General features: G+C 40.2%; 1 protein-coding gene across 1 annotated transcript; it reads right to left on the reverse strand.

The window, feature by feature from the left end:
* Positions 1-22,278: 22,278 nt before the first annotated feature.
* Positions 22,279-118,519, reverse strand: sema3e (sema domain, immunoglobulin domain (Ig), short basic domain, secreted, (semaphorin) 3E). Its single transcript, XM_060923628.1, has 17 exons — positions 117,918-118,519; positions 88,696-88,856; positions 85,262-85,321; positions 85,037-85,156; positions 70,282-70,375; positions 64,133-64,249; positions 56,089-56,231; positions 55,794-55,908; positions 38,480-38,549; positions 38,188-38,332; positions 35,665-35,887; positions 35,466-35,557; positions 35,333-35,374; positions 34,788-34,957; positions 30,580-30,647; positions 26,804-26,931; positions 22,279-24,390 (listed from the first exon to the last, which is right to left on the reverse strand). The coding sequence occupies exons 1-17, from the start codon at positions 118,021-118,023 to the stop codon at positions 23,938-23,940; spliced, it is 2,307 nt and encodes a 768-aa protein (XP_060779611.1). The 5' UTR covers positions 118,024-118,519; the 3' UTR covers positions 22,279-23,937.
* Between the last annotated feature and the right edge of the window lie 25,660 nt (positions 118,520-144,179).

A 144,179-nucleotide genomic window follows, 5' to 3' on the forward strand; every position in this document is an offset into this window, starting at 1 on the left:
TGATATAGTTAATAAATGTAGTAATAAAATATCCACAGATTGTAATGATATTGATATGAAACTAGTGAAAACTATTATGGGGGGGGGGTTCTAAACCATTAACATACATCTCTAACTTGTCATTTCAAACCGGTACATTTCCAAGTAATATGAAAATAGCAAAAGTAATTCCATTGTATAAATCTGGGGACAAACACAACTTCACAAATTACAGACCTGTTTCTTTACTTCCTCAATTCTCCAAAATTCTTGAAAAACTATTCAATAACAGATTAGATTAGATAAATTCATTGAAAAATACAAACTACTCAGTGATAGTCAATATGGATTTAAAGCAAATAGATCAACAGAGATGGCACTAATGGAGTCAATTGAAGAAATCAGTAACTCTATATAGATGATAAGAAATATGTTGCTGGGATATTTATTGGTCTTCAAAAAGCTTTTGATACTATTAATCATAATATATTAATTAATAAGATGGAACAATATGGGATAAGGGTTGTTGTATTACATTGGATAAGAAGTTATTTGAGCAACAGGACACAATTTGTGAAGTTGGGTGACTCTGTCTCAACTCATTTGAATATTGATTGTGGTGTCCCTCAGGGGTCAGTATTGGGTCCTTAACTGTTTATTCTTTATATAAATGATATATGCAATGTATCAAAGATATTTAAGATGGTATTATTTGCAGATGACACAAATATGTTTTGTTCTGGAACAAATGAGTTAGAAAACATAATCTCTTCAGAATTGTGCAGGTTAAAAATTTAGTTTGATCAAAATAAATTATCATTAAATCTGTCAAACAAAAATCATGTTATTTAATAATTATAAAATAAATAGGGCAATAAATGTACAGGTAGATGGTGTTGATATTGAAAGAGTTTCTAATAATAAATTTCTTGGGGTAATAATAGATGATAGAATTAATTGGAAATTACATATAAAATACATACTAATTAAACCATCAAGAAGCATATCTGTGTTGAGTATAGCTAAGCACGTCCTGGACTAATTCACTCAGCATTCTTTACTGTTCGCTGGTTTTACTGTACTTAAATTACTGCTCAGTGGTGTGGGGAAATACGTATAAATGTTCACTTCATGCAATAATTATACTTCAAAAAAGAGCTATAAGAATAATTCATAGTGCTGGTTACCGAGATCATACTAATTCACTAATTAAATTCAAAATGTTTAAAATTCAGGGCTATTATAGAATATAAAAATGCCTTAATAATGTACAAAGTAAGGAATTATAAAGTACTAAGGAATATCCAAACAATGTTCTCGGATAGAGAGGGGGGCTATAATTTTAGGGGGAAATTGAAATTTAAAATTCGTAGTGCTAGGACAACGTTAAAAATGTTCAGTATTGCTATTTGTGGAGTAAAGCTATGGAACAGTTTGAATGTGGAGCTCATGAAATGTACAACTATAAACCAGTTCAAAAAAAGGTATAAGGAACAGATCTTTATGAGGTATAGGGAGGAGGAATTAGAATAACATTCGATTGATAATATAAGTGTATGTGGGTATGGGTACATATATATATATATATATATATATATATATATATATATATATATATATATATATATATTAGTGCTGTCAAGCGATTAAAATATTTAATCGCGATTAATGTCGCAACTGTCATAGTTAACTCGCGATTAATCGCAATTTAATCACACATTTTTGTCACATGAAAAACCATTGTTATTCTCTTATCAGCATAAAAAAGTGAATGGGCTTGCTTTGTATTGCAAAGCATAACACGTCTTGACACAGCCACTGCAAAGTGAAACCTAAGCCGAGCACTGGGGCTAGCAAAAGAACCATGAGTGACGTGATCTACTCATGGGCGCCGCCGGGGGGGAAAGGTTAGAACAATTCTAGGGGCCCAGCACTGCCATGGGGCCCTTTAAGGGGCTGATAATATGCTTTTAATGATTTTAATAAGACTTTTGAAATAACAACAATGCAATATTCCATCTGGTAAAATTAGCTAATTGAACAAGGTTGTCTATTTCTTGAGTTCTTCAACATATTGTCATTTAACCCTCCCCCTTTTGCGAAATGGTACGGTCCAGTTCTGGTAGAAGCGCGATGCGTTAAATCTGTGTGCTGATCAGTGCAACGCTACTTGCTGCTGTGTCGCGGTGCAGCAGCCAGCCAGCCAGCAGTGGAGTGCGTACAGTTTATGATCGCTAAATATGAAGAGTGGCTGTCAAAAACGTAAAGAAAGGCAGCTGAAAGCTGAGAGGGACCGGAGAGGCAGGCAACTGGTCACTCAGTTTTTCCCAAAGAAAGGTAGCTATCGCTCACATGTGTGTTCAAAATATTAGCGAATGGTAAATTAACAGTATGAACGTGGTTGGATTAGCCTATCAAGAGAACACTTTTACAGTTTGTACAGTGACATTTTTCCATTTTAATAACTGAACTGACTTGTGTGATAAACAAGATGAAATATTACGTTATGCTGGTGCTAATAACTAGTGCTAATAACCAGTTTCATAACTAATGGGGTGCCCTAAATATGCACAGATTCAACCTCAGGGGGACCTCCGCCCTACCAAACCACTGAACCCCCCTTTGGAGAAAGAGGTAAGCAGCAATACAACCCATAAATGCTTTAGGATTGAAGTTTTTAATGAGCGAGCGCCATATACAGTTTGCTAGATTAAAGTGTTGCTAATAGCAGACACCAGTCAAATGTTTGACATGGATACATGTGTGGAATGTTCACACATTCTAAACCATTGGTTTCAAATAGTCTCTGCTTACGTTCAAATTTCTGTCTAGACACACTTTGCTTTGAACATATTCCCTTTTTGCAGAACAGTACACACAGCTTTCTACCTAACACATAACAATCCATGGGATTTCCATAGGTATTTTGATGCTGGGTAGAAAACTTTATGATTTATTAGCAGTCACTTCACACATTTCACTACCAATTGTCCTAGCACAAGAAGGCATGTGGCAAAATCTTGAATTTTCATTTGTGATTGTAAATGCACCAGAATTAGTCACTGACCAGTTTTCATCTAGTCCCTGGTAGGTTAATACATAAAATGTAATAACAAAGTCACAAACTCAAGGTCCATGGGCTATCAAAAGTCAAATAATGACAATAGTGCAATTGTGACGAGGGTGGGCAAAGTTGGGTGGCCCAAAATTCTAATCTTTCATGGGGCCCAAAATTTCTGGCGGCGCCCCTGGATCTACTGCTTGAGTTCTAATCAGAGAGACAGGTTACACAGTGACGGTAGGCTTGACATGCTTGATTATAATATAAAGGACACTATTATATTAACTTTAAGTTGTTTGTTGATAAATATTGCATTGAATCTGATCTTTACTGTTTCAGCTCACTTAACACATTTTGTACTTTTACACTTTCTGCCTGTTGATGCGTTGCGCTGTCCAATCAGAGGCAGCCAAATTTGCATATTACAGGAAGGATTTCTGGGATAGCATTGAGTTTACAGTTCAGAGGGATCTGGCTTCTTTAGACGCTGTCTTCTTAAAACTGAATAAATATTTAAAAAGAGCCAAATGAGCCAGTCTTTTGAACGGCTCTTTTCAAAGAACGGATCACAAAGATGCGGATCCCATCAAAGAGCCATAAATCCCATCTCTACTAGCGCGCCCTGCCCGCGCTGGTTCTTTGGGGGAGGAGGGCAGAGGACTCTGGCTGTGCGGGGCGTGGCATTACAGTCTAGCTGCTATCGGTTTTCTAAGCAAAGTCTCTGTTCCAAGTTCCTGGCAGTTTCAAAAGCTTATGAAAAACCTACATCATGTCACAGAGCGTTAATCTCGTGATAAAAAAATTATCGCCGTTAAAATTGAGTAAAGTTAACGCGTTAATAACGTGACATTTTTGACAGCACTAATATATATATATATATATATATATATATATATATATATATATATATGGCGGCACGGTGGTGTAGTGGTTAGCGCTGTCGCCTCACAGCAAGAAGGTCCTGGGTTTGAGCCCTGGGGCCGGCGAGGGCCTTTCTGTGTGGAGTTTGCATGTTCTCCCCGTGTCCGTGTGGGTTTCCTCCGGGTGCTCCGGTTTCCCCCACAGTCCAAAGACATGCAGGTTAGGTTGACTGGTGACTCTAAATTGACCGTAGGTGTGAATGTGAGTGTGAATGGTTGTCTGTGTCTATGTGCCAGCCCTGTGATGACCTGGTGACTTGTCCAGGGTGTACCCCGCCTTTCGCCCGTAGTCAGCTGGGATAGGCTCCAGCTTGCCTGCGACCCTGTAGAAGGATAAAGCGGCTAGAGATAATGAGATGAGATGAGATATATATATATATATATATATGTGTGTGTGTGTATATATATATATATATATATATATATATATATATATATATATATATATACATAATTGTATATAATATATAAGCATAATATGCATAATTATGATATGGGTGTCTGTGTACGTATGGATGTGTATAGTTATAGGTATGTGTATATGTGTATATGTATGTACTGTATATATGTATTGTATGTGTGTATATATGCATAACATAAGTAGCTGTATATATGATTTGATTTGGTCGATATTATACCATGTTGGTATGTCTTGGTATGTTGGTATGTTTTCTTTTTTTGTTCATTTTGTTTTCTTTTGTATATATAGTCTATTATGATGGAAAGTGATGTTTGATTAGTGGTGGTATAGAGGGTTAGAATTTGATAAGTTATTTACTTCTTCCTAATCCTTTCCGAACATTGTGTTACTGCCTTGTGGCTACGCTATTCTGTTTGTTTATGACGATGTTTTGATGATTGCATTTTTTATTTTTATTTTTTTGTTTTGTTTTTTATATCTTCTTTACTGTTCGGAATAAAGCAACCAACCAATCAATCAATCAATGAGCTTGAACGTGAAAAAGAGGAAGCATGAAATAGTGGAGCCAAAGATTAAGTGGTGGAAACTAAAAGAGGTTGAACATCAGAAGGAGTTTAGGGAAGAAATGAGATGAGCACTGAGTGGTCATGGAAGTCTGCCAGAAGATTGGAATACTACTGCTGTACTAGTAAGAGAGGCAGCAAGGAAGGTGCTAGGGTGGTCATCGGGAAGGAGGAAGGAAGACAAGGAGACATGGTGGTGGAACAAAGAAGTGCAGGAAATTATAAAAGAGAAGAGGCTAGCAAAGAAGAATTGGGATTATCAGAGAGATGAGGAAATTAGGCGGTTATACAGAGAGACGAGACAGAAGGCAAAAAGAGTGGTAGCGAAGGCGAAAGCAGATGCATACCAGGAGTTGTACAAAAGACTGGAGACCAAAGAAGGAGAGAAAGACCTGTACAAACTAGCTAGGCAGACAAACAGGGAAGCGAGAGATGTACAGCAGGTAAGAGTGATGAAAGATGGAAATGGAAATGTGCTGACAAAGAGAGTGTATTAAGAAGGTGGAAAGAGTACTTTGAGGATTTATTAAATGAGGAGAATCCAAGAGAGAAAAGGTCAGATTCATTGGAGACATCAAATCAGGAAGCAGAGTTGGTTAGTAAGGATGAGGTGAGGGCAGCCATGAAAAGAATGAAGACTGGGAAAGCAGTCAGACCAGATGGTATCCCGATTGAGGCTTGGAAATGTTTGGGTGAGACGGCTGTGGAGTTCCTCACGACATCGTTTAATAAGATCCTAGAGAATGAGAAAATGCCAAATGAATGGAGAAAGAGTGTGCTAGTCCCAATATACAAGAATGAGGGAGATGTAGAGCTGCAGTAATTACAGAGGAATAAAATTGATGAGCCACACCATGAAGCTATGGGAAAGGGTATTGGAGGCAAGACTGAGAAGAGAGGTAGCAATCTGTGAACAGCAGTACGGGTTTATGCCAAGGAAGAGCACGTCGGATGCAATTTTTGCTTTAAGACTGTTAATGGAGAAATACAGATAAGGCCAGAGAAAGCTACATTGTGTGTTTGTAGACCTGGAGAAGGCATATGCCGAGAGATGAGTTATGGTATTGTATGAGAAAGAATGGAGTGAATGAGAAGTATATTAGAGTGGTGCAAGACATGTACTGTATGAGAACAGTGAAACAGCAGTGAGGTGTGCAGTTGGAACAACTGAATGGCTCAAGGTGAAGGTGGGACTCCATCAAGGATCTGCTTTGAGTCCTTTCTTGTTTGCCATAGTGATGGATAGCTTGACAGACGAAGTAAGGCAAGAGTCACCATGGAACATGATGTTTACGGATGATATTGTGATATGTGGTAAAAGTAGAAAGGAGGTTGAGTTGGGTTTGGAGAGATGGAGGTATACATTGGAACGAAGAGGGATGAAGGTGAGCAGTAGCAAAACAGAGTACATGTGCATCAGTGAGAATGGGGATGAGAGTGTAGTGAAGATGCAAGGAGTAGACATAAAGAAAGTTGGTGAATTCAAGTACTTGGGATCAACTGTGCAGGAAAATGGGGGCTGCGATAGTGAGGTGAGAAAGAGAGTGCAGGCAGGGTGGAGCAGTTGGAGAAGGATTTCGGGAGCCATTTGTGATAGGAAAGTCCCAGCAAAAGTGAAAGGTAAGATGTATAAGACAGTAGTGAGACCAGCTGTGATGTATGGATTGGAGACCGTACCCTTAACGAAGAGACAGGAGGCAAAGTTGGAGGTGGCGGAGTTGAGGATGTTAAGGTTTGCGATGGGAGTGACAAGGTTGGACAGGATAAGGAACGAGCACATCAGAAGGACAGCACATGTGGAGAGCTTGGGAATTAAACTAAGAGAGATGAGACTGAGATGGTACGGGCACATCCTGAGAAGAGATGCAGAGCATGTTGGAAGGAGAATGTTGAGGATGGAGCTGCCAGGCAAATGAAAATGAGGAAGGCCAAAGAGGAGATACATGGATGTAGTGAGAGAGGATGTGAAAGTGGCAGGTATGGTAGAGAAGGATGCGGAAGACAAGTAGCAATGGAGACGAAAGATCTGCTGTGGCGACCCCTAATCAGGAGCAGCCAAAAGAAGAAGAAGAAGATTCTGTGGCTGGGAAGTTATTTAATTTGAGGGATTCCCTTGCAAATAATGTGCATGAAATCACTCGCTTCACGAAGTCAAGCAGACAGAGGAAGTCTGTGTGTGCATGCACAGGTTTACCCTCTTCTTCTTCTTTTACAGCAGCTGGCATCCACAGCATTGCATTACTGCCATCTACAGGTTTACCTTGACTGTGCACTGGCAGTTACATCATTCTGTTGCAAAATGAACAGCTGATCACACCAAGGTGCTCACTGACTGCCAATATTTATTAGTTTGGTCCTGCGTTTCCTTTCCTTCACAAAATAATGTCTTTTCTTTTTGCTTTCCTTTACTGTAGTCGGTCTTTCATGTTTCATTCGCACACTCACGTCCTCCATTTTTCTTTCCTGTTTCAATTTTGTATCCCACAATGCCTTGCGCAAATGGGGAAAGTCCACCACATGATGCATGATGTAGTATCTTGAATTGGATCATGGTGAAGCAGAAAAAAATAGCAGAGAATTTAGGGCCACATGGCCCTAAGTTCATTAAGTGTTCTTTTTTTTAATTATAAAATTGGAAGTCTGTGATTCGAATTCAGTAGTTTTCGGTCCACTAAACAAAAATAATTGAGTGTCAGGGAAAATTCTTTTTATGACCTACACTTGAAAAGTCTGAAAGACAGTATAGCTTTAAAGCTTAGCATTTGTAGATTATCTGATTATTTACCTGTTTCATGACTCCGACTACAGCGGCACGGTGGTGTAGTGGTTAGCGCTGTCGCCTCACAGCAAGAAGGTCTGGGTTCGAGCCCCGTGGCTGGCGAGGGCCTTTCTGTGCGAAGTTTGCATGTTCTCCCCGTGTCCACGTGGGTTTCCTCCGGTTTGCCCCACAGTCCAAAGACATGCAGGTTAGGTTAACTGGTGACTCTAAATTGACCGTAGGTGTGAATGTGAATGGTTGTCTATGTATCAGCCCTGTGATAACCTGGCAACTTGTCCAGGGTGTACCCCGCCTTTCGCCCGTAGTCAGCTGGGATAGGCTCCAGCTTGCCTGCGACCCTGTAGAACAGGATAAAGTGGCTAGAGATGATGAGATGACTCTGACTACAGTCCTGACCCTTGTTTTTCACTTTTTCTCACAATAAGCTTAAATCCACATGAGTCAGTCCTGATATTGTCACCTGATACACATCAGTATCTCTTACTGCAGATGGGCGACATACTGCTGGATTATCAAGTTTGTATTTTGATTTCCACTGACTCTCTTTTACCTTATGGATGATTATAGCTTAACTTTCACATTTTATTAAACATTACACTTTTTCACTTAACCTCTTAAGGCACCGTGGTAACACCCTTTTGGGCTTTCTCAGAGCACAAATGACAGTCTGATGAATTACTGAGAGCAACTTCAGAAGAAGTCATAATGTTAGAGATAACATTCTTAAAGACCCCAGCCATAAAGCTAAATCCATCATCTATGATATATGGCAAAATAACTTGATAAGAAAGTAATTTCCTAGTGGCAAAAAAGCAAGGAAGGTAAATAAATAAACTCCCTGAGATCGCACCAGGAAGAAACAGTGAGAAGAGACAAATTCAAAATGAACCCATCCTCCTCTGGATGACACCAGATAGTTTGAGTATAATCATTACTCTTTTACAGTTGTACAGTAAATCCATTATGTTACAGTATACAATACATTGCTAAATGATTTGAAAAGTAGAAGTCAAGGTATCCACATGAGATTATCCTCTGAAGCAAATGTTTGACTGTTTTAGGGAAATAAAATGCAAATCTTTAGTCTGTCCATTTGGACCATCTACTGTATGTCAGCAGAAACTGAGTCACAAGTGCAATTATCAGCTTTTCCAAATGTCCAAGCTCTGGGGAATAAATAATTCATCATATCATCTCCTTTCTGATAAGGCTTTCTAGCATTCCAGCAACCTCTTCTCCCTTGGGTAATAAAAATGCTTCAAGATTTTGTCTGGTGTCTGATGAATCCTAGAGTTCTCTGACATCTAAATCCAAAACACACAGTTAGGTCCATAAATATTTGGACAGAGGCAACATTTTTCTAATTTTGGTTCTGTACATTACCACAATGAATTGTGAACAAAACAATTCAGATGCAGTTGAAGTTCAGACTTTCAGCTTTAATTCTGTGGGTTGAACAAAATGATTGCATAAAAATGTGAGGAACTAAAGCATTTTTTCAACACAATCCCTTCATTTCAGGGGCTCAAAAGTAATTGGACAAATTAAATAATTGTAAATTAAATGTTCATTTCTAATACTTGGTTGAAAACCCTTTGTTGGCAATGACTGCCTGAAGTCTTGAACTCATGGACATCACCAGACGCTGTGTTTCCTCCTTTTTAATGCTCTGCCAGGCCTTTACTGCAGCAGTTTTCAGTTGCTGTTTGTTTGTGGGCCTTTCTGTCTGAAGTTTAGTCTTTAACAAGTGAAATGCATGCTCAATTGGGTTGAGATCAGGTGACTGACTTGGCCATTCAAGAATATTCCACTTCTTTGCTTTAATAAACTCCTAGGTTGCTTTGGCTTTATGTTTTGGGTCATTGTCCATCTGTATTATGAAATGCCGACCAATCAGTTTGGCTGGATTTGAGCACACAGTATGTCTCTAAATACCTCAGAATTCATCTGGCTGCTTCTGTCCTGTGTCACATCATCAATAAACACTAGTGACCCAGTGCCACTGGCAGCCATGCATGCCCAAGCCATCACACTGCCTCCGCCGTGTTTTACAGATGATGTGGTATGCTTTGGATCATGAGCTGTACCATGCCTTCGCCATACTTTTTTTCTTTCCATCATTCTGGTAGAGGTTGAGCTTGGTTTCATCTGTCCAAAGAATGTTCTTCCAGAACTGTGCTGGCTTTTTTAGATTTTTTTTAGCAAAGTCCAATCTAGCCTTTTTATTCTTGAGGCTTATGAGTGGCTTGCACCATGCAGTGAACCCTCTGTATTTACTTTCATGCAGTCTTCTCTTTATGGTAGATTTGGATATTGATACGCCTACCTCCTGGAGAATGTTGTTCACTTGGTTGGCTGTTGTGAAGGGGTTTCTCTTCACCATGGAAATTATTCTGTGATCATCCACCACTGTTGTTGAGTGTCCAGGTCTTTTTGCATTGATGAGTTCACCAGTGCTTTCTTTCTTTCTCAGGATGTACCAAACCGTAGATTTTGCCACTCCTAATATTGTAGCAATTTCTTGGATGTTTTTTTTCCTGTTTTCGCAGCTTAAGGATGGCTTGTTTCCTGTAAAAACCTGGTTATAAAAACCTGGTTATAAATTTAATACATTTGAAGTTCTTCATACTCATATAATGTATGTAGCCTCGAAAAATAAGTCTACCCAGTTAATTCCATTGCTTATTATTTACAGGCCCCCGGGGCCATATTCTGAGTTTCTTTCTGAATTTGCAGATTTTATCACAGATCTGGTTATTTCCTTAGACAAAGCTTTAGTTGTCGGAGATTTTAATATTCACTTCGATAACCCAGAAGACCCTTTAAAAACAGCGTTTGTGTCCATCTTAGATTCAGTCGGGATTAAGCAGAATGTCATAGGACCGACCCGTAATGGTGGTCACACCCTTGATCTAATACTAACATTCAGATTAAACATAGACAATATAGTCATACTTCCACAGTCTGAAGTTATCTCAGATCATTGTCTCATCTCATTAAAAATATGTCTGAGTAATAATATATGCACCTCACCACGCTACTGTATTAAACGTACTTTCACGTCAACTACTGCACAGAGCTTTATAAATGATCTCCCAGAGCTGTCAACTTTGATTGGGTCACTGTCAGCCCCTGCAGAACTTGATCAGGCAACTGAATGCTTAGAGTCAGCATTCCGCCATACTTTAGATAATGTAGCTCCTCTCAAAAGGAAAATGGTCAGGGACAAAAAATTAGCACCCTGGTATAATGATGACACTCGCACATTAAAACAGAACGTAAATGGCGTCAAACAAAATTGGTAGTGTTCAAATTAGCTTGGAAGGAGAGCTTCCTGAAGTATAGAAAAGCTCTTAGTGCTGCGAGATCAACATATTTCTCCTCCCTAATAGAAGATAACAAAAATAATCCTAGATTCCTATTTAATACTGTAGCAAAATTAACCAGGAATAAGTCCACTATCAACACATGCACACCTGCAGTATGTAGTAGCAACGACTTCATGAATTTTTTTAATGACAAAATTGAGAATATCCGACAAAAAATTCAAACTACTAATTTAAGGTTAGACAATGAAAGTGACCTTGTAGTTAACAATATAACTGTATCAGATCATCAGTTAGAATGTTTTACTCCCCTAAAAGAAACTGAATTACTTTCATTAATCTCTACATCAAAAGCCTCAACTTGCGTACTAGATCCCTTACCGACACATCTATTCAAACAGATAATGCCTGGAGTAATTGAACCGCTTCTAAAAATAATAAATTCTTCTCTTATGATTGGCTATGTACCCAAATCCTTTAAACTAGCAGTTATCAAACCCCTGATTAAAAAACCTGACCTTGATCCCTGTCAGCTGTCCAATTATCAGCCAATATCAAACCTCCCCTTTATCTCCAAGATCCTTGAAAAAGCTGTGGCACAGCAGTTATGCTCATATTTACATAGGAATAACATCCATGAAATGTATCAGTCAGGATTTAGACCTCATCATAGCACAGAGACAGCACTGGTTAAAGTAGTAAACGACCTACTGTTGGCGTCTGATCAGGGCTGTGTCTCGCTACTTGTGTTGCTTGACCTTAGTGCAGCATTTGATACCATTGATCATTCCATTCTTCTGGATAGACTAGAAAATGTTGTGGGAGTTAAGGGAATGGCCCTCTCCTGGCTCAAGGCCCGGTCACACAGCGCTTTACGGCTTTATCACGGCCAAAACCCATCAAAAAGTGCTCTCCCGTGAAGCAGACGATGTTGTTCGTGTTGATGTCGAAGTTAAGACGTGTTACAGTCGATATACAGACGTGACAGGACGCAGGGGAAAATCGGAACGGCGTCGGACGCGGTAAAAAGTTTTGGACTGCTCAAAACTTTAGACCGCGGACAACCACAGCCGGCACACGTGGTAAAGACGTGCAACACACATGAAAAACACGTGATAATCAGTGTCCCGGCCATTATTAAAACTTGGGGAGACGTGGTAAGACGCGAAAGTTTGGCGGTCTATCACGGGCAGAGCACGGTCATCGGACGGGTGTTACGCGTTGGTATCACGGGATATAGCATGTGTTTAGTGGCTTATCACTGAGAAATGGATTTTTCCGCGTACATAGCACTGTCTAAGCCCGTTAAACGACGTCTCAAACAAGTTCTAAATTCGATTGATCACTGTCTAATCACTTCTGCATCACTTCTGATTTGCGGCATGTATAAATACCGTAATTTTCTGAGACCTCGGCACTTGCAGTCGAGATGTCAAGGGGTGAACATGAACCCTCAACGCTGTGATGTCCTCATCTTAATGCTCCAGCACCAACAGAACCAACTGATACAGGCTCAACATATCCTTGCTGAGAGAAGAAGAAGAAGGAGGAGGAGGAGGGTGGTACGGAACATCTGGGTGCGTGGCTGGACTTGGTTAGCTGTGCTTAGGCAGTGCTGCAGCAGTGAAACAGCCGCCGACGGCCATACCCCGTACAAAGCACGGCAAAGCCAAAATTGACCAAAAATTAGCACTTACGACCACGTCCACCAGATTTTTGTATATTTTTGTACGTGATATAGACACGGAGTGCTGTGTGACCGCCCCTTCATGTCTTATCTAACTGATCGTTATCAGTATGTTGATATAAATGGTGATATTTCTAGACATACCGAGGTAAAGTTTGGTGTTCCACAAGGTTCTGTCTTGGGTCCACTGCTTTTTTCTCTATATATGTTACCTCTGGGCAATATTATTCATAAACATTGTATTAGTTTCCACTGTTATGCTGATGACACACAGTTGTATGTCTCTGCAAAACCTGATGAGAGACACCAGCTTAATAGAATTGAGGAATGTGTTAAGGACATTAGACACTGGATGCTTATTAATTTCCTTCTGCTTAACTCTGACAAGACTGAAGTACTTGTGCTAGGACCACATACAGCTAGAAGTAAGTTTTCTGATTACACAGTGACTCTGGATGGCCTTTCTGTTTCTTCACATGCAGCAGTAAAAGACCTCGGAGTGATTATTGACCCCAGTCTTTCATTCGAAACTCACATTGATAACATCACCCGGATAGCTTTCTTTCATCTCAGAAATATTGCAAAGATAAGAAATTTAATGTCATTGCATGATGCAGAAAAATTAGTCCATGCTTTCGTTACCTACAGGTTGGATTATTGTAATGCCTTACTGTCTGGATGTTCCAATAAGTGCATAAACAAGCTCCAGTTAGTTCAAAATGCAGCAGCAAGAGTCCTTACTAGAACTAGAAAATATGACCACATCACGCCTGTCTTATCCACACTGCAATCAAATTTCGTATTGATTATAAAATACTACTATTGACCTTTAAAGCACTAAATGGTCTCGCACCACAGTACCTGAGTGAACTTCTGCTCCTCTATGACCCACCACGCCTACTTAGATCAAAAGGTGCAGGCTATCTGCTGGTACCTCGTATAGTGAAGGCTACATCAGGGGGCAGAGCCTTTTCTTACAAAGCCCCACAGTTATGGAACAGCCTTCCAAGTAATGTTCGGGAATCAGACACAGTCTCAGCATTTAAGTCTAGGCTGAAAACATATCTGTTTAGTCAAGCCTTTTGTTAATGGTGTTTATGAGGTAAAGGAGTAGATCTGGAGGGTCCTCAGACATAGAGTGTTTTGGTAAACTGGGATGTATGGATGCTGTCAGTCCCCACTCGCTTGCTCACTTGAGTTTGTTGACGGTGTAGTGGCTGGCTGCTTCATGTCCCGGGACTCCCTCATGCCTGTGTTACCTTCTGGCTCTCTCCTTTTAGTTATGCTGTCATAGTTAGTTGCCGGAGTCCCTGCTTGTACTCGGTGCAATATGTATACTGCTCCTACTTATTCAGGTGACATTGGGCATACCTAACAACCTGTGTTTTCTTTCCCTCCCTCCCACCCCAAATCTGTCCCTCTGAGTTACATGGAGTCAGCAGGAAATCTTTTGGTGGAGAGGGTGGAGACCTCGACTGGCTATCGTAGCCTGCAGGGAATCGGCCGTCAGACATTCTGTCGCATGTCCCAGACCCGGTGAAATGTAACTGAATTGTCTTGGCCAGCCCTAAGGGTCCCATCTGCATCTCATCATTGCTGAGGAGTGTGCTCCCATCATCCAATCAAGCATCCAGCCAGAGCAGGTCATGATATTTTTTACCATATTAACATGCCATTGTTGTGTGTTATGCCTGATGTAAAGACTCTCGTCTCTGCGAGCCTACCACACAGATTTAATACTTGTCATTTTTAGGGCATACCTAACAACCTGTGTTTTCTTTCTCTCTCTCTCCCCCCCCCCAATCTATCCCTCTGAGTTACATGTTGATCCTGGGATTGAGATGCTGGCCTCTTCTGCCCCTCGGACCTGCTTGATCCATCCTGGTGCCCTGTGTCTGGTTGGAGTTTTATCGCACCGCTCCTGTGAAGGACGGCCCCATGAGGACAGTTGAGGGTTATACCTGTTAAAACTGTTAATATTATAGTCAGGCTGTCTGTTGTTGCCCAAATGAGGATGGGTTCCCTTTTGAGTCTGGTTCCTCTCGAGGTTTCTTCCTCATGTCGTCTGAGGGAGTTTTTCCTTGCCACCGTCGCCACAGGCTTGCTCATTGGGGATAGATTAGGGATAAAATTAGCTCATGTTTTAAGTCATTCAAATTCTGTAAAGCTGCTTTACAACAATGTTTATTGTTAAAAGCGCTATACAAATAAACTTGATTTGATTTGATTTGATTTGTTTCACCTGCATGGAGAGCTCCTTTGACTGCATGTTTTCTTCACAGCAAAATCTTCCAAATGCAAGCACCACACCTCAAATCAACTCCAGGCCTTTTATCTGCTTAATTAAGAATGACATAACAAAGGAATTTCCCACACCTGCCCATGAAATAGCCTTTGAGTCAATTGTCCAATTACTTTTGGTCCCTTTAAAAACAGGGTGGCACATGTTAAGGAGCTGAAACTCCTAAACCCTTCATCCAATTTTAATGTGGATACCCTCAAATGAAAGCTGAAAGTCTGGACTTTATGTCCATGTCCATTATATAACTATAACCTGAATATGTTTCGGTAAACAGGTAAAAAAACAAAATTTGTGTCAGTGTCCAAATATATATGGACCTAACTGTACTCTCAAAACTCCCTGGGAAATATTCTGTGTTCTACCATAGCAATGCTTAGACATCCTCATCCTGGAGTTACTTAAGTTCCCCAGGCAAAAAAAAAAAATACAGTATAATAATAATTTGTTACACCTCCCTTCACATTAATAAAAACACCAATCGTGTTTGGTAGGAATTCCTCCAGTTTATTGAATTGTTTTACCTACTGTTTCAAATAATCACAAATTTTCTACAGGGGAGTGAGGTCCACTGATTTTGCAGGCAGCACGGTGGTGTAGTGGTTAGCACTGTCACCTCACAGCAGGAAGGTTCTGGGTTCGAGCCCAGTGGCCGATGGGGGCCTTTCTGTGTGGAGTTTGCATGTTCTCCCCATGTCTGCATGGGTTTCCTCTGGGTGCTCTGGTTTCCCCCACAGTCCAATGACATACAGTAGGTTAACATGGGATGGTCTTGGGCTGAAGTTGCACGTATGCAGTGGCTTTGCTCTCCTATGATGAACTAAATTTCATTGGACATTTGTGCATTGACAATAAAGGCATTCTATTCTATAACAAAGTGTCCCAGTGCTTCAAAGGACTTCACAAATTTGTATTACAATAACGTAGTGTTATTGTGGGACTATTTTTGTCGAGAGGCATTATAAAAATAGGACAAATTTTCAAAATTACTTATATCATTTTTGTGGAGAAGAAGCACTTTCACCAGGTCTCATCCAGATAATTGTGAATTTAGAGATATATTCATGATAGTGCATATACAGAATTAACTCTAGCATGATTCTGCTTATGTATATATTCTGGATATGTACTGTACAGTGGTGCTTGAAAGTTTGTGAACAACTTCAACTCTGGGATGTTGGTGGGTTTCCTCACATGAACTGCTCGCTTCAGGTCCTTCCACAACATTTTGATTGGATTATGGTCAGGACTTTGACTTGAACATTAGCATTAATGTAATGTAAGTAATGTATATTTATTTTTATAGCTCTTTTAACAATAGACATTGTTGCAAAGCAGCTTTACAGAAATTTATAGACTTTAAACATGAGCTAATTTTATCCCTAATTCATCCCCAATGAGCAAGCCTGTGGCGACAGTGGCAAGGAGAAACTCCCTCAGACGACACGAGGAAGAAACCTCGAGAGGAACCAGACTCAAAAGGGAACCCATCCTCATTTGGGTGATAACAGACAACATGATTATAAATAACTTGCTTTTATAACAGTGTCCTATATAGTCACAAAATATAACTGTGAAACCAGGAAATTCATTAAAGTTTTAACATGAAGTCTGTTTAGCTCATAGCTCTTCTTAACATTTGTATTGCCAGCCCCAATCTAGCTGAACAGGCTTCAGTGCAGATACAGGTTTCTTATATATTATTTGCTGAATGGTTTTTACTGTTTCTAGATGCAGTCGATGGTTCTGTTTTATATTTGTGTGCTAAAACCAGGGGGACTATTTACTTTCACATTGATTATTGGAAATCTAATTCACTTACAAAATAAGACTTGTATTTTCCCTCAAATGGAGTGTTGTATTGACAAGGTGGTGCTGCTAAAGTCGAGTTACTTAAAATGGTATTGGCAATTCTTGTTAACCCTGCATGCCTTAATGGTCTGTGATAACTGGATTCTGATAACTTTCTGCAGCTTGACAGAAGAAACATAGAAACACAGAAACACTGGCAATTTTCCGACACCAAAAACTAAACTGTATGAGTCATATCTCAGAAATGGTAGGTGATTAATCTAAATATTTACCATATTTCAAGCTCAAGTGAACAAAAACTAGACATGCCCTGTGTCTGAAATCGCTCCCTACTCACTATATAGGGCACGATATGGTTGGGACGCCATTTTGTAGTGCTGTCCGAAACCTTAGTGAGGATTATTTACACTCTATATAGTGCACTCAAAGTATCCCACAATGCATCACGAAAAGTATTGTACAACTGGTGGTCACTAGGGTGGCACGGTGGTGTAGTGGTTAGCGCTGTCGCCTCACAGCAAGAAGGTCCTGGGTTCGAGCCCCGGGGCCGGCGAGGGCCTTTCTGTGTGGAGTTTGCATGTTCTCCCCGTGTCCGCGTGGGTTTCCTCCGGGTGCTCCGGTTTCCCCCACAGTCCAAAGACATGCAGGTTAGGTTAACTGGTGACTCTAAATTGACCGTAGGTGTGAATGTGAGTGTGAATGGTTGTCTGTGTCTATGTGTCAGCCCTGTGATGACCTGGCGACTTGTCCAGGGTGTACCCCGCCTTTCGCCCGTAGTCAACTGGGATAGGCTCCAGCTTGCCTGCGACCCTGTAGAAGGATAAAGCGGCTAGAGATAATGAGATGAGATGAGATGGTGGTCACTAACCAAAGCAATATATCCCATCATGCATTGCAGTTGCACTGAAAGAAATCAAATTAAAAGTCTTAAATTTGATTTAATAAAAGGCAGCGGCAAAAAAGAAAGTATTCAGCCTTGATTAAAAAAAAAACCTGAAAGATTCAGGTACTTTGTATTGATTAATGTGGGAAATACGCTCAGTATAATATGGATTTATCACAAAAATACATGCATGTAATAATTATTTTGAAAACCCACCAGGCGACTGATCTGGCACATTTTAATTGTGCAACAGTAATGACGTAAATAACAGCATGACAGACGAGTGTCCAAAAGCATTTTTTCATTTTACCAATGAGCTCACTGTATAGTCCTCTATATAGTAATTCCCTATATAGGGAGTAGTGAAAGAGTGAGCGATTTTGGACACAGGGTGTAGAAGTCATATCTCAGAAATGGTAGGTGATTAATCTACTGTAAATATTTACCATATTTCAAGCTCAAGAGAACAAAAAGTAGACTCTTACACTTATATGTGCAGCCTATCTAGACAGGTTGTACAAAGTAATTTAAGAACTGCAGCTGAATCTGTCAGTGCACAGAATGGTTCTAAGTTTGGAAATACAAAATGCAAGCTATGTAACCAATGATGTTAGGGTTTTTTTTTTCATCTCTGGACCTCACCATCTCGAGATCAGTCCCCTCGTGTCACCCAGACGTCTGGGGGTGAGTCGCAGAAAAAAGAAAGGAACCCCACAATCTCCAGTTCGCAATCTTTATTCGCAAGTCCCCCCTGAGATGAGAGTATACAGGGGTTTTATACGTGTGTATGTGAGTGAAACCTTGGGTCAATCATGACAATTTTAAACAAAGACTATGTTTAGTCTAACAAAGAAGTGTCTTCTCCACTGGACGAAGGTCAGGTTACACAGGAATAGTTTAAAATCACTGTTATAGTATACAGTGTGTAAGCTCTAAAATATTAAAATCATAAAGTCTTAACACCTTGTGCAGCAATAAGGCTAATATAAATATATAAAACTATAAAACTAACATGAATCACTTAATGCAGCTTTAAATCTAACATTAAATCTAACATTCAATCATTTCAATTTCAAATTCAACACTGAAGAGACTGGTTAAATCTAACAATCCTAAATCACGTGTAGCTATAAAACTAACTTAAATCATGGCTTTAAATCTAACTTTTAATCCCAAATACACGTTGGATATGCAGCTGTGGGTGTGTGTGGGTCGTAGGATGTCAGACTATGGTGTGATGGTATGATGACGTAGGTCAGTAAACCTTGGACTGAGCAAAACACATCTTAATTCCAAAAATTGTTTTTTATGACAATTTTAAACAACGACACCATGTTTAGTCTAAAAGTGTCTTCTCCACTGGAAGAAGGTCACACAGTAACTTGGTCAAGTTACACAGGAGACAGAAGAATTCAATGCCTTCTAGCTGAAATAGTAAAATAGAACAGAACAGAACAATATTAAGAATAAATACTTACAATTATTTATCCTTACAAAGGAATAAAACCTTACAAATGAAAAGATTTAACTTTTCACTTTAACCTCCTAGGGCTTAGCGGTCACATACGTGGACAGCACTTTTTAGAAATTCGGAACAAGAATCCACATATGTGGACATACTTTTTCTCTAAAAGTACATCTTATCAAAGATGATGCTTAGTTTTTATTCTAATCAGGTTCTAATAAGCCCAAATAGCAAAGAGAAATAAAAAATGCATGTAAAAAAACAGCTTGGGCTTAGGAGGTTAAGTCATACTCAGACTTGAATTATGCATGCATAGTTGAGTTAAGAGCAAAATTTTGCACAAGGTGTGGTATTTACACAAGGTTTGTCAAGTATTAGGGTGGCACAGTGGTACAGCAAGAAGGTTCTGGGTTTGAGCCTCATGCCCAACTGGGGCCTTTCTGTATGGAGTTTGCATGGTCTCCTGGTGCTCCAGTTTCCTCCCACAGTCCAAAGACATGTAGATTAGTTCAAATGAGTATTCTAAATTGCCCATAGGTCTGAATATGTGAACGGTTGTTCATTCATCTCTATGTTAGCCCGACAATAGATTGGTTTCTTGCCCGATGTCAGCTGGGATTGTCTCATCCATGACCCTGATGGACAAGCGGTATCGATGATGGATGGATGGATGGATGGATGGATGTGCAGAATTAACTGTCTGAATGATTGATGTAACCACAATGGCATGTTTACATTGTATGTTTTTGTATGTGACAATGCATACACTCTAAGTAAATGGAAAGGAAAAACAACTATGGAATGCCATTCAAAGTCAATATTTACTACCTAAATATGTAGAACACTATTAATTAATCAAGCGGTATCACTCTTTTAAAGTCTTTTTTTTTTAAAGACAGCCTCTGAACCAGAGACATTGCTCATCATGAAGAATATATATATATATATATATATATATATATATATATATATATATATATATATATATTTTTTTTTTTGTGTGTGGATAAAATAATCAATTCATTTAAAGTGAGCTGTAAGCATATCTGATGAGTACTTATCCTTTCAGTTTATCCTTGAAACCATGGAAATGTTTGCTTTATGAGAGACTGCATTAAATTAACCAACAATGGGATAATTGTATTATTTCAACCAATGAACATAATAAAACTAAAAGTATAAGGGTTGTTTTACAATCAGGGTACGCAAGCTAAAAATCACATTTAACACTTATTATCTTCAATATCAAAAGGCTTGACTAAATAAACTTGTTTCTTTATTGTAGCCCTGTGATAGCTCTATTTACCATGCAAAAAAAATATTTGGTGATAACGTTATTTTTGGTGAATGTATGGCAATATATGTCATATTTAGCAAAATTACTCGTGTCATTTAGAAAAAGTGCTTTTTTGACCACAGGTAGCTCCAAAAGGGATGCACTTAAATCATTCTTTATACCATAAAACACATATTTGGTTCCATATCATTGGAAACGTAGTTAAGTTTTAATGTTGAATGCCAGTAAGTTTTCAGACTATTTTGATCAAATTAGTATGTAACTGTGTCAAAAAAGTGTCCTCTCTGAGACAGCTAATTTTTCAATATAAAATAACATATCTAAAATGATTATTTTCATCCTAAAATGTGGTCAAGATATTGGGACATAAATATTACAGACAACTAACACAAAGCTTACAGCCTTGTATTTAAAAGCACTATGGAAGTAGTGGATTCTGAATTGTCAAAAAAAAAAAAAAGTCCTCTCCGAGAATCACTTCATTTGTTTCTCCCAGCCCTGCTTAAAGCTACACTTAATCTTATTTTAATACAAACTATTACACATGCCTATCTGTTCTTTAACTTGTCCTTCACTTAAAAACTGGTACAAGAACCAGTTTGAATCAATTTGAATTTTGGACCCCTGTGACACAAACTTTGTACCCTGATTGTACTGTAAAACAACCCATAACTAAAAACCCTACATTCCACACAATGTTATGATTTCATGGTCTCAACTTAGTATCTTGTGGCTTCATTAAGTTGCATGCACAATTAAATGTCTCACACACACACATTCCAAAAAAAAATTAAAAAATAGAATATGCTGAATCATGTGCTATTTTTATAAGCTGCTGAACCAGGAGGGTGGAAGCCATATTGTTAAAATTATAGCAAATTTGGAGTGATCCATCCATCCATCCATCCATCCATCCATCAATCCATTATCCGTAACCACTTATCCTGTGCAGGGTCGCGAGTAAGCTGGAGCCTATCCCAGCTGACTATGGGCGAGAGGCGGGGTACACCCTGGACAAGTCGCCAGGTCATCGCAGGACTGACACATAGACACGGACAACCATTCACACTCACATTCACACCTACGGTCAATTTAGAGTCACCAGTTAACCTAACCTGCATGTCTTTGGACTGTGGGGGAAACCGGAGCACCCGGAGGAAACCCACGCGGACACGGGGAGAACATGTAAACTCCGCACAGAAAGGCCCCCGTCAGCCACTGGGTTCGAACCCGGACCTTCTTGCTATGAGGTGACAGTGCTCACCACTACACCACCATGCCACCTATCCTTCTTTGTATTTTTCTTTTTTTTAATTGTCTCTTGCTTTTACGTTTCATCAGATTACATTTGACAGCAAAGGAAAAAAAAAGTTGCTTCTCCAGTCCATATTTTCTATCCCCTATTTTTTCAGACTTATGCTGTCTTGTGTTTTTCATACATGTGCTATCTATGTATATTTTTAACATGAGCATTTTAGCAATTGTAATCCTAAAGGGCGGAGGTGCTGCAGGAATGCATAACCACCCAAACTTCCTGCATCCTTGCACTCATTCTTGGGCATGTGTCGAATGCTGGTAAACTCAGAGGTGTAATCCAGTTGAAGCGTAACCCAACTCTGAACACAAGCAACTTTCTGTGTGTAAATACTGCCGTAAGTCAAATCACCGAATCTGAATAAAGCCCATTTAGAGTAATGTTCTGTCCAAAAGCTGCGAGTAGATAATAAGCACAGTACACCAACTTATTTTGTATAACAAGTTGCATGTCGCAATGGTTTATGGCATTTATTAGAGTAACCTACATGAAAATAAGAAGGACTTCTATGTTGGTACTCACCTCCATTTTATACAGGACATACATTTACATAAGTATAGAATCCTAACATGATTCGTGATGCTGGAAACAGTCTTTGAGTTCAATGGGTCATTCAGAAACAATGTGTATAAATGGATCATTAAGAATGGTAATTACACATGAGTGATCTAAAAAAAAAAAACTATAAACACTAAACACAAACAGTAACATATCTCCAGTTCAAACTAATGGGCACATCTAAACCACTACCAAACACCAACTACAATAATTTAATATAAAATACAAGTGATAAATACATAAAGTATGTGCAGAAAACGTTGCCTGCCTTTGTGCGCAGAGAATCTGAGAATGAACAGTGTTAACTATTTTCCGAGTGATGAGTCATCTTATTCAGGAGGAAGTAATCATTGGTGAATCAAAATTTTTGGCTGTAACCCAAGGAAAAGTTATTCAGTTGCTCCTCACATGAGAGCACATGCCATTGGAAATGGAAGCACACTGCACGCCCATGTTTGTGAGTGTGTGACAGGAACCAGTGAGGTCACTGCATTTCATTTTGGGAGTCTCTGTTCAAAATATCACCTCGACAAGTTCCCGTATCTTGAAATCCATCATCAGCTTATGACTGTAATGTTCAAAACGAGCTTTACCATCAAGCACAGTTACATATATACATGAATTCTACATCTTCTATCATTAAGTACATTCCAAACCAAACACTGAAGACCAGATCTCCAGACACACACATTAAAGTGACACAGGTCGATGTATTAAAAAGATGACTAGTACCCTGTGGCTCTAGAATAACCCCTAGGTACTTGAATCACATGCTGTATTGCTCGCTGCCTCATGCTTGTGAAGGAGAATGACCTGGAAAAACACTGCGTGCTAATATTTATACTTGGGTACGGAAACGACTGAAGTTTATCCTCATTATAATATTATAATGAGCGAGGTCGCAACAAACATGGTGGAATCGGTGGCCTCCGATGCAGAAGCGAGCACTAGAGAGCCAGCAATATTTACTCAGCTTGTCTGCTGTGTTTTGTCCCTCTCTTTTTTGGCACGTTTTGCCTCTGACAATGTCAGATGCTTCCTTAAAATCGTTGTTTTTTTGTCTCGATTTAGGAGTCTTCATTCGATTTGGGCGATCCACCATGTTTGCTGTGGCTCCTCTGACCCGTGCATGACCTCATGTGACTTTTCCAAACTGGCTGCTGAGTGAGCGGTTTGTAAACAGACTACCATGTGGTTAGGATGCTCCGCATTAGGAAATAAAATGTATTGAAACAAGATGATGCGTACCAGCTATGGGGATGGGTATCAGCTCTGACAATTCAAAAAGGGTAGTGGATTAAATGATTCCTGAACCAGCACATCGACCTGTGTCACTTTAAGTATTTTGTTTTAGTCGGAAAAAACTAATTGACACTGAATAGCACAAAAACAGGATCCAATTGTGTCTGGAGGTACGTTTCTAGGTGATACTACTAAAACTCAAACGTGATTTGGTTCAATCTTTGATTTAATCTTACGCAATAATGGGCAAAATAAGTCTGAATGTTATCTGGATGTATGAACACAACCCAGTGGTCTGTCTGTTCAGTTCAGGGTAGAATGGATTCTTTACTAGTCCCATGTGTGTCTGGGTGCCCGAGCTTTCCCACGCCGTTCACCCCCATGGGAATATCGCCACTTGGCCGGCGTGCCTTTGAGCTTCTTCCTCTTCCTGTCGGATGCGCACCACACCCTCTCGCAGTACTGCTCCACCCGCTGGAAGTTACTGTAACCAATCAGCTGCATGAAGTCTTTATACCAGAGCTTTCTGGACAAAGGGGCAGATGGGAGGCTTGGGAACGGGCAAGGGGAAGAACGCTGTTGGGCCCCGCTCTCGTCATAGTCCCTTCTGTGGAACAGGCTCTCCAGTCTGTCCTCTTCCAAAACCTCTAGCATCACCCTGGCGATGGTCTGGACAAAGCCATGCTCCACGGACTGGCACAGGTACACACCAGTGTCAGACTTCTTGGTAGTCAGAAATAACAAGCCATGAGGTGTCTGAATAATATGATCATCACCTTTAATCTGTGTGAGAGGACAGGAATAGGAGTTATTGTTATGAAATATGAATTTTGGATATAACTGATTAGTAGGGTGCATCAGTTGCCCCCTAAAAACGAAAAGTTCCTCCGATCATGATGCATTTTTGTTTTTATGTTCCTTTTGGTAAGAAAACACACTGGGTGAAATATTTTGACAAAATTCAAAAGTTTAATGGTAGCAGGAGCTCAAAGTTATGGAAAAAGCTGCTATTTTATGACTTTTATGACAAAATTTCGATCACTTTTCATGAAACATTATGGCACCTTATAGAGTATACCAAATATCTTAGATACTGTAGACAGTATGTCTAGAATGTCTAAAAATATTTGGAGGTTTATTTTAGGATGTCACTAGCATTATCTATCAATGTTATAACCCTGGTTTTAAGCTTGCCGCCTATGCGTATGCTAGCCCCTATTAAAGTTATAATGATGCTGGATTACCTGTTTTCAAGACAACTGAAGATACAAGTGAAATTTTAAGAAGCAAATTCTCAATGTCTATTTCCTATGTGGCTGTCTCAGATTTGGAACCATTACTCTGTCTTTTGCTACAACTTGCACAATGTTCTGGAATCTTTCTTCTATTGTGGCAGAACCAACTTTCTCATGGGCTAGTTTAACCCCACGCTCTGCCACATCATTTGTCACAATGAAGTTTGTGAGTGTTGCCTTTATCCTCTGGTAAGATGCCAAGCCATCCCATTGTGACACTGGTGTTGAGAGCAGATGATCATCAAATATATCAAAAGCTGCAAAGAACAGCCACGAGTCTTCACCTATGAAGTTTTCCAGTTTGAGGGCCACAAGAAATCAATAAATGGAGTCCAACATTGTGATTCAAACCTTACGCGAAAACATAAAATAAGCGTTTTTTTTAGCAAAAAATGAACCTCATGGTGCCACCATTAGACTTTTGAATACGGTCTAAAAATTTTACAGGATGTCTTTATTGGTGAAAAGGAACACCCAAACAAAAATGCATCAGATTTTATGAAAGTGAGGGCAACTGATGCACCCTACTGATTAGTATGTTTCACTAACTTGTTCTCCATAGAGCTACATGACACTAGCATAAGCCCTTCCTGGCAAGTAATATACAGCAAATCTATATTCTATGCTTGAATCTGATTGGTCAGAAGATGTTGATTCATTTTCTAAAACAGCAGCTTTGACTGTAATTACACCTGTTCAAATCAGAAGTTTATATTTTTACATTCATTCTAAAGTAATACTTTTTATATATTACCTGTTTATTCACACAGATTTGAATGAAAGACTTGGCATATAATCTAAACCTACTGTAATCTACCAGGACTATTTTGCACTTTTATCTTTATCATGGCAAGTTGCTTTTTTTGTCTTTACGTCAAGAGAGAAAAAGGGAACGGCTGTTTATAGCTGTTATAATATAAGCATTTTTATAAACAGGAACTTGTTTTGCGGACATTACACAATATTAAATGTAACTAGAAATGGTTAAAAAGGACAAATTATCATTCCTTACATAAAAAAATAATTGACAAATTGCTGTGGTATCAGAGGAATACAGCTTATTTGGACATGCTGTATAAGAAAATCAATCAACTCTGGGATGGTACCGGATCACACCACCTGACTGATTTATTTTGTGAAATTGAGATTTGTCTATGAAGTACTAGATACAATATATGCTAACAATATTTATAAATTCCTTTCATGCATAAATATTTTAAAACATAAACATATTTTTTATTACTTTAACATTACAACAGTCATGAATTTTGCCTTTTTTCAATAATAATAAGAATAATAATAAAAAAACATTCTATGTTAAAATGTTTTCCATGAATGGGAGAACCAATACATTATACCTGATTTTTCTGAAATAAAAACAGAAAGAAAAAGAAAAGAGAGAAATAGAAAGAAAAGAAACCCTAATATTTAAAAAGATGGTTGACATTCTGGTCTGAATTATTATTATTATTATTATTATTATTATTTATTTTTTTAATGGTACATGTAATGTGCACAATTTATACAGTTTAGGACTTTAGCACGATGTAGCTGATTCTTGAGGTAAAAAAAAAGAAAAGAAAAAATAAAGTGCACTGGAGTCTGTCACAATATGAACTTTATTTTATTATTAATTATTAATTAGTTTGGGATTTCATGGGAAAGATGTTAAAGATATACCAGAGACTGAGAGCTCCACTGGGACAATAATCAGAAGGGGGGAGCAACATAAATTAATTTGAAACGCTACTCATTCATGAAAGGAATATTCTTAATCTTATTATTTCAGTAATATTGCTTTTCCCCATATTTCCTTATTTACTTATTAACTCAATATTTTTTTTCCCTCTGGGTGAAATAATATGACGTGAATTTTGTTGTCCAGTAATGTGTGTATCTACCTCTTCCATGTCTGCTCCTTTCACCATGTACCATGTGAGTAAAGCCTGTAGGGATCGAGCTCGACACTCTAACAGAGTGCTGTTGTTTTCCACTCCATACACTAATTTCTCTGATACATGCTGAGCCTCTGAAACACACACCGACATTTAAATGAAATGACATCGATTGAGATTTTATACTGTATATACACACATTCACTGGATATGAACGCTTGTGCGCTCTGATTGGCTACTCTACTACTAGGATATCACCTCATATATTGTGAGGAGAGAAAAACAAAATGGTGGCTTTGTTATCAAGGATTTAAAAGAAACAGAAATAGTGAAAAGAACATAGTGACCCTCCAATATCTCCTGTTCCACACTCCAGCAGGAATGGACCTCAAATTTGGTTTGCTAACCACCAAAAAAACACCCTAAAGAAGAAGAAAATCAAAATGGCGGAGCTTGTTGCTGAACCAACCGAGGACAAAATAAAAACTCTACTCGAAAACAAAACCACCAAAAATACCAAAAAAAGGAACAAAATATGGAATAAAAGTATTTGATGGTAAGATTTTTTTTTCATTTTTCAAGAAGTATTATTACAGTATTTCTCACAAATTGTTACCGTCATTTCGCTGGTTTGTTTACAATGTAAGTGGAAATGATTTTGTTGGACATTTTGTACGAAGGTTTTTTGTTGTTTTTAAATCACATTTGCAAAAAATACAAATAAAAATGCTGTTTCTCAAAATGCAGTAAATGTGGATAGAATAAAGCAGTTATTCCACTCAATCTCATTATACATGGCTTATAGACAACTTGGCACTATGGGCCTCGTCGGCTATCAGCCCATATATGACTCGATTTTGTGGAATAACTGATATATACTAGTGCATCTCAAAAAATTAGAATACCATGAAAAAGTTCCTATTTTTTCATAATTTCATTCAAAAAGGTAAACTTTCATATATTCTATATTCATTATATGTAAAGTGAAATATTTAAAGCCTTTTTTGTTTTAATTTTGATGATTATGGCTTATAGCTCATGAAAATCAGAAATCCAGTATCTCAAATTATTAGAATATTCCCTAAGATCAATCAAAAAAAGGATTTACAATACAGAAATGTCCAACTTCTGAAAAGTATATTCATTTTACACTCAATACTTGGTTGAGGCTCCTTTACCATGAATTACTGTATTAATGCGGTGTGGCAGGGAGGTGATCAGTCTGTGGCACTGCTGAGGTGTTATTGAAGCCCAGGTTGCTTTGATAGTGGCTTTCAGCATATCTGTATTTTTGGGTCGGGTGTTTCTCATCTTCCTCTTGACAATACCCCATAGATTCTCTATGGGGTTCAGGTCAGGCAAGTTGGCTGGCCAATCAAACACAGTAATATCATGGTCAGCAAACCATTTGGTAGTAGTTTTGGCACTGTGGGTAGGTGCTAAGTCCTGCTGGAAAAGGAAATCAGCATCTCCAAAAAGCTCGTCAGCAGATGGAAGCATGAAGTGCTCTAAAATCTCCTGGTAGATGGCTGTGTTGACTTTGGACTTGATAAAATACAGTGGACCAACACCAGCACATGACATGGCACCCCAAATCATCACAGACTGTGGAAACGTCACACTGGGCTTCAAAAACCTTGGATTCTGTGCCTCTCCACTCTTCCTCCAGACTCTAGAACCATGATTTCCAAATTAAATGCAAAATGTACTTTCATCTGAAAAGAGGACTTTGGACCACTGAGCAACAATCCAGTTCTTTCTCTCCTTAGCCCAGATAAGACACTTCTGACATTGTCTCTGGCTCAGGAGTAGCTTGATATTAGGAATGTGAAATTTGTATCCCCTTTCTTGAAGATGTCTGTTCGTGATGGGTCTTGATACACTGACACCAGCCTCAGTCCACTCCTTGTGAAGCTCTCCCAAGTTCTTGAATCAACTTTTCTTGACAATCCTCTCAAGACTGCGGCCATCCCTGTTGCTTGTGCACCTTTTCCAGCCACCCTTTTCAGCAATGACCTTTTGTGGCTTACCCTCCTTGTGGAGGGCATCAGTGATCATCTTCTGGACAACAGTCAAGTCAGCAGTCTTCCCCATGATTGTGGTTGTGTGTACTGAACTAGACCGAGAGATACACTGTGTTCATACTGTTTTACTCAAACTCGAAATGAAATATTCTAATATTTTGAGATTTTTTTTTTAAATGTTTTTGTATTGTATGCCATACTGATTAAAATTAAAATAGAAAATGCTTGAAACATTTTAATTTATGTGTAATGAGTCTATAATATATAACATTTTCACTTTCTTAAATAACTGATGGAAAATATTGAACTTTTCCACAATATTCTAATTTTCTGAGATGCACTAGTATATATATATATATATATATATATATATATATATATATATATATATATATATATATATATACACACACACAGGGGGCTGCAAAAGTAGGTATAGAGTAAGGATTCTACGTGAACAACAGCAGCAGGATGACTTCTTCTACTTTCAGCAGGATGGGGCACCACCACACTTTGCATTTAATGTGAGTGTGCTACTTGACAAAGAATTTCCGAACAGGTGGATTGGACATCAGGGAGCTGTTGACTGGCCACCATGTTTGCCGGATCTCACCCCTATGGACTTTTTTTTTTTCTGGGGATGTGTAAAAGATAGCGTTTTCACACGCAAGCCATGTTCTGTTGATGCCATGATTCAATTCATATGGGAGGCTTGCCAGGAAATTGATGCTGATAAAGACCTTTGTGGCAGAGTGTGCATGGGTGTCCACATTCAACTAGTGGAGTGTGTGTATGCCAGGGGCAAACAGTTTGAACATTTGAGAGATTAATATGTTTATTATTGATATGTTATTATTGATATGTTTGTATAATCAATAAAATAATGTTTTGTTTTTCATTATTGTATACCTACTTTTACAGCCCCCTGTGTGTGTATGTATAAACACATACAGTCCTGTGCAAAAGTCTGAGGCACTTGTAAAAAAAAATGCTGTAGACCAAACATGGCTTAAAAATAATGAAATTAAATGTTTCAACATTAACAAAGACATACTATAAACAGCGGTAAGCCATAATAAATGAAACAACGTCAATATTTGGTGTGAGACGACCCTTTTCTTTAAAAAAAAAATAGTAGTCCCCGGTACAGTGAGTGCAGTTTTATAAGGAAATGAGCTGTAGGTTTTACTGAGCATCTTACAGAACCAGCCGCAGTTCTTCTGGATATTTTGACTGTCACACTCGCTTCTTAATTTTGCACCCAGCAGCCTTCATTATGTTTTCTTTTTTCATCTGAAAAGTGCTCTCTTATGTAATATGCTGCTCAAATACAAACATTTTTTTTTCCCTGTAACATTTAATTTTGTGCTGGAAACCGAACGTTTGGACTCTAAAATGTTTTTGTACTGACTCGATAATGTACAAGTCATCAAATAGAAATCTATAACAAAGTCTGTATGAAAAAAAAAAAAAAATAGGGAGCCTAAGACTTTTGCACAGTACTGTATATTTCTTAAGACCCCGACATATGTAGTCATGAGGATTAAGTTCGGTAACACGAACCCTAAACCTAACCCCGGAGAACATATGTAGTGCTTTGTAAGGAAGCAAGAGTAAGTAAATATTTTACTGACAGAATGTTAACGTTATGCTCGTAAACTTTATTAGTCATTATTATTATTATCTCTTGTGTTAGTGGAGTCAGATGGTATTATTTGTTCTCAGTAGTTTTAAAGATCAAGCAATCTTTTCACGCACCATTCAGCTGGAGACCATTACACTGCTGCACTGCGTTGCCATGACGGACATCCTGCCTTCTGAATCGCCTGGAGAGAGAAAAGTGAGGAGAAGCATTGAACTCTCTCAACCACAATCTGTGCATTTTGTCTGATACTCATTCATCAAGTGCAGGATGAAAGGACAACAGAAAAGCAGAAGAATGCAGAGGGAAAAATGGAGAGAGAGAGCGAGTGTGTCACTCCTCTGCTGAAGTTTCATCTCAGAAAGAAAGCAATTGAGGGCAGCTAATCTTTTTCTTCAGCATCCTGCCCGTGAGCGCATTGACGGCTACTCAGCACTGATTATTTGTGATTTCCGTGTCTGCTTGTACATGCAGAATGAGCATGTGATGAGCATTAGCATGTGTGGGAGGTGTTAGCATAAAGTGCTAATGGGTTCACCCTCATGACTGTGAAAGAACTGACAACACTGGATTAGGGAAACACCCACGCTAACCCTTTACACACACACACACTTTTATCTTGATCTTTAAAAAACCCTTTAAGCAGCGCAAATTCCATAAACAGACACATCAATATCTGATCAGGTGGAAGGACGGAAACACACACACACACACACACACACTGTGAAATAGCGAGGCAGTAGGTGATGAGTAGGAGACATGAGACAGCAGGAGGTGAGGTGAGATTTCTCACTCTCTCGCCAGGAGCATGTCTCCATCTTAGTCCCTGTAACGGCTGTAATTAAAACCCCGTGTGCAGTTTTCTGTGTGAGCATCCGGAACAGGAAGATTTTTGTCCACGTGAGTGTGTGATCAGAATGTGTTAGTCCATCTGTGTGTGTGTGTGTGTGTGTGTGTGTGTGTTTACTTGTACTTGCTACATACTGAGGACCAGAACACGTTGGGACATTTTTGGAAAGTGAGGACATTTTGGCTGGTCCTCACTTCTTCAAAGGGCTGTTCGAAGATTAAGGCCAAGTTTACATTAGACCGTATCTGTCTCGTTTTCTTCGCGGATGCACTGTCCGTTTACATTAAAACACCTGGAAACGCCGGGAAACGGGAATCCGTCAGGGTCCACGTATTCAATCCAGATCGTGTCTGGTCCGGTGCTGTGTAAACATTGAGATACGCGGATACGCTGTGCTGAGCTCTAGCTGGCGTCTCATTGGACAACGTCACTGTGACATCCACCTTCCTGATTCGCTGGTGTTGGTCATGTGACGCGACTGCTGAAAAACGGCGCGGACTTCCGCCTTGTATCACCTTTCATTAAAGAGTATAAAAGTATGAAAATACTGCAAATACTGATGCAAATACTGCCCATTGTGTAGTTATGATTGTCTTTAGGCTTGCCATCCTTCCACTTGCAAGTGGTAAGTGACGCGCATGCCCGACATGCACTGAGATCACACACACAGCGGCTCAGTCCCAAATCACTGCTCGTGCGCTTCACTCGCGCGCTCTGTGAGCTGCGCAGGGCCGGAGTGCGCACCCTCCAGAGGGCACTCGCTGTTCAGGGCGGAGTGATTTGGAGCGCAGGATGCCTGCGGAGCCGAGCGTATCCGTGTATTGGCGTTGCTGTGTGCACGCAAATCGTGTATTGGCGTTGCTGTGTGCACAAAATGTTAATCTGATGATCCGCTGATACGGTCTAATGTAAACCCCACCTAAGACTTACCCTGTGTCCAAAATCAATCACTCGTTCACTACTCCCTACTCACTATGGTATATAGGGAATTACTATATAGAGGACTATATAATGAGCTCATTGGTAAAATGAAACAAACAAACAAACAAACAAACAAAAAAACACTTTTGGACACTACTTTGCCGTGCTGTTATTTACGTCGTTATTACTGTCGCACAATTAAAACGTGCCAGATCAGTCGGCTGGTGGGTTTTCAAAATAATAAATACACGTATGTATTTTTGTGATAAATCCATATTATACTGAGTGTATTTCCTACATTAATCAATACAAAGTAGTTTGTGTCTGCTGCATCTTTCAGTTCTTTTAAATCAAGGCTGGATACTTTCTTCTTCGCTGCTGCCTTTTATTAAATCAAATTTGAGGCTTTTGGTTAATTCCTGGCTCTGCACTCTAACTTTTATTCTTGTATTTTATGTCTTATTCCATTTCAGCTTATTTTCTATTATCTTACTATTTTTAATTGTACTTGAATGTCCGTTTGTAATGTGTTTCTTCCTCCGTCCATTCACCCCAACACACTTTTTTTTTCCAGCGTGACCGCATATAATATAATATAATATAATATAATATAATATAATATAATATAATATAATATAATATAATATAATATAATATAATGTATATACCGTATATATTGCTTGGTTAGAGACTGTTGGTTGTACACTACTTTTCACGGTGCATTGTGGGATACTATGAGTGCACTATATAGGGTGTAATAATTCTCACTATACATTCGGACAGCACTACAAAATGGCGAACTCACTATATAGTTCACTATATAGTGAGTAGGGAGTGATTTCGGACACAGTCTTAGTTTTAGGGTTCAGGAGAGAATTAAGTTGAGGTAAGGGTTAGGGTAAGGGGTGGGGTTAGGTATTTAGTTGTGATGATGAAAGATTAACAAAACCCCAAAATAAACTCCTCTATACTGACAAATAATATGCATACAAGACATGTTTGAGTGTTCACTTATTCATATTTGTACCTGTAGATTGTGTACATGTGCTATTTTAAAAGAAAAACAATGTCCCTGGGTGTTGGGGTCTCTCCGAGGTTCAAATATCGAGCTCTGAGTACAAATTGTGACGTGACCTCCACACTGAATGATTTACCGAGGCTGAGATCTAGTGGATACATCGCTTCTAAATGGTTGTAAACAACCCTAAAAATGCCCAAGTGTCAAATATTTAGATGTAAAAATAAGCCTGATCATTGAAGCAGTGAAAACACACACACACACACAAGTAAAAAGTGATCACACTCACCCAGCCTTGAAGAGGTTTTTGCTGCCTATGAAGTCCATCACCTGCCACTCTTGTTTTGTTTTGTTTTTTTTTCCCCCAAAAATTGTAATTTTCCTTTTATTTTTATGTGACGTGCTTTTGTTTGGGGCGGCACGGTGGTGTAGTGGTTAGCGCTGTAACCTCACAGCAAGAAGGTCCGGGTTCGAGCCCCGTGGCCGGCGAGGGCCTTTCTGTGCGGAGTTTGCATGTTCTCCCCGTGTCCGCGTGGGTTTCCTCCGGGTGCTCTGGTTTCCCCCACAGTCCAAAGACATGCAGGTTAGGTTAACTGGTGACTCTAAATTGACTGTAGATGTGAGTGTGAATGGTTGTCTGTGTCTATGTGTTAGCCCTGTGATGACCTGGCGACTTGTCCAGGGTGTACCCCGCCTTTTGCCTGTAGTCAGCTGGGATAGGCTCCAGCTTGCCTGCGACCCTGTAACAGGATAAAGCGGCTACAGATAATGAGATGAGATGCTTTGTTTGTCTTTATTCACTGAGAAAAGTGAGTTTTTCGACAGCAAAAATCATATTGCTATGACAATGGGGTTGTTCACTCGTATCTGTGTCAGTACTGCGTACACGTTATCTCGCTGAGTGAGATTTACACTTCATAAATGTGAAGTCTGTTGATTTGCAGATTTTGTTGGCAGTAAAAATCACACGGTTACAGAAAATGTATGATTAGATTTTTAGAATTAGAAGCTCTTATTTGTCACATATACATGACAGCACAGTTTAGTTCTTTCTCTGTATTCAACCCATCTGAAGCAGTGAAAACGTGCGCACACACACACACACACACACACACACACACACACACACACACACACACACACACACACACACACACAGAGAGCGCAGCGGCACCTGGCGATTTATTTTTTTTAAGAATTGTAAACCTTTATTCGATGGCTTTGTGTAATGTAGATAAATGGCGTACTAGTGATCTGGTTATGTAATAGGCGGATATCTGGTTTCAGTGCAAATGGTTGCATCCAGGTAAGCCTATTTTTAGCAATATCATAACTTTTAAAATTAATAAATTGTTATAAAGTTTTAATTTAAATGTGCAGAGGGCACATCAGAGCACTTGCCATGATCAGCAAACAGCGTTTATTTTTGGGTTTTGTTTAACTTTAAGGGTAAGGTTAGGGGATAGGGAGTGCATTAGGTAAAGAAGTGTCCCACAATGCCAGAAGTACAAGTGTGTGTGTGTGTGTGTGTGTACCTCTTGTGTGTGTAAATGCCAGCAGGTATATATCTGGAGCAGGTGTGTCCATCCCAGGCACAGTATGGGTCTCTGGCTAGGCAGCAGTCGGCACAGGCTGAGCCATACAGACCACACTGGTGCACTCGAACCTGCGTCACTCCCAACTCCGAGCCCACATACAGATGTTGCTGTGACAGTGGAAACAAACTGCAATTAATTCTATGGGATGTGATATTGAGGAGAATAAAAGAGCACAGTTGGGTGTATAATAATAATAATAATAATAAGAAGAAGAAATTAAATGAAACAAAAAAAGAATAGAATAAAATCAACAATCGGCCTAATATTTCAGTTGTTATTTTCATTATTATTGCTCTTACTGTTGTATAATTTTAATCTACCCGCTTATCTTTAAAGTAGCAAGTTTAAGACCAGAACGGTTTACTCCCTATCGCCATCTAGTGGCAGCACCAAGGACTATATTTTATTCACATTTCACTGTAATCCAGAAAATAATCCAGAAAAATAAACTGATTCAGGAAAACAAATTGAAAGTGTCGTACCCTTTTATTTGAGATGATGATTTCTGTAACAGGTACTGGAACCTATGATGAAAAGGATTAAATTTGTCACCATAAACCCAAGTACATATTAAAAACCAAATGTAACACCTCGTCTTCACGACTGTCCATTTACCTTGAACACTTGTAGCTCCTCCAGAAGCACCTCCTCAATCGTGTTGGCCTCTTTGTTGAAAATGGTGATCAATTTTAACACGGCGGAATCATCTATTAAAGAATAAATGCTGTTTAATTGCTGGGTGTAATGTCACTGCTGTAATAAACTTCAGCGGTTAGAAGGAAACGCCTCATAATATGTGGGCATGTCACAGTACCTGTCCCAATGAACAGGACGTTATAATGTCCATCCTCAGCCTCCACTCTGTCCACGGCGATCTCAGTGAGCCTGCGTCCACCATCTGTATCCAGCAGGATGGGCCTCCTATGGACCGGCTGCACTGGCTGGAACATGAGGGGATGGGAACGCACAAAACGCAGAACCTCATCCGGATACCCCTTAGAACTGGAGAACTGACCACCATTAATCTTACTGGCACACTGAAAGAAGGAGAAAATAAAGAAAGAGAAAGAGTTTGTTGATAAACTGGAGGGAAGAAATGAGAACATGACCAGAATAATGTGTACTGATTTCAAGCAAGCGTCTCCAATCCCCTTATTTCGGGGACGTTCTGAAAGTATAAACAAATAAAAGTAGGACGTGTCACGCTGTAATTAATAAGAATGTAATTATTGGCTAATTGTTGTGGTAAAAGAGGAATAAATAATTAACTTTGGGGCATTAAAGTGAGTATTTAGGCTGTTCCTTGTATGTAGCTCCCATTTTTCACCAAGTAAGCCAGTAGTGTGCACTAGTACGTTAAATAAAAAGATAAGCTCTTTCAATAATTTATTTTTATTTCAAAAAAGTACATTTATTCTATCGATTAAGTGCAAAATATAAAACAAAAATATATTGCATTACATTTAGCAGACACTCTTATCCAGAGAAAAGTTCAACATACCCAGAGCAGCCTGGGGAGCAGTTGGGGGTTAGGCGCCTTGCTCAAGGGCATTTCAGCCATTCCTGCTGGTCCAGGGAATCAAACCAGTGACCTTTTGGTCCCAAAGTTACTTCTCTAGCCATTAGGCCATGGCTTCCCTTTTATAGCCACATTCACTGGATATGAGCATTTGCGTGCTCTGATTGGCTACTCTACGACTAGGCTATCAGCTCATATACCGTGAGTAGAGAAAAACAAAATGGTGGTGTGCATAAAGTCAGATATATCACTTTGTTATTAAGTATTTAAAAGAAACAGAAATAGCAAAAAGAATACAGTCGTGTATTGTCCCCTCCGCCAATATCTCCTGTTCCACACTCCAGCCCAGTTGATGGCGGTAATGCACCTTTAAGTTGGTTTGCGAACCACCAAAAAAGCCCTTAAAGAAGAAGAAGAAAATGGCGGAGCGTGTTGCTGAACCAACTGAGGATGAAATAAAAACTCTACTTGAAAACAAAACCCCCAAAAATTAAAAAAAGCAACAAAATATGGAATAAAAGTATTTGATGGTAAGAACATTATTTTATTTTATTTTTCAAGAATTATGATTATTATAGCATTTTTCACAAATTGCTACTGTCATTTCATCGGTTTGTTTACATTCTAAGCGGAAATGATTTTGTCGGACGTTTTGTATATGTCAGTAAACCTGCTGATATCGTCCAAACTACAAACATGGACTCCTTGACCTACACTTCCCAAAAACTCACAGCGCCCTCTGTCTCCTGACTATTAACCACAGCTGTCACTCATCACTCTAATTAGTCCCTCTGCCTATTTAAACCTCACTCTCACACCACTTCATTGCGAAGTATTGTTCTGCTATCCTCAGTTCATACCAAACCTGGTTTCTTCTGACAGATTCTTGTTTTTCTGACCTTTGCATCCCTCTTTCACGTTTATTCTTTTGTCTTCTCTCGTTTGCCGTTCTCCCGACCATCGCTAGTCCCTCGACTCTGATTCTCACCTCACGTTTTGGCTTGTTCACTGTTTGCTCTATGCTCCTCTTCTGTGCATACGTCCATAAGTGTCTGCACCGTGACAGTATAAAGTTTTTATTGATTGAATTTGCAAAAAATAAAAATAAAAATGCTCTGTTTCTCAAAATCCAGTGAATGTGGATAGAGAGCCAACTCGGCACTACACACCCTGTCGGCTATCAGCCCATGTACGACTCGATTTCATGGAATAACGGAAGAACTTTTTTTTTTTTTAATATATATACACAGGGTGTCCCCCCCCCCCCCCCCCCCCAAAAAAAAAATGTATTCACTCTTTAAATTATGAGGAGTCAAAATATGAGTACATTTTTTGGGACACCCAAATATATATATATATATATATATATATATATATATATATATATATATATATATATATATATATATTTTTTTGGATGCCATGGTATTGCTATGGTACTATCCCTGGAGCTTTTTGTTCAAAGAAGCATTTTACATGCCTAACCTTTCAGAAAAACACCATGATAGAAGTCTTTATACTGTCATCTAAAAGGTTGGGTATTTCATGCACAATCACAAGCCCTAATTGCTTGTGCTCGTCAAAATTTCCCATTTCAGCCCCCCTGTGTTTTGTTCCTTTGTCAGTTTCAGGCATTAGGACCCTTGCAAATTATGTAATAAACTGACAAACTGGATTCATCTGGAACCCAGGAGATAAACTCATCATCCTGTAGCTCACTAGGGACAAGATACAATATAAAGAAAGCCCTGGCAACTTTCTGCAACAGACTGTTATGAAAGGAATGCAGTGTATGGATTATTATGTGTTATGACTCACAGATCCAGGGCGAGGGTATGGAACCTTCCCCTCATACACACCCCAGTGGTGGTCAGTGTGCTCTCGATGTGCAAAAGGACCATTAAATACAGCTCGGATCTCCTCCATGTTATACTGGCACACTGCGTAACCTTTAAACACCGCACTGCAAAAACAGAAAGGACATTTTTTTTTAAAGATGTGAAACATGATGCATGAAATTACAAAGCATGTATCCTAGTGGATTAGAGAATATATACAGAATATGGAACCTGCATTCAATAATGACAAATTTCATACCATTTATACTTACCTGGTTGTGCTGAATAGACCAAAGATCTCAGGATTCTTCGCATCCTTCCTCTTCAGCACAAAGATATCCTCTGTTCATCAACACATACAGTACACATATATACAGGATGGATTAGGAACAAATATTAAAGAGACAGGACAAACTGTATGTGGATGAATCTCACTGTTGATTAATTTTCTGTATCAGCAGCTCTGATAGTCGTCCTGACTGTAAGTCAATTCCCAGGTTTATATTCATGTGCTCATTCTAATATGTTTTTGTTTCTATGGTAACAACTCATTCATTGGGACTTGTATGCTAGATGCCATATAATCTGAGACTAATAATAAACAGGTGAAAAATTGCCTGAAACAACATGTACTGATATGTTTTCCTCCTTACATCAGGTCCACGTCTTAAAATCCAGGCAATGCAGGAAAATGTTGATGTTAGCTAATTCTTATTTACGTTCTAGAAGAGTTACCGTTCTATGGTAAATCTGTAAAAAGAGCGTACACGCCTTGGATGTGTCATTCTGACAAGCTATGATTCTCCTCCAAATGCAAATAAAAATGCTGTGTCTGTGCATATGTTTGTGTGAACTGCGGTTATGTAATCTGGAATGTCTTGTTTGTTCCACCCGATTCGAAAATGCAGCTCTGTCTCGACAGAGACAATTGCACTGCTAACACAATCTGTCTGCAAGCAGGAGCCCTGATTTCCAATTCCTGCTGGTCCTACCAATTGCCAGGCTGTTTTCACCGAGTCTGTACTGCCTGTACTGTACTGTCTTTCCTTTTAGTCACTGTTGTAGGCAGTGAGCAACAGGATATCGCAGTGTACCGTTGTTTAAAGGCCAGATAGCATGGCATTTTTATTTGTGATTGCGTTTTTATGTGTTCCATTGGATGATATACCGTAGTGTTATATTATGTAGGTGAGGTCTGTGTTCGACTGACCTTGATAGAGAATAATTAGCAGGGTTCTAACTAGACCAAAATATCAGCGTAGTGGCACCAGTTATAATGGTCAGGGGTTCAGGGGCCGCCTTAGACTCCGAAAGCTCATGGGTTCGACATGCTCGGAGATGCATTCTCGTACATTTTCTGGCACTTGCAGGCCTCCCTGAAAGTCACTCTTTTTTGGTAATCCATCCATACATCATCTCTAGCCACTTTATCCTGTTCTACAGGGTCGCAGGCAAGCTGGAGCCTATCCCAGTTGACTATGGGCTAGAGGCGGGGTACACCCTGGACAAGTCGCCAGGTCATCGCAGGGCTGACACATAGACACAGACAACCATTCACACTCACATTCACACCTACGGTCAATTTAGAGCCACCAGTTAACCTAACCTGCATGTCTTTGGACTGTGGGGGAAACCGGAGCACCCGGAGGAAACCCACGCGGACACGGGGAGAACATGCAAACTCCACACAGAAAGGCCCTCGCTGGCTGCTGGGCTTGAACCCAGGACCTTCTTGCTGTGAGGTGACAGTGCTAACCACTACACCATCGTGCCACCTTTTTTGGTAATATTAATGAGATTTTTTTTTTCCAAAAGTTGCTGTGATTGAAGACTTGTTATAATTAATATTCAACTATATTGATGACATATTGATGGAATAAGAATAAAACAACCAGTTGATGCTCACCAAGTGTCAGCTTTATTTTCAACTTCAGCTGTTCAATTACAGGTGGCACGGTGGTGTAGGTGGTTAGCACTGTTGCCTCATGGTAAGAAGGTTCTGGGTTCGAGCCCAGTGGCCAACGGGGCTTTTCTGCGTGGAGTTTGCATGTTGTCTGCCTGGGTTTCCTTCACAGTCCAAAGACATGCAGGTTAGGCTAATTGGTGGCTCTAAATTGACCGTCAGTGTGAATTTGTTTGTCTCTATGTGTCAGCCCTGCGATGATCTGGTGACTTGTCCAGGGTGTACTCTGGTCATAGTCAGCCGGGATAGGCTCCAGCTTGCCCGTGACCCTGCACAGGATAAGCGGTTATGGATAATGGATGGATGGATGGATTCAATTACAATTCATGACTATCCAGATCTTACTTGGGGAACTGTGCATGGCGTGTAAGTGCCTCTTAACACAGATGGCACTTTACCGCAAACACAGCAGAAGGAAGGAGGTAAACCGGACTCGCATGATCAGTGACAATCTCCTCACAAAACTACTCAGGCAGCTATGCACTGGGTGTTTATTTGGATGGGGAGTGGAGTATGTTCAAATGTAGAACATTGGCATGGTGGCGCGCCGTCAGCGCCGCATCAGGATAACAAAAGACAACATTTTCAAGATTGACAAGTCTTTTTATTAGTGTAGCAGCAACTTTTACAGGCATGTCGGCAATATTGTGGGCGTAGCAGTAAGGAAACATTGTGTATCGGCCCGATACATTGAAAAGGCCTAGTTGGAACCCTGATGTAGGTGTCATTCTACATTCACACTAGCAAGCATCAAAGATGCAGGTGGCCATTTGTTTTCTCGGTGCATGTGGTCACAACAACGTGGCAGTGTGACATATCAACTGATTTATTCTTAATTCTGTGCACATTAGGACTGATGCATCAAAGCAGCAAACCCAAACAACTGGTTCCAAATTAAATTAGTTCCAATTTACTTGTAATCATGGTTTCATGGCTCTCCTGTCATACACAATCTCTCATTAAATGTTTGGAAAGAAGTAGCAGAGATCATCGGTGACTCTGAAGAGTCCATGTACATGTTAACTTGTTTTTTAATCTGCCAAAGAACATAGTACAAAGTTTAGCTCATTACTGTAAACAACCAATTAATTTTCACGCTGGTTTGGACATTATTTAATTTGTCTTTTAACTCGTGAGCTCTATAAGCTACAGTGCCAGTCATAAGTTTGTACATACCTTCTAATTCAATGTTTTTTCTTTATTTTTATTAATTAAAGTCCACTTTATGTCTTAAAGTAATGATGGATGTCATTTCTTTTTACTTAGTTGAGCAGTTCTTGATATAATATGGATTACTACAGTTGTGGAATCGGGCTATTTACTGTATTTTTATTATTTACTAGAGCAGCAGCTACAATTATCGACACCTTCACGATCTTTTGGCCATTGCAAAAGTACAAAAGACTTTCAATACATAAATTGTGCATGAATAATTACTCAAACTTCCACTGGGGAAAAAAAAAAGAGTTGATTCCTGATTACTTAGGGTATCAGATCATGTGACGCTTTGTCCACAGTTATCGACACTGTTCCACAATTATTGACATCCAGATGATTATTTATTTTAAAAAAATAATCGGTATGTGGTATTAACAAAACATAGTTTTTATTTAAAATTTGTTTTACATAGACTTATATTTAGTGCAAAATATCTCATCTCATCTCATTATCTCTAGCCGCTTTATCCTTCTACAGGGTCGCAGGCAAGCTGGAGCCTATCCCAGCTGACTACGGGCGAAAGGCGGGGTACACCCTGGACAAGTCGCCAGGTCATCACAGGGCTGACACATAGACACAGACAACCATTCACACTCACATTCACACCTACGGTCAATTTAGAGTCGCCAGTTAACCTAACCTGCATGTCTTTGGACTGTGGGGGAAACCGGAGCACCCGGAGGAAACCCACGCGGACACGGGGAGAACATGCAAACTCCGCACAGAAAGGCCCTCGCCGGCCCCGGGGCTCGAACCCAGGACCTTCTTGCTGTGAGGCAACAGCGCTAACCACTACACCACCGTGCCGCCTAGTGCAAAATATATTTAATATATTTATTAAATATATTTAATATATTGATGTCGGTGTTTACGTAAATGAGGAAGTGATTCTAATGTTTGTAAACAAATGAACTGATTAAGTTTAACCTGTCAGAAAATCTTTTTGTTCCACTTTCTAAGTATTTTCGTAGATCGCATTTTGTTAATCATTCGTTGTTGTTTGTATTAATTTCTAGTTTTGTAGTTTACCAATAAATGTCAACAGACGATTGACATCATAACAGCATGAAAATCCAGGTCAAAGGTCGCATGTCATTCCTCGAAACAAAATATAAAATGTCGACTGATATTGTAATATGTGGTAGATATTTACAACAAACTGCAAAAAAATATTTTCTGAATGGAATAGACAAATCTGGATATTTCAAGCATGTCATTTTTTATATGCTAGGAATTTAATTCTAGTCTAATTCTGTTTACTGCAATAGGATTCCAAATACTCTATAAGCATTCCATTCTGTTATGAATCAGAAAAAAAATTATTATAAATCACAGCACTGTTATTTTTTTTAAAGTACTTCATCTACTTCAACAATGTTACACAAAGATCGATCCATAACAGCTGTAAATGTCACTTAATTCCACAGCGTGTCGATAATGATGGACACCAGTGAAAGTGATCACTATTATCGAAACATCATGTGACTTCTCAAATGCTCATTTAGATACAAAATGGCAACTGTCAAATGAAAGAGTAAGTAACAAAGTAGAATTTGACAAGGATATCATGAAATATCAGTGAATTTGATAAGTAAAAACATGTCGATGATCTTTCCACCTTGCTTACCTGCGATCCGGGTTTTCCTCAAATTGCTGATCGCGCTGAAAATAAAATCCATCTCAGGTAACGAGCTGTGTCATCAGACAACAAAATCAAAGAGCGAGGGGGGGGGGTCTTCCGGATGATTAATTAACCAATAATAACTGTTGTAACTGAAACTCACCTTCGTAAAATTGTTTTTTATTGCTACACGTAAAACTGAAAAGGTGTTGATAATCATGGACTGTTGATAATTATAGCTGCCGCTCTATTTGCTGTTTCATCTCAAACGCATGAAGAAGGCAAGAAATTGCACTAATTAACTTTTGACGAGGCACAACTGTTAATTGAAAAGCATTCCAGGTGACTACCTCATGAAGCTGGTTAAGATAATGCTGATAGTGTACAAAACATCATCAAGGTAAACAGTGGCTATTTTGAAGAATTGAAAATATGAAACATTTTGGGTTTTTTAACACTTTTTTTTTGCTTACCACGTGATTCCATATAATGTTTAATGTGTTATTTCATAGGTTTGATGTCTTCAGTATTGTTTGACAATGTAGAAAATTGTCCAAATACAGGAAAAAAAAAACATCCTACATATAGATATGTTCAGTGTCAGAGAGAGATATAGAGTTTGACTTTGTTTGAATTGAGACTTTGATTCAAGCTACGTGCAATAAGAATACAGAAATAACCCCAAACTGTACAAACTCACAACCCTAAATATTTAAACAGAGTAATACCGTAGCTCCTGAAATAATATAGTTAGCTCCAGAGTGTTAACCTTGGCTGATACAACACCAATAAAACCCCATCCCTTTGTGCTAGCCTACACAATATAAGTTAAGAATGCACACTGTGTGTGTGTGTGTGAGAGGAGTATACTATCCTATATCAGCTCCTGCACAGTGAAGAAGTGCTCACCACTCCATAACAGCCATTCCCGTTCTCTGGTTCACGCTATGCATACTGATTACTGCCATTTTATCAAAGCAATTACGTAGCCAAAACATTCCCCTCTGGTTATAGTGCAGCTTTCCATATAGACTCGACTTCCCACATAAAATGCGATTTCTTCTAAATGCCAGCTCATATTAGTGACTTATACATTGCCTTAGGGGAATAAACATATGATGAAACTCACAAAATGTCATTTTAAAGGCTGCGACACCAGACATGGGCTGTGTGGAATATTGCATATAATCAGTCTAACCCTTTCAGAGCATCAGTAGAGTTTCATAATGTGTGTGTATAGGTCATGTAGAGATTGTATCATCATGGAATAAACAAGACTAAATCAAACTATAATGCACGCTGATTAACCAGAGTTAATAAAATGTGCATGCTATTTTCAAATGTCTGAATAAGAAACTCCTATTGGGTGTAGTGCAACCTAGCAGAGACAAAATATTAAAAACCATGTCTGAATAATCTGTCTGGAAAGATGGATTAAAACTAATTGATACAAAATGGCACTAAACCAAGCAGCAAAGCAAACTATCAGTTTTTTTTTTTTTAGATAGAGTCCAGTGCAAAAGTTTGTCATTCATCAAGATACCTTATACACATCGGTACGAAATGTAATTTCTCTCGAACCATGATGCAACACATAACAATCGGCACTTCGGCCCAAACAGTTCTAAAAACTTATTGAGAGGAACTTCCTACTGGGGAGCTCCCCTGATAACTACATACTTTCAAGGGATTTTTTCTGTTTACATTTCCATCCATTATCTATAACCGTTTATCCTTTACAGGGTTGTGGGCAAGCTGGAGCCTATCCCAGCTGACGATAGGTGAGAGGTGGGGTACACCCTGGACAAGTAGCCAGATCATCAACACATAGAGACAAACAACCATTCACACTCACATTCACATCTATGCTCAATTTAGAGCCACCAGTTAACCTAACCTGCATGTCTTTGGACTGTGGGGGAAACCGGAGCACCCGGAGGAAACCCACACGGACACAGGGAGAACATGCAAACTCCACACAGAAAGGCCCTCATCGGGCACTGGGCTCGAACCCAGAACCTTCTTGCTACGAGGCAACAGCACTAACCACTACACCACCATGCCACCTGTTTACAGTTGCACTTCCAAATTAATTATTCATCCTGAAGTGGCGTAAGCTGGCTTGCTAGTGTGATGTTAGCAGGAAATGCGAGCAAAGATTTTTATGTTTAGCTTAGACGTGTCAAAATCTCTCTGTATTTCCTCCATCATGTACTGTTAGGGTTTTGCTGGGATTCGAACCTGGTTCGTTGGTGTGATAATCCAGCAAACCCCCACTAGGCCACCAGGGGGATGACTCAAATGCAGAGGCGTGAGGCGGAAGTAGAAAAAGAATCAAAAGGTTTATTTAAACTATATACACTATATACAGGGCAAAACAAAAGACAAAAAAAAAAACCAAAGAGTATAATCCAAAAGAAAAGCAAAGTGCAAAAATTCAAAAGCTTAAGAAGATCAAAAAACACAGTACAAAGGAAACTGGAGATAAACATAACAGCACAAAGACTCCGTGACAAGAGGACTGAACTCAGGGGTATAAATAGACAAACTAATTAAGGACACAGGTGAAGATAATTAGGCAATTAACACAAACACAAAACACAGGAACAGTGGCGGCCTCTAGAGGCCAAAATAAACACGACATGAAAAGGAAATAACAGCGGCCTCTAGAGGCCAAAACAGTCCTAGTCCTAACAGGACCCCCCCCTCTAGGAGCGTCTCCTGACGTTCCCAGGGCGATCCGGATGGGCCGAATGGAAGTCCCGACATAGTTCTTTATCTAGGACATCCCGAGCAGGAACCCAGCAGCGCTCCTCAGGACCATAGCCCTCCCAGTCCACCAGATATTGCAAGCCGCCGCGGACCCGGCGGGAGTCAAGCAGGCGATTCACAGTGAACACAGTCTGCCCCTGGAAGATGCGGGGGGGTGGGGGGTTCCTAGGGGCAGGGGCATACGTAGACGTCAGTACGGGCCGCAACAGGGAAACATGGAAAGTGGGGTTGATCCTCAGAGTCCGGGGCAACTGGAGCCGGTAGGAGACAGGGTTCACCCTGCGCACCACCTTGAAGGGGCCAATGTAGCGAGGAGCAAGCTTGCGGTTCTCCACCCGCAGCGGAAGGTCCTTAGTGGACAGCCAAACCCGCTGCCCAGGGCGGAAAGTGTGTGCAGGTCTTCTATGGCGGTTGGCCTGAGTCTGGTTGGTTCTGGAGGTCTGTATGAGGGTCTTCCTGACCTTGCTCCAGGTCTTGCGACACCGTCTCACATATTGGTTGACCGAGGGCACCCCCGCGTCCTCCTCCTGGTCCGGGAACAGAGGTGGCTGGAACCCGAATTGGCACTGGAATGGCGACAGCTTGGTGGCCGATGACTGCAGGGTGTTGTGGGCGTACTCTGCCCATGGCAGCCAGGTGCTCCATGATGTCGGGTTATCCATAGCCAGGCCTCGCAGGGTGGTTTCCAGGTCCTGGTTGAGCCTCTCCGTCTGACCATTGGACTGTGGGTGAAACCCAGAGGAGAGGCTGGCAGTGGCTCCGATGACCTTGCAGAACCCGTGCCACACTCGGGAGGAGAACTGGGGCCCTCGGTCTGAGACGATGTCCTGTGGAAGACCAAAGACTCGGAAGACATGATTAAATATAAGTTTCGCTGTTTCAAGAGCAGAGGGGAGTTTGCACAGAGGTATGAAGCGGCAGGCCTTGGAGAATCTGTCAACAATGACCAAAATGACCATGTTACCTTGTGACTCAGGGAGACCCGTGATAAAGTCGACTGCCACGTGGGACCAGGGACGCCGGGGAATGGTCAGAGGATGCAGGAGACCCTGGGGACGCTGTCGTGGGTTCTTGGTTCTGGTGCAAACCTCACAGGACAGGACAAATGACCTTACTTCCTGCTCCATGTTAGGCCACCAGAAGCGTCTTTTCAGGAAGTCCAGGGTCCTCCGAGCTCCCGGGTGGGCGGTGAGAGGGGAAGAGTGACCCCACTGGAGAACCTTGGCCCGGGCTTGATGTGGGACGTACAAGAGGCCCGGTGGCCCCGTCCCAGGACCGGGGTCCTGGCGTTGGGCTCGTCGAACAGCCTCCTCAATACCCCAGCGGACAGGGGCCACAATCCGGGACACCGGGATAATAGGCCCGACTTCATTCTCCCTGTTAGTGGCAGAGAACAGCCTGGACAGTGCGTCAGGTTTGGTGTTCTTGGAGCCGGGGCGGTATGAGAGGGTGAAGTCAAACCGACTGAAAAACAGGGCCCACCTAGCCTGTCGAGGGTTCAGTCTCTTGGCTTGCTGGAGGTACTCCAGGTTCTTGTGGTCAGTCCAAACCAGGAATGGATGTTGTGCTCCCTCCAGCCAGTGCCTCCACTCCTCAAGGGCCAGTTTGACCGCTAGCAGTTCTCGATCCCCCACATCGTACCGGGACTCAGCAGGACTCAGGCGGTGGGAGAAGTAAGCGCAGGGGTGCAGCTTTCCTTCCGAACGTTGAGAGAGCACCGCGCCGACACCACTGTCCGAGGCGTCCACCTCCACGATGAATGGTTGGGAGGTGTCCGGGAGAACCAGAATGGGTGCCGTGCAGAAGCGGTCCTTGAGGTCTTTGAACGCCTTTTCTGCCTGAGGAGACCAGCCATAAGATCCACCTGTCCCTTTGGTGAGGTCTGACATGGGTGCTGCCACAGAACTGAAGTTCCTGATGAACTTGCGGTAGAAGTTAGCGAATCCTAAGAACCGCTGAACCTCCTTAACGGACTTGGGAGTAGGCCAATCCCGGACGGCCAGGGTCTTGGCAGGGTCCATTTGGAGTTGGCCTGTCCGTACAATAAATCCCAGAAAGGAGACCTCGGGAACATGAAATTCGCATTTCTGGGCCTTGGCGAACAGATTGTTCTGTAGCAGCCTCTGGAGAACCTGGCGGACATGGTGGCGGTGCTCCTGCACGGTCTTGGAAAAGATAAGGATGTCGTCAAGGTAGACAAAAACATATAGGTTAATCATGTCCCTTAAGACGTCGTTGATTAGGGCCTGAAAAACAGCTGGTGCGTTGGTGAGTCCGAAGGGCATCACCTGGTATTCGTAGTGCCCAGACGGGGTGTTAAAGGCAGTCTTCCACTCGTCTCCCTGTCGGATACGGATAAGGTGGTATGCGTTCCGTAGGTCCAACTTGGTGAAGACGGTGGCGCCTTGGAGCAGGTCGAAAGCTGTGGACATCAGCGGAAGGGGATATCGGTTGCGCACAGTGATCTTATTCAGGCCCCTGTAATCAATACATGGTCGGAGCCCCCCATCCTTCTTGCCGACAAAGAAGAAGCCGGCTCCAGCAGGTGAAGTGGAGGGTCGAATAAACCCAGAGACCAGGGCATCTTTGAGGTATTCCTCCATGGCCTTGCGTTCTGGCTGAGAGAGTGAAAACAGTCTGCCACGAGGAGGGGTAGTCCCAGGGAGCAAGTCGATGGCACAGTCGTAGGCCCGGTGCGGAGGAAGAACGGCGGCCCTGCTCTTGCTGAATACCTCCTTGAGATCCCAGTACTCTGTGGGAACTTGAGATAACTCGGTGAGATCAGGGGGCTCGGCAGGAGACACAGGAGAGCTAGAGAGCAGACAAGAGGCATGGCATGCAGGGCCCCATTCCACAACCTGGCTTGTTACCCAGTCTATGCGAGGGTTGTGGCGAGTAAGCCAAGGAAGGCCTAGAATAACTGGGAACTCAGGTGAAGGAATCAGGTGCAGGGATATTTCTTCCTTGTGACCTTGAGACTGGAGGAAGACTGGAGAAGTAACTTGAGTGACTCTTCCATCACCTAACGCTTGGCCATCGAGGGCAGACACAGACAGTGGGACTTCAAGAGGTGCAGTCGGAATATTGATGCTTTGGGCGAAGTGAATATCCATAAAGTTCCCAGCCGCCCCTGAGTCTATCAAAGCTTGACAAGAGTGGACAGACTCACCCCAGGAGATGGAGACCGGGATGTAGATTCCTTGGCCAGGGAGTCCGGGAGAGAGGGTAGGCCCCGTCACAACCCTCCCTCGGCTGGACGGGGCGGTCCTTTTCCCAAGAGTTCGGGACATGATGCTCGGAAGTGACCAGGCTTGCCACAGTAGATGCAGCACTTGTCCCTCCTTCTGCGCTCCCTCTCAGATGCGGAGAGGCGAGTACGACCCACTTGCATGGGTTCTGGACAGTCACTGAAGGAGGTAGACGGTCTCCAGGTAGAGGTAGGGAGGCTGGGGGGGCTCAAGGCTTGGTGGCGTTCTCTCATCCTGTTGTCCAGACGAATAGCATGTGAGATGAGGGTTTCGAGGTCACTTGGGCATCCAATAGAGGCCAGACCGTCCTTGATGGGGTCAGACAGACCATGGTGGAAGGCTGACACCAGGGCAGTCTCGTTCCATCCACTTACTGCTGCGAGTGTTCGGAACGAGATGGCGTAATCTGCGACGCTTCCTCCTTGCCGGATGGACATGAGCTTTCGGGCTGCGTCGGTACTGATGTCTGCCTGATCGAAGACCCGAAGCATCTCTTCAGAAAACAGCTGGAAATCAAAGCACTCAGGTCCCTGTCTTTGCCAGATAGCAGTAGCCCAGGCTCGCGCCTTACCAGCTAATAAGGTGATCACAAAGGCAATCTTGCGGCGATCCGTAGTGTAGGTGGTAGGCTGAAGCTCAAAGGTGAGTTGACACTGGGTAAGGAACTCTCGGCACTCACTGTGCTTGCCGTCATACCTCTGTGGTGCAGGAAGGCTGGGTTCGCGAGGTGAAGAAGGCAGCATTGCAGGAGGCACTGGAGCAGGAGTGGGAGCTGGATCAGGAGCAGGAACTGGATCAGGAGCAGGAGATGCAGGCAGAGATGTCAGCTGTGCCAGGGTTTTCCCAATTTGCTGAAGCAGTTCCTCGTGGCGAGCGAGGGCCTCACGTTGGCTGGTGAGCGTACGTCCATGAGCGTCCATGGTCGCTCCGAAGCGTGTCAAAGCTGCCATAATTCCCTGAAGGTTGGCCGGGTAGACAGTTGAAGCAGCCTCTGCTGAGTCGGTCATGACGGAGTCTTTCTGTTAGGGTTTTGCTGGGATTCGAACCTGGTTCGTTGGTGTGATAATCCAGCAAACCCCCACTAGGCCACCAGGGGGATGACTCAAATGCAGAGGCGTGAGGCGGAAGTAGAAAAAGAATCAAAAGGTTTATTTAAACTATATACACTATATACAGGGCAAAACAAAAGACAAAAAAAAAAACCAAAGAGTATAATCCAAAAGAAAAGCAAAGTGCAAAAATTCAAAAGCTTAAGAAGATCAAAAAACACAGTACAAAGGAAACTGGAGATAAACATAACAGCACAAAGACTCCGTGACAAGAGGACTGAACTCAGGGGTATAAATAGACAAACTAATTAAGGACACAGGTGAAGATAATTAGGCAATTAACACAAACACAAAACACAGGAACAGTGGCGGCCTCTAGAGGCCAAAATAAACACGACATGAAAAGGAAATAACAGCGGCCTCTAGAGGCCAAAACAGTCCTAGTCCTAACAGTACTGTACAACCCCGATTCCAAAAAAGTTGGGACAAAGTACAAATTGTAAATAAAAACGGAATGCAATGATGTGGAAGTTTCAAAATTCCATATTTTATTCAGAATAGAATATAGATGACATATCAAATGTTTAAACTGAGAAAATGTATCATTTAAAGAGAAAAATTAGGTGATTTTAAATTTCATGACAACACCACATCTCAAAAAAGTTGGGACAAGCCCATGTTTCCCACTGTGAGACATCCCCTTTTCTCTTTACAACAGTCTGTAAACGTCTGGGGACTGAGGAGACAAGTTGCTCAAGTTTAGGGATAGGAATGTTAACCCATTCTTGTCTAATGTAGGATTCTAGTTGCTCAACTGTCTTAGGTCTTTTTTGTCGTATCTTCCGTTTTATGATGCACCAAATGTTTTCTATGGGTGAAAGATCTGGACTGCAGGCTGGCCAGTTCAGTACCCGGACCCTTCTTCTACGCAGCCATGATGCTGTAATTGATGCAGTATGTGGTTTGGCATCGTCATGTTGGAAAATGCAAGGTCTTCCCTGAAAGAGACGTCGTCTGGATGGGAGCATATGTTGCTCTAGAACCTGGATATACCTTTCAGCATTGATGGTGTCTTTCCAGATGTGTAAGCTGCCCATGCCACATGCACTAATGCAACCCCATAACATCAGAGATGCAGGCTTCTGAACTGAGCGCTGATAACAACTTGGGTCGTTCTTCTCCTCTTTAGTCTGAATGACACAGCGTCCCTGATTTCCATAAAGAACTTCAAATTTTTATTCGTCTGACCACAGAACAGTTTTCCACTTTGCCACAGTCCATTTTAAATGAGCCTTGGCCCAGAGAAAACGTCTGCGCTTCTGGATCATGTTTAGATACGGATTCTTCTTTGAACTATAGAGTTTTAGCTGGCAACGGCAGATGGCACGGTGAATTGTGTTCACAGATAATGTTCTCTGGAAATATTCCTGAGCCCATTTTGTGATTTCCAATACAGAAGCATGCCTGTATGTGATGCAGTGCCATCTAAGGGCCCAAAGATCACGGGCACCCAGTATGGTTTTCCGGCCTTGACCCTTACGCACAGAGATTCTTCCAGATTCTCTGAATCTTTTGATGATATTCTGCATTGTAGATGATGATATCTTCAAACTCTTTGCAATTTTACACTGTCGAACTCCTTTCTGATATTGCTCCACTATTTGTCGGTGCAGAATTAGGGGGATTGGTGATCCTCTTCCCATCTTTACTTCTGAGAGCCGCTGCCACTCCAAGATGCTCTTTTTATACCCAGTCATGTTAATGACCTATTGCCAATTGACCTAATGAGTTGCAATTTGGTCCTCCAGCTGTTCCTTTTTTGTACCTTTAACTTTTCCAGCCTCTTATTGTCCCTGTCCCAACTTTTTTGAGATGTGTTGCTGTCATGAAATTTCAAATGAGCTAATATTTGGCATGAAATTTCAAAATGTCTCACTTTCGACATTTGATATGTTGTCTATGTTCTATTGTGAATACAATATCAGTTTTTGAGATTTGTAAATTATTGCATTCCGTTTTTATTTACAATTTGTACTTTGTCCCAACTTTTTGGAATCGGGGTTGTATAGTACACACTCAGTAAACCCTGGACTTCTCATCTGCTTTTTTTCCTTCCATTTTTTAATGCTAACGTTAAGAGCCGCTGTTGACATGGCTAACATATTACACTTTATTTATTTATTTTTATTTATTTATGTATTTATTTATTTTTCATGGCAGTTGCCAGTGCTGTATTGGCTCATGTCCAACCAATCAATGTCACTCATGGTTCATCTTTTGCTGGGAGAGTACCAACCCTGAAGTAGGAGCTAAAAAAAAGTCACTCAAAACAACGTTCTAAGAATTGCAATCGGTTTCAGTTCCTGCAGTGTGGACACGCAAAAAAAAAAAAGAAAAAAAAAAGAAAAAAAATGGATAACTTCCTCCAAAAGTTCTAAGAACCATGAGAAAGTTTCTCTGGTCCAAAAGTGCTGAATACAGTACATTACAGTACAGTACTGTCCAGCACCATAGTCTCAGAGTTTGATATAATTTAAATTTTTGGCTGTAAATAGATTCAGAAAAACTATGGAATGCCATTTCAGGCCAATATTAAATCCATAAACATGACACTATAATTAGTGAATACTGTATTAAGCATCACCCCTTTAAAATCCACATTTTTTCCCTGAATGGAGGGAAGAAATTATGATCCACGCTGTAAGTAGAGCAGTTTAAAGGAAAGGTGCAGCCAGAAAATTGATTTAAGCAGCCTGACTCGGAATATGAGGAACTTTCACATGTATCTATTGAGATACTTTTTGGAATTAAGTTGCTGACTGTGAATGTGGCCTTCATCTTATAATTCAATCTTTAAAATTAAACTACTTCACCTTCTTTATTTTAACTTCTGTGCTCTTATATATACGCAATAGTTTAATAATAATGGGATACAGGCCCACATTGACAAACTAGGACTCACTCTACAAAAAAAAAAAAAAAAATGTGTAGGAATTTGTACCACTGATGAAAGTTAAAGCCAAACAAAACCCCCAAAATAAACTCCTTTAAACTGACAGATAATATCCATACAAGACATATTTGATTATTCATTTGTTCATATTTGGAAGTGTATACAATGTACAGATTAGTTTTCTTTTAAAATAAAACTTCCCTGGGTGCTGCCATCGTACTTTCTCCGAGGTTCAGATAACACGCTCTAGGTACAAATTACCAAGAGAATCTGAGATTGTGGCATATCTTACACACCACATTACATTATAGGCATTTAGCAGACACTCTTATCCAGCCCAAAGCAGCCTGGGGAGCAGTTGGGGATTAGGTGCCATGCTTCAGCCATTCCTGCTGGACCAGGGACTCAAGCCAGTGACCTTTTGGTTACAAAGCTACTTCTCTAACCATTAAGCCATGGCTTTCCCCATGACTCACCTAGGCCGAGATCTAGTGGATACATTGCTTCTAGTTTGTTGTAAACAACCCTGAAGATGCCCGAGTGTCAAACATTTGGATGTAAAAAAAAATAATAAGTCAGAACGTTTCAAAGGGAATTTTTTTTTTTTTGCCATCCCCAATCCTATAAAGGATATTACTTTGAAGGAGCAAACAGGGAAATGGCTGCATTTCATCGCTTCCAGTATCGCTGGAATCACTTTCACTGTTTATTTCATTCCTCCCCGGGCTCATATTCTGGTTTAAACATATTGAACCACTTTTTGTTCAGGCACATTTTCCATGTTTGCACAGAAAAATGACCAAAAAGAAAGAAAGAAAGAAAGAAAGAAAGAAAGAAAGAAAGAAAGAAAGAAAATTTCTGAATTGATGGCTCTTTCAGGGAAGAGATTTTTTCCGCTTTTTGGCGGAATTCTGCTTTTTTGGACTCAAAAATGCTATTTTTTTATATTATTGCAAATCGGTTGAGAAAATTTTTTGATTTATTGGGGGGGGGTAGGGTTCGTTTATCCTGGTGACTAAGACTGAACTCGTCAGTTGATAGATGTAGACCAGTGTTTACATTTCTATTCGAATGCCTCCATTTTGATTCCTGCACAATCTTGTTTAACAATAGCTTGTATGTGAAGTAAAACTTATGTTATCTGCTTTATGATTGGTCAAAACATCGACATTAAGGATATAACAGCCAACCAATATTCATCATAGTGAAAACTTTCCCGCTATTTCACTGTGACTTCCAAATTTGCTTGTGTTGTACATTTTGATAGTTATTGTGTTTATAATATGTTTAAACATCAAAATGCCGAATACGATTGACAAGAGGGATGAAGCTAAGGTGCGTGAAATAGATGCGAGTGTGGTTGGATAATAAAGTTATGCTAGCCCCGGTAGATAGCAAGCATGGATCAGTGCCGGTAACCATTGGTGAATTCGTGAAAAAAACTTGATGTTCCCAGTAAAGCTCTTTGTACGGTGTGTGACGATGTAATATTTTACGGATCAAGAGGATTAAAGGCTCTACAGAGTCATGCCGGATCAGTGAAACACTGTAAGAAAACATTTTTGCTAAAGAGAAATTACTCCATATCAAGTGCTTTTAAGCATACTTCAAGTTCAACTACACCCGCGGAGCCGGGCATGAGCAACCCGCTGGCGACCGGTACTGCTGCGACCACCACCACAGGCTCAGCTTCAGTGACTTCGTCCGTGAAGTTCGTCGTGCCGATATCAGACAGGGTATCTCACCAGCAGGTATAAGTCAAAACTTTTTGTTTGAAACATTTCATTTATGGGTATATTGTTACAAAACCTAAAAGGTTGCACTGAACATGCTGAAAAATTCAAACAAGGTGGGATATGATATTTAAGAAAGAACACTTGTCATGATACAAAAGTTTCAGTTGATGGCATGTTGAATTGGGATATTAACTTCTAGAAAAATACATATATTTCATTGCTAAAATTAATGTTTTTTGGGTGTTTAAATTGCCAAAATCCATCAGCTTCTGGGGGCTTCGCCCCCTGGTCCCCCACCGGGGCATTGCCCCTGGACCCCCCGCTACTTTTCAGATTTTTTCTTAACATGCACTCTCATCCCTGCTCTTTGTTACTCCAGCAAACAGTGCAAGCAATGTCACAAGGTGATATCCGGTTTCAGTGCAAACCAGATTCAAGTTTCAGTGCAAATGTCCATGCCCAGGTAAGCCCAGTTTAAGCAATATCACAATTTTTAAAATGGATAAATTGCTTTTATAAAGTCCATACATCCATTATCCATAACCACTTATCCTGTGCAGGGTCGCAGGCAAGCTGGAGCCTATCCCAGCTGACTATGGGCGAGAGGCGGGGTACACCCTGGACAAGTTGCCAGATCATCACAGGGCTGACACATAGACACAGACAACCATTCACACTCACATTCACACCTACGGTCAATTTAGAGCCACCAGTTAACCTAACCTGCATGTCTTTGGACTGTGGGGGAAACCAGAGCACCCGGAGGAAACCCACACAGACACGGGGAGAACATGCAAACTCCACACAGAAAGGCTCCCCTTTGGCCACTGGGCTCAAACCCAGAACCTTCTTGCTGTGAGGTGACAGTGCTAACCACTACACCACTGTGCTACCCAGTGTTATAAAATTTTGTTTTTAATTAAAACATGCAGGGGGCACGTCAGGGCACTTGCCGTGATTGGCAAAGCTTGGAGTTTATTTTTGGGTTCTGTTTGGCTTTAAAGATTTACAGATAAAGTTTCTTACCCAGCTCATCAAAGTGCGTGTCGATGCCATTGGGTCCTGCCACTGAGCAGATCAAACGAGCCTTGAGGAAAGAGCTCCACTTATTCACCAACATCCTCTGACCACCCTGATCATTCTGAAAGACAACAGGGACAGATGAACTGTCAAATTATTTCAACAACAACAAAAAAATGTTATTTAGCATTGCTGCACCTGACCTATAGATGATGCAATCTCTTCAACTATTACCCCTTTTAACTATTTAAAATGAACGTTGATATCTTAAGAAATGTTTTTTAACATTCTCGACACTTACAGCACATACACGGGCCACCCTGCTGTAGACTGCCTTATTTCTGGCTTCAGTGGTGGACACTTTCTCAGTGAAGAAGAAGTAAACTTTGTCATCAGCAGGGTCATCATTATCAGGGATCACCACAGAACCAACAAACTTGGGCTCTGAGATAAACGACAGAGGAAATCAGTGTCAGTGCAGCTAATGATAAAAATGAGCCATGTCCACTGTCTGGCAATGGGCAGTAGTTACAGACAGACAGACTTTATCAATCATCAAAGGGAAACTGTAGTGCTACAGCAGCAGGAAGTTAAAGTTGTTGTAGAAAAATCTCACCAATGGCTTTCAAACAAGACCTTTTGAACAATCGTACGGTATGTTTTGTCATTCAGCAACAGATTCAACATATGTGCATCAATATATCTTTATTTAAAAAAATGATAAAAACAGCACATACAGTGGTGCTTGAAAGTTTGTGAACCCTTTAGTATTTTCTATATTTCTGCATAAATGACTTAAAACATCATCAGATTTTCACACAAGTCCTAAAAGGAGATAAAGAGAACCCAGTTAAACAAATGAGACAAAAATATTATACTTGGTCATTTATTTATTGAGGAAAATGATCCAGTATTACATATCTGTGAGAGGCAAAAGTATGTGAACCTTTGCTTTCAGTATCTGGTGTGACCCCCTTGTGCAGCAACAACTGCAACTAAACATTTCCAGTAACTGTTGATCAGTCCTGCACATCAGCTTGGAGGAATTTTAGCCCATTCCTCCATACAGAACAGCTTCAACTCTGGGATGTTGGTGGGTTTCCTCACATGAACTGCTCCCTTCAGGTCCTTCCACGACATTTCGATTGGATTAAGGTCAGGACTTTGACTTGGTCATTCCAAAACATTAACTTTATTCTTCTTTAACTATTCGTTGGTAGAACAACTTGTGTGCTTAGGATCATTGTCTTGCTGCATGACCCACCTTCTCTTGAGATTCAGTTCATGGGCAGATGTCCTGACAGTTTCCTTTAGAATTCACTGGTATAATTCAGAATTCATTGTTCTATCAATGATGGCAAGCCGTCCTGGCCCAGATGCAGCAAAACAGGCCCAAACCATGATATCACCACCATGTTTCACAGATGGGATAAGGTTCTTATGCTGGAATGCAGTGTTTTTTTCCTTTCTCCAAACATAATGCTTCTCATTTAAACCAAAAAGTTCTATTTTGGTCTCACAAAACATTTTTCCAATAGCCTTCTGGCTTGTCCACGTGACCTTTAGCAAACTGCAGATGAGCAGCAGTGTTCTTTTTGGAGAGCAGTGGCTTTCTCCTTGCAACCCTGCCATGCACACCATTGTTGTTTAGTGTTCTCCTGATGGTGGACTCATGAACATTAACATTAGCCAATGTGAGAGAGGCCTTCAGTTACTTAGAAGTTACCCTGGGGTTCTTTGTGACCTCGCCGACTATTACACGCCTTGCTCTTGGAGTGATCTTTGTTGTTTGATCACTCCTGGGGAGGGTAACGATGGTCTTGAATTTCCTCCGTTTGTACACAATCTGTCTGACTGTGGATTGGTGGAGTCCAAACTCTTTAGAGATGCTTTTGTAACCTTTCCCAGCCTGATGAGCATCAACAACGCTTTTTCTGAGGTCCTGAGAAATCTCCTTTGTTCATGCCATGATACACTTCCACAAACATGTGTTGTGAAAATCAGATTTTGATAGATCCCTGTTCTTTAAATAAAACAGGGTGCCCACTCACACCTGATTGTCATCCCATTGATTGAAAACACCTGACTCTAATTTCACCTTCAAATTAACTGCTAATCCTAGAGGTTCACATACTTTTGCCACTCACATATATGTAATATTGGATCATTTTCCTCAATAAATAAATGACCATGTATAATATTTTTGTCTCATTTGTTTAACTGGGTTCTCTTTATCTACTTTAAGGACTTGTGTGAAAATCTGATGTTGTTTTAGGTCATATTTATACAGAAATATCGAAAATTATAAAGGGTTCACAAACTTTCAAGCACCACTGTACCCAACATATTTAAATCGGTGCATTTTTATTGGCAGACACAGACCATAGTAGTGACTGAAAGTTCCTTGTTTATTTTTGCCACAGCAAATATTACAAGGATCAGAGTGTAATATTAAAAAGCTGTACTAAAAGGTACAGTGTATATTAGACACACAGAAACAGAGAGAGAGAGAGAGAGAGAGAGAGAGAGAGAGAGAGATCCTTTTACATACAGTAGTTTGATTGTTTTTGTTCAGACTCAATAAACCTTGCTCCAAGCTACATCCTTAAAGAATAGTTACAGACCTTCAACGCAGCTTAGCCAAGTTCCCTTTATGGATAATTCACATACATCACACACACATTTCACAGGCTATGTGTGAAATATGTTTTTACCACATGTGATCATGTCAGTCACGTGATAAGAAAAAAAAAACAACACTTGAAATTAACATGTGAGTCATGTCTTTTAATCACATTTGAAAATAAATTAATCACATGGGAAAAAAGTGAAAAATATTCAAGCACTACATTTGAAAACTAATCTGAAAATAAATCAACAATGGGGAGGGTGGCATGGTGGTGCAGTGATTAGTACTGTTGCCTCACAACAAGAAGGTTCTAGGTTCGAACCTCATGGTTGATTGGTGCCTTTCAGTGTGGAGTTTGCATGTTCTCTTCATGTCTGTGTGGGTTTCTTTCAGGTGCTCCAGTTTCCTCCAACAATCCAAAGACATGTAGATTAGGTCAACTGGATACTTGAAATTGTCCATAGGTGGGAATGGCTGTCTGTCTCTTTGTGTTAGCCCTGTGACAGACTGGCGAGGTGTTCAGGGTGTACCCCACCTCTCGCCCAATTTCAGCTAGGACTGGATCTAGGTCACCCACAACTCTGATCGATAAGTGGTATAGAAAATGATGGATAAATCAACAATTTTGTAAATGTTACGTGTAAAAATGAATGAATCACATGTAAAACCATGTCGATCCATCCATTATCCATAGCTATTTACCCTGTGCAGGGTTGCGGGTAAGCTGGAGCCTATCCCAGCTGACTATGGGCGAGAGGTGGGGTACACCCTGGACAAGTCGCCAGATAATCGCAGAGTTGACACATAGAGACACACAACCATTCACACTCGCATTCACACCTACGGTCAATTTAGAGCCACCAATTAGCCGAACCTGCATGTCTTTGGACTGTGGAGGAAACCGGAGCACCCGGAGGGAACCCACGCAAACTCCACACAGAAAGGCTCCTGTTGGCCACTGGGCTTGAACCCAGAACCTTCTTGCTGTGAGGTGTCAGTGCTAACTATTACCCCACTGTGCCGCCCTAATTAAACCATGTGGGAAACCCCCCACATATACTCATCATCTTTATGGCCCTTTATTAGTCCATGCAAGAATGGGTTGGACTGTCATCTGATGCTTTTCTTCCATTCGACTTGATCTTGTCTGTGAAGATTCTCAGTCATCCAGGTCATAGTAACTGTGGGTGGTAAAAGAGAGCAACTGGACTTGCTTGAAGATTCTTGAAGATGTCTTCAAGAATCTTCAAGCAAGTCCAGTTGCTCTCTTTTACCACCCACATTCGACTTGATCCTTTCTAAGGCAACTGGATATTCCTTTGGATTGTTGATCTTGATCAACAACTTGATCCTAAATTTTTCCAAGGGTGGCCACGACCCTTGGAACCATTCACCACCAGGCACTGGACACGTTTCAAACATTTCACGTTCAAAGACATGCAGTTAGGTTCAGTTAACATGGGGCAGCCTTGGGCTGAAGTGCCCTTGAGCAAGGCACCTAACCCCGGGTGCTGTAGCATAGCTGCCCACTGCTCTGGGTATGTGTGTGCGCTCATTGCATACTTGTGTGTGTGCATGCATGTGTTCACTGCTTTAGATGGGTTAAATGCAGAGGACGAATTTCACTGTGCTTGAGTGTGCATGTGACAAATAAAGGCTTGTTCTACTTCTTTTTCTTCTTCAACCAGTTGCTTTCATCACATCTCTCTACATGGCCAAACCAACATAATGGACAGCGATGTACCTCGTTTTCAATCGAGTCAATGCCGACAAGACTCCTCAGTTCATCACAAGGTTTCATCTCCTTCTGGGAGGAGCCACACATCCAACGTACCATGGCCATTTTGGTACTGTACGATGAAGTCTCTGAACATCCTCAGCTTTTAATGGCCGTGTTTCACAACTATACTTTAATGTCGACCATACACAGGTTTGATACAATTTGCCCCTCACTTTCAATGATACAGCAGTAAACATATACTCCATATTAAAAAAAAAAAGAACCGTGTAAAAAGATCATGTGGAAAGTCTGCAAAAAAAAAGTGTGTAAAAATCACATGTGAAAATTAAAAGCACATGCATTATACAATATGTGAAAAGTTCACATGTGAAAAATGTGCGCAATGTAACGTGTGCACACACCACACATAAACACAATGTAAAGATTTCCAAAGTGTTGTGAGATCTGGATTTTTGTATGACAGAGGTGCACGGTTCACTGGGACTGGCTTTGACTGTGTTTGAGCATATTTCAGCAGGTCTGATGGGTTTCTCTGAGACAGAGTGGGCAGAGATAGATGGCATCTGTCACACATGTCTTTCTGCTTCTCTGTATGATTAATGGCACACACCAGGGGTCCCTGACTATAAGAGCCCCCCTACAGGTGAAGACTATGCTCCTTTATTCTCAGGCACACAATGCCCCTCTGTGGTGTGCATCAGAAATGCATTAAAACATGCCACGCACTCATGCAAAGCAGAGCAATGGTATAAAAAGTATTTAAAAAATAGTATAAAGGCAGGGAAGGGGGGTATGTTACTGAAATTCTGAGCATCTGAAGCAGGATATATCGACATAAAGCAAACATGAAACAAGCTCACAGCATGACACTACTACACACTCCAAACTCAATCATCAGACCAGTTCACTGATGTTGACTGATAATTAAAGGTAGACTGCCTTTCAGATTTTTCAAGTGTAGGTCATAAAAACAATTTTCCCCGACACCCAATTATTTTTGTTTAATGGCCCGAAAGCTACTGAATTCGAATCACAGACTTCCAATTTTATTAGTTTTTTTTTTCTAATAGAACAATTAATGACTTTAGGGCCAAATGGGCCAAAATTCTCTGTTATTTTTTCCTGCTTCACCATGATGCAATTCAAGATACTACGTCATGCATCATGTGGTGGGCTTTCCCAATTCACACAAAGCATTGTGGGATACAAATTTGAAACAGGAGAGAAAAATGGAGGACATGAGTGTGCGAATGAAACATGAAAGACCAACTACAGTCATGGAAAGCGAGAAGAAAAGACATTATGTTGCGAAGGAAAGGAAACGCAGGACCAAACTAATAAATATCGGCAGTCAACGAGCACCTTGGTGCGATCAGCTGTTCGTTTAGCAACAGAATGATGTAACCGTCAGTGCAGGGTCAAGATAAACCTGCGCATGCGCACACGGACTTCCTCTGTCTGCTTGACTGCGCAAAGCAAGTGATGTCATGCACATTATTTGCTCGGGAATCCCCTCAAATGAAATAACTTCCCAGCCACAGAATGGCCTGATATTTTGTGAGATATTACAGAAATAAACATATATCACAATGACTAAATTTCAGTGGGAACTAAATTTCACCGATTTTATGAAATCGAAAGGCCGTCGAGCTTTAAATGTGATTCCATGTAATGGTTACTCTTCTTTTCTTTCCAGCTTGATACCAACATGCGTCTGAGATAAAATTGTTTTTGCTCAATGCATAAAGCAGTGCTTCCCAATCCTGGTCCTAGAGTACTTCTAGTTAGATTTTTTTTTTTCCCTGCACACACGATCCAAATAATCATCAAATTATCAGACCTACCTTAGAGGTTATTTCCTGATCAGGGTTGGAAACCATGTCATTTGAAAAAGCGTCCTGTGTTTTAGCCTCCTGCTGAGTATGTCCAACTACAATCACCTAACCGTGATATTCAGATGGTGGAACAGGTGGGATAGATTAGAGCCTGGACCCAATATAACTAAAGTATTTTTCCTCTTCAACCACATAAGATTCAGCTCATGAAAGCCTTGATATTGTCCAACATATAATTTGTGTGTCAGTGTGTGCTTCTGCTGCTTCATCTTGAAACAATTTGCATGTTCAATTCAACCTCTTTCTGAAATCATGATGCATTAGAGGAAGGGGTTCTCATACTTTTTTTTTTTTTTGCAGCCAAGAACCCTTTCAGAGTAAAGGACTTCCCAGAGGCTCCATTATGATGAAAGCAAAAAATTTGAAGATTTTAAGCACAGTTGAGTACTTCACAGCTCCAGGGTCCATGGTTCAATCCTGAGCTTAGGTTAGTGTCTGTGTGGAGTTTCTGTTCATGTTCTCCTTATGAGGGTGTTGGTTTCTTTCAGGTTTTCTGGTTTCCTCTCACATTCCAAACACATGCTAGTTGGCAGGCTTGTAGTACTCAAGTCCAGGAGTCTGACTCGTGCCCAAATTTTAAGGACTTTGACTTGACTTGGACTTGAGCACTGATGACTCGGTCTTGGACTCGGACTTGTGTATTAACTGCATTTGGACTCATAAATTGGAGATGAGGAATTGGAGTTTTTCTTTTTTTTGTAACATGCCATAATAATTTGGCATAAGATATTTATAACTACATTAATTTTTATGCTAATTTTGTGCAAGACAATGCACATTCACCTGTTCATACGTCATGTTCGGGAACAAACTAACGTTAACGGCACTAAAATACCTGGAGAGAAGCCCCTAGGACTGTCCGCTTTTCTTATACAGACTTCTCGTGCAGTGGGAAAAAAGTGCACTGCTATGTGTTCCATATATAAAAGAACTATCGAGGAAACGACGGGGACAACCTCGAACTTCAATCATCATTTGGCAAGACTCCACCCAGAGAAGGAAGTGACACGCTATGTTCATTGCTCTGTTGATAGCGGAGCTTGCTGACTGATGAACTAGCTAGTGTTTACCCTTTCTTATGTTATTTACCCTGTTGATAGTAGGCGGGGCTTGCTGAGTGATGAACAAGTTTTTATCTGTAGCCTATTAACTAATATGGGGCAGTCAAGCAGTAATATTAGTGCAATACGGTAGCAGAGACGGTTTCACATAAAGGCAGCAACAGCCACCGTCAAATGGTGCGGTTGGAGTCTTGTTCTCAGACTTGACTCGGACTCGACTCAAAATTTTCTTTAATGACTTGGATTTGAACACTGGGGACTCAAGACTGGACTTGGACTTGAGGTTTAGTGACTTGACTACAACATTGCTGGTAGGTGGGTTGTCTATGCTAAATTACCCTGGGTGTGAATGAGTGTGAGTGTGTGTGCATGGAGCCCTGTGATGGACTGCTGTCCCATTCAGGATATATATTTTAGCCTCACACCCAGTATTCCTGGGAGAGACTCTGGATCCATTTTGACTCTGAGATGAATGAAGCACCTACTGAAGATGAATGAATGAATTAGTATGCCACCTCAGAGAGTTTTTCTTCCTGTTTGGATTAGAGATTCACCAATTTCATTCTGAATATTGGTATCAGGGCAGACATTGGCTTAAAACATAGGATTGGTACATTTTCCAATCTAATCCAGTGACAAATTTTATGTCTTCTGACATGAAACATTAAAGAGAATGACACTAATCATATATGTGAATATAAAAAAAAAAGTTATCCTAAGCTATGTTTTGTTTGTTTGTTTTTTTACAACTCAGATGTTTTGCAATAACAGAAGCTTGTTCCATTACTGAAAGATCTAGAGTATCCAGATCTGTAGTACTGACTTCATATAATGGGAAAAATTGGGACTGATGTAATTCTGTTGTATGTAAAGACAGGATCTGTGTCAAAAGTCTTCATAGAATAAGAAATAGAACTCAATTAACAAGGTGTGTGAGCAAGTAAGTGTTTTTGTAAATTACTGGGACAATGTGTAAGGAAGTAATGGGAAATTAATAGTTCAGGTGTGGGTTCTCTCACCATTTAGCTGCTGTCTGTCTCCTACTTCTGTCCTGGTGTAGCTCTGGCTGCTGAGGCGATACAGTGCTGCATCGTTCTCCCAGTAATCAGTGTATAGCCCTACGAACAGTTGACCTCCTGTTGATCCAAAAAAAGGAAGGATATATCAAAGTTGCTGGATATATACAACCCCATTTCCAAAAAAGAAAGTTGTAACACTGTAAAATATAAATAAAAAACAGAATGCAACTAGAAGGGCACTCAGTAGAGTGCATACCTCTGCCAAGCCACATATCCAGATTTGCATCAAAATCTAATCAATTGTTCCTTGGCCCATGGTCCACCTTTCCTCCAAATTTCATCAAAATCCGTTCACTACTTTTTGAGTTACAATGGGAATAGACAAACAAATGGAGGCAGAAACATAACCTCCTGCAACAAAGTTGGTAGAGGTAATGATTTGCAAATCATGCTACATCTATTTGGAATCTCCGTCTACAAATGCAAAGTGAATGACATATATCAGCAACATCCAGAAACACAATTTAATTCACTGGGCCTGAGCTCAACAAAGATGGACTGATGCAAAATGGAAATGTGTGCTATGGTCTGATGAGTCCACAGTTTAAACTGTTTTGGAAATCATGGACTTCATATCCATCCATCCATCCATCCATCCATCCATTATCTGTAGCTGCTTATCCTATACAGGGTCGCAGGTAAGCTGGAGTCTATCCCAGCTGACTATGGGCAAGGGGCGGGGTACACCTTGGACAAGTTGCCAGGTCATCTCAGGGTTGGACATCATGTCCTCCAAGCTAAAGAGGAAAAGGACCACCCAGATTGTTACCAACACAAAGTTCAAAATTCAGCATCTCTGATGGTTTGGGGGTATGTTAGTGCTCACAGCATGGGTAACTTGCACATCTGTGAAGGCAACATTAATGCTGAAAGGTGCATACAGGTTTTGGAGCAACACATGCTGCCATCCAGACGACGTCTTTTACAAGGATGTCCGTACTTATTCCAGCAAGACAATGCCAAGCCACATTCTACACGTGTTACAACTGTGGCTCCATAGTAAAAGAGTGTAGGAGTTAAACTGGCCTGCCTGCCTCCCATTGAAAATGTGTGGTGCATTATGAAGTGCAAAATATGATAACGGAGTCCTCGGACTGTTGAGGAAGTGAAGTCGTATATCAAGCAAGAATGGGAAAGAATTTCACTTTCAAAACTGAAACAATTAGTCTCCTCAGCTCCCAAATACTGACTGAGAAGAGGTGATGTAACACAGTGGTAAACATGCCCCTGTCCGAACTTTTTTGAAATGTGTTGCATCAAATTCAGAATGAGTGTATACAACCCTGATTCCAAAAAAGTTGGGACAAAGTACAAATTGTAAATAAAAACGGAATGCAATAATTTACAAATCTCAAAAACTGATATTGTATTCACAATAGAACATAGACAACATATCAAATGTTGAAAGTGAGACATTTTGAAATTTCTTGCCAAATATTGGCTCATTTGAAATTTCATGACAGCAACACATCTCAAAAAAGTTGGGACAGGGGCAATAAGAGGCTGGAAAAGTTAAAGGTACAAAAAAGGAACAGCTGGAGGACCAAATTGCAACTCATTAGGTCAATTGGCAATAGGTCATTAACATGACTGGGTATAAAAAGAGCATCTTGGAGGGGCAGCGGCTCTCAGAAGTAAAGATGGGAAGAGGATCACCAATCCCCCTAATTCTGTGCCGACAAATAGTGGAGCAATATCAGAAAGGAGTTCGACAGTGTAAAATTGCAAAGAGTTTGAACGTATCATCATCTACAGTGCATAATATCATCAAAAGATTCAGAGAATCTGGAAGAATCTCTGTGCGTAAGTGTCAAAGCCGGAAAACCATACTGGGTGCCTGTGATCTTCGGGCCCTTAGACGGCACTGCATCACATACAGGCATGCTTCTGTATTGGAAATCACAAAATGGGGTCAGGAATATTTCCAGAGAACATTATCTGTGAACACAATTTACTGTGCCATCCGCCGTTGCCAGCTAAAACTCTATAGTTCAAAGAAGAAGCCGTATCTAAACATGATCCAGAAGCGCAGACATCTTCTCTGGGCCAAGGCTCATTTAAAATGGACTGTGGCAAAGTGGAAAACTGTTCTGTGGTCAGATGAATCAAAATTTGAAGTTCTTTATGGAAATCAGGGACACCGTGTCATTCGGACTAAAGAGGAGAAGAACGACCCAAGTTGTTATCAGCGCTCAGTTCAGAAGCCTGCATCTCTGATGGTATGGGGTTGCATTAGTGCGTGTGGCATGGGCAGCTTACACATCTGGAAAGACACCATCAATGCTGAAAGGTATATCCAGGTTCTAGAGCAACATATGCTCCCATCCAGACGACGTCTCTTTCAGGGAAGACCTTGCATTTTCCAACATGACAATGCCAAACCACATACTGCATCAATTACAGCATCATGGCTGCGTAGAAGAAGGGTCCGGGTACTGAACTGGCCAGCCTGCAGTCCAGATCTTTCACCCATAGAAAACATTTGGCGCATCATAAAACGGAAGATACGACAAAAAAGACCTAAGACAGTTGAGCAACTAGAATCCTACATTAGACAAGAATGGGTTAACATTCCTATCCCTAAACTTGAGCAACTTGTCTCCTCAGTCCCCAGACGTTTACAGACTGTTGTAAAGAGAAAAGGGGATGTCTCACAGTGGTAAACATGGCCTTGTCCCAACTTTTCTGAGATGTGTTGTTGTCATGAAATTTAAAATCACCTAATTTTTCTCTTTAAATGATACATTTTCTCAGTTTAAACATTTGATATGTCATCTATGTTCTATTCTGAATAAAATATGGAATTTTGAAACTTCCACATTATTGCATTCCGTTTTTATTTACAATTTGTACTTTGTCCCAACTTTTTTGGAATCGGGGTTGTATTTACAAAAATAATAAAGTTTCATTTTGACCGTTAAATATCTTGGTTTTGTATTGTATTTATTTGAATACAGGGCCCTGTACTACGAACGGAGGTTAACCTACCCAGAAGCAACCCAGGGTTCCCCTGCTAAACCGGGGTTGACAAAACCTGGTTATCTTGTTTGGGGTTAAACGGTACTACGACGCCAGTTATGAAGTTGATTTATTGAACCTGGTTTAACCTAATCAGGGTTAATGCGCGTTCACGTTAAAGGGGAGGTTATCAGCGCAAATCACCACTGTTCACAATGGCACGGTCGCCGTACTTCACGGAGGAAGAATGCGCTGTCATAATGCAAAGCTACGAGGAGTTCAAAACAACATTAAGAGCAAAATCTAACACAGCGGCTGCCAATAAGGAGCGGTGAGCATGTTGGCAACGAATTGCCGATCGGGTAAATGCGCAAGTACATTCTCCCTTCTACATGTTCCAGAACAGAAGTATAGGATGAGAGAAAGCTTCATGATCAATCACAAGTCACAGAAAATGGTCCTTCGACGTGGCCCCAGTCATATGTAGCTTGTTTAATGTCCGAAAAATCCTGAATAAAATTTGGTATGGTAAATTCATGGAGTAGCCTACTTAAGCTGATCTGTGCACAGAGTCACATGAATTAGGATGACTGACTGTTCAGTCCCTTTGACTAAGTTGGTGTATGTCCTGTGAACATTTCAGAGGCAACAGCAGTGCCAAACGCACCTGGCAACAGGTGAAAATGAAATATAAAAACATCATTCATAATGGTGTGTGTGTGTGCGCGCGTGCAAGCAAGCATTCATTTGCCTTTTATTTATTCAAGTTTTATCTGTTTGCCTAATAGTTCAAATTGTTTTGTATATAGTTTATAATGTTGTTGTGATATTAATGATAATATTGTGGGAAAACTACTTTGCACGGACGTTCATTTAATTTATTCTATCGTCATTTTGTTTGTTCTATTTTTGTGTATTTTATTTATTTATCTGTTTGTCTAGTTGTATCTATTTTTCTAATATATTTTTTGCATTAATAGTTTGTTTTTCCTATTAAAATAATCTTGTGTTCTTGTTATAACTTTATCTATTTATCTGACTGTTTAGTTGTATCTATTTTTATTACAATTTCAATATTTTTAATATAGAAAGTTTGTTTTTTTCTATTAAAATGTTCTTGTGTGATGACTAGTTCTTGTGTTATATTTTTGTATCTATTTTGTATCTCAGACTTAAATGTTTTTGTAAAACAAGTGTTTTTCTATAAAATATTCTTGCGTTCTTGATAACTATGTTCTTGAGTGGGTTCTTTTTTTTTTTTTACAGAAAAGCCGTTCTGCATGGACATTCATTGAAGCCCTCATTGTTTTTTAATGGTTATTTATGAGCGTTTAGGGGTTACAATAATGTAAGTCTAGGTTGCTTTATATAAAAGGTATGTCCAGAAATATTGATGTCACTGTCTAAGCAGAGGGATCTGGCTTCTTTAGACGCTGTCTTCTTAAAACTGAATAAATATTTAAAAAGAGCCAAATGAGCCAGTCTTTTGAACGGCTCTTTTCAAAGAACGGATCACAAAGAGGCGGATCCCATCAAAGAGCCATAAATCCCATCTCTAATCTGCGCTCCGATATCGCACGGGTCATCCAGGTATGCTGGCATTGTCTCTAGAGGAAATGTCGGTGGAGAGGTGGTGTTTAAAAAGGGTGTGGTTAATCGGAAACCTCGGGTTAACCAAGAACATAACCTGAGACGAGCAGGTTTGAGATGCAGCGTAAGTTGCCATGGCAGCATACCTCGGTTTGAACATAACCAACTTTCGTAGTATGGGTTAATCGGGAAGTTACGCTGCACGTGATCAAGTTACTCTCGAAGTTACCCTGGTAAGCCAGAAAACCCGCTTCGTAGTACAGGGCCCAGGTCAAAAAGGATTTGCATTCTGTTTTTATTTATGTTTTACACAACATCCCAACTTTTTTGGAATTGGTGCTGTAAGATTTTAGGTTATTATTTTACTAGCTTAGAATTTGATGTTAGATGGGGGACAGCTTTGTTTAAACCAAAGAGGTTTTTCTTCCTCCCGCAGCATGTACCATACTATTATCATTGTATTTATACTGTTGTTTTTTTTCTTTTCTTTTATTAAATATGTGAAATAAAACAAAAAACAAGCAAAATATGTTAGATTAGATTTGTTTGGGGAAAAAGGTCTCTGAGGGTTAAAGGGGTGGAGTTTAAAAAAATTATTTGTTTGTTTGTTTGTTTGTTTACTCATTGAGCCTGCTCCCATCCCCACCCAAATACACAAAAATCCACCCCAAAATTTATTACTAACAAACTGGGGTGGGTTTCCCAAAAGCCTCTTAACCCAAAGACCATCTTAACTAGAAGAGAGAGTGTTCATTGTGCTGCTTGCTTTACCATTTAACGATTATCTTTGTGCTGCGATACTTTTGGGAAACTCAGGCCTGTTTTGTTGTTGCTGTTTTTCAGCTTTATTATACATTTTTTTTTTCCGAAACAATGGCTTGAACTATTTTTAATTATTTCTCCAGAATTTTCACATAATATTTGTACTAGTAAGAAATGAAAAATGTGAAAAATGGTGATTACTGCATCTCTAAATCTTCAAATCTTCTAAAAAGTTTGATCACAATTCACTTGTTATTCTTTCATATGCCACAAGGTGGCAGCTAAAGAATAAATTAAAAAAAAAACCTCATAGTACAGAACTCCAGACATAACCATGCCAACAGAACCATCAATTTATCATAGCAGTATTAGGAATTATATTTATCGAAAGACATAAAGAGAGAATTAGCGATCTTCTAAAGAGCTTTGTGACCGTTCAGCAGGAAATGAATGAACCCATTATTCACCTCCTATATTTCCCAGTTTCTCCCATTCTCATCCTTGTCCTAATCTGTGGACTCTAACTGAGCGAGCTGATGGATTTGACTTGAAGTGTTTATGTGAGAATTCAGGGGAGGTAGAAAGCCTGAATAGCTGGATAGCCTCCATACTGACTGCCCGGGGCTTGAAACACACAGCTTTCATTGTGGAGCACGCCCGCTTTGAGAAGAGATAGATAGATACTGTAGATATGGAGGAGGGGTGCTTATGAAAGAGGAATCAGAGAGAGAGAGAGAGGGAGAATGAAAAACTGTTTAACAGTGTTGTTGAGTGCTTACTGGACACTGTGGACGTTGTGGGGCTGTTGGGATGAAACGGGGATCTCCCTCTGCCACTCTCAATGTGCTCTGACTCCAGCTGAAACATTCCTTCCTGTTAACACACACAGCACATTTAAAGTAAGTGATGAGATTTGGAAACATTAGATCTGTAACAGAATCGATGGTATCTACAGAGAAAGGGATGAAACAGAATTGGAATTTCAAGCCGATCCTTCTGGGGGAGAGGAAAAACCCAAACATATTAAGCTGATGTTTTTGGCAATTAGTTCAAGTTATTCCTTGCTAATGCCCAGTGTCTTATTCGATTTCACAATAGCAAGTCTGGGAGTGTGAGAGATAACACATGCTAGCAAACCTTGCTACTGATTTCTCTGAACAACATAATGTGAGGTAACTTGCTAATATCCTTCCTTACTAGCTTATGAGCCTAATGTTAAAAAGCTTGAAGATTTACTCAATGACTTAATGTTAATTAGTTTGCTAGCAACATCAGCTACCAAATTACACAATAACCTAATTTTAGATAGCTTTCTAGTGCTTGATTTCATCTCATATCATCTCTAGCCACTTTATCCTGTTCTACAGGGTTGCAGGCAAGCTGGAGTCTATCCCAGCTGACTACGGGCGAAAGGCGGGGTACACCCTGGACAAGTCGCCAGGTCATCACAGGGCTGACACATAGACACAGACAACCATTCACACTCACATTCACACCTACGGTCAATTTAGAGTCACCAGTTAACCTAACCTGCATGTCTTTGGACTGTGGGGGAAACCAGAGCACCCGGAGGAAACCCACGCGGACACGGGGAGAACATGCAAACTCTGCACAGAAAGGCCCTCATCGGCCACGGGGCTCGAACCCAGACCTTCTTGCTGTGAGGCGGCAGCACTAACCACTACACCACCGTGTCGCCGCTTGATTTCAATTACATGATATAATATTTAGCCTAACATGAGCTAGCTTGGGTGGCACAGTGGTGCAGTAGTTAGCATTGTCACGTGATAGCAAGCAGGTTCCAGGTTTGAACCTGCTGGTCGACTGGGGCCTTTCTGTGTGAAGTTTGCATGTTCTCATTGTGCCTGCACAGGTTTCTTCCAGGTGATCCAGTTTCCTCCCACAGTCCAAAGACAAAGATTGGGTCAACTGGCTACTCTAAATTGCCCATAGCTGTGAATGGCTGTCTGTCTCTCTGTGGTAGTCCCATGATAGACTGACGGCCTGTCCAGGGTGTACCCCAACTCTTGTCGAGCTCAACCATGACCCACAATGGAAAAGTAGTATCAAAGCTAGCTTGGTAGCATTGTGTCAAACCCCTGCTGAAAAATCCAACTTAGTTTGACCAACTGGTAGACCATCTTTGCCAGATGGAAAGTTGTTTTTTAGGGTTCTCATCATTTGACCAGAATGTTCCAGATTTTCTTCTGGCCTTGTGTTATTTTCTTAAAGATAACTTCTCCATGTTGGAGCATTAGTAGCAGTAATTCATAAATTGTTCTTTTTTTTACTAGCAGTTACTAATACTAGTAGTACTACTAAAGTCAAATAGCTATTGGAGAGATGATATTAGTTAAATTAATGACTTAGCTAGCAACATTAGCACATTTGTTTAGCTAGCCTGATTGCGCGTTACTTTACCCAGCATTAATTATATAGTTTGCAAGCAAACATGGCAAACTACTGCAGTCAAAATAACTACTGGGGCGATATCATTAGCTAAATTAACTTGTAATGTAGCACCATTAGCATAGCTGTGTTTAGCTGGCTGGCTAACTTATCTAATGTTATATAGCTCTGCATCATTGCCAATGCTGTCTTATCTGGGTGCAACTATGTATTTCATTTTATTTGATTCTTTCCGTCAGTCTTTGTTAATTCAGTAACAATCATTTCAAATATATTTTAAAATCTCACTTTTCTGAAAGAAGTACCGCAAACCTCTAACAAAATCCTAAAGCCACAGAACAGGACTTCAAATCCAGTGTGTCTGTCTTCAGTGTGTCTTATCTGATTGGATTTGGCCTGTTGTGGTTTGTAGAAAATGCTTTCAAGCCATTCCTATAAACATAGATCTGGAGCAGGATGGGCAGAAGATCACAGAGAGCGAGGCATCAATCAGTCTGTCAACATCTAATGCAGTCTATCATACATCCTAATCTATTCACACTGTCACTATCAGGATGTATTACACAACCTATCCATCATACCACACACACACACACACACACACCTCCATTTCACACTTAGACACTCCATTTTCAGTAATCTCATGGGAAATATTACATCCAGGTGAATAAATGAACAGTGAAATATGAATCTTGGAAGAGAAGAAGTGCACTGTACAAACACACACATGCATTTACACACCTCTACAGACCATCCTGTTACGATGATGTATCAGGGTCATTGTAAGTAAAAAATAAATAAATCTCATCTCATCTCATTATCTCTAGCCGCTTTATCCTGTCCTACAGGGTCGCAGGCAAGCTGGAGCCTATCCCAGCTGACTACGGGCGAAAGACGGGGTACACCCTGGACAAGTCGCCAGGTCATCACAGGGCTGACACATAGACACAGACAACCATTCACACTCACATTCACACCTACGCTCAATTTAGAGTCACCAGTTAACCTAACCTGCATGTCTTTGGACTGTGGGGGAAACCGGAGCACCCGGAGGAAACCCACGCGGACACGGGGAGAACATGCAAACTCCACACAGAAAGGCCCTCGCCGGCCACGGGGCTCGAACCTGGACCTTCTTGCTGTGAGGCGACAGCGCTAACCACTACACCACCGTGCCACCCAAAAATAAATAAATAAATAAATAAATAAATCCATATATATGGAGCTGAGTAGGGGGTAATATTCTGGGGGGGGGGGACCCCTCAGAATTTCCGATATTAAAGTAGTAAATTTACAAGAAAGAAACTTGGATATTCTCCAAGATTATAAAGTTATAAGTTTGTGAGGGGAAAAAAAATCTCAGAAATTCTAAGACTAAAATATTATACATTTATGAGAAAAAAATGTAGTTTTTTAATTCTATTTATTATTTTTTTACATTTATTTATTTTTTGTCAGGGAACCAGATAGCTTCACTTGACCCAACATCACAGACACCACAGCTGAGCTGAGTTATAGGAAATGCATTCTTTCTTCCTTGATCACACAAGATGAATAAAGCGCTACAAAATATTCAACTAGAATTTCCAGATTTCCCAGAATGCTCTGCTGCCAGGAAGAATGTCATTGTTGTCTCAAAGAATTTTTGAGTTTGTTTTTTTTTCCTCTCAAATTTATGACATTATAATCTCAGAGAATATCTATTTTTTTTCCTTTTGAATTTACGACTTTAATCTCAGAAATTCTAAGTTTTTTTTTTTTTAATATTACCCCCTCCCTCAACTCCATTTTTTGAACCTATATTGGCCCTAATATACCGTTGCACCCTATAGACATCAGTAGATGTCCTAAATATTTTTCCTTACCAACACATATCTTAAACAAGCATTGCCAGGCAAAACAAATCTCACCTGGCAGCACTTATTTTATATCTATATGTTGATAATGATTTTCTCAGATTTAGATTTTGAATCAGAATCATATGTTTGTGAAAGACAGCATTACAGTCAGACCCAGAATCACATGTGTTTGTGAGAAAGAGAAATAGAATCAGAACCAGAACCAGAAGGAAGATATTGTGGAAAAAAAAAAAAAAAACTTTTTCTTGACCTTGACTGGATGACCCTCAGAATGCTGGTGGTTCCGTTTGAGATCAATGCCCATCTATCCTAAAAGTTTCATGAAGATTGGTCCAGCCCTTCATCCATCCATTATCTGTAGCCGCTTATCCTGTACAGGGTTATGGGCAAGCTTGAGCCTATCCCAGCTGACTATGGGCGAGAGGCGGGGTACACCGCGGACAAGTCGCCAGGTCATCACAGGGCTGACACATAGACACAGACAACCATTCACACTCACATTCACACCTACGGTCAATTTAGAGTCACCAGTTAACCTAACCTGCATGTCTTTGGACTGTGGGGGAAACTGGAGCACCCGGAGGAAACCCACACGGACACGGGGAGAACATGCAAACTCCATACAGAAAGGCCCCCATCAGCCGCTGCGCTTGAACCCAGGACTTTCTTGCTGTGATGCGACAGTGCTAACCGCTGCACCACCGTGCTGGATTGGTCCAGCTGTTTTCCCGTAATGTTGCTAACAAAAAAGCAAAGAAACCCCATTGAAAACAATACCTCGCCCCCGGTGGACTCTGTCCAGGGTGAGGTAATAAAATGAATAATAAATGTGTGATTAAATAGATAATACATTTCCCCTCCCTCTTTTTGAAAAGACAATATATGAAATTGGAGAGTGAAAAATTAAAAGAACGGAGAGGGTCATATTTAATTGTTGCTGTGGGTTTTTTGTAGCATTACTTATTTCCTGTCTATCCTGTAATTATTGTTTGAAAAAGGCTCCATAGTGTTTAAAATTAGCCTCGATGGGGTTATAATGCAAAAATAAGACAACGGTAGACTGAATCAAATATGCAACTAGGCTAATCAGGGTTGCGTTTATTTTTCTTCCACTGACTCACTGCCTCCAGGTAATAAATACGAATGCTAAAGTACAAGATATTTACTTAAAATCCACTGACATAAATAAACTGTGGTGGTTTTTGTGTCCACAGACATGAATGTGGTTCATTGACCATTGATTAGATAACTAGCTGTAGACAGAGAAGCAGGATCATGGAAATGACAATAATATGCTTTAGAAGCATCACAACTACAGTACCAGTGTTCTTCTGGGACATCTCTCTCTCTCTCTCTCTCTCTCCTCTCTCTCTCTTTCTCTAACACATGGTTCACATTTGCAGGGCATATGGTGTGTAATTAGGTAGTGTGTGTGTGTGTGTGTGTGTGTGTGTGTGTGTGTGAGAGAGAGAGAGAGAGAGAGCAGGTTATTGAAGTTATTTCATATTATATGTTCCCCACAGTAAATACATAGGCTCTAAAGAAATGAGAGTATGATATTTATATTACAGTCATGCATTCTGAGGCTGTCAGTTTTATTACAGTGAATGTTTTCTCTAATATCTTTGCAGTTCTCCTCAAAGTGACTACGGAGCTGCCATTTTTATTCAGAGATTTATACACTCACTGGCCACTTTATGAGGAACACCCATACATCCACCTGCTATTTGATGCAGTGATCTAATCAGCCGATCTCTTGGCAGCAGCACAGTGCATAAAATCATGCAGATACAAATCGAGAGCTTCAGTTAATGTTCACTTCAAACATCAGAACGGGAAAAAGATTATGATCTCTGTGACTTTCACTTTGGCATGGGTGTTAGTTTGAACCTGACGGACTGGTTTGAGTATTTTAGAAACTGTTCCTGATCTCCTGGGGTTTTCACACACTACAGTCTCTGGAGTTCACACAGACTGGTGCAAAAAACAAATAACATTGAGTGTATAACAGTTCTGTGGGTGGAAACAAACGCCTTGTTGATAAGAGAGGTCAGAGGAAAATGGCCAGATTGGTTCGAGCTGCCAGGAAGGATATAGTAACTCATAGCAACTCTTTATAACCGTGGTGAGCAGAAAAGGACCTCAGCATGCAACAGCAGAAGGCCACATTGGGTTCCACTCCTGCAGCCAAGAACAGGAGTCTTAGAATCAAGAACAAGTTCCTATTAAAGTGGCCGGTGAGTGTATTTTGTGTGGAATACAGGATGATGTAAATGTAAAAGAATGGTATTTTATAGTGATGAAATGATAAAGGACAGTATAAATAACTGGCTGAATAGTGTACTTTCAAAATATTCAGCGTAATCATCAAAATTTTCCCTTTCATGCAGTTTCGGGGTCTTCAAGTAGGGCATGACCTCATCATCATCATCATCATCTTGCGGCCTCAGCCAAGATTTACAATTCGCTTCGGCAAATTGTGGCAGGCAGGTCTTCCAGCTTCATACCAGTGTCCCTTGTGATGGTGTCAGGAAACATTAGCTTTCTTCCTTTAAAGCTTCTATGAAATAATCTGAGATTATATCTCGCTGTGCCCAAAATGCATGGCCTGCGTACTGGCCTCTGTGTTGAGCAAGATGTCCCGGGCATGGCCTAAACCAGAAAATCAATCTCTCTCTCTCTCTCTCTCTCTCTCGATATTGAAAGAAACTTGGTAAAATGTGGGAAGCTGATGTGCAATGTGTCTGTGAAGTGGCCTCTTTATAAGAATGTAGAAGTGTGTGATGTGCCACATTACACACACACACACACATACACATATATATATATATATATATATATATATACACACACACAGTATATATATATATATATCAGTAGCGGCTGGCTTTTGTAAAAGTGAGGGAGGAAGGAATGCTTGGTTGAAGGTCACGGGCCCCAATGCGACCGCACCTGCTGGACCGGCTATAGTTACACGCACGGGTTGAGTTGATAATAGTTGAAAAACCTATCATTTTAACGGGGTGTGTACACTTTTTATAGCTGCTGTACACATTACTTTCAGGTGTTCAACACATCTTTCTCTTTCAAAATTCTCTCAAAATCTTCCGTATTTAATGAAGCAAACCTGGCGGCCATGTTTGTAGCTCAGCCCATGGAAGGGTTTTGCAAGCAAAACATTCACCACGTCCTCTGTTTCCATTACTTTATTCATAGAATATTTATAACATAGTCAATCCACTTCCACCTCGCCGTTCTCACTCTGACTGCCGAAGTGCCCAAGTCACCGGATCTAGAAGTTAAGTTTGATAAGATAACCCCTCCCCCCAGGCAGCTAAGGCCTCTACTTATTGGTTCATTGCGCAACTAGGGCTGCAGCCTATTGGTTGATATTTTGTAGCACTTGTCAGATCTCTTAGCTAGTCCCACCCTCTTAGAGGAGGATTTTCCTCCTCTCTCTCATTGAAGTCTATGTTAACCACGAGCCGCCAGTGCCGGAGACTGTTTGAATCGGAGTGAATGGGAGCCGAAGGGAGGAAGATCCTCCGTGCAGTAATTTCTAATAGCGAGCGATAGGGGGTGCTAATGTAATTTCACCCAGAGAAACAAATATAATGTACATGTCGTATTTGGCAGTAAAATAGTAATATTCAAGGACAGCAATTCATTAAATTGGTCAAGACAATTTCAACTTTTTATTCTTAGAATTTTTAAGGAGGATCTTCCTCCCTCTCCTCACTGGAGAAGCCACCTGTGATATATATATAGGGCGGCACGGTGGTGTAATGGTTAGCGCTGTCGCCTCACAGCAAGAAGGCCCGGGTTCCGGCAAGGGCCTTTCTGTGTGGAGTTTGTTCTCCCCGTGTCCGCGTGGGTTTCCTCCGGGTGCTCCGGTTTCCCCCACAGTCCAAAGACATGCAGGTTAGGTTAACTGGTGACTCTAAATTGACCGTAGGTGTGAATGTGAGTGTGAATGGTTGTCTGTGTCTATGTGTCGGCCCTGTGATGACCTGGCGACTTGTCCAGGGTGTACCCCGCCTTTCGCCTGTAGTCAGCTGGGATAGGCTCCAGCTTGCCTGCGACCCTGTAGAACAGGATAAAGCGGCTACAGATAATGAGATGAGATGATATATATATATATATATATATATATATATGTATGTGTGTGTGTGTGTGTGTGTATATATATATCTGTGAGTGTTTTGTCTATTTCTTATCTAGAGTGTTTATACTGTTTATATTGTTTATTTCAGTTATTCTATTTTTATTTATTGCATTGCCTGTTTGCACCGTGGGTCAGAGAGGACTGAAATTTCATCTGTGCTGTATGTCGAGCATGTATAGCATATTTGACAATAAAGTTGACTTGACTTGACACTGCTATAAAAGCGAGCAGAAATCTGCAATATAATAATTGCATTTTGAGGTTTGGAGACACAACCAGAGCAGAGTGTGTGTGTGTGTGTGTGTAGATTCCATCCATTGTGAATTTAACTCTCAATCCAGCTCTGCTTTGTGTCCTCAGTCTCACTTGTCATCACATGCACATCTGCATGCCATCACCACTCTCACCCTCACCTCAAGGTGACTGTGTGTGAGTGTCAGACTGTGTTAGTGTATCAACAGTTACATCTTGTGTGTCTGTGTTTATATCCATCTGTTTTCTTCATTCTGAGTGCGAGGAACATTATGCCCTAGCGGAACTCTGGTAGCTCATTGCCTCTGAGCTTTCCTCTTAGCCTGAGTGGTTTTCCTCTTTGCAGCTGAGCACTGGGGTTATCAGGTGCTCTGCTCAGACCTGCCTCCTCTAATTACCCTCGCTCTGATCTCCTGCCCCTTACCACAAGCCAAAGGCAAACTTGTAACTTTTCCCGAAGGAAATAAGCATGAGAACCTCACACTGAGCATTAAGAGCACAGGAAGAAAAGACATCAAGTGTGAAGTAGCTACTCTTTATTTTACTGGTTATGAAAAAACTGTAAAAAAATTGTCAAGAAAGAACACAATATAGTTTTTACGAGAGTATTTGTTAATTACTGAAAGGATAATGATGTTACTGCATACTGTAATGCCATGATGTATGTGTTATCGTCATTAACTCTTTCATCCATGTGATTATGTGGATAATTATGTATGTATGTATGTATTTACTTGTAAATATTGTTTATTTTATTTGCATTCATTCATTCAGTTCAGACTAACAAAATCACTGGCGTTACACGTTTTTCCCTTTTCAGGATGCTTTTGCTAGCGAACTGATGATAATAATGTTCGGCCAGCTTGGTTTACTCCTCACACTGGATCCACATTATGTGATGTTTCAAATAAAAATTCAGATGAAAATTGTGTTGTGTCAGTAACCAGGTTTCCATTGCAGTTTTGTAGACAATAAAAGCGATATTTAAAAGATTTCGACAAAACACAATTGCGACTACTCTGCGTTTCCATTAAGTGAGGTGATGCGATTAAAGCTGCATTTTCTCCTCTCACGACAGTGCTCTTTTTTCAGAAAGGTAGCTTTTCCATTTGTTCATGTCATACATGTGACTTAAATGTGAAAAAATGTGTTTCATTTCAATTTTGCGAAATATTGCTTTATCGAAATGTCTGAAAAATCACCTCGTGCAAGCGTAAAAACTATTTTGCGATAGTTGAGAGTTGGGCAGCGTGGTGGTGTAGTGGTTAGCACTGTCACCTCACAGCAAGAAGGTTCTGGGTTCGAGCTCAGCGGCCAACGAGGGCCTTTCTGTGCGGAGTTCGCATGTTCTCCCCGTGTCCGCGTGGGTTTCCTCCGGGTGCTCCGGTTTCCCCCACAGTCCAAAGACATGCAGGTTAGGTTAACTGGTGACTCTAAATTGACCGTAGGTGTGAATGTGAGTATGAATGGTTGTCTGTGTCTATGTCTCAGCCCTGTGATGACCTGGTGACTTGTCCAGGGTGTACCCCGCCTTTCGCCCGTAGTCAGCTGGGATAGGCTCCAGCTTGCCTGCGACCCTGTAGAACAGGATAAAGCGGCTAGAGATAATGAGAATGAGATATATTATTTAATTGTTTAAAATAGTTTTCATCGAGTAAATAATTAATTATAGTTAATAGGATGAGCCCAGACCTTAGGATTAAACTACAGCATCAATTTAAACTTTTTTTTTTTTTTTTTAATATATAATCGTAAACATATGGGCATGGCATCCCCTATACATGACACACACATGTTTAAAGACAGTGGGAGGAGAGACACAACACAATACTATGATTGTGTAAAAGTGGTTCAGGCCAGCCAGAGGTCTCCAACATATGGAAAAAAGATTTTTACCCCTCAGCCTTTTATGTTTCTTCCAAACATTTGTTTTTTGCTTCAAATAAACCTCCAGGCCCTGTGATTAGCCACTCTGTAATTTGGCTGGCGTTCTCCAGAGAGGATGAGACTGTTTGTTTTTGGTCGCCTGAATGTTTAGTCACGGATTTGAAGCGAGTGAAAATGATAAAATATCCCATCACTGAGGTCTAAACAAACTTTTCTTTTAAAATGGTCTACAGTAAAGCCATGACTGTCAACACTGTCACTTTTTTCGACATTAAGCATGAATTAAATCAGTCGCAGCCTTGAGGTTAAATCAAATCAATTTTCTGTCATTGCAGCCAGACTCAAAATCTATACGGTGGATTTAACCAATGACTTCACACATGTGACTGACACTGTGGTTGAACGAGATGTTTCCAGCCTTTTTTTTTTTTTTTTTCTGGTGTAAGGAATACTGCAGTTCTCGTGAGTCACTATGACAAATTCTCCAGCAGAGGAAAACATATCCATTCCAAGACACGTGTTCGTTAATGATCACCAGAGAGGACTAAAACATTTCACTGACCATTGTGCTGCTTTTGACCACACCCATCTGCCTCAGGCACGCATACAGTGTAACTCTCCTAAAAACAGTCTCTGTGGACAAAACGTCAGCTTTAAACCATTGCTTTAATCATGTTAACATAACAATCAGAACACGTCTCCGTGTTCCTCTGACCAGGAATATTAACTGCTCGCCTTTTGCAGCTTTTCAGTAATAGAAATACGTGATCTTGCTGTCAAAGGACGAAAATTAAATGTACCTGAATTCCTTACTCAAGGAATTAAGCACACTTCCAACATCTTCACTTCAGGAAGTATAAACTCTCATATTTACCTAAAGTGTGAAACTAAAAGTGTGAGAATGTTTCACAAAACTCATCCACCTTAAATCACACACTTACTTTAGTTGCTGATGGAAAATTAGTGCCTCTTTCACTAAGGAACTTGGGAAAATATTAGCTAAGACTCACTAACAACAACTAGCTTTATTGCTAGTCTATGAGTGTTAGCTAGTCTGATAATAACTCTAAAAATACAAACAAGCTAAATGCTAATCACTAGCTGTCACAGTACAAAGGACTATCTCATCTCATCATCTCTAGCCGCTTTATCCTTCTACAGGGTCGCAGGCAAGCTGGAGCCTATCCCAGCTGACTACGGGCAAAAGGCGGGGTACACCCTGGACAAGTCACCAGGTCATCACAGGGCTGACACATAGACACAGACAACCATTCACACCTACGGTCAATTTAGAGTCACCAGTTACCTAACCTGCATGTCTTTGGGGGAAACCGGAGCAAATCCACGCAGACAACATGCAAACTCCGCACAGAAAGGCCCTCGCCGGCCCTGGGGCTCGAACCCAGGACCTTCTTGCTGTGAGGCAACAGCGCTAACCACTACACCACCGTGCCGCCCTACAAAGGCCTATGATAAATACAAAAGGTATAAGCACGGGTGCAGATAGAGGGGGGGACGGGGGGGATTCGTCCCACCCAGATTTAAATTCACCTCGTTCGGTCCCCCCCACTTATAGGGAGGAAAAAACGTCTATGCTGTCTTTCTTTGCATAAGGCAAACCTCACGGAAAAATCAAAAGACTAATTATCATTCGGTTTATTGAGGTGCACAGCAGTACTGACATAGTTGCAACTGCGCAGACTGCACAGGTTGCGAGCTTGAGCTTGGTTGCTATGGTTACCCACAAGTTTGACAGGCATATCGGGGACAGCTCCTCCTAGTTCAGGACCCCAACACGGCATGATGAAGGGTGCCAAAAGGCAGAAAACGATTGCATCGTTTTTTTGTTTTTTTTAAACGACTGTAAGTAAACTGTGCCTTACTTTATCATATCACCTTGCAATTTTTTGATAGTCTGTTCAAAGTAATGTCGTAGTGAAAGTAAAATCGTACGGAGTGATGCCTTTCTGGTAGCCTTCTTCTTTCGGTGGTAGCCTGTAGATACAGTGCTCAGAAGGCAGTTTTAATGTTTAATCTGGCATTCCCTGCTATAATTTCAGTGAACATATTGTTTCATAAGGAAACTTTGCGAAGAGTTGTTGACTGACTGCCGCGCACGCAACACACAGGCATAGTCAGAAAGTCAGGATGCACTGGTTTACACTTTACACACACACACGTAGCCCATCCTCTCGCTATGTTTAACAGTTGGAACTTAGCGGTTTTAAAACTAATTTTGCAGTTTTGCAATTTCTGTGCATGATGATAATGTGTAAACTTTGGATTTCCATAGGCTATGTTAAGATGTTATCATTGTCCTGGCCTGCAGGTAGTTCCTGGTGATGGCAGTGAGGGAGGTGAAATAACATGTATACACACTACCGTTCAAAAGTTTGGGGTCACCCAGACAATTTTGTGTTTTCCATGAAAAGTCACACTTTTATTTACCACCATAAGTTGTAAAATGAATAGAAAATATAGTCAAGCCATTTTTCTGGCCATTTTGAGCATTTAATCGACCCCACAAATGTGATGCTCCAGAAACTCAATCTGCTCAAAGGAAGGTCAGTTTTATAGCTTCTCTAAAGAGCTCAACTGTTTTCAGCTGTACTAACATGATTGTACAAGGGTTTTCTAATCATCTATTAGCCTTCTGAGGCAATGAGCAAACACATTGTACCATTAGAACACTGGAGTGAGAGTTGCTGGAAATGGGCCTCTATACACCTATGGAGATATTGCACCAAAAACCAGACATTTGCAGCTAGAATAGTCATTTACCACATTAGCAATGTATAGAGTGTATTTCTGATTAGTTTAAAGTGATCTTCATTGAAAAGAACAGCGCTTTTCTTTCAGAAATAAGGAAATTTCAAAGTGACCCCAAACTTCTGAACGGTAGTATACATAAATATACTTGGCTTATACTGAAAAGTATACAGAAAAGTCCAAGTATATTAAGCTTATACTTAAACTTTTGATCAAGATATACTTCACAAAAGTGTAATAAAGTATTAAAATATGTATGCCTTATGTTTAAGTGTACTTGCCCTGTAGTTGTGCCTATCCTTTTGATAGTAGCCTATCAAGATGTGAGACGCATCATAAGAAAAAAAAATGCAACAATGAAAGCTACACAAAGCAAGCTGCTGCAAAGAAGACCGCATAAACATTTATTTTCATCACTGAGAAGGACTTTCAACTGCAACATTTAAGCTGGACAGAAACGATAAAGATAGTAGAGAACTTGTGCACAATTGTGGACTGAGAGAAATGACAAAGAACTTGGAGTTCACACATTTCATAGTTCAGACATTTGCAATATTTCTTCTACCTTTGCACTAGTTCTGTCACTGTTCTTTGCTGGGTTAGACAGCATTGTTGACTCTTAGGTATGTCTGTGGTTCCATAAGTTATTATTATTATTATTATTATTATTATTATTATTATTTTAATTTCTCCTGAGTGGGATAAAACATTATATATATATATATATATATATATATATATATATATATATATATATTTTTTTTTTTTTTTTTTTTTCTTTAGAGCTTGGATGTCAATTTCAGTTGTCATTGCCATGTTTTTATACTTTGGCATTTAATACAATGTTGCTTTAAATTTTGATTTTTAAAGAAAATGAATATGTTCTTGGGTGGCACGGTGGTGTAGTGGTTAGCGCTGTCACCTCACAGCAAGAAGGTCCGGGTTTGAGCCCCGTGGCTGGCGACGGCCTTTCTGTGCAGAGTTTGCATGTTCTCCCCATGTCTGTGTGGGTTTGCTCCGGTTTCCCCCACAGTCCAAAGACATGCAGGTTAGATTAACTGGTGACTCTAAATTGACCGTAGGTGTGAATGGTTGTCTATGTGTCTGACCTGGCGACTTGTCCAGGGTGTACCCTGCCTTTTGCCCGTAGTCAGCTGGGATAGGCTCCAGCTTGCCTGCGACCCTGTAGAACAGGATAAAGCGGCTAGAGATAATGAGATGAGAAAATGTTCTTAATCCTGAGTATCTGTTCTTATTTTGTGAATTCTTACCTTTATAACTTCATTGCAACTTAAGGTACAAAAAGTTGTCTACTGGTAGTGTGCATGAGGTAAGGGTTAGGGCTAGAAAACTAACAGTATACCTAGAAGGGTAACTGCAGTATACTTCAAAACTAAAAAGTGGACTAGATGTATATAACCAGTACCTAATAGTATATTTCCAATGTGCTATTAGTATACTTTTATAAACTAAAAAGTGGACTAGAAGTGTGTAACAAGTAAACTCATAGTACATTTCCAGTATACTATGAAGTATACTTTTGTAAACTAAAGAGTGGATTACAAGTATAGAACTAGTAAACTATTTGTATATAAGTTTACTTGTGGTATACTTGCAGTCCAAAATAAAAAATACTAATTGTATACTCAGAGTTTACTTTTCTTAGACTTAAAGTATACTTTTTATAAACTAAAAGTGGGCCAATTTAGTCCCAAGAAGTATTAGATTAGTTTACTTACAAGTATACTGTAAGTACCGTACATTGATATCAGTATACTTGGTACACAAAAATATACTTAAGGAAATATACTTTATTTAAGTATACTTAATAAAATTAACTTGAAGTATACTTCTTTTTGATAAGGGTCACTGAAGAAAAGTTACCTTATTATGTTGCTATATAATCATGATGTAGTGCTTAGAAATATCATGAGTTAAAAAAATGTAGATTTTTTTTCTTTTAAAGTGTTGTGAGTGAGAGTCAAATGTTTTAGATGAAAAAAACTACAAATCCTTAAAAATCAGACATACTGTAAGTACAGTAGCCGTCTCTTCCAGCTCTGTTCATACTGGAAATGAAGAAAGTACCGTATGTGACATACATATGCTTGTGTTGCATTTATTTTCATTAAAAAAAAAACATGTTGGATGTTAAAAAGATGTCAAGGTGGCTATTTAGAGAAGCTGTAGTACCTCTGCTCCATGGCCGACTCTGATGTAGGCGCACATCGGGCTGAAGGCTCCAGTCCCGCATGCTAACAGGTGAGTGCTGTTATACGGCTGGATCAGCTTGATGTAGTTAGCGCACTCCGGCTGAAGAAAAAGGCAGGGAGATATGCTTTACAACATGTCGCCTTAAAAAAAAGCAAAATCTTGAAACATTTGTCTTCTTTTTTTATATATTAGCAAATGATGTACCTTCTCCCTGCCTTGCATGAGACAGTCCTCCACCTGCTCCTCAGAGCTACCCCAGTGAATCTAAGATAGAGACAGACACAGACCTGAAGTCACTCAAGAACAATAATTTCCAGGTGAAGTCTGCTCAACAGTCAGATCGTAAACAGCACTGCTCATTGTCAAATGGACTTCGAGACAGCATCATTTCCAAACTTCCGTTCCTTATTGAATTAAATAAAGTTAAACACAGAAACGTAGCTGGATAGTGTTCAAGGCCCTGAGGTTAAAGGCAGGTCTACACAGTAGTGCTGCCTGTGTTCTTCTGACCTAAACTAAACAGCCATGCTTAAAAATATGGAAACTATGTCTAGGTTTTAGAGGAAAACTTCCTAATTAACCTTTATATGTTTATATCTGAGCTGAAAGCAGCCTTTTAGACTCTTTCTTTCCTTATACAAAGCCACCTTGTTGCCCTGTTACCTCATGAATAAAAATTTTAGACCCATTAAGTACTGCAGCATTAAAATAACACTATGTGCTGCCAAAAAGGAAAATAAAAATATTTCATTAGTGTAGTATGTAATATTTTGTAGTATTTGGTACTTAGGATATGTCATAAGGGAAAGTCATGGCCTAATGGTTAGAGGAGCAGCTTTGGGACCAAAAGGTCACTGGTTTGAGTCCCTGGACCAGCAGGAATGGCTGAAGTGCCCTTGAGCATGGTACCTAACCCCCAAGCTGCTCTGGGTATGTTGTATATTGCTCTGGATAAGAGTGTCTGTAATGTAATGTCATTATGATAAAGACCAACTGAGTGGGGAGTTATAAATGTAATATTGTTATCAATTCTAATAAATAAATATTTGCGATATAATATATTTATAATGGTGCTTTTTTTCCAAAAAAAGTACTGTGCTGATATATATATATATATATATATATATATATATATATATATATATATATATATATATATAAAATAGGTACTCTATGGGTACATGTGGCTGCCGCTTATAAATAAAATTGTTTTCTGATCCCATGTCCATACAGTAAATATAGCATATATACATGTTATCAATTCTACTCGCCTCATCTCTTGCAAGCATCACCAAGCTGTGAGCAACATCAGGGCTCGTAGTATTCTGGTTACCAATTTGGTTTACTGTGTTTTGTTCAAAATACAGTGCTGCAAACTGTATCTATTTTCAAAATGGTAAGAAAGCACTTGTTCATGAATTGTCTTAGAAGTATTATTTAGTATTAATGAGCACATTTTGTTTCAAAAGTGTAGTGTAAAGACTCTAAAATAAAAAATAAAATTAAAAAAATTAACATGAATAGCAGGGCGGCATGGTGGTGTAGTGGTTAGCACTGTCGCCTCACAGCAAGAAGGTCCGGGTTCGAGCCCCGTGGCCGGCGAGGGCCTTTCTGTGCGGAGTTTGCATGTTCTCCCCGTGTCCGCGTGGGTTTCCTCTGGGTGCTCCGGTTTCCCCCACAGTCCAAAGACATGCAGGTTAGGTTAACTGGTGACTCTAAATTGACCGTAGGTGTGAATGTGAGTGTGAATGGTTGTCTGTGTCTATGTGTCAGGCCTGTGATGACCTGGTGACTTGTCCAGGGTGTACCCCGCCTTTCGCCCGTAGTCAGCTGGGATAGGCTCCAGCTTGCCTGCGACCCTGTAGAACAGGATAAAGCGGCTACAGATAATGAGATGAGATGAACGCGAATAGCAGAAGTTTGATATTGGCTTCTCGATATATCTGCCAAAAAGCGCCAAAAAAACTTACAAAACCTTTCGTTTGACCTTTCAGAAGGACCAAACAAAAGCTGTGATAATCAAAAGGTAAATTTTCTTGAAATCAACACCATTTACTTGATATCGAATCAGTAGCCTTGGCGAACCACGAGGTGAATTTTGTTTATCTTTTTATCTGCCGATTATCTTCCCATACTACGAAGTTATAACAAGGTTTCTCTTATTTCGTTTCTGGTTCTGATTGGTTCCAAAGTTTATCAAGAAGTAGAACTGGTAATTGAACTTGATCAGGATAAATGCTGATTGGTTATGAAGTTTCGCAATTGTTACACTCATTCTTACATTCTTACAACCCGATGACATTGTGGCTTCACCACTCGTTCTTGTGTACCTTTGATAACGTGAGATCAACTGTTCGTATTGCGAAATCACGATTCACCGTTCTGGTGATTGTAATGCTTATGCGCATGCGCAGTGCGCTATTGTTACACTCATTCTTACAACACGATGACATAGTAGCTACAGCCTCGCTTCACCTCTATGAGGCAGTAGCCACAAAAATGCCCACTGTAACCATGGCAACTATCAGTACCACTGTTACCATTACCAGCCTAGCTGGTATCAGCTAATAGCATAGATTGTTATCAGATTCTGATTTATTATCATCATCAGTCATGAAGATTTAATAAAGTTAGTTTAATGCTAGCAATGAGAAGGTTGTTTTTGCTTCATTGATGCTTTGAAAGCAGAAAATCAAGAGAAGAGAAGCTGCTTGTGCAACTCTTAAAGTGGAATGTCACATCATGTTATTAAACTTTTTATAGGCTGTGACTCCTTCAATACAGCTTTATTTCTTCAAAACTATTTAATAGTTACAACATGTGAATATTTAGTTAATTTATTGGAGCCATGGAGCTTTTAATTCCTGAATTTTCCACCGAGAGAGTGTAATAAGTTGACATATGTGTCCTCATTTCGGTATTATTAAGGTTCGTATTAATTCCATTCAGTTCACGTGTCCAGTCAAACAGGCTAATAATAAATATTTTTATACATACAGGACACTTTTTCCATGGAATAAAAACATGTATTCTATTCCCTTCTAGCGGGTCTCATTTATTTGGTTTGATCGCATGCAATATTGTTAGCATATTGCTTATCCTACGTGTATTACGTCACTCTACTCAGTGGAGAATGAGCGTTGAATATGGTTTACAATATTGCATGGTTGTCAAGACAACATGATGTCATATGTCAGAGATGTAAAACTTCTATGCTAGCAAGCGACTGTGACAATTTGTAAACAAATATGGCCGCCAGGTTTGCTTCGTTAAATACGGAAGATTTTGAGAGAATTTTGAAAGAGGAAGATGCATTGAACACCCGAAAGGAACGTGTATGTATAATAATAATAATAATAATAATAATAATAATAATAATAATAATAATAATAATAATATTGGCTGGATTTTTTGTGGTATATCAGATATATTCCATTCAGCTAGCATGATATTGAACGAGTCTTCGACTCTTTCAATATCATGCTAGCTGAATGGAATATATCTGATATACCACTCAACGCCAACCAAAAGTATTTAAATATTTTGAGAACCACTGCTTTAATAGTGCATGAATATCCATCAAATGTGTAAAAGTCTGAAATTTGCATCAGTGAATGTCCATACACACACATGCCTACCTCTTTATGAGGCTCACTGACTCTATCCACATTAAGAGAGTACAGTGTGTCTTTCCCTCCAATAATCAGCCTCTCCTGAGTCTCATCCAGCAGCATACTGAAGTGCTGCAGACTCCCTTCAGCCGCCTGGAACACCCATGTCCTGTTCAGCTCCCACAGCTCTGCACACACACATACACACCCAGGGAATGAATGAGAGAATGGACAATGGGAGAATCCAATGCTGGAGCATGAGAGAGACATGACATTGTTGTGAGAGTCAGGAGTATTCTCTTGACTCCAGAGTACACAAGAGTACGAGGGTCCATAGAGCTGAAGAAGCAGAAGGATTAGTCATGCCATAATTAAACACACAGTTAATCACAGTGCTTCTCAGAAGCACATCTCTGTATGAGAGAGATTGAGCGAACTGATAAACAAGGTATATGGTGTCAACAACTGATGGAATTTTGGCTATAACTTCCTCTGTGTGTGTGTGTGTGTGTGTGTGTGTGTGTGTGCTCATACACTCTTTTCCCATGAAACCTGTTGCTGATTTATCTAATTTCGCCTGAAAAATACCAGGGCAATACTTTGCTAGACACACACACACACACACACACACACACACACACACACACACACACACAAAGACATAGCCAGAGGCTGTTCCCTGCTGAGCTGGTTATTTCAGAGACTCACCAGTTGCTTTAGTGGGCAGATAACGTGTAACACAAGGACAGGTCAAGAGGAAATGGGATTAGAAAAGAAATAGATAGCTAGACTATCTATTTTGCCAAATGTTTGTGGACACCTGTCCATCACACCCATCTGTGGTTCTTCTCCAAACTGTTACCACAAAGCCTGAAGCACACATTTGTTAAGGATGACAGTGCCCCTGTGCACAAAGCAAGCACCGTGAAGACATGCTTTGCTCAGGTTGGAATGGAAGAACATCCATGTCCTGCACAGAGCCCTGACCTCAACCTCAACACTTTTGGGATGAATTTGAACGCTGACTTCACCCCTGGCCTCCTCACCCAAAATCACAACCTGACCTCAGTAATGCTCCTGTGATTGAAAGCGCAGATCCCTGCAGCCATGCTCCAAAATCTAGTAGAAAGCCTTCCCAGAAGAATGGAGGTTATTATAACAGCAAAAAGGGATCTGGAATGGGAGATTCAACAAGCACATGGAGGTGTGAGGGTCAGGTATGCTCATGCTTTTGACTGTATAATGTAGACAGATTGATAGATTTCAAGAGTATTCTTTGTTGTTTCCTTTTAAAAAGTCATAAAAAAGAAAATGCTCCTTCTCATTACTTAACACCAAAGTCCTTCCCATTACCCAGGGATTGGATTGTGGTTTTGCTGCAAGCTGTTAAAAATTACAGTCACCCCACTGTTTTAAGCCTTAACCTCTAAACCATCTCCACCCGTGCCCCGCAGCAGGAGATCTCTCTATTGACCAAAGAAAAAAAAAAAAAGAGGGCCATGAAATTGAGGCTAATAGTGTCACATACCTTAAGGTGGAAATTATGTCACAACCAGCTAATACATATAAGAAACATGAAATGAACCACGGTGATAATTGCTTTTCATTTATTCTGACTAATCCACATGATCCACTCTGACTCAAGTGTCCTATAGCTGCTTATTTGATTTTCCCTTTGGTTTATGTAAGATGAGGACATAATATACTTGTGTATATATAGGGCACAACTCAGGGGACCGATGTCTGTTTAATTTTTTTACAAGCCTCTTATTCATCTATTTTTTTTACCTCATCCTTTGCAGCTTCAAAAACAACAGAGTACAGTAATTTAAGCCAGATAAATTAGACAGACTCTACTCTCGGCTGTGCATCAGATGCATTAAAAGGGTCATCCACCTCAACATGACCTGCTGCGTTCCATTAATCAGCTCGAGTCATGATGTAGAGGCATGCGGATCATTCCTGTTTATGAAGGAGAAGTATAGCTAGAACAAACAGCATGTTACAAATGTCCTACCGCAAGCCAAAAGCAAACCTTAAACTCCCCCTAAGGCAATGAGTGTTTGAACCTCACCATAATAAAAACTGACGGAGCGCTTCAGGCCTAGGCAAGGGTCATACCATTAGGGTCTTAAGGGGAGGGTTAGAGCAAGAGGGACTCGAAAAAGAAATCCAACACCCTTTATTAAAATCAGCATCAAGGCCACGGTGCTGTAGGTGATCTGACCTTTTTTCCCTCCAGAATGCTTAAATCCAAATTAAAAAATACTCGTGAAGTCTAATAACACTCATCTTATCAGCTCTACTAATGCTAAAATCACCAGACATATATGACATACTGTATTCATTTATGACCAACTTTCTAATCTTTCCTATGGTGAGTCAAAAAGGTGTCATGAAAGTGTATTAGTTTTATTAGTTTAGCAATTTTAACTTTTGCAAATACAAATTTACTCAATTGTTCTGAAAGGTTTTCATTTGACTCACCCTTGTACTGACCCGGGATGATGTGGAGAGATTGTGTAAAGAGGAACGATCTCAGATGCCCTGCTCTGTATCTCCAGCCTTATAAAATGTTATAGGAGAGACTCAGTGTTGTTTTACTGGCAAAGGGAGGGTGTACGAAGTATTACATGCAGGGGTGCCTATAATAGTGGCACATGTGTTTTTGTTGAAAATAATTTCTTGATGAGGGATTTGTTTCTCTTGGAATAAATGTATTTCAATTAATGATGGATTTTTCTCATTTTTTCAGTGTGAGATGCAGCAAAAAGGTGGATTTTGTCTAACCCTTTTTACTCATCTTTACGGGGGGCAATAATCATGCAGGGCACTGTATATATCAACATTCACCATTCACTGGATATGAACAATCACACACTCTGATTGGCTACTCTACTACTAGGATATCAGTTCATATACCCATGAGTAAAGAAAAACAAAATGGCGGAGCGTGTTGCTGAATCAACGAAGGATGAAATAAAAACTCTACTCGAAAACAAAAACCCCAAAAATACAATACAAAAAAACCCCCCAGCAAAATATGGAATGAAAGTGTTTGATGGTAAGAACGTATCTTCTTTATCTTTCAAGAATTATTATTATTGCATTTTTCACAAATTGCTAATGTCATTTTGCCGGTTTGTTTCCATTCTTCATCTTTAAGCATTAAATTATTATTATTTTTTTTTAGATTGGTTCAAAAGCTCAAAGAAATTTGAAAATTACATCACCGAAATGTCCAAGGAAGAATTAAACAACTGTCTAAAGTTATTCGGTCCCTCGGCATGACAGCAAGATGGCACTTTCTACAAAAAAAAACAAAACACGAAAGTCAATTTGTGTAGCCATCGATAGCTTTTTTAAGAACTCTGCCTCAGCGGAAATTATTTTGTTGGATGTTTTGTATAAAGTCCTTATTTATTGAATTTGCAAAAAATAAAAATAAAAATGCCCTCTTTCTCAAAATCCAGTGAATGTGGATAGAATAAAACAGTTATTCCACTCAATCTCATTGGACATGGCTTATAGCCGGCTATCAGCTCATGTATGATGTCGTGGAATAATTGTATATATATATATATATATATATATATATATATATATATATATATATATATATATATATATATATATATGTGTGCATTCATTTATTCAGGAAAAATAGTATATATATATATATATATATATATATATATATATATATATATATATATATATATATATATATATAGTTGAAGCAATGAATGGGCAAATATATCAAAATATGATCAGCAAAATATATTTGAGTTTTTTTCCCGCCTTTCAAATCTCCTATGTCTTTTACTGATGACAGTTTTCAAATTATATTTTATGTACATTTTTTAAATGTATATTTTTATATACTTTTTTTGTTAACATTTGAGTAAAGCATGGATTTCTTCAGGAAAATGATTGCACATGTCACTGAGGTAATACATGAAAAAAGAGCAATGAATACAGAAAGACTGGATCATAGTTTAATACAGGAAGCGCATATGTAATGGAATATAGATTGAAATAGAAATGAAGCAGTCCTTCACTTAAATCCTTATCCACATGTGCTGTCCAGGCCTGGGCATGGTCTAAACAAGAACCCCCTTCCCCCATCTCTCTCTGTATTCCCCTCACTCATAGGGCTATCAGCTATCACTGATAGGGAAGTACTTTCATCCCAGAGAGGAAAAGAAATTCTCTCTTTTATCTGTCACTTTGAGTTTATTTTAATCTTCCCATCTAACAGGAAGCGTCATACAGTAAATCCTGCATTATGTGACCTTTCTGCTTCGCTGTTTGAACTCATATGACGTTGTCTGAAGGTCCATCAAGGATAAGCAAGCAGAAAAATGAATTGAAGTTGGATAAAGGAAACTCACTTTGCTTCATCAAAAGACTGATGACAAAATGGGACTTATTTGGGAACCCAAATAGTAGAGTAGAGCCCCGATTTTTTTTTTAATACGACCGTACTGACTTTGTTAACCCATTCACCTCAGTAATTATCACAAAGCTGATGCTACATTTGGAAACTTGACCTCTGCTTTCACCTTCTCAGACTGAATGTCTGGACTGCACAAATAGCCGATCCCGCCATGCTATTGATAAGGGACAAGTAAAATGCTCAAGGTCACTTGTCGGATTTGCTGGAAAATTCTCAGAAATCAATACCCATATTCATTTTCTCCTGCACTTTTAAGAACACTGTGCTCTTTTGTCCTTTAATGAAATATCCTAAGAGCTTGGAGATGCCTGTGGAACAAATCCTATCAACGTGAATATAATGTGAAAGAAATATAATAATAATAATAATAATAATAATAATAATAATTATTATTATTATTATTATTATTATTATTATTATTATTATACCAATACTGTCAAAATAACAGCAGCTCTGACAGTAGTTACAAGCGTGGTCAGAAGTTTACATAAAATGACGTGAATGTCATCTTGGATATGAATGTCATGGCAATATTTGGGCTTTCAGTAATTTCTTTGAACTGTTCTTTTTCTGTGGCAGAATGATTGTACAGCATACATCTTTAATAAAAAAAAACACTAGAATTTGGTGCACAAGTTTTAATTTTCTCTGGGTTTTCTGAAATCAACACAGGGTCAAAATTATACATACAGGTCAAAAATTTACATACACTCACTTAGATTATTAATTCAGGTGCTGAAGCTTCCAAAATGTCTCTTATCTTGCCAAGGTTGCAGTCTCTTAACTTCCTGTTAGTGATCATGATTGACTATAGCTGGTAGCTTCTCTGTACCTCCATAAAAAGAGTTTGTTTACAGCACTCATGGGATTGACCAACACACAGTAAAATGGGAAAATCCAAGGAGCTCAGTGCAGATCTGAGAAAGAGGATCGCAGATATACACAACTCCGGAATGTCTCTTGGAGCCATTTCTAAACAACTGCAAATTCCAAGATCAGTTCAAACAATTGTATCCAAGTTATTTTGAGGTGTAGTCACTTTGCCAAGCCACTTTGCTTCAAGAAAACCCAAACTGTCACCCTCAGCTGAAAGGAAATTGGTTTGGATGGTCAGGAACAACCCAGGAACCACCACGGCACAGCCCTGCCATGAACTGGAAGCTGATGGATCACTGTCTACAGTTCAGATCACCATGGACTAAGAGACTGCTATCCAAGAAATAACCCCCTGCTCCAAAATTGACACCTTCAAGCTTAACTAAAGTTTGAAGCTGACCACATGGACAAAGAAAAAGCCTTCTGGAGGAAAGCTGTATGGTCAGATGAGACAAAGATTGAGTTGTTTGGCCACAATGACCACCATGTACAGAGGAACACTGTACCAACTGGTAGTGGTGGTAGGATCATCATGCTCTGGGGCTGTTTTGCTGCCAGTGGAACTGGTTCATTGCACAAAGTGGATGGAATGATGAAAAAGGAGGACTACCTCAGAATTCTTCAGCATAAACCACGAGAAACTTGAACACGACTTGGGACTTGGGAGTTACAACAGGACGATGAACCCATACACACATCAGAGCTGGTTGTGGAGGATAAAGCAGGCTAACAGTAAGCTTAAAACAAGCCCTGACTTCAACCCTATTGAAAATATATGGACCGTGCTTATAAGTCGAGTCCATGCTAAGAAAAAAAAAACAAACTTAATTGAACTCTACCAATTCTACCATGAAGAGTTGTGAAATATCTAACCAGAATTCTGCCAGAAGCTTGTTCATGGTAAACAAAAATGTTTGATCAAAGAGAATCTTGAGAAGAGACATTTTACCCAAATATTAGGTGTGCTGTATGTATAATTTTGACCCTGTGTTGATTTCAGAAAACCCAAAGAAAATTAAAACTTGTGCACCAAATTCTAGTGGTTTTTTTTTTTTTTAAGTTAAAGATGTATGCTGTGCAATCATTATGCCACAGAAAAAGAACAGTTCAAAGAAATTACTGAAAGCCCAAATGACATTCATATCCAAGACGACATTCATGTCACTGTATGTAAACTTCTTATACGCTATAATTACAGCTAATTCCCAAGGACTTGTATGACAAGTCTCTCCACATCATCTAAACCTAAAGTTAAATACACGAAAACCTATGGCAACAAAGAAAAATTGTATAATTTTTGATATGATGAAGTTTTCTTTAAAGAGAGATTTATTTAACATTTATGGAAGGACTCTGTTTTGTCAGAGGTAATGCTGTAACTTTAGGTTTTCTGTCATGGTAATGTTTTGAAAGTCTTGTCTTATTAACTTTAAGAGAGATGGAGAGAAAAGAGAGGCTGGTGAGAGGATGACTGTGTAATCCTTTAAACATGGATAAATGTCATTCTTTAATTAACAAAAAGTAAGCTGCTGTGGTATAAGAGGAATAAAACACATCAGGATGTGCTGTTATAGCAAAAAGTGTCAAATGTGGAGTGGGAAAATCCCTCACAGCCCTTACAAGCTTCACATTACTTCAACCAGGGGTTGATTATTTTTCCTTAGTCTGAATACGAAGGTGATTATCGGAAATCGAGCGCGCTGATTGGTCGAGAAATTCAGATTATTTCTTGATAATCCCCTCGAGTAACTCAGCAAAATGGCGGCCAATCACTTTTCACCATAAGTGAGAAAGAATTAGGAATTGCTGTTCCTAAAAGCACTAAAGATGCTACAAAGTTTGGTCTACAACTATTCAAGATGGAGTTGTGATTTATTTATCCATGTAAAACAAAGTATTTTATGTGAGCCAGCATAGAGAAGTAATGCAAGACTGTGCCATGACATTATTACATTTGCATGCAGTTTCTGAAGTTTGAAATAAATTATTTTTCGATATGATTTTTCTGTGTATTTATACTAAAATAATTATCCACCTCAGACTCAGTGAATATCAGTGATTATGATACATCCAGGACACTTTTTCAATGGAATAAAAACATGCTCTATTCCCTTCTAGCGGGTTTCATTCATTTGGTTTGATAGCATGTAAGATTGTTAGCATATTGCTTATCCTACGTGTATTATGTCACTCTACCCAATGGAGAATGAGCATGTCATCCTGTCAAGACAAAATGACTTCACGTCAGAGCTCATGCGAGTATCTAATGACAAAACTTTTCTGCAGCACATGCACAGAAACACTTCTTTGTCTGCCAGGAAAGGGAAAAGACAAGTTTAATCTCATGCTACTGCTAGAATTAGCTATATAATTAAGCACTAAATAAACAAACTGAAAACATTGCATTGAGCAAAGATGCATTGAGCATCTGAAAGGCTACCAAAACTTCATTAGATATTCTTCATTTATATTTCCAAGAGAAAAACATACCAACGGACATTGAAAAACTGAAAAAGAGACATGTCGGAGGTGTAAAACTTCTGCACTAGCAAGCGACTGACAGTTTGTCAACAAACATGGCCACGAGGTTTGCTTTGTTAAATATGGAAAATTTTGAGAGAAGGTGGAGAAAGTGGCTGGAAGGTGACTTCACTGTTGCGCTGATGAATGCTACAAAAAGAGACACGTTGGAGACATAAAACTTCTGTACTAGCGAGCAACTGACAATTTGTAAACAAACATAGCCACGAGGTTTGCTTTGTTAAATATGGAAAATTTTGAGAGAAGGTTGAGAAGGTGGCTGGAAGGTGACTGCACTGCTGCGCTAATAGCGCCAACTCACGGGTAAGCTAGCATTGGTCTTCGAGAACATTATTGATGAATGCTACACCAGCTAGAAGGTGACTGCACTGCCATGCTAACTGCACTAACTCGCGGGTAAGCAAGCGTTGGCCTTCACAAAAACTATTGAGGAATGCTACACCAGCTGGAAGGTGACTGCACTACCATGTTAACAGCACTAACTCGCGGGTAAGCAAGCGTTGGCCTTCACTAAAACTATTGAGGAATGCTACACCAGCTGGAAGGTGACTGCACTGCCATGCTAACAGTGCCATCTCGTGGGTAAGCAAGCGTTGGCCTTTGCTAACACTATTGATGAATGCTACACTAGCTGGAAGGTGACTGCACTGCTACGGTAACAGCACCAACTCGCGGGTAAACTAGTGTTGGCCTTTGAGAATGCTGATATGAAGAGAGTGTGTATGTATAATAATAATAATAATAATAATAATAATAATATCGGCTGACTTTTTTTCGTGGTATATCAGATATATTCCATTCGGCTAGCAACTCATCTTCGACTCATTCAGTATCATGCTAGCTGAATGGAATATATCTGATAGACCACTCAAAGCCAGCCAATAATATTTAAATTATAACCTTGACTTCATCTTGGTTATTATTCACCGATATTCACTTTGCGAATAATTGTTAAATAACAGCACATCCTCTTGTGGGTTTTCTTTTTTTCCCCTTATTTAACAATCAATATTGCTTCACTAGTTGTATAATCATGTATCCTAATAGATAATCATCCCAGATGTGACAAAGAAACAGCAGACACACACACACACACACACACACACAAATTGAAACCTAGTTACTGCAAGCTGAAATTGATTTTGTTGCTGACAAACAGCATGACCTGAATTTTGAACATTAACCTCTGGCTTTCCCTCATTAATATTTATCGTTCCCTCCAGGAAAGCGAAGGACACTCAACAACCATTTGGGGCACAGACACACACCTGATATATTTTTCCTGTAATCAAACTGAACAGTATGATAAACAGTGTCTGAGTCTATGTCTCTGTGGGCTTTGGGAGGTGAAGGCTCTTTGCTCAGAGGACTTTATTTCCTGTTGGCCGAGTAGCAGGGGGATCTCTCTGCTCTACAGTCCAGATGGTCCTGTAGAGATGATACCTTTGGGGCGCTCCAGAAGACCAGCAGACCCTTTACTGCCTCATGTATGGCTGGTATTATTCCCAGTATCTGGTGTTGTTTGTCCTGTCTGTCTGTGCCAAATTAGGTCTGTCATGACTCCCCATCTAGAGGAAATTAACCAGCCAAGCCTCTCTTCCTCTCAGCAATTACTTCTACATGAGGACAAGACAATTATTTAGCTACAGTAACACACAAACCAGTGGAATCACCCCACAAAGCTTGAATTACAAACATATGTGTTTGTTCTTATTTCACTCGATTGTGAAATATTTTTATATGATATTGTCACAATCATTAAAGCTCTGCCCACTGTTTATCAAACACTGACTATTAAACTATTATATAGTGAACAGAATTAGTGGTGTATGTTCAAGGATGCTTCTCAAATTTGTTTCAAATAAGTAACCTTAGAACACATGGTCAGTGTTTCATTGTTTTAACAGTCAAAATGTAATCCACTGCATCTGTAACTTATCCAAGACTACTACAGACTTTACCTCAGAATTTCCTGTACTGAGGAAAGGGGAAATATCTTGTAGTTTATGATACTTATGATGGAAGCCTAAAGGCAGCTGAAGTCTGTCAATAAACAAAGTGAATAAACGTTAAATGTTTCTAGATGGAGGTGGAATATGATACTATACACTACCAATTCAAAACTGCAACTGTTACAGTTAACTTTCCTTTAGAATAGGACAGACATAAGGGAAAGTCTTCCCCGACTCTTCTTATGGGCAGCATGGTGGCGTCGTTGTTAGCACTGTTACCTCACAGTAAGAAGGTTCTGGGTTCAAGCCCAGCGGAGTTTCCATATTCTCCCCGTGTCTGTGTGGGTTTTCTCCGAGTGCTCTGGTTTCCCCCACAGCTCAAAGACATGGGGTGGCCTTGGGCTGAAGTGCCCTTGAGTAAGGCACCTAACCCCTAACTGCTCCATGGGCACTGTACTATAGGTGTGTGTGCTCATTGCTCACTTGCGTGTTCTCTGCTTCAGATGGGTTAAATGCAGAGGACGAATTTCACTGTGCGTACGTGTGATAAATTAAGTCTTTTCTTCTTATGGTATTTTAACCAATTTTTTTTTTAATCTTCGGGCTTAATCAATTAAGAAATACCTTTAACTGAAATTATTTATGAGAAACTCAATGATAAAGAGTAACAACTGCTAAAAATAAAAACAAACAAACAAATAAATAAAAAATAAAAAGGTTGATGTGATCCAAAATGACAATATTACTGTTACCACCTTAAAATTTATTATTTATTCATCTACTTATTTTTCCATTTGTTATTAACTGACACATCATACATTTTAAACATTTATAGTTATGTTTAATGTTGTGGAGCATCCATGAGACAAGTAAGGTCCTGTTATCACTTTTGTTCTTGCAAAAACTATAATAAACTATCATTTCCTCAGCAGACTCACAGATTTGTTGATACTGTTAATAAGAAAGATTAAAAAAAACAAACAGTTTGTCATATTACCGGGAAAACTGGACAACTTTCCCACAGTGGAAAACCTACTGACTGTTACAAAGTTCTGACACTGTAGACTCCTTCCATAAATGTTTACTATACATCTCCTTATAACATAAAATGTCACCAGATAAACAATTACACATTTCATTTCTTGTTTAATAACAGCATGGTTATCTTCACCAACTTTGTTGGAGGAGGTTGTTTTCACCTTCATTCTTTTGTTTGTTTGTTTGTTCCCAATGGAGCTCAAAATGGATTTTGATGGAATTTTGAGAAAAGGCTGGTCATGGGCCAAGGAACAATTGATTAGATTTTGATGCAAATCCGAATATGTGGCTTGGCAGAGGTATACACTCTACTGAATTCCCATCTAGTTTTTAATGTGTTTGTCATTAGTCTTAGATTATGTAGAGAGTCTGCCATGCGGGTCTCTGTGAATGGAGTTGTTACTATAGGAGCAATAACATATTAGAATGAGCTCATTAATATACATAAACATGTGATTTTGCTTGAAAGGCAGAATTACTTTAGATGATACTGTTCTAGAACATTAATCAATACCTACTTACCAATGAGAACGTGAGCTGGCCTAGTGGTTAGCATGTCTGTCTCTCGACTGGGAGATTGCAAGTTCTACTCGCAGTCGTGTCATACCAAAGACCATCATAAAAATGGTACCGACAGCCTCAATACATGTGAATAGGGAGTCAAATTCTCGTGGTTAACAGAGGACTGGCCTCCCACTGTAATCCTAGCTATGTAATAGGCAAAAGACTGAGGTCTATGGAAACAGAGATATGCCTTAGGGCCTGGTTAGAACTTGGATGGGAGACTGCCTGGAAAGACCAAGTGCTGACACAGGAAGAACTTTGGCTGACCAATGAGATTTAAGAATTCGGCAGTGATATGCTATAATGGTGCATTTGTAATGTGTCTACACACTGCAAGGATCAGTCACTCTGTACTCAGATAGAGACATAATTTAGTGTTTAACAGACAGGAACAAGTCAGGCATTGGATTAAGGATGCTCTTTACAGCAGCACTTGCTATTTTTAGCTCATCTGGCTGTAGACCAGGCCAGATGAGCTTATCTCATCTCATCTCATTATCTCTAGCCGCTTTATCCTTCTACAGGGTCGCAGGCAAGCCGGAGCCTATCCCAGCTGACCACGGGCGAAAGGCGGGGTACACCCTGGACAAGTCGCCAGGTCATCACAGGGCCGACACATAGACAAAGACAACCATTCACTCACATCTACGGTCAATTTAGAGTCACCAGTTAACCCAACCTGCATGTCTTTGGACTGTGGGGGAAACCGGAGCACCCGGAGGAAACCCACGCGGACACGGGGAGAACATGCAAACTCCACACAGAAAGGCCCTCGCCGGCCCCGGGGCTCGAACCCAGGACCTTCTTGCTGTGAGGCGACAGCGCTAACCACTACACCACCGTGCCGCCCCCAGATGAGCTTATGTGATCACAGATCGCCCATTGTCTGTCGTCGTCCGTCGTCATTGTCCATACACAATTTAAAAAAAAATCGCTTCTCCTCCTATAGGATTGATCGGATTTTGATCAAACTCACATACAATGTTCCCCAGGTGGGTGTACATAAAAGTTGTCAAGATGGTGGCGCCACCTGTCATATTTACAATTTCATGGGCGTCTGAAATTTTTGGGTGAGTTGCCACATTAAGCGCTGCTCTTCATAAACTGCTGGGATGTTTTCACTGAAAATCGCCCAGAAGACTCTAAAGACATATACCAACAGGAATTGTTCACCAGGTGGCACCATCTACCATGGATGAGGCTACAGAGGGGTCACATGCAATTTCACAAAAATCTCTGCTGCTCCTACAGGAGTGATCAGATTTTGATCAAACTAATATGGAATGTTCTGCATGTTGGTGTGTATAAAAATTGTCAAGACGGTGGTTCCACCTGTCATATTTAACATCTTATGGGCGTTTGAAAATTTTGGGTAACTCGCCACACCAAACACTACTGTTTGTAAACTCTAGGATGTTTTCACTGAAACTCACCCAGAAGACTCTAAAGGCATATTCCAAAAAGAATTGTTCACCAGGTGGCGCCACCTACCATGGATAAGGCCACATAGGGGTCATATGCAATTTCACAAAAATCGCTACTCCTCCTACAGGATTGATCGAATTTCAAACTCACACACAACAACAGTGGCCAGTATGCACTGCAAAAAACTGAAAATTGAATTTGGGGAGAACATTATTTCATACTAGTGAAATTATCTTGCTGCATGAACAGATAATTTTACTTGACAAGACATCTTGGAATAAGTTAGTTACAATCTAGAAATTGTTTTAATAATCTCAGAGTTGGTGTCTTGTATCCTTCTACACTGCAAAAATGATATCTTAACAAGTTAGAATATCTTGAATATAGTTGAAACAACCTAGCATTTCCGATTAGAATAATTCAAGACACCAACTCTGAGATTATGAAAACTAGTTCTAGATTGTAACCAACTTATTCCAAGATGTCTTGTCAAGTAAAATTATCTGTCCATGCAGCAAGATAATTTCACTAATATGAAGGAATTTTCTCCTCAAATTCAGTTTTTTTACAGTGTGAGCTACAGCCTCATTGAGGCTATTTATTGTCTTTAGTGGAGGAACATTTCCCCTCCATTTAAGCTTCATTATACCTGAAACATACAACAGTCTGATAATTGAGCATGCTAGATGTATAACATTAATTCTGACTCCCCTAAAAACTCTTAAACTAAACATCAATCAAATACTACAGTATGTTCTAACTGCAAACCAGATTTAATCTCACTTTCTCTAGAAGAACCCATCCTGCATGAAGCATCTTGGGGAATACCTGGCATGATCTGCTTTCACTAACATCATGGAACAATGCTCTCAGAGCCAACATTGCACAGTGAAGTGTTTTGTCTTTGTGTAGTAGACCCGCCTGATAGAGAGCGAGATTAAAGCACGTATGGCCACTTTTAAGGCTGTTGTGACACAGGAGAGACTCCACATGTTGATATCACACTGTTATGAGGAGAGACCTGAGTCGAGAAGATGGCATGGAGATGGAATAGCGAGATAGAGTATGGTTTATGATATCAGATGTGCAGTTGGGCAGGAGTCAGTGCTGTCTGGGTTGATACTGTATCTGCTGAAAATTGCTTGATATGGATTTTAGGAATGATTATTTTGCATCAGGGATGTCTGGCAGAAATGGGCTACAAGGAACAATCTGTAATCCTAATCATCAGCAGTGAATGCAAACAAGGTGGATTATTTACTCGATCATTATTTTTTTTCCAACTTGTCCAGGGTGTACCCCGCCTCTCGCCCATAGTCAGCTGGGATAGGCTCCAGCTTGCCTGCGACCCTGTAGAACAGGATAAGCGGCTACAGATAATGGATGGATGGATGATTTTTTTCCTTCGGAGGAAAAACTAAAGGTATACGGTATAGACGAAGCACACATTGTCCAATCAAAGTATAAATTGGATGAAAGGGCCACATGGCTTTTTTTTTATATTTGGGAAAAAAAACATAGCATGAAGTCAGTAGAGCATTACAGACAAAAAAAAGAAAGAATCGTATGTGTGTGTGTGTGCAGGTGCAACAATTTGCTCCATGTCATTCATATTATTCCATCAATGAGACCATATTAAACCCAAATAGTTGTAGTCACATTATTGAGCTATTGATAGATATTAGATTTTAGATCGCTTCTATCTAATCTCAATACAATATTTCACACTTATTTCATATTCTACAACTGACTCCATCTTTACTTCATCACCCTGTGACAGAATTTTGTTGTTCAGTTTATTTAGGAACAGAACATTTCAGCCTTCCACCCTGCTCACCTTTTCTGGATTGTTGCTCCTGCTAATGACGATGGACATCCGGACAGATACTCCACCTTCACACACCATCAGACGTAAAAATAACACTCAGCTGTTGTTTCTCAATTGCGACAAGTTAAACCTCGATTCCCTGCTGCTCTGATACAGAGCTAACTGAGGTGACTGACAGATGTACAAACACACACTGCCTGCGCACCTCCTTTGGAAACAGGAGGCATGCGTCAATCAAAGGCTTCGCCTTCGAAGTCAGATGGAATACATGCTGAGGAATTTACGTAAGAGGAGGAGAACAGGTTCTAATGCATCTTTTTCAAATATGACTAAAATGTGAGGTCTGTTTAAATATCATATATATTCAGTTTGCACAGTTTGTTCACACCTTAATCCATCGTCATCAGCAGCATCGTTTTCCCCGACTGACGTTCTACACTCCTTATGGTGCTTCTGTCAGGATTCTATCCAGCAGTTGCTTAAAGTCTGATTCAAGTCTGAGATCATTATACGCCGTATCTGCTGGGCATCTAATCCCAGCAAATTCTCGAACCTAGTCCATTTTGGTGACTTTGTGTCAAACAGAAGTTGTTTCTGGAGTTCCCCATTATCCATGCAACAAATGTGTGTGATGTATCTTAGCTGTTGTTCATAGCAAAATAGCTTTATCGGTGGAGTCTTAGTTATCTCATGCAGGCCAGAGTTTGATATCTTGAAACTCCAGTCCAGTTCCTGCTTGACATAATCACTTTGATCGTCACATTTGTACTTGTCAGGGACATCCTTGGGTGGCATGGTGGTGTAGTGGTTAGCACCGTCGCCTCACAGCAAGAAAGTTCTGGGTTTGAGCCCAACAGCTGATGATGCCTTTCTGAATGGAGTTTGCATGTTCTCCCCGTGTCTGCATGGCTTTCCTCTGGGTGCTCCAGTTTCCCCTACAGTTCAAGGACATGCGGTTAGGTTAACATGGGGCAATGCACTTGAGCGAGGCACCTAAAACCCCAACTGCTCCCTGGGTGCTGTTCACTGTTCACTGCTTCAGATGGGTTAAATGCAGAGAGGAATTTCACAAGTATACCGTATGTGTGGTGAATAAAATTGCTGCTCTTCTTCTTATGCTTGTAACCACCCAAATGATTACAGCTAACAACTAGAAGAGCACATGGTAGAGTGCATACCTTGGCCAAGCCACATATTATCAACATCAAAATCAAATCACTGGCGGCATGGTGGTGTAGTGGTTAGCGCTGTTGCCTCACAGCAAGTAGGTCCGGGTTCGAGCCCCGTGGCCGGCGAGGGCCTTTCTGTGTGGAGTTTGCATGTTCTCCCCATGTCTGCGTGGGGGTGCTCCGGTTTCCCCCACAGTCCAAAGACATGCAGGTTAGGTTAACTGGTGACTCTAAATTGACCGTAGGTGTGAATGTGAGTGTGAATGGTTGTATGTGTCAGCCCTGTGATGACCTGGCAACTTGTCCAGGGTGTACCCCGCCTTTCGCCCGTAGTCAGCTGGGATAGGCTCCAGCTTGCCTGCTACCCTGTAGAACAGGATAAAGCAGCTAGAGATAATGAGATGAGATGAAAATCAAATCACTTGAACTTAGGATAATACTAAAGCTGTATACCATATTTCAGCAAAATCCATTCACTACTTTTTAAGTTACATTGGGAACCACCAAAAAAATCCTGGATTTGTATACATATTCGGATTTGCATCAAACTACTAATAAATTGTTCCTTGACCCATGGGTCAGCTTTCGTCAAAATTTCATCAAAATTTGTTCACTACTTTTTAAGTTATGTTGAGAACAAACAAACAAACAAACGGAGGTAGAAACATAACCCCCTCCAACACAGTTAGCAGAGGTAATTAGAAGAGAGTATCCATACAGCATAAATCAATATCAGCCTCTTTTGAATGTGAGAAACGAAGTCTTGTAGAATTTTTAAAATATTTTGAAGGTTAATTTAAAAGTATGTGACAGTTTATTTTACTAAGTATAGCTATAAGAAGTGAAGATGTTGTCACAGACTCATACAGGGGAAACAAGGAAATAAAATCCTTCATATTACACCTCACAGTTCAAACCATAAAAGTTATTTCAGTCTGTACATTGTCTCGGGTTGAACTGTTTTTTTTTTTAAACCATAGTTTATAGTAAAAATATGGGGGAAAAAATTGTATGGTCCAAATTTTGTTTAAGACTTGGCATGCTTCACATGCTTCAAAGATCCTGAAGACGCCTCTGATATACATTAAAACCCGTGATTATCTGATTGAATGAATATTTTCACTTAAAATCATACGCACTGCCTATACACGTGTACAACGGAATGCTTTGAAGATTTACTGCGGGAATTTCCCCTTTTTAATTCCCTATTATTTTCTCCACCTGGGTTAGAAACGTCCCCTGTCAGCTCTCAGGAAGCTTAAAAGGAAATGGGTCTTGGAAGCACCAAAATCAACACCAATCACACTTCAACTGAAAAAAGAAAGAAAGTGGGGGAACTTTCAACATGTGCAGTTGAGGTGCTGAAAGATGAGTGAAGAGGATTGAACTCAAAATACAAATCATATTAAAAAATGAAAATGAACAATAACTGTGAGTGGAAAGTTGTAGGACTGTGACACAATGACTAAGTGGAAAAAGAGGTAGGGGCGTTTATGGGGTAACAAGGATAAGCTTTAAATTTTAATTAGTTATTGATTTCAGAACACTAAAAGCATACTGTAAATCTTTGTATGTTGTAAAGTGAATTGCCTTTCAGTGAGAGGAACCTGGTGATTGATGCTGCACTGCAATTCATCCGCAGTCATAAAGATGATTGGTCTTTACTTAAACGCCATCCCAGGGGAAATGCCACTAAAAGACGAAGAATAGTGAGCAGGGGTGGAAAGTAATGCACTGCATGTACTCTTATTACAGTTTTTAAGTACATGGTTCATTGTAAAGGTACTTTTTGAGTATAATAAAGCAGTACTTTTACTTGAGGTTTTTTTTAATGATATATTCAACTTTGCAACATTTTTTTTAAATCATCATTATAGAGGAACAAAAATAACAATGCATTTAATCCTGGAAGGTTTTAAAGCAATTTAAGAGACAGTAGGCCCAAATTTTAAAAGATTAATTTCTAAGACCCAATCAAAAATATAGCTGTAAGTGGCGATGAAGGGCCCGAGCACCTCCGGTATACCAAATCTGGCATGACTCCAACTGCCTAGGAGGAGAACATCAAAATATAACGTATCAAAATGCATAAAACTCATGTCCTGTTAAATATGGCTAATACAGTGTATGTCACAATTTTGTTCCTCTTGGGGCACCCCGCACAACTACCAGTTTTGATACGGATAGGTGAAAGTACATACCAGGCAAAAGTCTCAATGACATGTCGGGGTGCTATGGAGTCCCCTGGACACACCTGGAGCCAAGCCTGTATCCCTGAGTAGTGGTGGCCAGAACTGATGTGTGTACCAAATTTCATGAGTTTTCGCCCATGGGAACCACCTCAAAAATGGCCAAGTCTTGAAGAAGAAGAAGAATCCTTAGGAAAACAATAGGGCCTTGCACTTTGGTGCAGTGCCCTCCAGTGAACACCGGAGGCTGCGCACCTCTGGTGCTCGGGCCCTAATAAAGTGGTTTTGTGAAAGAAGTCATTACTTCAGGCACCAAATGCTGAGTCAGCTACAGCAACATCTGAGACAGGGAAGCCAGATGAGCATCCCAGGCCCAATATATCTTCAATTTAAAATGCTTAACAAAATGAAACAACATGATAATGAGAAGGACACTCTGTAGAGAGCATACTTCTGCCAAGCCACAGATTATCAACATCAAAATCAAATCACTTGAAATTAGGATAATCCAAAAGCTGTACACCAAATTTCATTGAAATCCATTCACTACTTTTTGAGTTACGCTGGAAACAGAAAAAAAATCCTGGGACTACACATATATTCGGATTTACATCTAAATCTAATCAATTGTTCCTTGGACAATGACGCACCTTTCCTCAAAATTTCATCAAAATGCATTCATTACTTTCTGAGTTCCATTGGGAAAAACAAGCAAGCAAACAAACCAATGAAAAATCGTGCAGAGCATGATACTTGCGAAAACCACAAAGAAACGGAAATTATGGCCGATTAGGTGTTTTTACAAGATTAGACCTTGGTGACCTTGACCTTTGACCTTGATCCAAAAAATAATGATGTCTTTGTGTGACTCTAGTGAGTTGTCCTGTGCATTTTGGTGAAGATTGATCAAGAAATGATGATGCTACAGCACCAACAAACAAACGTACAAATGGACAGATCAACATACTTGCAAAAATCTCCAATTTTCACAAGTAACAAACGGCAGCAAAAACATAACTTCCTCCAACAAAGTTTGCAGAATTAGTGTTCTGTAAATTATGTGAACATATATTTTTTTCGGCATTTCACATCTTAACATCCAACCTAGCTGAGAGAGATAAGCTAGCTAGCCAGATCTTTTGATGATTTACATTATGATAGCTCTGTATTTTAACTTAAGATGTAATTTTGCTGTTCACCAGTGATTGCATGTTGTGTTAAATAATACTAAGTGCTGCTATAGCCTATAGTTAGCATACAGAATAATATGCAAAGGGTATATTTGCTAGATATCTAACTATAGGGGTGTTCACACGGCACATATTTGCATCGATGCTGCACCGATGTATTTTGTTGCGATATATCTTACACCGGTGTAAATTTTGTGGAGCGTTCACACGTCACAAACCTGCTTACTAGAGAGAAGCGTGTTAGCACCGGTGCAGCCCCACTTGCGTTCACATAGCAGTTTTTGCGACCGTGCTATACGATAGTAATAATGCGGAAATGAAATATGCGCATGAAAATGTACTTCCTTTTCCCAGTTGTCATGGCATCACCAAGCGCCGGGAAAACAATGTGGATGAAGACACGCAGTTCTGTTGTTGTTGATATTCGCCATTTTGGAAGCGCAAAATACCAGGATGCAAATTATGCAATGCCCGTATGTAATCAACTCTCCTCACGTGTAGCAAGTCTACCCCTGTAGCGTTCAGACGTCCCATTTTATATCGGTGCTGCCCCGCAAACTAGCATTTACTCCGGAGTAAATTTCTTAAACCACCTCCCGAGCAGGGTTAGATTTGCACCGGTTTAAGCAGCTTTCAGGGGCTACACTGGTATAACTTTGTACCGTGTGAACACTCTACCGGGGCAGCCCCGGTGCTACACCGGAGTAAAAGTTGCCGTGTGAACACCCCTTCTGTAGCTAGAAGCATGTATGAATTGACATGAACCAGCTAGCTAGCTCAGTAGTATGTTAATGTAATTGTTCAGAAATGCATTCCTCACCATAGAGCACTTTTTCAGATTAGTTGTTTCAAATTTTAAAGTGTGAAACTGTAACTTAATAAAAAGTAATTACACACGTAGTTTTTCACCAGATCTCATCTCATCTCATTATCTCTAGCCGCTTTATCCTTCTACAGGGTCGCAGGCAAGCTGGAGCCTATCCCAGCTGACTACGGGCGAAAGGCGGGGTACACCCTGGACAAGTCGCCAGGTCATCACAGGGCTGACGCATAGACACAACCATTCACACTCACACCTACGGTCAATTTAGAGTCACCAGTTAACCTAACCTGCATGTCTTTGGACTGTGGGGGAAACCGGAGCACCCGGAGGAAACCCACGCGGAAACGGGGAGAACATGCAAACTCCACACAGAAAGGCCCTCGCCGGCCACGGGGCTCGAACCCAGGACCTTCTTGCTGTGAGGCGACAGCGCTAACCACTACACCACCGTGCCACCTTTTCACCAGATGACTTTATTTAATTTACTCTGACTTGAGTCATTTTCTTGATCACGACTTTTACTTTTGCGCAAGTGAATTATTACTAAATTAGCAGCACTTTTACTCAAGACAGTATGTTTTCTACTGTTTCCACTATAGCTAGTGGGACAGCAGGAGACTTGGAGAGGAACATGGAACTGTGCATTCAAGTGGTTTGAATGAACGTCTGTTCTGAAAAGAGGAGAAAAAACAGCCTGAATATTCCCGATCACTTGGCTTCGCTGTGGGAGAACAGACAGATGGAAGTCTCATCAGTGTCAAAGACGATTACTCTGTTTTCATTATGGCCTTTTGTAAAATTTTTGAATGAGATGTCATGACCCAAAATGAATGCCACATGAACAAGAGAGAAGATAAAGTGTGGGCTGACAAGACAATGGGAAACTGAAGGACACGAGGAACTAGAGGAGAAGATCTGAGATCTAATGAGAAGAGGAAAGAGAAGGAATGATGGAATCACCTTAATGCACATAATTGAGGGTTCATTGTATTCATTGTGAGGTCATGGTTGAGTTTATAAGTGAAGAGCCATGCCAAAGGCTGATCTAAGCTTGCATTGTTCTTTAGATATCTAATTCAGGACACACTTTTGCTTCAGGCAGAAAGTCATCCTTAAATCCATACAAATGGATTCACTTTATATTCAGCTGATGACACTGCCTGTGATGTTTATAGCAAACTCTTAATCTCTGTCTCCCTTTTCTTCTATATCTCTCACTCCATGAAGTTGTCTCCATGACGACCGCTTAGCTCCCATGTTTGAAAGGAAGTGATGGGTTTATTGGGTAAATAGACCTCTTTTAGCTCTCAGGAGAAATGCCAAGAAAAGAAGCTGGGGTGGTGTGATAGCAGAGACAAAAACAGAGAGATCTGCTGCATGTGTCCTTGTACTATTGCTAGTGTATGAGGTCAGAGCTACAGCCGGAATGAACTCATCACTGTTCAAAGTACTTTAATGAATTACCTACAGCAGTGGCAGGAAGCAACATCGATTTATTGTCACAGTAGAGATGAGAAGATCCTCCTCCTTTCATTTATTGACCAGGACAGAAAATAAATTAAGATTCCCAAACAAACTGTTTTATTGATTATACCAGCATTATGGCCATATTTGTTTGTTAATAGATGTATATGAAATGTTTGATAGTCAAAAATTATTCACAGTTGAACATTACAAAAAGACCATGCAAGGTTTTTTCCTGTCTTTCCCTGTCCATTTTGGGTGAGCTTGCACCCATTGTGGTGGTGTAGTAGTTAGCACTGTCACCTCACAGCAAGAAGGTTCTGGGCTCGAGCCCAGCGGCCGACGGGGGCCTTTCTGTGTGGAGTTTGCATGTTCTCCCCATGTCTGTGTGGGTTTCCTCCAGGTGCTCTGGTTTCCCCCACAGTCCAAAGACATGCAGTTAGGTTAACATGGGGCGGCCTTGGGCTGAAGTGCCCTTGAGCAAGGTACCTAACCCCCAACTGCTTCCTGGGTAGTATAGCATAGCTGCCCACTGCTTTGGGTATGTGTGTGTGCTCATTGCTCACTTGTGTGCATGTGTGTGTTCACCGCTTCAGATGGGTTAAGTGCAGAGGAGACATTTCACTGTCCTTGAGCATATGTGTGATAAATAAAGACTTCTTGTTCTTCTATTCTCAGATTCCAGTTCTTGGCTGACAGAAGTAGAACCCAATGTGGTCTTTTGTTGTCGTACCCTATTCCTTTAAGGTTCAACACGTTAAGAATTTGGATATGCATTTCTGCTCAACACATTTGTTAAAAGTGGCTATTCGAGTTTCCTTAGACTTCCTGTTTGTGTCTAATCTCTAATTAACAAGGGATTTCCACTCACAAAACTGTTGCTAGCTGGATTTTTTTTTTTTGCACCATTCTTTGTAAACTCTAGAGATTGCTATGCATGAAAATTCCATGAGATCCCATGAGATCAGTAGTTCCTGAAATACTCAAGCCAGTATTGTAAACATGATACATTTACAGCATCTTTAGTAACTATTTGGTCAGGTATGTGGTGGTTTAAAATAGGTTCATTTTCATATTTTGTGAAATAGAATCAACTAAATTAGTAAGAAAATATTCTGGGAAAGTAGAAATAAAAATAGCTGTATGAATGAGACTAAAACAAACAAACAAAAAAATTATCCTACACATATCTCTAGTTGTGTGACCAGTTATGAACTTGAATGATGTAACTGAGGTTGAGTAACTGTCAGTTAAACTAAAACCTCATCCAGTTTACACTATTCTCACTTTGGGTATAAATCAGATTAAAGTTACAGATATTTAGATTATTAAACAGCTCCCGATACAGATAAGGCATTGCCGTTAACCATATATATTGTAGTTAAAAACACCTAGCCTTTGTTCAAATAAGATACCCAATTCTGCTGCCTTTTTAAGTAAAATCATTGTAAAGCCATCAGGGACCTAGATAGGCTTTTATTTGACTTAAAGGTTGGTTTAAAATTACACCGCAGACAGGGGTGGTGCGCGAGCAATTATGGCTTCAACCTACATGCAACCTGAGCTGACTTTTAGGTTGTTATAATATCAATTTAAAGCTATCAGGTTTAAAACAAAGCACAGACCTCACTGCTACCAGCTACCATCTGCACCACTGCCAAAAGTTCTGTAAAATAACACCAAGGATGCTAGTACATTAGTAGCAGTTGCTGTAACCCAAATGCAGTCTTTCACTTCAGCACACCATTCATAATGATAAACAAGTTGTTCGAAAGCTGAGCCTTCATTCAAACAGCAGTAACTTTTCCAACGTCCATTTCTTTTATTCAGAATCAGATACTGACTTTGCATAACTGCAAAACTGTTTAATGTTCAATTATGATGATCAATAACATTGTTACTGCCACAGCAGGACAACTCTGTATTTTAACTATTATTGATACAGGCTAAGAAACTGGTTCATCTTAAGTAGCTTGAACACATACTGAAAGCACTGGAGAGCTTTTTGGCAGCTGAGTGTTGAAGTTTTGTGGAAAAGTAAATGTTCAACGATGCCATGGTACACCCAGTGAGATTTATTTATACAAGGTAATGCAAGAAACTCAAACTCTGTCATAACAGCGTGACATCACTTGAAGCAGAGTCCTACTCTGCACAACCAGGTGGAAGTGTTTTGAAATAATGTTTGGAAAAGATTTAAACTAATTTCAGTCAGGGATCTTTGAGATTTAACTGCTCCCCCCACCTCCTCTCCAATCACTGTGGTAGAAGAGAGCATGGTAGAGATGAATTCAGTAGTCTGAAAGCAATCCAATGTCAGGATATGATACTCGAGAAAATACCAGTGTATTGATGCAAGCTGACTGTCAGTCAAGGAATGTAGCGTTGACATGCTTTCAATGATTTGGGCCAGACGCCCCAAAATCGGATGGTTTCTCTTTCGGCGGAACTTTCTAATCTTTGAAGAAACCATGTGTTAACCCAAAACACTGCAGAACTTGCTCAACTACTGTGGTTATATCCAACCTCAGAGTCATGTTTGTACCAATTTAAACTTGTATTGTTTACCACTGAGTTTCTAATGTGGTGATCTACCCAGGCAACTCCACCCAGACACTTAAAACTTTTCTAATCATAGATACATGAAATTAAGTTGTTGAAGTTCCACAACAGTTGATCAACACTTTGTGCTTGCTTTTGGTTTCATACGACACCAATTACTGTCACATTTGTACAAAATACAACAAGCAAGAGAAGTTTTGTTTGGTTTGGTAAGGCCATGGCCTAATGGTTAGAGAAGCAGCTTTGGGACTAAAAGGTTGCCGGTTCAATTCCCTGGACCAGCAAGAATGGCTGAAGTGCCCTTGATCAAGTCATCTAACCCCCAACTGCTCCCCAGGCTGCTCTGGGTATGTTGTACGTGGCGCTGGATGAGAGCATCTGCTAAATGCCTGGGTGGCACTGTTGCCTCACCTCAAGAAGGTTCAGGGTTCAAGCCCAGTGGCTGACGGGGGCCTTTCTGTGTGGAGTTTGTATGTTCTCCCCATGTCCGCATGGGTTTCCTAGGTGCTCTGGTTTAACCTAACATACAGTTAGGTTAACATGGGGCACCCATGGTTTGAGGTTGGGCTGAAGTACCCTTGAGCAAGGGTACCTAACCCACAACTGTCCACTGCTCTAGGTATGTTGTGGGTGTGTGCTCAGTGTTCACATGTGTATGTTCACTGCTTCAGATGGGTTAAATGCAGAGGTTAAATTTCACTGTGTGCTTGTCTGTGCTTGAGTGTAAGCATGACAAATAAAGGCTTCTTGGCTTGGCTTCTTCTTCTTAAATAAATAATAATTATAATAATGTTTGTTCATATAAATAATGGTGTAGTAAAACCTATGACTGCTAACCTAACCTTAACCTGTAGTAGCTGTTATGTGAATTCTTATGCATTTGCAATGTTGTCTTTGTAAATAAGGTTGGGTTTTTTTTTTCTGTTTTTGACATGTTCCCTTCAAAGTTTCCACAGCCAGCCTGCCATATGTTCATACTCCGATCTAATCAGGGTGATTGAGCAGTGAATTCTGCGCATTAAGATATTTGATTGTTGAGAGACTCGCCCAATCCCAAGTTATTATGTGCTCATTTAAAAAAAGTTTTGAAATATTTGCAGTTTCTTTTTTGGCCAAATAACTCAAAAAGAGATTATCTCTGAGATTATTCAGACGAAACTAAATTGCTCAGCCTATCCTGAACATATTAAGGTGCAATTTTTTATCTCAAGACAACACCCTATAAGGCTTATCCCGGATCCTTTCTCATTGCAATTGCAATAAAAACTATTTTTTTTTCTAATGGGAATTGCCAGAGATAATATCTGTGAGAATGTTACATAGCAACCTGTACACTGAAAGGTGCTATCCAATTACATTGAACAAGAAAACAGCAATCAGATGGCAAATGGACCTGCAATCAAAGATCAGACGTGGAGGAAGTTGTAAAACAGAAAATCAGCACTAAAAAAATAGAGACACTGAACGAACGTCTAATTAATCTAAATTAGACCCTAAGGCATGTTGCCACAGGTTCTTGCCAGGTCTCTTACAGCAAACACTTAAATTTGCACTCTGCAGCTGCTGACAGATTACACCAAAGCTGACTGAAATTACCTCCCTGTTTTCAATCAGACTATAATTTAAGACATATTAATATCTCAAGGGTGAAACCCATGAAATCTAACCGCAGGGCTCCCTCCTGTAACTGCCTCCAAGGTCTGTGAATCCCTCAGTGCATGCCAAAGAATTTTGGCTGCTCACACTGGCAACAGATTGACAACCTTTTTAAAAGCCAAATATTTTTCATTCTGTAATGATAGGATGCTCGATGAATACACTTCCTGTCTTTGGCGAAGCACGACTTATCAGTTCAGGCATGCAGAGAGCGGAGTGACGGAATGGGTGAGAAATGGAGTGTGAAGTAAACACTAAAAGATAGACTGTTTTGCATAGAAAGAGAGAATGTTGGTGTCGACGGCTGATAAAAGGGAGTCAAATGGAGGTAAGAGATATAAAGAGAGTAGTATCTTTGGAGTAGGCGAAGAAAAAAAAAAGCTTCCTTTTGAGCATGTCAGTCATCCAGCTGTGACTCATAGGTATTTCATTCTACTGCTTCATCATGTAATCATCATCCACCATATTGTAAAATGCAGATCAGACCTCAGAAAGGCTTCCAATTTCCAGTTCAAAAATGGCTGAAGTGCAGAAAGTAGAAGAAGAAAGAAAAAATATTTATAAAGTATCTGCAGTCCACACGTTGTCTCAGCCATGACCATTTCTGCAGTGTGGATTTTTATGCAACATTCTTTCCACAGCGAAGCGATCAAAGTGTGGGAGTTACACACACACACACACACACACACATAGAGGATTCCCTAATGGTAGGCTGTGAAGCTATCTACAAAGGGTGCCCTCATCTTATACTGTAAACACCAAAGATAGACACCAGCATAACAAAGCGAGTGGCTGATGCTCTGTCACTGAACCTCCAGAGTTTAAAAAAGCCACATTGTAGAAACTCAACCACCATGCAATCAAGCAAAAACAACAATAAAGGACAGGACTTGACTTCTTAAGGGAGGCAAAGAGGTTATTTATAAATGATTCACACCTAAATGAGAAATATGCAGAAAGGAAAAGAGCATCATTTATAAAGTGAACATTGTAATAAGCTTAGTAGAATGCACATTGGGAGTAATATTGATGCCAGAGCATGTCCTGATTGCTAAATTTGGAGAACATTCCCATATAATGGACTTCATTATCACCCACCCAAATGAAGTTTAGCAGGGGATATAGAAACGGGTTCCGTCCATCCATCTGGCCATCCGTCCGGTCACGTTTTCGTTTCCGGGCCATATCTTTAAAACTACTGAAGATATCTTTATGAAACTTTATACACATATCAAGCAACATGTGAACTGATGCCTTTTACTATTTTGGATTTTTGAAAAAAAGTATTTTTCAAATTTTTACATACAAAATAGATTTTGACTTAGTTTCTAAGAGCAATGTTCGTTTCCGGAGCATATATCCAAAACTATTTATGATACTGATTTGAAACTTGGTATACATGTTAACAAGGTGATGGGGATATGCCTTTTCATACTAACACATTTGAGAAATTTAAATTTTTCATGTTTCCATGGAAACAATTTCAGACTTAGTCTCTCAGGTTAGTCTTAGGGGTAGGTTTTGTTTCCAGAGCAGAACTTGAAAACTATGGTCTTGAAAGTTGGTATATGTGTTGATTAAGTTTAATGTTAATGTGCCTTTTGATACTAAGAAATGTGAGAACTTTTAATTTTTAGCTCACCTGGACCAAAGGTCCGCTGGGCTTATGCCATGGGCTGCTGAGGTCAGTGTAAAGAGGTAGGGTTGGTTTCCTGCAGCAGATCTTGAAAAATGTGACAAATAATATCTTGAAACTTGGTATATAGTTAGTATATAGGGCAGGGGATATAATAAACAAGAAGACTGTCTTCTCGCTTATTTTTTTTTTTCTCTTCTTGCTTATTTAAGATTCAGGATTTAATATTCACAGTTCTTTATTGTTACATTTAAGTGATTGAACTGGGATTTTGTACAGCACTACAGAAATTGGATATAAGGATTAGGCAAATATTTCAACATTCATTTACATACAATATATGCAGTATGTGCATACACTTAATTAAGAAATTTAGTGTATACATATTACTACTATTAACAGTTATTCCACGAAATCGAATCGTACATGAGCTGATAGCCGATGAGGAGCATAGCGCCGAATTGAGATTGTATCCATATTCACTGGATTTTGAGAAACAGAGCATTTTTATTTATTTATTTATTTTTTTGCAAATTCAATAAATAAAAACTATATACAAAACGTGTGACAAAATCATGTCTGCTTAGAATGTAAACAAACTGGCAAAATGACAGTCGCAATTTGTGAAAAATGTTATAATAATAATTCTTGAAAAATAAAAAAAAGATATGTTCTCACCATCAAAAACTTTGATTCCATATTTTGTGGCTTTTTTGTATTTTTAGGGTTTTCTTCTTCTTTAGGTTTTTTTTGGCGGTTAGCAAACCAACTTAAAGGTGCATTACTGCCACCAACTGGGCTGGAGCATGGAACAGGAGATATCAAGCAAACAAACAAACAAACAAACAAACAAACAAACAAAAACTATATATTTTTAGCTATCTCTGTTTCTTTTAAATATCTGATAACAATTTTGGGGGTTTTGTTTTCAAGTAAAGTTTTTATTTCATCCTTGGTTGGTTCAGCAACATGCTCCGCCATTTTGTTTTTCTCTACTCACAGTATATGAGCTGATATCCTAGTAGTAGAATAGCCAATCAGAGCACACGATTGCTCATAAACGGTGAATGTTGATAGAATAATATGTATTATTTAATTTTTGTTAAATTATTCTATTTAATTGAATTACACATGTTAATACTTGGTTGAAATAAGTTTAAAGCTGCTGTTTCTTGCATTGAATACATAGGGCATGGACATAATAAACCTGCTACCAAAGTTGAACAAATTGTGTAGTTGAAAATGATCCTGTTGATATTCACATAATGTGTAGTCATGCTATTAAATTCAAAATGATCGAGTAAACCATTCCTTTTTATAAGGCTCGATTTGAAATCAGCCATATATCAAATATCAGAGTGATGCCACAACATGCCATGTAATACAGCACCATAAATTGCCCTATATGAGATCCCTGACAATGATGAAGTATAAGACGATGCAACAAAACACAAATACTACACAAGTGATATGTCATGACATACAAGTAATCTGGAAGGCCACAAACTATTACTGTCTGACGTGAAGGCATTTATGATTTGTGACCTTTTAATGAATGTTGCTCATTCTTTTCTGAGGCGTAGTTGACTCTCGATGTAATAACCCTAATGAAGGCTTATCCGAGAAATGTGCAATGACAGGGTGTTCGAAAAGTCTTGTAAATTATACACCCAACCCACCCAATCTGTTCAGCCTGTATAAAGAAGAGCAGAAGCTATGCTATAAAACCCACTCTTTCGCATCATTAGACCCCCCTCAACCATGAATACACTTACATGGGATGCAACCTAATACAAATGACCAGTTTAAGTTAATGTTTATGACAGAATAATATCATTTTCTATTCTTATTCACACATGCACCTGTTGCCTCCTTACCTTTATGGGACAGACGTAATCTGGGATAGTTGTTCTTTGCTCCATGTACAGAAGACTCTCTCCACAGTGCCACACAAAGTACAAGGGTCCAGATCCATGCTGCCATCCTGACACACACACACTCACTCACTCACCGTATACACAAGCTTGTTGAAATGTCCCTCAGTGCCTACCATCCAGGACAAGGAGCATCCATCATCCAGTGCAGAGATGACAGCCCCGGTTCCAGTTTGCATGCAATCACTGGTGCATCACTCATTAATCCTTGGGTGTGGAGGTATCTGTGTTATGTCCGCAGCATTCACGGGTGTTTTGTATGTGCTAAGCTTTCTGTATGTCTTTCCAGGGCGCAGCCGGCGTTCCTCTATAGAAAGCGCAGTGCTGTGACTCAATGCTGGCTGCCTGCCCTGTCAGTCTCCGCCACAGCAGGCGCATTCCACAGCCTCAAACGTGCTGGGTGTGGGTGTGCACGCACGAGTGTGTGTCAGTCAAGGGTTGTGCTGATTTTGGAGCGCTCGAGGTATACTGCTCACTTGTCTTACTAAGGAGAAGAAGGCTTGTCTTTTGCCTCCACCTTCTCTCTCTCTCTCTCTCTCTCTCTCTCTCTCTCTCTCTCTCTCTCCTCCTCCACAGCTCTGTATCTCTTCCAGCTCAGTGAAATATTGCCTCTCCACGTGCCACTCAGTGATCCTCCCCTACTGACTGCTCCACTCCCCTGCTGCTAACATGGACTCCAGCCAAGCCCTCTCTCTCCCTCCCTCTATCTCTCTATTTTGCTCTCTCTCTCTCGCTCTCTCTCCTCCCTCTCCCCTTCCTGACTCTGTCTCTCTGAGCTGCTGGATTTCTCTCCTCACCCATACTTCATGTGTCACCTGTTCCTCATGTGTTATTTTCTTGGTCATACTGTCTGCCTCTTATACAGTGCTACTACTTTTCTACTTTTTTCCATCTCCGTACTCTAGAAAGTCAAACATTGCCACTCAGTTGCTGGCATTTTGCCTACCAGCATGGGGAGAGAAACCCTGTCATCATCGCCTGCCTATAAAACAAATAAATAAATAAATGATTTTAAAATAAATCTTTAATGACATAGCCCGAGTCTGAACCTGAATCCCACTCTGGAACTGTTAAAATTGCTCTTTCGCTTGATGCCCCATCAAGGCACTAACACTTAAAAGTAATGTGTTTTAGCTTGAGGGCTAATCATTCTCAAACAAACTTTCAGCACTGTAGGGTTTCTTTTCCCTGGTGGGTTGAGGTCACATAAAGAGTCATCTCTTCCATCTGGTACTGTGCTTGTTGTTATGCTGCTCAATGCCATATTCATTAGACTGACTCTCTTTTCTTCTCTTTTTTTTTCTCTTCTCTTCTGTAAACTGCATTTATTTTCATTCGGTCAGCTTTTGGTTCTTCCTGGTCAGGATTACAGTGGGTACTCTTCTATTCTAGGAATACTGGACACAAGGACAGGCTGGATTTGATGCCAGTCCAGTGCAAGGTACCATGTGCACGCACGCACACACACACACACACAAAGTGTGAAACCACACAGACAGTAACCCAAGGACAGAGATCCTGGAGCTGTGAAGCTCACAAAAATGATATCAAGTGAAAACATATTTAAGAGATGTAGAATTGTTTTATCATGATCTCATAAGTTATATTCTATAACTTTGACTACATTCAAGATATTTTCAGCTGGAACAATATAATTCTCTTTTCAAGTGAAACTACAACCCCTATGCGATAGTGCAATAATCGTAACAGAATGTGATCATTTGTAAATCATGGAAACCCTACATTTCATTGAAAATAGTACAAAGACAACATATTCCTTCCTTCTTTCAAAAAGACAATGTAAGCTGCTTTCTGCACATATTAAAACTGCATGGCTCTGTAGTAAAAGAGTCTGGGTGCTAAACTGGCCTGCCTGCAGTCCAGACCTGTCTCCTATTTAAAATATGGTGCATTATGAAGCACAAAATACGACAAAGGAGACCCCGAACTGTTGAGCAACTGAAATTGTATATCAGGTAAGAATGGGACAACATTTCTCTCTCAAAACTACAGCAATTGGTCTCCTCAGTTCCCAAACATTTACAGAGTGTTGTTAAAAGTCGAGGCGATGCGACACAGTGGTAAACATGACCCTGTCCCAGATTTTTTGTAATGTGTTGCTGACATCAAATTCAAAATGAGCATATGTTTTTCATAAAAAACAACAATAAAATTTCCCAGTTTCAACATTTAATATGTTGTCTTTGGACTATTTTCAATGAAATATAGGGTTACCATGATTTGAAAATCTTAACTTTCTGTTTTTATTTATGTTTTACACAGTGTCCCAACTCACGGTGGTGTAGTGGTTAGCGCTGTCGCCTCACAGCAAGAAGGTCCGGGTTCGAGCCCCGTGGCCGGCGAGGGCCTTTCTGTGCGGAGTTTGCATGTTCTCCCTGTGTCCGCGTGGGTTTCCTCCGGGTGCTCCAGTTTCCCCCACAGTCCAAAGACATGCAGGTTAGGTTAACTGGTGACTCTAAATTGTGTGAATGGTTGTCTGTGTCTATGTGTCAGCCCTGTGATGACCTGGTGACTTGTCCAGGGTGTACCCTGCCTTTCGCCCATAGTCAGCTGGGATAGGCTCCAGCTTGCCTGCTACCCTGTAGGACAGGATAAAGCGGCTAGAGATAATGACATGAGATGAGACAGTGTCCCAACTTTATTGGAATTGGGGTTGTAGAAAGGCACACAGCAGAGTACATACCTCAGTCAAGCCACATATTATCAACATCAAAATCACATCCCTTGAAATTAGGATGATACTAAAGCTGTACACCAAATTTCCTCAAAATCTGTTGACTACTTTTTGAGTTATGTTGGGAATAGACAAAAAGAAAATTCCTTGATCTGCATATATATCTGGATTTGCATCAAAATCTAATCACTTGGTCCTCGGCCCATGGCTCACCTTTCCTCCAAATTTCATCAAAATATGTTCACTACTTTTTTGAGTTACATTGGGAACAGACAGACAAACAAACAAACAAATGGAGATGAAAACATGATCTCCTCCAACAAAGTTGGTGGGGGTAATTATCTAATCTAATATCTTTATGAAATTATGATAAAACAATTTTTCGATAATTGCTACTCCTCTTCTCTCTCCTTTTCCTCTGGTTCTGCCTAGTCCACTCACATCTTTGTTCTCAGTCTTTAGAGATTTGCGTCTCATCTCTGAAAGGCAAAGTCTGTGCCTGAGGCATCAGTGGCGTTTAGGGAGCAGCTCATCAAACACACACAGAACATCACTATGTGGCCACAGATATAGCACAGAGAAATAATTCAGTCTACCACCTTTAAGTGTCATTGAAGTGTCATTTGATACAGTTTTCATATGGGAGAACAGTCACCTCAGAAAGCTACGGAGACAGAACAGTACGGAGCTATTTCTTAAAGTGAAGACATTGGATTGTTCTTGAGGCTTGATATAATCTCATGATAACTCAGTTAGTATTGCCAGACCTGCTATGCTTGGAGAACTGATGTCATGTCTCTTGCCCTTCAAATATTCTCAAACTTGCGTTCCAGGATCCTCTGGCTGGTCCAGATTTACATTCCTCAAATGAGTGTCTACATATTTTTCCAGTTAGGATTTTTTCCAGTAACTGAATAATTCATAATAATTGCTTAACAATGTGCTTTGAGATTAAAAACATAAAATAGGCCAATATTTTAAAGGGCCAAAATATGCTTTGTTTTTGTTTTTTTTTATAAATGTACATCATGTATATTTACAATATACATATTGTATATTTCCTCACTGTTGTACTAATGTGTCTCTCCTCTGCTTTTCATGAATGCACTATTGGCTATACATCTTTGGTAAGTCTCTGTAAACCTCAGGCACACTCTTAAACCATGTATAAACATTCAGGAACACATAACCAGTGCCTCTGTAACTACCCTCTGTAGGTAAAAGCTCCCATCAGTCCAAAGGATGTTTATACTAGACTGAAGGACAAAAGGATCCAGACCCCTGCATCTGTCCTCCTCGTGGTAGCAAAACTATCACTCATCTTCTACACCTGTAATCCACCAGAGCTTTGTATAACCTACATACAACTGTTTCTCTCTCTTTCAGTAAGTAAGTCAAGACAATACCAAGGGAAAAGTCTGATTTAGAAATCTTCATAAATATTACTTTTAAGGGTTGTTTTACAATCAGGGTACGCAAGCTAAAAATCACATTTAACACTTATTATCTTCAATATCGGGGCGGCACGGTGGTGTAGTGGTTAGCGCTGTTGCCTCCCAGCAAGAAGGTCCGGGTTCAAGCCCCGTGGCCGGCAAGGGCCTTTCTGTGTGGAGTTTGCATGTTCTCCCCGTGTCCGCATGGGTTTCCTCTGGGTGCTCCGGTTTCCCCCACAGTCCAAAGACATGCAGGTTAGGTTAACTGGTGACTCTAAATTGACCGTAGGTGTGAATGTGAGTGTGAATGGTTGTCTGTGTCTATGTGTCAGCCCTGTGATGACCTGGCAACTTGTCCAGGGTGTACCCCGCCTTTCGCCTGTAGTCAGCTGGGATAGGCTCCAGCTTGCCTGCGACCCTGTAGAACAGGATAAAGCGGCTACAGATAATGAGATGAGATGAGCTCTTCAATATCAAAAGGCTTGACTAAATAAACTTGGTTGTTTATTGTAGCCCTGTGATACCTCAATTTACCATGCAAAAAAAAAAAAAAATTGGTGATAACGTTATTTTTGGTGAATGTATGACAATATATGTCATATTTAGCAAAATTACTTGTGTCATTTAGAAAAAGTGCTTTTTTGACCACAGGTAGCTCCAAAAGGGATGCACTTAAATCATTCTTTATACCATAAAACACATATTTGGTTCCATATCATTGGAAACATAGTTAAGTTTTAATGTTGAATGCCAGTAAGTTTTCAGACTATTTTGATCAAATTAGTATGTAATTGTGTCAAAAAAAGTCCTCTCCGAGACAGCTAATTTTTCAATATAAAATAACATATCTAAAATGATTATTTTCATCCTAAAATGTGGTCAAGATATTGGGACATAAATATTAGAGACAACTAACACAAAGCTTACAGCCTTGTATTTAAAAGCACTATGGAAGTAGTGGATTCTGAATTGTCAAAAAAAGTCCTCTCCGAGAATCACTTCATTTGTTTCTCCCAGCCCTGCTTAAAGCTACACTTAATCTTCTTTATCTTATAGCAGATTACACAAAACTACCATACACACATGTCAAAAAATTACCTGAAATCTGTTCTTTAACTTGTCCTTCACTTAAAAACTGGTACAAGAACCAGTTTGAATCAATTTGAATTTTGGACCCCTGTGACACAAACTTTGTACCCTGATTGTAAAACAACCCTTAATGAAAAATTATTCCGACATCCCGGGTGTAATTCTGGCCATAAGCTCACTCACCTGGCTATGGTATTAAAGAGGTTGTGAAAAACTTGGTGTGTGAGAGCAAAAAAACAAACGTTTCCAGACTGTCAGGAGCAATGTACAGTAGCTGTGATGCTAATTGGCTGCATTTTATGAAAATGCCAAATGAATTAAGTAAAGATTAAAGCATGACAGGATGTGTGGTTATAAGAAATACATTCCACTTTATTATCTATTTATAGTAACAGTTAATGCTGTGGAATGTCTGTGAATCATAGTTCTTGTTATTACCTCTGACAAGGAGGTTATGTGTTCGGTGTGGTTTGTTTGCTTGTCTGACTTTAAGTAGGATTGCACAAAACCTACCTACCCAGTTTCCATAAAACTTGGTAGAAGGGTGTAGCGTAAGTCAAGTCAGAAGCCGTCCAATTTTGGGGTAGATCCAAGTCATGGGGCGGATTCATCAGTTCAGTTTTACTTTTGCTAATGTTGCGACATACGGCATTTGGCTTTGGTAAAAGTCTGTGCTCAACAATGCCACACATCTTACAATCCAGGAAATGGCAGGAAAGTTCAGTAGTGACAAAACATAGCCAATATAGAAATACGATGACTCCATATCACTATCCACATCCATTGGTACCTGTAAATATTTGATACACATGGAAGCACAAAATTCCACTAGCTTTGGAAATATATCCAGACATACAAATAAAATAAATAAAATTATAGCTTGACTGTTACAAAGAACTGACACTGAAGAATGAAAATACTTAAGAACAAGTGCACTAACATCAACTGGCACTGTCAGAGCTGCTGTTATAGAAAATTAATCAGTACCTTCTGACCATTCAGAGCTGAGTTTAATAGTATTGTGATATAAGAAGTAAAAATAAGGTTGCTGTTCCTTATTAATATGTAGCTCTAAGACATTAATTGAATCTAACCAGGGCTCCAAAACTGGTTTGAGAAACGAAAATGAAAGTTTGAAACAAAAGGGTATTTTGTGACTAAAAACAGAATGATACCTGTTCCAGAACAGAAAGGTTAACTTGGAATTTCTGTTTATGTTATTATTTTTTTTCCATGTAGCAAACTAGCGAATTAAGCCATGTTTTTGTTGTTTTCATTCACTGTATCATTTTACATGCACTGTGCAGCATAGAGTATAAGTTTACATAGAAATGCTATAAAAAAATAAAATAAAAAGACACACTGTATGGTCAAAAGTTTCTGGACACCTGACCATTACACCCATAGGTTGTTCTTCCCCAAACCCTGCCACAAAATTGGAAACACAGAACTATATGTCAGGCTTGTAGTACTCGAGTCCAGGACTCAGACTCAAGTCCAACTCATGCCCTAATTTTAAGGATTCGTGACTTGAGTACTGATGACTCAGACTCATGCATTGACTGCATTCGGACTCATAAATTGGAGACAAAGACTCTGATTTTGGGGGCAGCACGGTGGTGTAGTGGTTAGTGCTGTCGCCTCACAGCAAGAAGGTCCTGGGTTCGAGCCCCGGGGCCAGCAAGGGCCTTTCTGTGCGGAGTTTGCATGTTGTCCGCGTGGGTTTCCTCCGGGTGCTCCGGTTTCCCCCAAAGACATGCAGGTTAGGTTATCTGGTGACTCTAAATTGACTGTGAGTGTGAATGGTTGTCTGTGTCTATGTGTCAGCCCTGTGATGACCTGGCGACTTGTCCAGGGTGTACCCCGCCTTTCACCCATAGTCAGCTGGGATAGGCTCCAGCTTGCCTGCAACCCTGTAGAAGGATAAAGCGGCTAGAGATAATGAGATGAGACTCTGATTTTTTCTTTATTTTTTGTAACATGCCATAATAATTTGGCATACGATATTTATATCTACATTAATTTTTATACTAATTTCGTGCAAGAGAATGCACGTTTATCTGTTGATATGTCATGTTCAGGAACAAACTAAAGTTAATGGCGCTAAAATGCCTGGAGAGAAGCCCCTAGGATTGTCCACTTTGCTTTTACAGACTTCTTGTGCAGTGGGGAAAAAAATGCACTGCTATGTGTTCCATATGTAGAAGAACTATCGAGGAGACAACGGGGACAACCTCGAACTTCAATCGTCATTTGGCAAGACTCCACCCAGAGAAGGAAGTGACACGCTATGTTCGTTGCTCTGTTGATAGCGGGACTTGCTTACTGAGCAATGAACTAGCTAGTGTCAACCCTCTCTCGTTATTTGCCCTGTTGATAGTAGGCGGGACTTGCTGAGTGATGAACAAGCTTTTTATCTGTAGCCTATTAACTAAAATGGGGCAGTCACTTGAGCAGTAACATTAGTCCAACACAGTAGCAGAGACAGTTTCACATAAAGGCAGCAACAGACACTGTCAAATGCTGCAGTTGGAGTCTTGTTCTCAGACTCGACTCGAAATTTTCTTTAATGACTTGGACTTGACTCGGACTTGAACACTGGGGACTCGAGACTGGACTCGGACTCAAGGTTTAATGACTTGACTACAACACTGTTATATGTATTGTTTTTGTATGCTGTAGCATTAAGCATTTCCCTTCACTGGAACTAAGGAGTCCAAGCCTATTCCAGCATGACAGTGCCTCTGTGCACAAAGCAAGGTTGAGGAAGGCATGATTTGCGAAGGTTGGAGTAGAAGAACTCAACTGGCCTACACAGAGCTCTGACCTTGACCCCACTGAACACCTTTGGGATGAACTGGAACGCTGACTTTACCCCAGGCCTCCTTGCCCAACATCAGTGCCTGACCTCAGTGATGATTTTGTGGCAGAATGGATAAAAATCCCCACAGCCTGATTCCAAAATCTAGTGAAAAACTTTCCCAGAAGAGTGCAGGGCAGCATAAGGGAACTAAATCTTCAACAGGATGTTCAAAAAGCACATACGGGTGTGATGGTCATGCGCCCACATACTTTTGGCCATATATGGTAAATTAAACTTACTATAAATGGTTATGAATAAAAATACAGCTACCAGGTCTAAGAGCTTGGTAATTTGGTTTGAGTACTTCATTTTGTTTTAACCAGTTTAGGAACACAATGTTAGGGTCACGACACAACCTTAAAACTGCTGGTTTTACTCAGAACAAACCACTTGATTTTTTTTTTTTAAATTTCTCTTCTGAGGCCCGAATCTGATATTAGATACATTTGCCTTAAATTTAAACAGGATCAGCATAACTTATGAATGAATCACATAGTTCTCCCCAGCATATACGTATACGTACTATACATCTTTACAAACCACACAGCTTGACTGCTGTTACGTCTGTCTTCAAACTACTTGAATAGGCCAAATGCAACCTAATCCCCATCTGCAGGATGTCTGGTCCCCTAACCCTTCATTACACCTCTCCCCTAATAACAGTGATCCTACACATAGACACCCTACAATCTACAGCTGGAAGATCGACACAGTGAGTGAGACACAGATGAGATGAAAAGGTGTGCCAGGGCTAAGAGAAACACAAGCACTGTTCTGTTTCGGTTTATACCAATCAGACATGTCACCATTTGATCCAACCTCGAGAATGTCTCGAAGGTACAGAATGGTCAAAGTATTTGTTTTAGCCACATGAGACTTTCAGTTGGAGTTGCATGAAATTTCATGAATAAATTTTAAACCAACATGCTTTGAAGCAGCGTTCAGTGAAATATGTAATTCTATGCATCTAGTATAGCATCCTGATTAAGAACATACCTAACGTAAGAATGGGAATGGGAATGCTAGCGTGCTATTCATTCCTAAAGATTAGGGGTCCGATCACTTCAGGCTAGGTGCCTGTTTTTGTTAGGATTTCTCATAAAATTCTGAACAAAATTTGTTAGGATAAACAATGAAACTTGGCAGAAAGGTGCAGCATCCCCCTAGACATTCAAGGAAGTAGCCTACATTTGCCTGATGGTGGCGCTGTAGTGCAGTTTGTTTATTGTTGCTTGTGATTTGCTTTGGTTGAACAAAAACTCCCCCAACATATATTTTTTAGCTGCATTACATTAATGGCACTTAGCAGACACTCTTATCCAGAGCAACATACAACATACCCAGAGCAGGCTGGGGAGCATTTGGGGGTTAGGCACCTTGCTCAAGGGCACGTCAGTCATTCCTGCTGGTCTGGGGAATCAAACGAGCAACCTTTTGGTCCCAAAGTTGCTTCTCTAACCATTAGGCTGTGGCTTCACCCATACTCAGCTATCCTGAATAAAAGAGCTACTCAGGACTCTTGCGAGATTATCATATTTTTTCAGACAAAAAGTTGGGCTGGACCATTTCCTTTTTGCTTACCAAGTGGATTTGTGTGGTGTACAGTATGTACAGAAAAAACAATATCTCATGAATGCAATGTGCGGTTTTCATAGAACTTCATGCAAATACTGTAGTTATGCATATGCATTTTGCATTTCATACAAATGAGATTAAATTACACTATATTGTTTTGAATATGAATATCAAATGTATTAAAGCATTACACTTAATGTAAACGGAGCCTGTTATGTCATTCAAACGAGACCGTCAATGATGGCGTAGCTCACTCCGGCCCTATCTAGTCCAGAAGGAACGATCTAAAGTGGGCTACCTTGCATAATAAATGTTGTAAGCTATATACACTATATACAAGTTACTGTATATATAGAAGCTATAGACAGTGGTGCTTGAAGGGTTGTGAACCCTTTAGAATTTTCTATATTTCTGCATAAATATGACTAAAACATCAGATTTTCACACAAGTCCTAAAAGTAGATAAAGAGAACCCAGTTAAACAAATGAGACAAAAATATTATACTTGGTCATTTATTTATTGAGGAAAATAATCCAATATTACATATCTTTGGATGAAACCAGAGCAAACCCATGTGGAGAACATGCAAACTCCACACAGAAAGGCCCTCATCGGCCACGGGGCTCGAACCTGGACCTTCTTGCTGTGAGGCAACAGCGCTAACCACTACACCACCGTGGCACCCCTGAAAAAAAGCCTTCTCTGATAAAATTCAAATTTTGCATGTTGTATACAGCATAGTTAGTGTATCCGCCTCTTGACAGGCAGATCGTGAGTTCTACTCGCAGACAGGTCATACCCAAAGACCATCATAAAAATGGTACCTCCTGTAATCTGGTGAGGCTCGCTGGAATACACATGTGAACAGGGAGTCAAACTCTCTCTTGGACAGCTATGGGGTATGTGTCTGTGTGCTCACTGCTCACTTGTGTGTGAGTGTATATGTTTGTTCACTGCTTCAGATGGGTTAAATGCAGAGGAGGAATTTCACTGTGCTTTAGTGTACATGTGATAAATAAAGGCTTCTTCTTCTTCTAAACTCTTGTGGTTACCAGAGGCCCCCCACTGTAACCCTAGCTATGTAATATGCCAGAGGCCGAGGTGTCTTAAGAGCCTGGTTGGTACTGGGACAGGAGACTACCTGGGAAGACCAAGTCCTGGCATGAGAAGAACTTCGATATGGTATATCGATTTACTCTCAAGTATTGACAATTGAGAACTTTAAAAAAAATCTTAAATTAAAACAAATGAACAAACAAATAAATATTTTTGTATAAAAAATAAGTGTATCATGCAGTTCATTATTTTCTTTTGTTAGCTGAATTACTTTTAGTTTATTTATTTGTTCATTTTTAATATCGTTATCAACGGTTTTCAAAGGTACCTTGTCTCAAAGACGTAATCTGGAGACTTCTAAAGTAAATAATTATACAGAAAGATGCTAATCTTGTCAAAATTTGGCCATAACTCGTTAGTCAATCAGTGTGGGTGGGATTTGTGTCTCAGGGTTTTACTGACTTGGCTTTTCTTCATGGGTGAAGATTTATGAAATGGAGCTTTCAGGTTGACTGCAAGCCCTTTGGTGGCTATAGAGACCAGTTTGGGACAAACAGGTCCAACCGCAGAGCCTACAGATGAGGGATAGATACATGTTGCATGTTGAGGCTTCTCTATCCTTCCACTTCCTCCTTTTCTCAGCGAGGTTGTCTCATCTGCTGGCTTCGAAGGAGGAGACAGCCTGATGAATGGTGCATCTCCAGTCACTGCAGTCTAGCTGTGAATGTGGATGTTTCCTTCAGGCCAGCGCAAGGGAGTTTTAAGGTGGAGTCCGGTGTGCACTGTACTGGCCCCACCCTTTACACCCAAGTTTCATCTGCCATGGCCCAACAAGCAAGCTGGGACAACGGCAGCGAGATCCTTGGATCGTAGGTTTTATATCAGACTGTCCTTGTCTTAGATGGAGTGTCTGCCAGGGCTACTGAGTTCCATCTACCCGAGTGCTATTTACCCATAGCTGGGGGTCTGGTTCATGGGCATCAGGGTGTGTCCACACATCGGTGGGACATACATGCTGCATGTCTGGGGGCCAGACCTCCTCCGAGCTCCCAGCAGTTTAGCCTGGGGCCTTACGGTGCCCAGTTTCCATCTGTAGCCACGTGGAGGCACTGTATGGGACTTGCTATGGAGAGGCTATGTACTGGCAGGAGAGACTTATGCACTCGGCTCTCTTTTCACTGTGCTATGGAGCAGCACTGCTAGCTAGTGGTGAGGCTGAAGGTGAGAGGTGGCAAGCACACAGACGTTTAGCCTACACACTATAATAATAATAATAATAATAATAAAAAGTTCAATTTAGGGTGGCACGGTGGTGTAGTGGTTAGCGCTGTCGCCTCACAGCAAGAAGGTCCGGGTTCGAGCCCCGTGGCCGGCGAGGGCCTTTCTGTGCAGAGTTTGCATGTTCTCCCCATGTCCGCGTGGGTTTCCTCCGGGTGCTCTGGTTTCCCCCACAGTCCAAAGACATGCAGGTTAGGTTAACTGGTGACTCTAAATTGACTGTAGGTGTGAGTGTGAATGGTTGTTTGTGTCTATGTGTCAGCCCTGTGATGACCTGGCGACTTGTCCAGGGTGTATCCTGCCTTTCGCCCGTAGTCAGCTGGGATAGGCTCCAGCTTGCCTGCGACCCTGTAGAAGGATAAAGCGGCTAGAGATAATGAGATGAGAAGTTCAATTTATATAGCGCCTTTCACAAACCCAAGGACGCTTTACACAAGAGTTACCACCAAAAAAAAAAAAACCTAGGAAGAATAGTGTGAGGTAAATAGAAATGTTTTCAAGTTAGCTTTGAAGGAAGAGAGAGTGGAACAGTCATGAAGTGATTGTGGTAACGAGTTCCAAAGTTTAGGAGCAGCAACACTGAATGATCTGCCACCCATAGATGCCAGTTTAAAACGTGGAACAGTCAGAAGTCCACAGACAGAAGATCTGAGGGAGCGGGAGGGACAGTACAAATGAATTAGGTGGGGTTTACATTAGACTGTATCAGCGGATCATCAGATTAACGTTTTTAAAATGATTAGTGTGCACACAGCAACGCCAATACACGATTCGCGTGCACACAGCAACGCCAATACACGGATACGCTCGGCTCCGCAGGCATCCTGCGCTCCAAATCACTCCGCCCTGAACAGTGAGTGCCCTCTGGAGGGTGTGCACTCCGGCCCTGCGCAGCTCACAGAGCGCGCGAGTGAAGCGCACGAGCAGTGATTCGGGACTGAGCCGCTGTGTGTGTGATCTCAGTGCATGTTGGGCATGCGCGTCACTTACCACTTGCAAGTGGAAGGATGGCAAGCCTAAAGACAATCATAACTACACAATGGGCAGTATTTGCATCAGTATTTGCAGTATTTTCATATTTTTATACTCTTTAATGAAAAGTGATACAAGGCGGAAGTCCGCGCTGTTTTTCAGCAGTCGCGTCACATGACCAACGCCAGCGAATCAGGAAGGTGGATGTCACAGTGACGTTGTCCAATGATGACGCCAGCTAGAGCTCAGCACAGCGTATCCGCGTATCCGCGTATTCTCAATGTTTACACAGCACCGGACCAGACACGATCTGGATTGAATACGTGGACCCTGGCGAATTCCCATTTCCCGGCGTTTCCAGGCGTTTTAATGTAAACGGACAGTGCATCCGCGAAGAAAACGAGACAGATACGGTCTAATGTAAACTTGGCCTTAGCTCACAGAGATAGGAAGGGGCGAAACCATGAAGAGCTTTATAGGTTAAAAGCAAGGTTTTGTATTTGATCTGAGAGATAACTGGCAACCAGTGCAGTTGCTGTAAAACAGGAGTGATGTGAGCAGTGCGCTTGGTGAGTGTGAGGACTCTTGCTGCTGAGTTTTGGATGTACTGCAGGCAATTGACCAATGTGGCAGGGAGACCATAAAAGAGAGAATTGCAATAGTCAAGACGAGAAAAAATAAATGCATTGATCAACATATTGGCATCAGTTTCCAAGAGAAAAGGGCGGAGACGTGCAATATTGCGGAGGTGAAAGAAAGCATTCTTAGTAATTAGTTTAAGATGGGGTTCAAACGTAAGGGTGGAGTCAAAGATAACTCCAAGGTTTTTTACAACTTGGGAAGGATGAATAGACACGCCATCAACATCAATAGTAAAACTGGAGAAATTCTGAACCTGTCTTTTGGTACCTAGTAATAGAACCTCCGTTTTGCCAGCATTAAGTTTAAGGCAGTTCTTATGCAGCCATTGCTTAAGGTCAGTGATGCAAGTCCTTAGCAGCTGAACAGAGGCTATGGAAGGGGTGATAGTGATGTAGATTTGAATATCATCAGCAAAACAATGAAAGTTAAGGCCATGGTTATGAATAATCTGGCCTGTAGGAGAAACATATAATATAAAAAGAAGGGGACCAAGGACAGAACCCTGAGGCACACCTTGAGCAACAGTAGCAGTGGATGATTTATGAACACCAATAGAAATAAACTGTTGCCTGTTTGCTTGATATGACTGAAACCAGGATAAAGCTAAGCCAGTAATACCAAAAGAAGATAGTCTGGAAATGAGTCTCTCATGATGTATGGTGTCAAAGGCAGCATCACACAGCCATTTACAGACTGACTATGACCAGATTTCAGCTATTTATGCATATAGAACATCTGAGGATATTTTTAATTATTTTATCCACATTCACTGAATATGAGCAATTGCACGCTCTGATTGGCTACTCTACTATGAGGATATCAGCTCATATACTGTGAGTAGAGAAAAACAAAATGGTGGAGCGTGTTGCTGAACCAACCGAGGATGAAATAAAAATTCTACTCATAAACAAAACCCCCCAAAAAAATTACAAAAAAAGAATAAAATATGGAAGAAAAGTATTTGATGGTAAGAACATGTCTTTTTTTCAAGAATTATTATCACATTTTTCACAAATTGCTACTGTCATTTCACCAGTTTGTTTATATTCTAAGAGGAAATGATTTTGTTGGACATTTTGTATAAAGCTTTTATTTATCGAATTTGCAAACAATAACAATAAAAATGCTCTATTTCTCAAAATCCAGTGAATGTGGATAGAATAAAACAGTTATTCCACTCAGTCCCATTGTACATGGCTTATAGCCAACTCTGCGCTATGCGCCTTGTCGGCTATCGGCTCATATATGACTCGATTTCATGGAAAAACTGTTAATTAACCTTAGGGTAACCTACAATATCTGCCAATTTGTTCATGATGGGTTTTCTTTTTTCCTTTTTTTTTTTACTCCCTCTGAACTTGAGTTGTAATATGCATCAGTGTAATGCCAACTCCAGGTCACTGCTCTGTCAACCTTCAATCTTTCATCACCTATCAATCATCTCAGGGTCTCTTTTCCTTTCTGTTCCTCAGCTTCCTCTGGACTGTTTGAGGACAGATAGTCCGAAGCTTCATCCATGAAAAAAAAAAAACCCATCTACTGCTAGCATGCATATATCTGTCTGGGTGCAAACGATTCTTTTTTGGTTTGAATCAGTGTTAATATCTGTGATTTGTTGAAATTTTCTTTGTCTGGCGCTAGTCCTTTCATGCTCCTGTATAGCAGGGAAAATATTTTCTTTCATGTTAATGCTATGAAAACATCCTTGGTAGGCTGAGAGGCCCAGGCCGCAGCATTAGGAGGAGGAAGCTGGCTGAGAGAAATACACAATTCATGATGAGGTCTTGGGGAGTGGAGATGGCTGTAGCGGCGGGGGGAGCTCCGCTGTGATGTCTGCATCCCTTCACTTTCAACAAAAGCACTGTTCATTCTCTGATGGACTGCTTCTCCTCTTTCTGCCTGCTCAGTACGGCGCACACCTCCAGTTTACTCAGCTGTCTGTCATATGGCTCTGTTCATAGCGTGCACATACCCACACAGGCAGTGTTTATTGAGTTGTACAGATGTGAGGTGTTTGTTTGGCTTGTTAAGGTCCAGCCTATGAGGTGGCCATGTTTACGCCTGAGGGAGGGATTGAGTGGTCCAGTAATGAGAATGGTCATCAATAATCAGACATCTACAGTACAAGCAACTAATAGAACACAGTGATCACATGTAAGACTCATGTTTTCCGCAGCAGTTTGTTTTAAACATTGGTGGAGTTCATTATCAGTGCTAATTTTATTGTGCGATCGCCAAACCACACATGCTGCACAACTCCCCAATTTAATAGGATGTCAAATGTTTTAAGACATGCCACCCACAGCTGTGCAATTTGACCAGGGTTAAATCAGGCTCATGAGGAGAACGCTCAGGAGGAGTGGATGTGCAGGATCAACCATTTTTCATACCAGGTTTGACCAGGCAGAGCGATTTAAGGGTCTCCTGTGCACAGCGTGCACACTACACTTCACTCAGAATGAAGTGCAACTTTCCACCCGATGGAAAAACAAAGCCTTGCTCAGTAGGACTGTGGTAGAAGGAGGGAGATTAGTAAGAGCAATGGTTTCACCTAAATCCCATTTGACTGTGGCGACTCTCATATGTCTGGACGAGTTGAATGAAGAGCTTGTTAGCCATTACAAGTCCCTTCGCAAGACCAGGTCACACGCTGTCGATCAGGTGTCAAACTCTTGAGCGTCCAAGTTCTAAACTTCAGCACTTTTTAATCAATGAGATGCTGTTGTTCGAATTTGTGCTAAGTGGTCCATATCGCTGCTGAGATAACTATCACACTGCTATGCAAAAACATTGACTTCCCGTAACTGAGATTTCTGTATTTCTTGGCCTGAATGATAAATGATACATGATAGCTGAGATAGACGAGGGATCATGCAAAGCTTTAGAAATTGATTTATTTAGGCATGGAGGCATGATTTAGAGCAGGGGTTCTCAATCTTTTCTGCTTCGAGGCCCACCTATTCATACTTGTGACAAGTTGGGGCCCATTAAAAATGATATCCAATTATTTTGGCTCATGTATTCTATTCGAATGTAATAATCTATTGTAAAGTGTATTAATGGGATGCAGCATCACTCCCTGTTACAGATGGGAGTCCGGGAATTAAATAAATGCAATAAAAACAAACTGTTTTTAATTATAGGTGTTGTATTTAAAACTGTATGGATGTGCCAGAAGCCAAACCATGCATGCAGGGCATTCTCACTCAAAAGGGATTAATGATCCAAAAGTGGAGTCTGGTCCATTAACACAAGAACTTATTGCCATGTTTGTGTACATCAAACAAGAAAGTTATTAAAACCAAGAAGTACACTCAAAAGAAGTGGATATAGAAACCACTCAATGGGATTAGATACTTACAGGCTAACAAAGAAGGATTTTTCCTATGAGTTGGAAAACTATCCATCCATTGAGTTCCCCAACATCTCAAACTACCTGGTGCTGCAGACATCATTCTACACGGACACACAGATGAAAACCTGGAAGAGCATGGAGGCGTACAACTTTTTATATGTGACTGGGGTAAAGAACTGGGGATCAGGACATGACAAGATCGATGGTGGTAGACCAATCTAAGTGCAGAAAGAGTGTTTATTAGCAGGTGTGATATTTACAAAACGAAACAGAAAGAATCATGAAGCAGAATATTTAAACAGCGTTACAAACATGGCCAGAAACAAACATGACAGTGATGATGATACTTCGCAAAGTCTCTGTGAAAACAGTGTCCGTATCTGCACATGCTGGTTGTGCTCAAATCAGTGTCAGGTGTTTCTCATAACAACTGGGATCCAAGTGTGTGCACAACGCATTCTGTGAGCGGTTGCTCGAGCTGCGCCAGACTCAAGCACGCAAAGGCGTGACAGTCAAGTGTTTGTGTGCTGTGTGGCTATAACTTTTAGCTCACGTGTATACCGCCATCAAAATGCCTCATTTTCATTGATAACCCATTGCAAAGCATCGTGAGCTGTAGTGTGACCATAGCTTAATGAGACGGATGTGACATCGGATGCAACCCAGCAATTGTACCCTGCTATGATTAACTTCAACTTGAAAAAAAATTTGCGGCCCACTTGATGGCATTTCACGGCCCGCTAATGGGCCGTGGTCTAGTGGTTGAGAAACACTGATTTAGAGAACAGAGAAGGGCCTTCACAAAAGATGGCTAGTTGTAATATTAGATTAGGGCTAAAATTCAGGTTGAGAAATGCATTATTTCATAAGGTTTCATCGATAGCATAACAAGAATGATGTAGCAGGTAGGAATATGTTTTCATGGTCTGTGATTCATTATGTCTTACTGTGTTTGTGCCGTGCTTCCACCAAATAAAAGACTTGTAACACTCTTTTGTTTAAAATCTGTTCAGACCTGATTTTTTTTCTATTGAGCAAAAAATTTTTACACAGCTGATTTTTACTCTTCTTCAACGTAGAAATGAAGTCTGAATATTTTTTTTACCAATTCTTGTTGTTATTAATTTTTTCATGTTCATTACAATGGTTTACTTTTGCTTATGGCTGTCCGTCAATATTTGATGATGACAAGGTCCTCCTCTTCGTTGTCTTCTTTGCTTTCCCAGGTCTTGCTGCTGTTGCTGTTGGGGTTGTTGCCGTCTGTCACAGTCTCTCATGTGCCCGCTCATGAGAGAGGAGCCCGATCCTGGACTGGCAGATCCTGGGATAACGAGGACAGGCGAAGGGAGCTGGTGTGGGCAGAGGGAAGGAATTGCCGAAGGCATCGCTGGGCCCATTTCTCCTCCCTCAGCCTGGTCTGTTCTTCCTCTAAGTGGCGGACTCCCTGGGACACAGTCTGCTTCCAGTTCACGTGGTCCTTGGCGAGGATCTCAAGGTCGGCAGGAGGGATGTTTCATGACTACAGGGAGCACTTCAAGAAGTCCTTCCAATGCTTTAGACTGATAAAAGGGGGGAAGGACATAGCTTGCGCAAAGGATTTGTTGTTGATGGTGGTAATGAGGGTGCGCAGTCCTCGTCCGCACTGCTTTGCTCCCCGCCGGAGAGCCAGGTGGCAAGCGAGGGAGCAGGACGACCAGGGCTGATGGGGGGCTGCACCTCTGATGTTAGTTCCCAGGAGGATGGGGGGTACGTGTCTGCATTGGCCACAGGAATCACCAGAGCGTTTGGACCGCCTGGCTGTCAGCCTGTGTTCATCCTTCCACCAGTGATTCCAGGAATCACCCCCTTGTGGGCATTGAGGTCTCAGGACTCTGAATTCAGAAGGGATTACAATGGATGCCACAGCTAATTGAACATAAAATATCAAGAAACCTTCAGAACAAATGGTCATATTATTCTAGTAATCATGTTATCAAATGATCAGACATGAACTAAAGAGTTTGAAAAGGGTGTGTGTATGTGTGTTTTATCATTCATTAACTCATTTTTGATGAGCTGCTTTGAAACAGTTTTGGTTTGGTACAAAGCATGGGTCAACATTGCAGTTGTCACAAAAGGCATGTCGTTGTTTTTTTCTTTTTTCTCTCTCTCTGTACAGTAGAGCCTTTTGCACTTGGTAGCTTCTTACTTGTCATCATGATTCAGCATGCGGTCCACCATGTCAAACTATACTTCAGGTAGGGGCCTTATCCTGAGCTTGTTTGGGCTGATGGATGTGAACTGGCTCAGGAGACCTTCCATGTTTCACCCCCACTGTTTTTTCCACTCTCACAAGACATTTGGCCACATTCATTTTCAAATGAAGGAGATCCAGGATGATAATGAATGGCCAACAATGCTACTTAATCTCTTCCTTACACACTGTCAGATCCTCATGCTCCTCGGTCACTACACTATCTTCTCAGATGGGAACTCAGATTCTTCTGGCATGTATAAAACCTCTCCATTGTCATTGGCTCTCTCTGAAGCCAAGAAAACAACATCTTTTACTCACTTCACTCCCTTACTCCTGGTCCCCTCTGTCTCATTTCCTGAATCCAAGCAGTCAATATTGGATAGTTCTCCATGTATCAGAAGTTCAAGAAAGTCTGTGACTTTATACTCTAAAAGTACATCATAAAAGATTACTTTGATGATTAATAGATTGTCAAACTACATGTTAGCTCGGAAATGCTTACAGAAATTCACAACCTGGTATACTAACATCAAATCATCAAGCACCTGCTGTTGTCTTTCAGGACCAGATGTCCATTGTGATGGACATTAAACTAAAAAAAAAAAAAAATCCTGTGCTTTAAAGCTTTGAAATATATTCAAATTAACTTTAAATACAAATCACTTGATAAGATTAAGATTATATTTAAAACAGGCTTGTAGTACTTGAGTCTGACTCATGCCCTAATTTTAAGGACTCATGACTCAGCTTGGACTTGAGCACTGTTGACTCAGACTCGTGCATTAACTGCATTCAGATTCATAAATTGGAGACAAGGACTCAGATTTTTTCTTTATTTTTTGTAACATGCCATAATAATTTGCCATAAAATATTTATATCTACATTAATTTTTGTACTAATTTCATGCAAGAGTGTCACACCTGCGTGCCTTGGCGTGTGCATCAGATAGCCTCTCGGGTGCGCTCTAGACAGCATGCGTGCCAAGCGGGCTCTCGCATGTGCGCGCTGTAAATGACTCACGCCTGCACAGGATTAAGGCGCAATCAGCGCGCCTATATAAAAACTGTGAAAACACACTTACTTTGCGAAGTATTGAGTTGCGTTGCTGACAAATTACCAAGCCTTATTTCCGTGTTAGGTTTCCTGATCCCTGATTTCCTGTTTCTCGTCTTTGATTCTGCCAAGTCTACGATAGCCTGTTTGTGCCTCGCTCGACCTATTGCCTGTTTCACCGTTTTACGATTTTTCTTGCCATTCTGGATTGTTTACCGTCTTCACTTGTATTAATAAACACACCTTCTGCACTTACATCCATCTCCCAACCATCTCTGACAGAATACTTCACACTCCCTGACAAAGAGAATGCACATTCACCTGTTCATACGTCATGTTCAGGAACAAACTAATGTTAATGGCGATGAAACAGCCACTGTCAAATGGTGTAGTTGGAGTCTTGTTCTTGGACTTGACTTGGATCAATAGTGGACTCGACTCAAAATTTTTTTTAATGACTTGGACTTGACTCGAACACTGGGGACTCGGGACTGGACTCAGACTTGAGATTTAGTGACTTGGCTATAACACTGTTTTTAATGCAAATATATGAGGCTACCATAGACGTAAATTCGTATTTGAAAGGTGAGAAAGGTGCTTGCTCCTCCTCCTGTCCAGATGGTGAGCCATGCTTATCTTGTGTGATAGCTGAAACTTTCTGAGAGCAAGTTACAGGTCATAATTTCATTGTGATTGGATAATCAGGAAACAATTAGTGACTAAGCATTGTTGAAATTGAAAAAAAAAAAACATGCATTTTTATTGGCTTAAACCAAAGAATGTGTCATGCCCATTACAGTGGACACAGGGTCTGAAGAGGTAAAAAAAAAAAAACTCAACTTACAGTTCTATCATCTGTGCTTTTGTATAATTTCTACTTTGAACATGTGGGCTTAGTCTATCTCCCTTTAGTTTTATCTCCAAAGACATTTTTGGGGGAAAAAGTATGTTAGACATGACTATGTTAGCTGACACGACTGTCACTGATAACCTCCATAAATCCCCAATCTGGGTTAGAAAGAAATCAACCTGATCCTTGTTTTTTCTTCCCATTTAGTATATATTTTTTTGTTACTACCACTGGTGGTGCAAAAACAAATCCAAAACAATGCACCTTACGGTATTTGTTAACAGCAAATAATCTGATGTGGATGCAAAAAAAAACCCCCTGAAACTCGACATTATTGTCTCTTTGTCTTTGAAACACAAGGGAGCTTAGTCTCACCATTTATCCAGCCACACCTGATTACGTCAACATGTGCTAAAGGTACTTCTTTTCTTTTCTTTTTCTAAGCATCTTTACCATAATAACAGTGACTCAGAGCTCATTGTGAGCAGTCATAGGATCCAGTACCAGTCAAACGTTTGGACACACCTACCCATTCATAGAGCTTTTATTTATTTTTTTAAAAAATGTATTTTGACTTTTGTCTACATTGTAGAACAATACCGCAGACATCACAACTATGAAATAACATATGGAACCTACAGGACTGTGTAGGTCTTAGGCACATGTAAAGAAATGCTGGAGACCAAAAATGACTTAAAAATAATGAAATGAAATGTTTCAACATTAAAAAATACCATAAACAGTCATTGGTAAGCCATAATAAATGAAACAAAGTCAGTATTTGGTGTGAGACGACCCTTTGCTTTAAAAAAAAAAAGTAGTAGTCTCAGGTACAATGAGTGCAGTTTTATAAGGAAATGAGCTGTAGGTTTTACTGAGCATCTTACAGAACCAGCCACAGTTCTTCTGGACACTTTGACACACTCGCTTCTTCATTTTGCACCAAAACCAAGCAGCCTTCATTATGTTTTCTTTTTTTTTTTTAATCTGAAAAGTGCTCTGGGGCGGCACGGTGGTGTAGTGGTTAGCGCTGTCGCCTCACAGCAAGAAGGTCCAGGTTCGAGCCCTGTGGCCGGCGAGGGCCTTTCTGTGCGGAGTTTGCATGTTGTCTGCGTGGGTTTCCTCTGGGTGCTCCAGTTTCCCCCAAAGACATGCAGGTTAGGTTAACTGGTGACTCTAAATTGACCGTAGGTGTGAATGTGAGTGTGAATGGTTGTCTGTGTCTATGTGTCAGCCCTGTGATGACCTGGCGACTTGTCCAGGGTGTACCCCGCCTTTCGCCCGTAGTCAGCTGGGATAGGCTCCAGCTTGCCTGCGACCCTGTAGAAGGATAAAGCGGCTAGAGATAATGAGATGAGATATGAGATGAAAAGTGCTCTCTTATGGAATATGTTGCTCAGATACAAACTTTTTTTTTTTCTGTAACATATAATTTTGTGCTGGAAAATGAACGTTTGGATTCTAAAATGTTTTTGTACTGGCGCGATAATATAGAAGTCATAAAATAGAAATGTATAACAAAGTTTGCATGAAAAAAAGGGGGCCTGAGACTTTTGCACAGTGCTGTATATGGAATGATGTGGTAAACAAAAAAGCGTTAAAGAAACAAAATGTGTTTCATATTTTAGATTTTTCAAAATAGCCAGTGTTTCCCTTATCAAAAAGGAGTATACTTCGAGTTCATTTTATTAAGTATACTTAAGTAAAGTTAAAGTATATTTCCTTAAGTATACTTCTGTGTACCAAGTATACTGATATCAATGTACTTACAGTATACTTGGAAGTAAACTAATCTAATACTTCTTGGGACTAAATTGGCCCACTTTTAGTTTATGAAAAGTATACTTTAAGTCTAAGGAAAGTAAACTCTGAGTATACAACTAGTATTTTTTTTTTTAATTTTGGACTCCAAGTATACCACAAGTAAACTTATATACTAATAGTTTACTAGTTCTATACTTGTAGTCCACTCTTTAGTTTACAAAAGCATACTTCATAGTCTACTGGGAATATACTAGGAGTTTACTTGTTTTATACTTTTAGTCCACTTTTTAGTTTACTAAAGTATACTTTGTAGTATACTGAAAATATACTACTGGTTTACTCGTTACACACTTCTAGTCCACTTTTTAGTTTATAAAAGTATACTTTACATTATATTGGAAATATACTATTAGTTACTGGTTATATATACATGTGGTCCACTTTTTAGTTTTGAAGTATACTGCAGTTACCCTTCTAGGTATACTATTAGTTTTCTAGCCTGAACCCTTACCTCATGCACACTACCAGTAGACAACGCAAGTGTTTTGTACTTTAAGTTACAATGAAGTTATAAAGGTAAGAATTCACAAAATAACAACAGATACTCAGGATTAAAAACATATTCATTTTCTTTAAAAATCAAAATTTAAAGCAACATTATATTAAATGCCAAAGTATAAAAACATGGCAATGACAACTGAAATTGACATCCAAGCTCTAAAGAAAAAGAAATACATTAAAAAAAATCAATTATCCCACTCAGGAGAAATAAATAAATAAAAAAACTTATATGGAACCAAAGACATACTTAAGAGTCAACAATGCTGAAGCACAACTATAGGGCAAGTACACTTAAACACCTCATCTCATCTCATTATCTGTAGCCACTTTATCCTGTTCTACAGGGTCGCAGGCAAGCTGGAGCCTATCCCAGCTGACTACGGGTGAAAGGCGGGGTACACCCTGGACAAGTCGCCAGGTCATCACAGGGCTGACACATAGACACAGACAACCATTCACACTCACAGTCAATTTAGAGTCACCAGTTAACCTAACCTGCATGTCTTTGGACTGTGGGGGAAACGGGAGCACCCGGAGGAAACCCATGCAGATACGGGGAGAACATGCAAACTCTGCACAGAAAGGCCCTCGCCAGCCACGGGGCTCGAACCCAGACCTTCTTGCTGTGAGGTGACAGCGCTAACCACTACACCACCGTGGCGCCCACACTTAAACATAAGGCACAAATATTTTAATACTTTATTACACTTTTGTTAAGTATATCCTGATCAAAAGTTTAAGTATAAGCTTAATATACTTAGACTTTCTGATATACTTTTCAATACAAGCCAAGTATACTTATGTATAACTTTATTAAATATATCTCTGATAAGTAAATAAAAAGTAAACTGAAAGCATTCTCTCTTATTTTTAGTTCAAAAGAAGTATACTAGAAGCACACTTGGATAAACTTCTTTTTTTGTAAGGGTTACCTTGATGACGCTTTGTACACTATTGGCATTATTTTAACCAGCTTCACGAGGTAGTCACCTGGGATGCTTTTCAATTCACAGCTCTGCCTCATCAAAAGTTAATTACTGCAATTTCTTGCCTTCTTAATGTGTTTGAGATCAAATAGTAAATAATCAATAATAACAATACAGTAAATAGCCCTATTCCACAACTGTAGTAATCCATATTATGTCAAGAACCGCTCGACTAAGTAAAGAGAAATGACATCCATCAGTACTTTAATACACAAAGTGTTTTAATTAATAAAAATAAAGAAAAATTACTGAATTAGAAGGTGCGTCCAAACTTTTGACCGCTCCTGTATATGACAGCCATAGGTCTGTATTGGTTTAATAATGCCTTTAAGTTCACTTTTATTATGTACCTTAAGCCACATGTGCCACGTACCTGACATACATCTAATCTAAAACACCTGATATCAATCATATTTGCTTCCACCTTCCTATATTTAAAACACATGCTATCATTTCCAGTGTCTACTGATAGCCTGAATGAAACCACATGTTCTCCCATGATGGAGTTGTTATTCTGAATGTCTGTCATGTGCATGTAGGTCTGTTTTGTTACCTGCCATTAAATCATTTCGTGCTTGGGATCGTGAGCGCTGTTGTTGAATATGCAAAGAAACCATCAATATTAAATCATCAGCCTGGTATTTCCTTTGAAAGAATCAACAGTGCATTCAAAAGTAGTTAGTAATGAGCATTCAAGCGACCTGTCATTCACCTTTTAACTTTTAACTTCGCAACAATAGCTTAATTACAGTGAAAAATACCACCGACAAAATCAAAAGGTCATTATTTCCAACTGAAAGCCAGTTATTTAATGGCAGCCTCAAGGATCATGTCATTTGTTCCTGCTTTTAACATTTAAGTCGCCATGTTTCTGCTTTTAACATTTAAATCCTAACATTTCAACGCAAGTTGATATGTTGTTTCACTTGCAGACTGTTAGACTAAATATGATACCGCCTGGAGTCATAAGCTGTCTTTTGTCTCTTTTTTCTATTAAAAAAAGGGGGAAGCCATGGCTTAATGGTTAGCGAAGCAGCTTTGGGACCAAAAGGTCTCTGGTTCGATTCAATGGATTAGCCGGAATGACTGAAGTGCCCTTGAGTAAGACATCTAACCCCCAATTGCTCCCCAGGCTGCTCTGGGAATGTTGTACGACACTCTGGATAAGAGCATCTGCTAAATGCCTGTAATGTACTGTATTAAGACATGTGTCCTATGAAAAATTTAATAATGCTGGTAATTAAATTCAGTTTCTATATTTAACTGATATCTTAGAATGAGTCTATGTTTGATTACTGAATGTATTTTTTACAAGCATAGTCAGCGTGTGTGTGTGTGTGTGTGTGTGTGTGTGTGTGTGTGCGCGTGCACGTGTGTGACAGTGAATCCAGGTGTGTTTGCATTCACTCATGCATCACTGCACACACAAATATCAAGCTCTCAACTAAAGGGAGTTTTCTCTGGACCCTGAGGGGTTAGAAGAATGTCCAACATGCACATACATACACACTGACACACACACGAGTGCTGAGATCCTAAATGGTGACCTGCTGAGTGGCTGTCCAAAAGCAGCTGGTGAAAAAGGTGAAGAAATTGATCGCACCTTTGCAGAACATTCCTCGAACAAAGCCTGATTTAACCAACCATTGACCTACAGACTAACCCTTGTTTTTAGATTTAAAAATGCACCATGAAATGACTAAGCCATCTCTTAATATTTCTTATGCTGAGAAACTAGCAGTGTGCCTGAGGAGAACAGAAGCTTTTTAGGAGGGGTGCGTGTGGGGGTTTTGGC

This window comes from Neoarius graeffei, chromosome 6 (genome assembly GCF_027579695.1).
Source record: "Neoarius graeffei isolate fNeoGra1 chromosome 6, fNeoGra1.pri, whole genome shotgun sequence".
Classification (NCBI taxonomy): Eukaryota; Metazoa; Chordata; class Actinopteri; order Siluriformes; family Ariidae; genus Neoarius; species Neoarius graeffei.

Excerpts from the sequence above, each read along its gene's own strand:
- sema3e (XM_060923628.1), bottom strand. The coding sequence starts at position 118,023 with ATGGCAGCATGGATCTGGACCCTTGTACTTTGTGTGGCACTGTGGAGA. Across the intron at positions 56,232-64,132 it reads AGACAGACAGCAGCTAAATG|AGCCCAAGTTTGTTGGTTCT; the intron begins GTGAGAGAACCC and ends CGTTTATCTCAG. Across the intron at positions 24,391-26,803 it reads AAGGAGCAGACATGGAAGAG|ATTAAAGGTGATGATCATAT; the intron begins GTAGATACACAC and ends CCTCTCACACAG.